A 124268-nucleotide genomic window follows, 5' to 3' on the forward strand; every position below is an offset into this window, starting at 1 on the left:
GTGTATTGCTGATTTATTTAAATTCTGTTAAAAGTGGGATAGAATGCCGTTTCCTGATAAACTTATAGTACATTCATAATATATCAAAGCACCTGCGTCTGTCCTGATAATCCACAATGACGAAATGCGAAAATATCAAATTTTTTTAACTCTGATTTTTTTAAATATTTTCTGACATCTTGTTGTTTTACTGATGGTTTATGAAGAAACCTGACAATTCATTTATTAAAGACCAGCAGTCGCCTTTTTAACCGGTATATCTAATAATTAGAAGAGATTCATAATAAATTAACAATATTTTATATCAGTTTTATTTAATGTTAAGGCCATATCTACATAGCCGAGTATTTTTTTATCTACCTGAATACCTTCTTCCCACTATGTGGAAATTTTGTTAAAATATGATTTCTTTCACTTTGGCTGGGTGTTATCCATTGTTAAGTTGGATGGACCCCAAAAATGTCTTTACCGCAACTAATAACAGTTTAGGTAATATTTTATTATACGATGTAAGCATTCAGGTTTGTAGGTATTCATTGTTGGTCGTTTAAATATTATATTTTAATTTTACTATTAAAGTAAACCATTTTCTTAAGAATAACAGAGTGGAAGATACTATCAGTATTGCCCTGGTGTAACACCATCATTCAGAATTGAAACGTCGCTTTAAATTACTTTATCCGTGTTTGGTGACCTGATCTGAATAGTAAGATACTATCCCACCTTCCTCTTCCACAACTTCTTCCTCTCCCCACTACCTTCAACCTCACAATATACCCCAATTGGAGATGCCATATTCTCGATGGCTCCAGACGGTTGGAAGCAGTTGTGCGTTATTCCCATAAAATTTCAAAAAAAACATACGAAATAAAACAAAAAAATTAAGTGAACTAATTATTGATAATGCCATTATTTTACATTCACACGGCGCCGTAAGCTGATTGAGACAATAAAAAGGAATTGGTACGGGGACAAAGATATTATGCTGATTTCAGTTGCACTTCGTTACTTTCAGTTTTCAGCGGTGACGAGTGCAATGAGTCATAAAAAACTGACACTTATTTAAAATCAATGTCTGAGGAACACCACAACACTGAAAAACTCCATTATACAATTTGCGTTTTTTGAATACAAGAAGTTGAATAACTACACCAAAAAATATATGTCTCGTAAAGCAGGTCATCGTTATTTGGTTACATCGACCATGACCAACACAGATTGACACTGGACTACATAGCCACTCATTAAATTATATAATAGTCCAGTAAAAATACTGATTTTTATCCGCAGGTACCTTCATTCTCAATTATTTTAGTTTTTGTTGGCCTTACAATTAAACCGAGAACGTAGTAAAAAAAATAAATTAAATTAGCCGTTTAAATCAAGGGCAAAGAAGACCTCGGCGTTTGCTCATACTCAGGTGACCAAACTTTTTGTTCCATTATTAAAATAACAATAAAAGCATATAATTTAAAATTTTTAGTGAACAATTAATTATGCATGAGGTTGGCGCCTGGAGACCAATTCTGTGCGTTCAGAAAAAGCTCTCTGATTGCGTATCAAAGGGCCATAAATTTGCTTGAGAACCTACCCACTTAGGAGTATGTACTAATGTCATGGAGATATATTTATGCACATTAATATATGCATTTGCTAAAATGAAATTTCTCATCCAATATTCATGAGTCATGCAGATTTTTTTGAGAAAACGTCTCATTAAGCCTGAAAACTGGATTGAAAATTCTCAATAAATATGATCGATAGCCCATTCCTGTTCGAATACCATAACTAATTCTATCCGAAGAATAAAAAACGGCAAGCTGTTCCGGATACGGCACGATTGTCACTGACGTGACGTCTTGATGGCCACCAACGTCACGAGAATCTTAATAAATACGGGGTAGTCTTCATTCTTGACAAATCAGTACCGATTTTGAAAATGACAATTAAAATATTTTTCCATTAAAACTATTATATTATAGGAAGATACATTATCCACTTGTCTGAATTCTTCACGTAATCAGTTCCAATTGTGAAAATGACACTTAAATTCAATGCAAATACGAGTTCATTGAACCAGAGTTATACAGGCTAAAAATTTAATTAAACTTATGCGAGAAATTATACTACAGATACACTTTTAAATGTAAACGCATATGGAGTAAAGTCCGCAAGTAAATTTTATTCGATCAAATTTATTTTTAATTCTTTTATAAAATATATTTTCAGCACCTTCCAGAATGGAAGATACTCTCAGTATCACCCTGGTGTAAGACCACCATTCAGAACTGAAACCTTACTTGAAATAGATTCGGCCGTGTTTTATAACCAGATCTGAATATCCAGTTACTTCCCATTCTTGTATCTTCCCGATCGCATTCCTCTCCCCACTACCCTCAGCGTCACAACATACCTCAATTGAGGATGCCATAGTCTCACTGGGTCTAGACGGTTCGGAGCAGTTGAGACTCTTGTGCGGTTTCACATAAAAACAACAAAAAAAACAAATTAAAAAATAACACTTAATAACGCTAATTAACGCTCCCCCTCTTATCCCCCCTCGTCCGTAGTTAATCATTCCTTTTATGGGCATGATTTTTGCTTAAGCACTTATCCCCTCTACATCGTTGATTATCAAATAAGGTGATCCTTCTGATTGCACGTGACAAGGGCATGTTTTACACTATATTGCTGTTGATCGATGTGCTGGTATCATATAAGACATATGATTTCTAGTCATCTGGATGCTCGATTAATGGAGGCTATGGACAACTCATAATAGTAATTAAGTACATCAGCCATATCTGGTTATAAATTACCGAATATGTGGGATCTAGGTATAAGAGAATATAAATAACACTTAATACATAATTATCAATCGTCTTTTTAACTACTGTGAATCAAATAAACTTGTAGTAAATACCTCAAAGTGCAATAAATTATCATTTACACGTAACAAAAATAAAATTTCCTTTGATTATACATTAAACGGGACACAAATCAAAGAAGTAGATTCTATCAGAGACCTTGGGGTAATACTGGATGTGAAATTAAACTTCATTCAACACACTGATGCAATCATCAACAAAGCCAACAAAATGCTAGGATTTATAATACGTTTAACGAAACCTTTCCGCAACCTTAAGACTCTATATTCCCTTTACACAGCGTTCATCCGTCCCCACCTAGAACACTGCACACCGATCTGGACTCCTTTTTACCAAGCCCACATTGAAAGAATCGAAAGAATTCAAAAAAAATTTTTTAAACACATTAATTATAAACAAAACTTACATTTCTCAAATTACGCCGATTCTATTAATTACCACAAATTCAACTCACTTCATACACGACGTTTGGTTTTTGACCAAATTTTATTATTTAAAATTCTTAACAATGGCCTCGACTCACCAGAGCTAATGAATTTAATAAATATTCATATTCCAACAAGATCAACACGGCAATCCCATTTGTTTCATTTACCTACATGTAGAACTAACTTTAGAAAAAATTCACCAATTCCACGTATATGTGCCCAATATAATACTAAATTTCAAAACATAGATATTTTTAGCAATACACTTCACAAATATCGAATAGAAGTAACTCGTACGATCGAAAATTAATACTATAGTATGGAATGTATTCAGAGCATCTCCTATCCTCATCCTAAATTCCTATTCCTCCCCTCCTCACCTAAAATATATATATATTTTTTTATTTTTATTATTTTTTTTTATGCAATAAAACTCCATCTCCAATCAATATTAATATAGGAGACTCTTTTGGCTTGACTGTTTTTAACATGTATATATTTATATTTGTATTTTATGTATAAGCTGTTTGTCTCTTACCTTTACCAATAAATAAATAAATAAATAAATAATGTTTTCTCTTTGCTCTATGCAAAATTATCATTGCACTTAAACAGTGATTGTAACTTAAGTAACAATAGGTATTGGAGTATTCATTTTTCGAAAGCAAGATTGATCGGTTTGTCTCAAAAAAATGTTAAAACCAACAAATTCCTATCGCTTGGTCGCCTGTTTTGTAACGTTGTCAGATCCTACGTGAGTTGCAGTTGTTACATTTGTTGCCCATTGTTAGTGTTATTAACATCCGACAGATCTTACGGATGGATTCACACGTTTAGTGGCCGTTGATTCCATCATCCGTTAAAAAAAACAAACTGTTAGAGCGCTTAGAATCTTCTTTCGTGTCAGAATGTGCAATCATAATTCTGAAGGAAGCCGATTTTTCGCACATTTCAAAATTAAAAATCATTAAACACAATATTTAGTAATATTTAATTACATTTATATAATATTTACGTTCAGTTTTCATGGCCGTGCAGGCATTGTTCGCTATTTTCTAGGTTACTAGTATTCCAAACATGATTATCTTTGTTGAAATCTGGACGCAAGCGTTATCTGAAACTGTTATTAGAATATCATAAATCAGTCACTAGCACCAATTATACTTTAGGTGAAAAGATGATTTTTGAACGTATTTTTTTCGGTTTTTATCTGGGTTTATTGAAAGCTTTAGTAGACGGTTTTATCCATACAGGGTGTCCGGGGGTTAAGTGCACACACTTCATGAAGGTTCTACATGATCCTGTTAAAAAAAGTAATAACATGCCCATTTCCGGATAAAATATTAGTGATTCAGAATATACCGAGAACACGTGTTCTTTCCTTACAAATATTATGACGGAATGTGACAGTATCAGAATGTCAATATTATTATAAGCAATTGTATGAACACGTGTTCGGTCGTCCTCATAAAACATTCGCTTTAACTGACACTTTGTTACGAACTCTGACAATTCATTCGCTTTAACTGACACTTTGTTGGGAACTCTAACAATTCATTCGTTGAAGGCCTGCAGTCCCGTTTTTAACAGGAAAAGGAATAATTTTACCAGATTAGAGAGAACAAAAAAAATATATGAATAATCTTTTTCGAAATTTCAAAGGTTTTAAAGTAGTTTTCAGGTACAAAAGTTGAGTTTTTTTATGGAAAAAATAATATTCTTATATAGAAAATATTTTTCTATAGGAAAAAAACAACGGTTGAAAAAAATCATTTATCACTTTTACTTCTACCATCATGTAGAATCACCTCCCAAAGTTTGTGCAGTTTACCCACGGAACCCCTGCATTATCGATGATTTGACAAGTCATTAGCAGTTTCCGTTTGCCATTAAAATATTGGATATACTTCATAGTTTTTGTAACAATTATTTTTGTGTCGTAATGTAGGTAGTGTTGAAAAATATGTGTTACTCTCAGTAATCAATGAGAAACACCTGTATTTATATATATTTTTCTTTAAATAACAATGTACAATAACCATTTTAAAAAAATAATTATTTAAAATCTCAACTTACACTTATGTACTATTTAATCATAACCTCGTAAACACCTCAGCACAGGTTCTCCTAGTGAGGTGTTCACGAAACATATAACATTACCCACCACAGTGTCACCTACTCAAACCTACCTCACACCCAGCATAAAACACCAAATTAACAACAGTTCTAAATTTATGTATTATATACAAATGTAAATATTTGGTAGACACTGTAATGTATGTATAGAAATAAATTTTGAACATTATTTGTACATGTTTTATCCGCTAAACAAATAAAATAAAAAGAGGTGATTATGGTTGGTAGGTTGTTATGAAAGAACATTTAGCGATTTCACACGACAAACAAATAGTTATTGTGTGTCACGACTGTAATGTGTGGGGTTATATTCAGTTTGCCTACCCATAATGCGCATGGTTACCCTGTCTCCCCATACGCAGAAGGTGAGTAAGGTCGTACCTAAAAGGCGTGTAGTAATTCAAATAACCCGATAACCAATTGACAGTTCATTTGGGACAAGGTATCTGCTTACAATATGTGTACCAAGTTTTTGAATAATTATAACGGTTAGTTTATAATTACCATTCGGTGCAATTATTATTGAAAATTAATCAAATTACCTAGTACGGGTTTCGCTGTTGGATTTGTTTGACGCCCACTTACGCCGCCAGTAATGGAGGTGCGTACACGCCTAAACCGGCTGCTGATTTAACGCTATTGACATTAAAAACCAAATAAATTAGAAGTACATATGTGGCAACACTGAAGAAACTTGTTTCCACATCTTGCCCCTGAATATCTTGACGCGAAGGTAGTTCTCTTTTTTCAATTAGTTTTTAAACTATCCAGTGAATTAATTTCATTATACCCACCTCTGCTTCAGTTTGCCTATTAAGATTTGAAGTAATGTCAAGAATGCAGGTTTCTTTTCTGTTCTCCCAATGTTCTATTGTCTGGGCAGGAGAAATGAATATATCAGTCATAGATTTGTCTTACAGTAGCCATGTTTCAGCTTAAATAATCAAAGTCAAGAGATTATTTAGTGAAATAAAACAATAACTTCGTTCAGAATAACGAGAAATATATATATTTTTCGCTTAACACAAGCATCACCAGGGTACAAATTAAACTGATTTTTACCCTGGTGATGCTTGGGTTAAGCGAAACCAGTCGGTCGTAATAAATGGAATACATTTCATGATAAAGTTATTGCTTTGTCAAAAAAATTACTTGTTTTTACGAAAAGATTATTTAGTGGTCAAGTATTGTTTCTTTAAATATATTTTGTCTGTGGAAAGAAGATTTTTGTATTTTAGTTATAACGTACCTACAAACATTTAAAAAAATTCGAGGACTGGGCGTGTGTGCCACTACCATTATAAGTACGGTAAAATTATGTGAAGTATATCGGGTGGTGTAAATTCATCAAATTTAATCTTTTTGTAAATATACCACTACTGCCAACTTACGGTTTTAATTAAAACTACTTCCGATTGTAATCTAGAGTGCAATAGATACCTAACATAACGTGAGTGCTTAAGATTATTATTACTTAGATTATTATATAAATATATGTATTGAACAGTCGCCTTCGTGATGCCGGAAGAATCAAAAGTACACGTTTATTTTGCTTGTTTTTAGCTTTGCTGCAAATAAAGTTTATCCACGATATTATAACGTAGGATATTGTTATTGTTAACAATAACCAACACATATTGAGTTTTATCACTGTAAAAGAGCTACTTGATTTCAAACAAAACTCAAGAGTAAAAAAATCACCCACGCAAGGAGGTGAAGCCGACCACACTTTACAATTAGATATTTCAGTGACAAAAAAATAACTTACATTATTTTTTTCACTTTTTTATGCAACCATTAACAAAACAAGTTTAAAAAAAACACCAAGAATAACGGTACCCTATAATAAAATAATCATAGATAATACCATAGACAACTACAAAGTTTTTATTGTTTGTTCAAGATTTTTGTTGATGCCAACTACTAAATGCAAAAATAATGATTTAATGATCTAACTGTGTGATCCCCTTGTCTTCAAACAAGTCGCCCTTTTAACTATCACAAAACACTAAAGCAGCAAAGAACCGGATTAAGTTGAGTTGAAGAAGTATAAGGCGGTAAGAACTGCCGGAAAATGGTTGACAATAATTTAATCATCGGCAGATACGGTTAAATCATCAGTAAGCAAAATACTTGCTTTCATACCAACAACTATGCAACGTCCTAAGGACATAGCGTATCCACACGTTTGACACCTATTCGAACTAAGAGTAGAGATGTTGTAAGTCACACTAATTATTATTAAGCGTCAGATTCATGAGTTGAGTAAATACCGAAGTTAATAACAACTAAATGGTAACTACGTACACTGGAAGGCATGTTCTGCGTAACGTGTGAGCCAACTTACCCTTAGGGGGTGTTTACGTTTAACAAGAAAATAATCTGTACTCAATTAAGATTTAATTATTAATTGAGTCGCTGAAATAGTTGACACTGATTTAGCGGGTGACCAGACTTATCGATAATATTTGGAGAATTTGAAATTAAATAATGTAGAATATTTACATCGACAAACGACAATTTGCGAACGAATTTACCTTTGGAGAATAACATAATTTTATATTTATAGTCCGATATATTTCTGCATAAAATTAACAAACATGGTATCCGGCAATCTATCGATAAATCGTGAAGTTGGTTTAAAAAATGTTTTTAAACTTATTTTTTTAAGATCTGCCATGTATTTTATATGCGTGTCAGTCATTCGGCCTCACATTCAATGTGTTTATACGGATTTTAATTAAAATAATAGAAAAACAGAGGTTTCTGCCAAATTCAAAGTTGTTTAGGTACTAATATAGTAGGTATAATAGAAATCCGTTCCCAGAAACTGGACATTTTATCCAGTCAAGAGACATAGGCCCGGTCTATCAATCAGTCCGTATCCTCGCTATGCTAAATTAAAGCGGGCTAAATCGGCCGCTCAAGCCTTATAAGCGGCAGAATAGATCTAGTTTTAGACGCCGAGGCGCTAGCAGTCACATGTAAAACTTGACGTTTACTTACGTAAATAATTGCATACTTACATCTCACTGAAATTTATGTAAACTGCATAATTTTATCACTACGGACTATTATCATCTATATATATTCATCGAGCGATGAGGAATGTCGTTGTTATTATCTGAAAATCAATCTAAAATACTTCGGTAAGGGATTTCAAAAGTTTCAATGTCAGGACGGTTAGTTAGTCATAATTTCAAGAAGATTGCACTGACTCCAGTAAAACTAATAATGTTTATAATTAATATCCTTGCACACAGCACAATACTGATTGAAGTGGGGAAATTTATCAAAAATCAACTCAACATCAAATAAACTGCTGTCGTCTACATTTTACAAGTACAAAACAGTCGTTCGGTTTCACAAACAAAAAATAAACACATTTCTTTATTAAAATCTTAGACAATTCGTGTAATACTTGTGATATCTAGGCTTACGATTGGTTTTCAAATTTGTTACATTGTTACATTGGTTCACAAAATAAAGTGAAAGCAATAAGTTAAATTGGTTTAAGGGACTAAAATAAGTAATTTCGTATACAAATACCTTCGTTACATATATAGCATATATCCTTCAAAAAGTGCCAAGATTATGTTCCAAGCCGCCTTAAGATGAACATTCCGACCAAGCCGAGCTTAAAATCAACTGATATACCGGACCATAGGTATAAAAGAGCTTCGCAGAATGTCATTGAATATGACAATATTACAATGTTTTAAATTTATTTACTGTAAACCGAATTAAATTTCTTCCGTTAATGGATTGTCACATAGAGGTTTTATTAATACTCATAGATCAATTAATATTTACTGATGAAAGTGATAAAATTATTTCAGATTATATGCTATCTTCCAGACACCACGTATACTAAATATTTAACGCTTTTGGCGAGAACCTTATTGATTTATTGTATTATTTACTCAAGTTGCGTTATGAACTATTATTAACACATCAAAATTATTGTGATTGTTTCCTAACTCATGTTTGTAACGAATTAACTTATAATCCAAAATATTTATTGTGCGGTTATTAATATTTCCACTGGAGGCTGTTTGAATTGCGCAATTAAATCATTTTACAGTTTATAGGCGCAGTTAACTTAGTTGCGTTATTGTTTCATCACAAATAATTGAACCGATTCTCAACACGTTCATTCGATTAATAAGAATGATTTACATTTTATTAGCGATCTGTCAAGGAGACCTACCATTGTGGAGGAAATAAATATGTTTGATCAATGGCTACTGAAAGGACTCACGAGGACATTCAATGCAAAAAGCTAAAAATAACCCAACCTCATCAGTAAAGTACCATTCGAAAAGAAAGGTTTGGACGAGGAGGCAAACAAAATGACAAAAGAATAATATAAATTAAGAAATGTAAAAAAATATTTCTTGTAAAATTATATGTGTAGGATAAATAATATTTTTTTTAATTCAAAAGCTATTTTGAATCAATAGATATAATATTTATCTGTTTTTTTTAATCTCACGAGTTGCAGCTGGAAACCATTAACATTATCCATGTATAAATATTAAAACCACTATTTACTAAAATATTTCAAGGATAGTGTTCATTAAAGCCGCGATTTGTGAATAGTTGTAAAGTGATTTACTCATTTGGCAATTATTATGCAAACTACCGGTTGCACGTGCTAATTTATTTAAATACCATTTGATAATTAAACCAAAATGGAAATTGGTAACGAAAATCAAACGGTTCGTACGTTTTCTTCTCAACAATCCCAGTATATATATTAATACTTACCTATTTGATTTTTTAAATTTCTACAGTAGGTTATTATTTATAGATAATTAACCATCGTAATTTGTAATGCCATCAATCATTTCTAAAACATGCGAGGTCGTCAATACTATTAAAGAATACTTAATTGGCAGATAACTTTATGTAAAGTTATGAGATAAATGCATGAATGCGAAATAGGATATATAATTCAATGAGCCGCATTTTATCTTATTGAATTAGCTGAGGAAATACTTCCTGCCACCATTTTCACACGAACGTAGATAACGCACTTATACGTTTTCATCATTATTCTGACGAAATCATCGTTTTGTGATGAAACGATATTCAATCACTGAGATGTAATAATGGGTTGACTCCATTGACGTATTATACTTGATTAGCCCTGTCTAGTTAAATTCATTTAAAAAATGATACCACATAGATACCACGTCACAAATATGGAGATGAACTTAACAACCCAACTCTGTTTAAACTCCTTGTACAAGCGTTCAAACTCGTAAGCGAAACCAAGGAACAGCGTTCATTTTGTTACCGAGGTGTTGTTGTAATTTGAATACAAAGCCGTCACCAAACCATTTTTTTTGCTAAACCAGGTCTGAATCAGGTAAAGGACTAATAAATAACACAAAATGATTTTTATTTTCACATATTTACGTTTTGGATTCATACACTACATATTGAACCGTACGGAAAACGTACACATATTTAGTATTGAGCAAAAGTTTTATGAATTTACAAAATTATTTATATAAAACAGTATATAATTATCAAAAAAGGCGTTTACTTTGTGGCTTGACACTTTAATCAAATGAAAAAATATTTTGTTTATAACCACTTTGTTAGGTTTATAAGACAGCATTATAAAAATCTAGTCTAGGTACAAATATTAATAATGTATAAAATATAATATTAAAATAAAGCGAGAGAAATCATATTAGATGAGGACAGAGCTTCAGAGAGGGTGTGGTGGGGTGGTACAAGGGAGGGTGGGGGTTACATGGTTATAATATTAATTTATTTATGCCCGTTAAATAAGCTTTTACATTGTGTTTTTGTTGTTGTGTTAGTCTCCTTTTTTCGAATATAGGCACAACTTTACATATCTACGGAAAAAATATGATTGTTCCTTTCTTCCCAGGGACTGGAGTCAACCACGCCAACAACCTTGTCAAATGCATGCCGGTCGAGTAGGACCGACATTTATTTCTTATATTAACTGCTATAATGTCATACGATTTAAGAGAAATGCCTATTCGGTTATTTTTGTAGTGCCATTTTTGTGAAATATACAGATGGTGCTTAATCAGAGCTAGACAATAACAACCAGTAATTAAAATAACCGTTCTCAGATTAAGCAACGATACCTAATTTGTAGGTATATTAAAATTTCTCCTCCATACAGCATGCTCAGAGATTATAAAGGACCTGAAGGAAATTGCAGTCTAAACGTTTGGGATGAAAATGATTTGAGCGCACATGGTTTCCTGATGATGGTACGGTCAACGTGTTCCGACATCGTGATAATTAATGTATTCGAAATTTACTAAAAATTTTACAGGAAACCTGCTAATTCATTCGTTAAGGGCCTGCAATCCCTTTTTTAAATAAATTAGTAAAACTCTGATCCGACATCGCGATAATTAATGTATTCGAAATTCACTAAAAGTTCAAAACCTTTTCATTCATTCGTTAAAGGCCAGCAATCCGTTTTTTTTAAAATAAATTAGCAAATACTTATTTATTTACGTATTTGTAACTCTACAATATATAATAAATATTACCCAGTTATTTTCACATAATTGAAGCCGGATTGCTTATATCCATTTCTCAATTTTTTATCGGTTTGTGGGGAAACCTAAACAAAAATAAGACATTTTAAGAATAATTATCGGAATGTATATAGAAAATATTTATTCCTATACCTAACAATTTAAGCGTACATGAACGTTCCTTTTCATGTAACATATCTCCCACCACCTCTATAGCAATAGTTATAATTATATAAATAAATATGACAAAAAACAACGCATTTTTGTTATAATTCAACATCGCTTGTCACTAATAGTTTAATTATGCAATGTATTTAATTAACTCGCCGGTACCCACCTATTTCGAAGCCGGTAGTACAATATTGTTTAATTTGAGATTATTTATTTACACATTTAACTAATTTGTGTTTTTTTTCTTTTAAAGATCTTTACCTATCGTTTTTTTTTTATTTTAATTTTTTATTAACTCCAAACTCAGTCAATTGTTTATCAGTATACTTAAAAAGTAAACAATGAAAGCCAAACTACTTGTACGTTCATTTTATTGCCACCGCAAATGCACTGATAAAAATGATAACTTTTGTTTTCAACGTTTTATTTTTCTCTCTTACAAGAATTTGACATTTAAAAATTATTCCATGCAAATTACGTCAACAATGGATAAATATAATTTCAAGTTCAAGATGGTATCATTTATAACACAAAAAACTTAAAAATGACATTTTTTCACATCCTCCTCTAATACCCTAATAATCTTAGGTCGTAGATATCTCTATCTTACCGCGGTCATATCCGAATATCCCTTTAAAATAAATGTTGTATGATACTAATTATACGTCAGACATGATAGTGTTTACTTCCTTTGTTTGTATAACAAAGAGAAATAAAGGAGATAGCTTGGGAATAAAACTTTAAGTGGACCACGCTAGGTACATTCAGTAGCTTCTCATTTGGAAGCTATGAACGAATATGAAAAATAAATTATAATCGGGTAGTTTGTTAAATCCTTTTTTATATTAATACTATTGCAGCATATTTTGGGAGGTCATTGACCAAAAGACCTTCGTAGACGAGCCGCCACTGGTTGTGTCACTACATAATTACAGAAAGCAAAAATGAAAAATTTTGAAGACTGGCATTTAATTTTCCTCTTGTAATTGCGCCAAGATCGCCAAAATATTGTAACAAACACAAACGAAAGTTTACATAAGACGTTTTTGTTATAATTTTTTAAGAAATATAAATATCTACTTGAGTACCAAACTTCATAATGAATGTTTATTTTATTGAATACTTTAAGGTGGAACCTTACATTACGAAAATCGTTAAAATTTGCACTGGTTGGGGGGTAAATGGCGGTTACATTATTTTGCCCGATTATTTAGATGTGTTAATCCTCTTCGCTTACGATGTCGTTTACATTATTTATATTTATATTATTATTTTTAAAAGTACGCTTTATATTACGAACAATTAACAAAGCAATCTACTGGAATTAATTACGGCAGGGCCTTCTGTGTGGAGTTAACATAAAATCATATGAAAAAATTTAAAATAGATTTTAATTACTGCAAGTGCCAATGAGGGGGGAATCCCACGAATTAATGGGCACGCTCTTGGTCATACACAAGCATGTGCAAATCGTATTTCGTTAGTTATGAAGTAAATTTTGCTAAAAATTAATGACCTTTATAAATAACCGTTCTTTGGTACTTCAATTGTACATATTTGCTTGATGGCACTGTTTTGAGTTGATATGTGACCCATATGATTAAACGTATGCTATTAAGTGCGAGGCAGGATTAAGGATAGCCAAAATGTGAGCATGTTTTAGTGTTAATTTTAGGTTAATAGTCATTATAATTAGTACCTATTTGATAACTAATAGATGATTAATAAGTTTGTTTTTTAATCTAATATTTTTAGGCAAAATCTGGTTAGTCGTAGTTGACCGCAGAACACAAACCTTCTACGTTCGTTCGGCTGTACGGCTGACCGAGTTTCTGAGGAACATGTCTGATTGCCCTTTGGAAACACTGTGTGCAATGCACATTATTTAAAATAGTAGGAATTATCGAAATGGCTCAGTTACATACAATTATTCGCATATCTACAAGCATCGCCGTGAAAGTATTGGTCACATTGTTGTGGGCAGGACGCCAGCCATTGCTCTAGATACCCCACTTACGCAATATTGAATAATAAAGGTTTGCCGTTTTTCATTAAGTAGCGCGGACTTTTCTTTCCCTGAAAGATACGCATGCAAAATATTTTGCAATGGTGATTTCGCGATCACAAAATCTAAATAAATACTTCCCAATAAATGAGCAGGTGTATTGTAACCACAGAACAAATAATGGATTGACTAACAGCTGGTTAGTCCCATAAAGCAGTGTTCCTGAAAATATGCACTGGTATATGGCTGTGGTCAAGAATTTTACGATAGAATAGATTTAGTAATATTGTGAAGATGGAAATATAAATAGAAATTACAAATTAGAAATCAAAAAACATTTAAATTCCATAACGTAACAATAACGTAAGAGAGTTTTTTTTATTAAAAATTCAATCACATTTTACACCTTAAATCAATTTATTTTCTGCAGCTAATTAAATAACAACTAAATATTATTTAATAATTAGACAAAGTTTACGGGGTCAAAGTTTTATTTGATTTATTTGATTTATCACACGTGGTCTAATAATATCAATACATCATAGAAATAAACTGTTCAAATCTTACAAAACTTACGAAAACCATTGCATAACCAACAATGAAACACAAAATTACAGCAAAAGGAACCATTATATTATATATAGAAATTACCTTAATACTCTTATAAAAAAATGCAAACAACAGTACTATTCTGAACAACTCCAAAAAGCACAAAACGACTCACGAAAAACATGAAACATCATAAATGAGATCTCAAACAGGAAACAAAAGGATCACAAAATTCCCCAAAAAATTGTAACCGAACATAATATAATCTTAGAGAATGCTGAAGATATTGCAAACAATTTCAATCACTTTTTCACAAACATTGCATCTACCCTAATAGACAATAACCCTTCTCTTAGCTTACACTCTCAGAATGTATTCTCAGACTATTTAGAGACTAAAAATTCTACCTCTGAACTATCTGAATTCATGGAAATTACAGAAGTTGAAATCTCAAACCATATATAAGCGTTAGGTCTGCAAATGTTCCTGATAACTTAAGTAATGCTACAATTAAATCCATAAAACAACATATAATCAAACCACTACATCATATATTTAACGCATGTATCAGTAAGAGTATTTTCCCGGATTTATTTAAACTTGCGAATATCATTCCAATACACAAATCAGGACCTCGATGTAAAACAGACAACTACAGACCAATCACCTTAACTTCTCAATTGTCCAAGATATTAGAAAAATGTATAAAAAAACGAATCATCGATTTTCTGGAATCTCATGCACTCCTATCAGCTAACCAATATGGCTTTAGAACCAAACTCGGCACTGACGATGCTATATTTAATTTAACCAATAGAATTTATTCTAACCTAGACTCAAATATTAAAACCCTAACAATTTTTTTAGATTTGAAGAAAGCCTTTGACACAGTCAACCATAGTACTCTCTTAAATAAAATATCCAACATTGGAATTAAAAATAAATGTCTCATGCTTTTACAAAATTACATTTCGAATCGACAACAATGTACAAAAATTGGAATGTGTTTGAGCAATTTTGATACAGTAAAACACGGTGTTCCACAAGGAACTGTATTAGGGCCGCTACTCTTTTTAATCTATATAAATGATTTATGTAACATTGTTATACCTGGTAATATTTTCTCATTTGCTGACGATACTGCAATAACAGTCCAAGGAAATACATGGGAAGACACAACTAATAAGGCTAACAAATGTATTACTATTGTCAAAGAGTGGCTAGATAGAAACCTTCTTACTTTAAATTATGAAAAAACTCTCTGTATTCCTTTCTATAACACACTGAAATCAGCTCCCAAAACTAATCTTAATTTAAGATTTCATAATGTAAATTGTAACCCTAACGCATGCTCAAACTTTAAAGAGATGAAATCAGGAAAAAATATTAAGTACTTAGGTGTAACCATAGATTCTCAACTAAAATGGACCAGCCATATAGAAAAAACTGTTAACAAACTGAGATATTTAAATTATATTTTTAAAAGAATGTGTAATATAGTTAATATAAAAACCATAAAATTAGTTTATGATGCACTAGTTCATTCATCTATTTCTTATGGAATAATTGGTTGGGGAGGAAGTTACAATAATCATCTCAAACCATTAGAAATTGCCCAAAAATCAATAATTAAGATTATGTACCAGAAAAGTAAATCTTATCCCTCCAAACAATTGTTTAGGGAAACCGATATTTTGGACCTTAGACAAACCTATAGTTTTCAATGTCTTAAATTTATCTACAAGCACCCAAACAATTTTATTAAAAATTCTAATCGTTCCAGTCGAAGATGTGGCGCCTGTGAGTATGTTGTACCCCACTGTAAAACTAGACAGGCCCAGAGACACATTAGTTTTATTGCTCCAAAAATCTATAATTCAGTATGTTCAACCCTTAAAGAGACCACTCGTCAAAATCTTCATTCATATAAAAAATATATCAAAACTTGGCTCAAAACAGCCAAAATAGATAATTTTTTTTTATAAGTTATTAACAAAGCCATTAATTATACTTACAACTAATTAGCTTTAAGAGTAGATATATAATAAAGTCTGCTATGTGTTTGTTGTATCAATTAATACTTGTTGTACCAATTAATATTCATTGAGCACTTAAATATTTTTGGAATTTTAGTAAAAGTAACTGAAATTACGGTAAAATCAATCACCATGTACAATATTTTATTTTTATTTAAACCACTGTTTTAAATATCCACATACAAATAATAATGCCCACGCACAGGCCTCGCCTTTGTGGGATTTTTTTTGTTACTCTCTTTTATTTTTTGTTATTATGTATGTACCTGTATACAGGGTGTCCGGAAACTCGTAGTACAAGCGGGAAACTGGTGAATCTACATCACATTTGGAGTCGATTTTGTAGTATATTTTTTTTTATTTGAGCTTTCGTTATCGAGTAAATCGAGTTTGAAGTTGATTTTTATTTTTTTTTTATTTTTTTTTTTAATCAAATTCTTATAAATTATTACTGAAGATCAAAGTACCCAACTAATTAAAACTATTTGAAAGTAAAACAAATGAAGAAACTCGCATTTGAAGCATTATTTTGAAATCACCCTTCATTTAACCCGGTGTAATCATAAAATATTTCTGCTCTGCAGGGTTAAAACATCTGTTATTCAACATTAAACACCAGAAAAAACTTTAACCCTAAAATAGCCGAAAAATATTTTTTTTTGGTTTTTTTTTTTTTTTTTTGAAAATGCTCAAATCAAAAAACTTTATGTTTTTTTGGGTTCCCCATGTGGTGTAGATTCTCCAGTTTCCCGCTTGTACCGTGTATATATGTATCAAAAAAAAATTTCAATAAAAAAAAATAAAAATAAAAATTTTCACCAAAGGCCCTGGCAACCAGGTCTGACCAGCAAGATTGCCCCAACTTTCCTCGGTAACCGAAATTTTGATCGTAATCAAATAAATGATCGTAAAAAAATTTCATATGCAAAATATCGTATGTGAAAAGATCGTAAATATCATTTTATCGTAAATTACCATTTGTTCGTAAACTGTACATTATCTCATAAAATAAATAATTTCACGTAAATTAGAGCAAATCGGTTTACTTTAACATGACACACAGACACTATTATTTGCTAACAATAATTCTTTTATTATTTGCTGACGATCATTTTGCTTACGATAATTTGAGAGTTACGATAATTTGCTTACGATCATATTACCTATAACCACTTTCCTCTGCCGTTTCACCCTTATCTCTCCCAAGTCCATTCTCATAACCACATTTCCCAACATTGGGGCTTCTACTGCCCCACTGATCCCAGAAAGTTGGGTCTTATATGCCAATCACCTTAGGTAAGGCTAAATAGGCACTTTTAAAATTATCATTGTGTTCAATTGTCATTTTTCAAAGTAAAAACTCTCTTCAGGTGGATCCATAAAAGGCGCATTGTCGTCTAATTTGTGTCAAGTTCCTTTCCCACTTTGGACTGTACAATTAAACACTTGTGGATACTACTACTAACTTCTTTATTAAATTGCATTGTTTAATTATTCCGACACCATGATTCTTTGTTATCTTGCCTAATTAAGGCTTTACAATTTACACCGTGACACGAAACACAGCAGGCTGGTACTAGACTCAACAAAATATAGAGATATAATATACTACTTCAATAATTATCTAGAATTCACTGAGTGGCATTAATTGTATGAAAATAATTAGGTTTGTTTAAACCTATAATTTAATAAAAATTATCTACATGTTTCAGAACCGATGTTTGACTTATCAGGATACAAAGTATAATTTATTACCTGATAAAAGATCATCGACATCAAGCATCAACTGGATAAGTTTTTGGTTTTTCTTTATCCGAAATAAAACATCGTCAGTTTCTCATTGCAAAACGTTCATTCCTATCTGTACTTTCAACTTTAAGCCCTTTGGTTAAACGTGCAGAAACACACAAGGTAAGGCCTGATGTTCCATTAGATTTAACATTTATCTTTGCGGCAGGGTCGCTGAAGATCTATATAATTTTTCATGCGCAATGATGTAATAAAATAAAAAAATTTCTTATTTTTTAATGTAAAAGCTCCGTTTGCGTAGCATTGAGCATTGAAATGAGGGCTTTATTTATCAAAATGTTTTAAATTTTACACATTTTAAACAACCATGAATATATGGTAAATAGTTGTTCAACAGTTGTGTAAAATTTAAAACACGTTTATTAGTACTTAAGGGGGCTTCAGCCTTACTACATAAAATTTTACACTACATGGTATTAAAACAACCGTTTACCTTTATGCATCGTAACCATGGTAAACATACCATATTGTGTAAATCAGTTATTAATAAGAGTTTTTATTACGATTGTTTTATTGGTTTGTCAATCGAAAAAATACTTCTCGCTCGTCTACGAAGGTCTTTTGGTCAATGACCTCCCAAAATATGCTGCAATAGTATTAAGATTCCGTATTAGTTATAAAACGAAATCTTTTTAATCATTTTACTGAGATGTATGAATTCACAACTCCGTAGTGAATACACTTTTGTTTTTATATGTATATGTTCCTTAATACATATTTAGCTTTCCATAATCCACACTATTAATTTGAATTTACCTTAATTTAATCAAAAATCATAATTTATTGTAAACTATGTAACACAACTGTATTACTTGCTAAGTACTTTTGTAAAAGCCCATTAGGGCGTAAATAAATTAATAAATAAATAAATAAATATAAAAAAATATTTAACAAACTACCCGATTATAATTTATTTTTAATATTCGTGCATATTTGTACGATAATAGCGAGTTCCAGTGCCATCTAGCGTCCAAATAGAAGATAATAAGAAGCTACAGAATGAACCTAGCGTGGATCACTTCAAGTTTTGTCCCCAAGCTATCTCCTTTCTTTCTCTTTGCTATACAGACAAAGGAAGTAAACACTATCATGTCTGACGTATGCTTAGTATTATCAGAGTGGAAGATACTACCAGTATCGCCCTGGTGTAAGACCACCATTCAGAATTGAAACGTTGCTCCAAATGGCTTTAGCCGTGTTTAGTGACTAGATCTGAATAGCCAGGTACTTCCCCACCTTCCTCTTTCCCTTCCCCACTTACCTTCAGCCTCACAACATCCCCCAATTGGGGATGCCATAGTCTCACTGGCTCCAGACGGGAGCAGTTGGGACTCTTGTGAGGTATTCACTATAAAAAAAAAAAAATACAACATTTATTTTAAAGGGATATTCGGACAAGACCGCGGTAGATAGACATATCTACGACCTAAGCTTATGGTATTAGAGGGAGATGTAAAAAAATGTCTGTTTTAAGTTTTTTGTGTTATAAAGAGCCATCTTGAACTTGAAATTATGTTACATGTGTAGCTAATTAATATATCTTATAAACAGTACTGTACTACCGGCTTTAGAATAGGCGGATTACTGACAGATTAATTACTTACATTGGCGTTTTTATAATCATCATTACGCATTAGCAATATGTATTAAAATTTCTTATTCATTTTTTTTCGATTGACCTTCTTCTTCTGGACACCTGGAGCGGCCTCTGATGGAGGGGTTATGATATTATAATGAAGTGTATTTTGTCCAAGAGTTGCACATCGTAGAAAAAATTACATTTTTCTGCAAATTATTATATCGATTATCTGATGGCGGGGGAGCTAATTTTAAATCAATCTGCTTCAGATCACCACTCGGGTCAGACGTGTAGATAATTAGGTAGGTACCGAGAACGATGACTTGCAAAAATTTAAAACTAGATAATGCAATATTTTGCGGATACGGGGTGACGCAAGGACAAAGGCAATTTTAAATGAGCCAGGTAAGTGGTTTTTTTGTTCAAAATCTATGGCAATAATCCGGCTACAATATGCGAAATTCGGAAATGTTTTATTACGGAAATTGCCGCACATTAGAAATAGTCAGAAGTGTTTGTTTTATTAAGTAGTATTAATTTATTATAAAACTGTCAAGCTGTATACAATTTACACAAGTTTTGGAATAAAGTTCGTATTTTATTATCGTATCACATTTATAAATGTACATTCGCTTTCAGTTTTCAGGTCTTAGTAAGACTTTGAGGTCAGTTGAGCGCGTGCCAGAGCTGTGAATGCAGTGCTGTGTCCCGGGCCTTGTAGGCCTCAGGAGATTTCCAAATAATTAGAATAGGCAACCATGAAGGCAATGAGGTATATATATGCACATTAATTTAAATGCAACAAATCAATCATCGTTATGGCAATCTGGTAAAGACATGGCAATATATGTCATACCGCATTTTATAATGGAATACGTGGATTGTAACTAATAGTTATGCATTTACCTAATACGAATGGGTAAAAACATACCTTTTATAGTTAGGTAAAATAATTGAGGAGCTGCGAAGATAAACTTTAAAGTAAGTTTATCAATTTCATGGTTTTACTTATGTGTTTTTTTTTACTATCAACGCATTGAGAATAGATTTAATTTGTTACAAAATACTATAAATACTGCCTGAAAATTTTATTTAAAAAGTACTTTACTCTATTTTAGAGGTCATAAATTTTCGTGTCAGTTCAAATTAGTTTTCTTTTTTAAATTCGCTCCGTGGAGTGTAAAAAAGGTTAATGGGCTGGTTTACAGCAGAAAAAAAAAACAAACAATAAAAACTATGGGTAAGTAACGAGTTTAAGTGATTTTTTACGCCACAAAACGAAGGTGATTGGAATAAATTATTTGTCTATTGGAACTTACAACCAATGAAATGTAAGTAATTTTACAAACTGCAATCAATAATACCACTAAATCATACTCTATTACCAAAATTAGGTACTAGCTGTACAATAATGTAATACGTACCTCTACGCCATGTCCGTGGGCAATTTAAAAACAATGGCATAATGAACGTTTAAAAAGGTTTATGATCCGCTTGCTTAACTTATTTATAATTTCCGGCCTACCTCTTTACGTTAGCGGGTAAGTACCTAGATCTAGGACGCGCAGTTAGGTTTAAGGTTACTCGAATACCTGATTACGTGTCCAAACGAGCATAATAAGATAACACTACAAGCAACGCCCGTAATCTTCTTTGTCGGAACTTGCAAATACCTACGTTTACAGGGTTATTTGTTCCAGTAGATACTTGATAATATAAAATATTAGACGGTATGTAAAGTAAACCAGTTGTCAAGGACGCAGTATGAACCTTAAATATGTCAAAACTGTTCTTCAAATATGAAGCTTTAGTAAAAACCCCAGAGATTATGGCATTCTCAATCTGGGGTAGGTATATTGTAAGGCTGGTAGAAGTGAGGGGGGGTTGGACGGGTGAAATAAGAAAGTTAGAAGGTGTATGACGGGAAGGTAAATGCTTAAAAGTTAGCTGCATAATCTGTATGAAACTAACCTCAGTCTCGAGAGTGTTTTAAAGCAACCTAGCAGAAAACTACTTGGCAAATTCGCTGGGATAAAATCACTGGAGTCTTCCAATTTCCATAACAACGAGTTTCCAAGAAAGAAGTATTCTAAATCATATTTTTATTGCAACAACACAATCAATTGTAAATTACGGCTGTGTGGAAACAAGCACAAATTGTATTGGGTTTTAAATGAATACCGAAGTGAACAATCCAGACCCCTCATAAACGAAGAGCATCCGATGTTTTATTATTTTATATTTAAATTTTTACTACTTTCAAATGCTTCAAAATGACGGAGCTTTCAATCGATAACTTATGAAAACATTTAACAAGAGGCTTCCGGATTTTTTAAATGTGACTAAGGGTTTATGGAAACTCGCTGGATGAGAATATTGTCTACAACTCTCGTAACAAGGATTAAAGAATCTTGTCTAAAATTGGACTAATTAAAGAACAAAACAAAAATCATTTTTCTAAAGAGTAATTCTTGTTGGTTGAGTTAACCAATTCCCTTGCCTACATGAAATACATTTATGTGAGTCAGTATCGAATTTAATGCACGTTTTCCAATTCGATTGCATCAATAACGTATATGAGGAAGTGAATTTAAAATCAGTGCAGAATATGCAACTCCGTGCACGTATGATATTGCAAACTCTTAAATAGGATTCGTGTATTTATTTGTCAAGTAAATAATTGCATTTTGTATGCGTTTTCATTGGTAGACTGTTTCTTCAATAATTACAAAATCTGAATCATTACAGTACGATTTTCTGAGAGTTAAAAATTTAAACTGTAATTTTATTGTTCCAATAATTTTGAAAGTATGGTTTCTAGTCTACAAAAAAGTATATTTTTCTTCGTGTTCTGTGCAGTGTCTCTCAAGTCAATGATTATATTTATGTGTGGAGATTTGTGTGTCCTTTATTAAAATCAAATAAACCTTTTCAGTTCCATGTTTTCGTATAAAGGTTCTCACAACTGGCAGGTAAATTTTTTGTTCACGTTTTCGAAATGTCAAGACTGAGTATTGATAATATGAAAACGTGTGTTCAACAATGAAAGTTTTTACCAACTGTATTTAAATTTAATCTTAAAAGTAATCTATTGACCTTTATATGTAGATCGTCGATAATGACCTACTGGCTAAGATGTACATATTATAATTTTTGTCTTATATATGCCAAATAAATCTTAATATATATTTTTAATCGTATGTAGCAAACACTTTGTCGATATACATAATTATAATAATTGGAATAAAATAACTTTGTTTTTAATTCCACTTTATATTTTTAATATATAAAACACACCGGTTCAGGATGAACCTTCATCAGGGTTATAAAAAAAATATTTTTAATAATAATGTTTTTTATAAAACCCTGATGAAGGTTTAGGGTAAACCGAAACCGGCTGATTTTGTATAATAAAATATATTCAATAAATTTGTATTAAAAACAAAGTTATTTTATTAAAATCATTGTATATTTTTAAAATTAGACTCTTAAATTATGTTTTTATGTGGTATGTACATGCATAATATTTAGTAAGTAATTCATAATATTTTAAGGGTTTCCAAATATGAAAAGGTTAAAATATCTTTACAGATACATAAGTTTCTACCTACAAGTGGGTATTTAGGTACTTGAATAACGTAGCTACGATTACAAAATAAAAGTCACGGATTTGAAAATTCCTACCCTTTTTTTTACATTTACAAAATTATTTTAACCACCTTCTTAAAATACACTGAAACTAGGTATCACCATTACCATCAGCAGTTTAAGCATCTAATGATTATTTATTATTCAATCTTTTTATGGATATAAGGAATATAAAAAGCGAGGTTTCCCTAATTGCGTGTTATCTCACTAAACACTGTGTTCGGGTTTGAAGTCAATGGGAAAATCTTATAACAATGCTTATACATTACGAATAATATAACAATCATAGTGATAGAAAAAATACTTGTAATTGAAACCTTAATGAACAAGAAACCACCAAGGTGAAGACATTTAAACGCACAGTTAAGTGACTCGTTGGATATTCTGTCGAGGCCTTTATTAACCTGCTAATGACAAGAGATAAGCAGGTACGTATTGTATCATAAACGTTGTCATAACATGCGAGTTACTTAGGCACAATGGGGCAAGAAACCTAATTAACAGTTGGTGTAGGCAAGGGACATATCGTGCCCGTACAATCCACCAGCATACTTTCACAGTATCCAAAAAAGAAATGGTGACCTAAGATTTTTTTTAATTTTTAATAATTTTGAAATCGCCATAGTTGGGAAAGATGTTCGATATATTAACAAATAAAACAGTAGAATTTTAATATTTTCTATTCTTGTTTTTCTCTTGTTTTACATTTTTAAGATTTTATCCACTTATATATGGCTTATGAATGCGAAATATCACATACATTATAGTCATGTTTTATCATTTATTTTACAGATAATACTGAGAAAAAAACTTGTCAGTAATAATATTAATAATAAATAAAGTTGCTATCAAAGCTACTGTATATTGGCGTTAAAAATGGGCATATTTTTTCCTGATTCCAACCTTTTTTTTGGCCATCTCTTCTCAAGAGTCCACAAACAGTTGCTGGGTTTCCTTTTCAATTTTCACACATCTCACTTTGGTATGAGTGTGACAAGGAAATTTTTATTTTAGTTTCTTGGGGAAACCATCAGTTTCACAATTTTATATACATAATTAAATTTTAAATTTTTGCATCAACCATTGAAGTTTCCACATAATATTCATGTTACAAACAGAAAAAACTTGCAAACACCTAAATGAAAATTACTGAGATATCTTACACATTTAATGAAAACACCCTTATGAAAATAACAAAGATATCTTACACACAGTAGGGGGAGAGGGTACGTAATTAACAATTTGATTTAATTTTCTCCAATACGCATTTAGTAAACTGAACAAAGGACAAAAGGAAAATATCGGCATCTTAAAATATATAATTGTATTTTGTGCATGTCTTTCGGAAAAATGAACGTTGTGTGTTGTTAGTTTTTGAGTGTGGGATGTGGAATAGTTTGTTTGACCTATGTTCCAAACTAGACAGTGGAAATGAACATCCTCCAGAAATTAGTCGTTGTCAACAGCGTTATGGATAATTTTGAATAAAAAAATTTCATGGAATATATCTCTTCCATCTTTTAATGTTGACATCGTCAATTATGGTGTGATCTGTAATGACTTTTTAATTTTTCACTTTATTTCAAATTTGATGAACAGTAATTCGGTTACGTTGCCCATTTTATAACATGAATTAACGGAAAAATCAAAAACAGACATCTTAAATGTACGAATAATGTCTATTTGCATTTTCGTTTGCTGGACTCAAAATCCCTTTTCAGCGCCAACACTCTTTTCTATTTTTTTCGGTGGTCAACTAACATGGCTAACAATATGTTTTATTAGTGCCCTTAAAACCATGATGCTGGATTACTAGATACATAATATCCTTTAAATCGCTGCAAAAATAGCATGAAAGCACTATCTAGCACCAAAATATCACTATCGAAATATCTAGCACCAAAACGCACACTGTTTTCTTTTTAATGTTTGACCACATTGGTGCGTAAACTGTTAATGATTAATAAAAAAATATAGTTAATGTAAACATATTATGTAATGGTTTTGCGAAGAAATATAATTCTGTTCGCATCTAAAGATTTTCCAATAATACTAGTGAAATTCTGCGGAGCAGTCGTGATTCCATCGATGTACCCAAAAAGATATTGCATAATGAGCTCGTTTGCGTATGGCTGACAGAAAATTCTGTGTAAAGAACGTTTGAGGTGTGATTCAAGGTGCCGAATTACATCACGTTTGTGCCAAGTTAAAGCAGTTCCGTCGCATTCAATTGCAACTAGCTCCCCGAAATCAATATATTTTGAAGACCGTAAGTAAATAATTCCATTGTTAATTGCATCAGATTTTCCGGCAATTAGTAAAATGTAACCCATGTATCTAATAGCTACCTGGTTCTTTTAAACTAACGTATTTTTCAATTATTATTTTGTGCAGGTTATCCTCCATGAGTAAATTACTAGTAAGGGCAGTCGTTTTCTTTTCTATTTTACATCATCCACAACGCGAGATGCATCTCTCTGTGAAATGCCATTATTTTTTCACATTCTTCATTTTCACTCCACTGTGAGGAGGATGTAGCAGAGCAACAATCTTGTGGCGAAAGAAGAGAAATGCTGAAAGCATGGGAAATATTTGTATCTTACATTGAGCATCACCCTAATAAGGAGTAGAGTGAAACAGTTTTTTCGCCAGCGTTTCAGTTCAAAAACGGTTTGCTACAGTTTTGTGGATTTTGGGATAACCGTTTAAAAAAACGTGTAAAAATTTTTTTTTTTACGTTTATTCAAATGAAATTACATACTTATAATTTTTTAAGGAGATTCCTTTCCCTAAAAAATACCTTTCACACAGCATCCCCAAAGATGACTTAAGCCCTGAGGGTTTTTTTCCTTTGGGCCTCCTGTGTAGAGAAAATGTTATTTTTAAATGGGGATGGCAAATTCTTTAAACGGTTTACGGGCGGCTAGAGAACGGGCGGATAGCCGTTTAGTGAGATAGCGTTCAATGAAAAGGTGTTTCTTTACATTGGTTTACGGGTAGAGTATGGCGTACGGGGGAAGCGTTTAACGAGTAAGCGTTTCTTTGCAATCGTATTGTGCTCTATTGGAATCATTTCACGGGGGTTTATTGCAGGCTTAGTTACACGTTTTTTAGCGGTTATCCCAAATTCCACAAAACTGAAGAAACTGTTTTTGAACTTAAACGCTTAGAAAAAAAATGTTTCACGTTATTCTACTCACCTCTACTGTAGGTACACTACATCTACAAGTTAATCGGGGCGTCAAAATCGTCAGATTTATTTTATTATATAATTGTTAATCGAAGGCGGACGATGGTGCTTTTGTAAACAATAATGACAACATATCACTTGATACTATGTCGAGTTCCTCTCCTCCCACAAATAATTGTGTGGAAAAACCTGCTGTCTATAATCCATAGCACCCGAAAACACCCCACACATGTCCCAAAAAAGGTTTCTGTTTATAGAAACTGCGAGGGCGTCAGTTTTTTTTAGTAAACTTTAACCAAACCAACCCGTCAGTAGGTAGGTACCTGTGCAGTTAATTATTCTATTACCTTGCTTTAAAATAATGCAGGTCAATAAAACCAGAAATGAGCCATAATATATTCAGAGTTCAATAAGGAGCATTGAGTTTGTAGGTGAGCAGTTTCGGAGCCGATATCAACAAATAAACGTATGATCATTAATCAAAACTACCAACGCAAGATCGTTTCAAAGTTTACGATAATAACTGAATAATTTGCCTACGTGACTGCTCACTGCAGACTGCGGACCAGTCACACCGTCAGCCCAACGGGGCATGAACTGAACATTGAACAGTGAACAAGCCCGAGAGAGCAAATAAAATGATAACATTGATTCGTATCGTTTATTCTGCAACAATCCTATATTATGATTTGCATTATTATCCTAAACTCGGCATTTTGTATTGCAGCCTAAGCCGACAAAGGAAAAGATCTATTGCGGCCAAAGAGATACCATATAATATGAAGTTTCAATGTTTTTAGAAAATTTAAACGCCTGGATTTTTGGATCTCCTTTCAATTTTAAAACCTGTTTCTCAATAGGAATCCCCCACGATATAAAATACCATTTTCCAAACTTTTCAAGGCAATGAACAACTGCGAATTTTCGACATAATTTAGATTTCAAAAGAAATAGCTAAGTGTTTATTTGAAGAACTATCGTAGACCCGGGAAAAATCACGGGATATTATAAAAAGTATTTTTAAAATAAAAGTAAAAATATATATCTGCCACCAGGCTGCTTAAGATTTATGATACGTACTGCTAAGTATTGGTTAAACCGGGAATCGAACCTGGTTATTAAATTGGCTAAGCTCAGATAAAATGGTAGAGAGATGAGGCTCGTGTACTATCAGGGGCGGGCAGCTTCTTTGGTCATCAGGCTCGTCCATCGGTTAGGAGGTCAAAGGGAAGGTTTATCACACAATAATAACACATGGGTAGTAAGGCACAAGGTATATTAATTGTCTCGAGAAATACAGGTTGACATAGATCTCCCTACTAACTCTCTCTACTAATTTGTGACGACCAGATAAAGCGTGGATTCTACATGAATTTACGAGAATTGAACACAAGAAAAGGGGGAAGGTTGAAAGCTTACGATTCGCCTTGAGATGTGGTACATCATGTTGACCCAGGTTTCCCGCGCTTAAAAAGCAGCGGTACTGATGGTGTGGTAATATGCACTCGGGATTTTACACGAGAACGGGACTCCATTGAGTTTAGTTCGAACCGAGATAATAAACATGACTGCTAGTTTGATGGCGAAATGTATCTAGTTAAACTGGAACGAGATCGCGTCCGTTATTGCGTAATCATGCAAGCCATGCCCGCGAGGGGTTTTCGCCATCGTGAGCGACCGTGTTGCTAAGACCAAGGTCGGATTTGCACTGCCGAAGCGCGCTTAGGGCCGCCCGTGTTGACCGCGAGCAGTCTGGGTGGTCCAAGTCGATCACGTATTTCGACCATCTGGTCGCGTGTGTCGCAACTAGTGAGGGGAAATTGGGGCTAGTGTGCATCCTTTTTATAGGGTAACTTGTATTACGTAACACATTCCCTCTCCGCCAGTAAAAGGCGACGTGGTAATGAAGCTTTAGGCACTAAAAATCCTCTTCATCTTGTCGTGAGGTGAGTAGAGAGAGAAAAAAACAGTGTTGATTTGCAAAAAAAACAAAGAGAAAAAAAATATGGTTATGCAATGGTGAAAAGACAAAACACAAGGTTATGCAGTGATGACAAGAACAACATACAAGGTTATGCAGTGATGACAAGAACAACATACAAGGTTATGCAGAGATGACAAGAACAACATACAAGTTTATGCAGTGATGAAAAGACAACATACAAGGTGATGCAGTGATGAAAAGACAACAACCTGACTCTAAAATTTCATTGGTCTGTAAGCTAAGTTTGAAGAGCGTAGTGTTCGTTGAGTACCAAGTAGACGTAATTTCACTGAAGTTATTAAAGTTACACTTTCACTGTAACTTGACCCATTTGAGATTGCACTCAAGTATCACTAGGGCCATAGAAATTGAACTGTGCTTCTTGGTTGTGGTTGAGAGATGGTGATGCTGAGGGCCAGAAGTATCCGGGTTCTGATGTTGTACCAGCGTGAATTCCATTATGCTGATGTGGTGGAGCAGTGGTTGTCAAGGTGAAATGAAGTTGGTAAAAACTTGGAGTTATACCAGTGAGTAGATTGATGATTGATGCGTGTGATGGCTATTATGTTGAGTTTGCGCATCGGCAAGTGGTTGATTTGTACAATGGCCCGTAGTTGATTGTACGACGGCAAGTAGTTGATCTGTACAAATGGCAAGTAGTTGATTGCACAATGGCAAGTGGTTGATTTGTACAAACGGCAGGTGGTTGATTGCACAATGGCAAGTAGTTGATTGCACAATGGCAAGTGGTTGATTTGTACAAACGGCAGGTGGTTGATTGCACAATGGCAAGTAGTTGATTGCACAATGGCAAGTGGTTGATTGCACAACGGCAAATAGTTGATTGCACAATGGCAAGTGGTTGATTGCACAACGGCAAATAGTTGATTGCACAACGGCAAGTGGTTGTTGCTCAAACGGCAAATAGTTGATTGCACAACGGCAGGTAGTTGGTTTGTACAAACGGCAGGTAGTTGATTGCAGGAACTTAACTAACCTTGAGCTGGCATGCTCTGAGGTTGGTTCTTTTGAATGCGGTTTGAATGATGAGACAACTTGATTTGCTACTGCACGCACGACTCACACCTAATTTGGGTGCGGTCGGGTGTTTTTGGTACGCAGAGATTGGAGAGAAGTGAGTGATGGAAGTGAAGGCGGCAAAGAAGTGAAGCTCAGCTTGCAGGTGATGAGGAGGGCTGCTGGTCTTCTTTTTAATCCGGGGACAGGTTATTATTATAGTCAAAATTCTTGAAGTTTACCTGCCTGGTAGACCAATGATGAAAAAAAACGTTTGGAGAGAAACAAATTGTGTTCAAGAGAAAAGATAAAAAGATAAAAACGTTGTTGGTTAGAGAGGAGAGAGTAGAGAGAGATCTAATGTGCTGACTATACCATGAGTATCCCGAGATTGGGGAGACAAAAACTATCACGTCTAGCGTGAGGTTACTTATTTGATTTACAAGGTACAGGTAGGTGGTTGTGCCGTAGTAACACCAAGTTTCTGAAAGAAGTTGGCCTTCCATGGCCGGTGTTAGCGCTTGAGCGATAACAACTTACGACTTTCAAAATTACAAGAAATGTGTTGATTACCTAGGAATGGGGTGAAAAAGGAAATATTTGAAGCAAATTTCATGGATAAAGATTGTCTTAAAGACAGACGATACGCTATGTGCGTAGGGTACACCTTCCAGATTCATGAAATCAACCTCAAGAATAATGAGGGATGAGGAAAAAATGGCGTTGAGCGAGAAGGTCTGCTGGTGATGGAGCTAATTCTCCGTTCGATCTCTTTCAGAGAACGAAATGTGGTCAACCAGCAGATTTCTTAGCTCTTTACAAATATACATGAGTTTGATGGAAGGGTGAAGGATGGAGGGTTTGAGCAGCGAAAATTGATAGTGACTGAGCTAATTCTCAATTCGATCTCTATGTGAGGACGAAATATATCAACCAGCAAATTTCCTAACTCTTTACAAATATACATGAATTTGATGAAAAGGTGAAGGAGAATACACAGTAATAACAATCTAATCTTTCACGTGTATTTGGTGAAAGATTAGGGGTCGTTTTTAATCTTCTACAGTTTGTGAGAACATGACAGACCCTTGCTCAAGCTTCACAAACCTGGGAGTTTTTCTTATTCGTCTCCCAGACAACGAGTTAGGTGGTTTTGTGTCACTGTCTCAATTAACTCCCACGACACGATACCTCATAACCAACAGTGAAGCTGATGGCTAGTCCATGGTCAATGGATAGTGGATGGTTCTTGGGTCCGCTTGACAAGAAGTCCACAGGTATCAGTTAGCGTAAAAAATTGCTGAATGCACAGCTTCATGTTTGTTTGAAGAGAACAAAAAATTCTCACTACAGTGAAGGACATTTCCCTCAGTGTCATGAGTAATACAAAAGGGTCCCAATTAAGGGCGACAAGTCAGGGTAAAATGATCTACGTCTGGTAGAACAAGTACATAGTGTCAACTTATTTAAAGAAAACAACAACAAGATATTGTATCGTTCGCACGAATCATGGTAAATATTATAACGTTTCCACGTCTCATGTAGAAATTGAACGAATTACGAAAGAACCCTGGTATTGAAAGGACGGTACAACATAGATATTTATAACCATTTATGGAACAAATTATCTCTTTGGCCACAGTGTATGTGAGCCAGTAAAAAAATAATTATAACGAACTTCTCGTATCACGGTAGATATTATAACATTCTCATGTATAGCGTTAGATTTTATAACGATCCCTCGTCTCATGGTGGATATTGTAACATTCTCATGTATCATGAAAATAACATATCAACGTTCAATAATAAAAAAGTACCATTTCAATACCGGAAAAAGATACATACACAATGTCAAAAACAATCAAGTAGTGGCTATTGGTATTATCAAAAAGGACAATGGCATAACCTTTGGTTGGGTTTATGCGTTTAGTTGGCAATAATACAAGACATATGCCTAAAGATGTCTTACGCGAGACACACAGTATAGCAGAAGAGACCTATTTGGTTTTACTAACTCTTTGCTTACAAAAAGGTTTGTAGTGGTTTATTTAAGACCTTTTAGGGTTTTACTTACTTAAAATGACCAAACACAAAACGGGGAACACACTTGGTGTTGCCAAAATTGCCACAAACACGAATGTTGTGAACTTTATGATACAAATTGATACAAGTGGCACCTAGAGACACAGGATGACTTAATATAAGTGACCTGGCTCGGTGTATTTGACAAGTCAAATTAATGTCATTTAAGTCAAAATATAGTACATAATATAACAAATTGGGGTCAGAAAGTTGAGATCTTAAGACTTTACATACTCAATGTGACCGAAAGGTGTTATTGTTATTGATGAGGAGGACAAAACGGCGTTTGTTCTCCTTTACAACAACCTTTTTCAGAATTGACGTGTCAATATCAAATTCTGAAAAAACACAAATTAGAGCAAATGGGAATATTGAGCGCCATTCAATTTTTAGACAAAACTGAAAAAACTTTAAAAAAGGTAATTGTAACTTTTATTTGTTACACCTTTGTAAACATGAATCAAATGACGATACCAAGCTGGAATTTACACACGCATTATGATTACAAGTTACAGGGGTAGAAAATTCACCTCAATTGGGTGTATGTTGCAAAGGGTCATTGTTTTATGTACGATGGAGCCCAATGGAACAAATGTGACGAACAAATGTGAAAGAACAATGTGAAAAACAATGTGAATAACAGAGAACATGAGAGAGTTAAAAAAACATTTACATACAATGTTGTACGTGACTTTTTGTGGTAGTTATGACAAAAAATAGTTATGTATTTAGTGTCGTAAGTGTCAGAATGGTGACGACTGACAACTGATGTCCAGGGTCATGACTCCGGGAGCATCAATCGTTTTGGAGGTGGAAAAAGTCTCTTGACTGGAATGATCAGTTCCAGAGAAGAATATGTACAAAATATGAGTACAATTTATATACATTACACGGTGAGGTGTGACAAAGAAACAAAAATAACAAAAGGTTTATACAAAAGAGCATAGTAGTGCATGTATGGGTGAGAAATGATTAAAAGCCACAGTTGACACTTCTGTGTTTTTAGAAAAAATGAGAAGGTTACCTTGCAGAGGTCGAAATGCGAGTTTTTATATGAAACTAACGCGATAAGACATGCTGTTTGTCTGCACGAGGGCCAAATCTCGTGGGACAAAGGTAGAGCCAAAAGTTTGTTAGCTATGTGTGTGTGACCTAGTGAAGGTGATGTCCAATGTGTCCACGCTTCCTAGTTTGACAATATCTTTCACGTGGTAGTTACCGATGTGTTTACCAGAGGCGTCCGATAGGGTATACACTACATCTGAGATTTTTCTCAGCACTTTTGCTTTAACAAAGCGAGGAGCTAGTTTTGCGGAGAAGTACAAAGCACCTTGTGAGAGTGTGTTGTTGCGTCTCCAAACTGTGTCGTTTTCCTTAAAGGTAACATGTTTCCTGCGTAGATTGTGTCTGTTTGTCTCAGAAATTATACTGCCGGGTTGAAATTGCAGCCCTTTTATGTATTTCCTGTTGTGAAATGCTGCGTACTTAATCAGGACGTTTTTGGTTTTGTTGAAAGGAGAAATATTCCTGTCTTTTAATTCCTTTTCTAAGCTTTGAGTACTTTGAGAGCAGATGTTGGCTATTATGCCTAAGGTGTTGTTTCGAGGATTCATTTTGTGGAAGTTGATTTAGACTTTGTGAGAAGAAAAAGAATTGTCTGAGTGTGTGGCTGGTTGTTTTTCAAAAAAATACCAAGGGTTTGCTTGTGATGGTAGGTGAAGAATTTTGTGAAATTTTTTCAAAGTCCCAGTTATGGAAAAAAAATGGCCAGCGGTTTCCTTGTGTTTTTGATGGAAAAGTCCCTGAGATGTGTGTTTTTTGAAAAAATTTCCGAAAAATTTTCAAAGTTCCAATTATGGAAAAAAAATGGCCAGCGGTTTCCTTGTGTTTTTGATGGAAAAGTCCCTGAGATGTGCGTTTTTTGAAAAATTTCCGAAAAATTTTCAAAGTTCCAATTATGGAAAAAAAATGGCCAGCGGTTTCCTTGTGTTTTTGAAGGAAAAGTCCCTGAGATGTGTGTTTTTTGAAAAAATTTCCGAAAAATTTTCAAAGTTCCAATTATGGAAAAAAAATGGCCAGCGGTTTCCTTGTGTTTTTGATGGAAAAGTCCCTGAGATGTGCGTTTTTTGAAAAATTTCCGAAAAATTTTCAAAGTTCCAATTATGGAAAAAAAATGGCCAGCGGTTTCCTTGTGTTTTTGAAGGAAAAGTCCCTGAGATTGTGCGTTTTTGAAAAATTTCCGAAAAAATTTCAAAGTTCCAATTATGGAAACAAAAATGGCCAGCGGTTTCCTTGCAATTTTAGTGGAAAAGTCCCTGAGATTGTGCGTTTTGAAAAAAATTTCCGAAAAAATTTCAAAGTTCCAATTATGGAAAAAAAAATGGCCAGCGGTTTCCTTGTGTTTTTGATGGAAAAGTCCCTGAGATGTGCGTTTTTTGAAAAATTTCCGAAAAATTTTCAAAGTTCCAATTATGGAAAAAAAATGGCCAGCGGTTTCCTTGTGTTTTTGATGGAAAAGTCCCTGAGATGTGCGTTTTTTGAAAAATTTCCGAAAAATTTTCAAAGTTCCAATTATGGAAAAAAAATGGCCAGCGGTTTCCTTGCAATTTTAGTGGAAAAGTCCCTGAGATTGTGCGTTTTGAAAAAAATTTCCGAAAAAATTTCAAAGTCCTAGATGAGTGAAGAAAATTTTGAAAAAAATTTCCAAGTCTTTGATTTGTGAAAACAAAACGGCCAGGGGTCTCCTTGCAATTTTTAGTGGAAAAGTCCCTGAGATTGTGCGTTTTGAAAAAAATTTCCGAAAAATTTCAAAGTCCTAGATGAGTGAAGAAAATTTTTGAAAAAAATTTCTTCCGAAAAAAACAAAAATTCAAAGTGCAGATTTCGAGAGAGTATTGTTTGTTTTTTCAACAATTATTGGAGGGTTTGTTTGTGATTCGTGACAAATTGTCTGAATTTAAGCAGAACCAGTGTTTGGTTATTTACTCGTAAAATTCCCTTTCCCTTGGACAATCGACAGGCCATTGCGGAGAAGCGCCGAGAGTCCGGGTTTACGTCAATCGCGAATCTCAATTATATGTAAAGGGTAAGTCGGCTTTCAAGACTTTTCTTTCAAAAAGGATACTCTACCCACCTTTATTACATATAAAGCGGAATTATCAAATGACAGAAGGGCTTTAGTTTTCCTTGTCTATGTATTTTGCAGAACGATGCTGGCTTATGGCTCCACTAACAAGGAATTTATTTTGTATCATGAACAAGATTTGAAACTGTTGAATTGTATTTTTATTGTGGCTCATTCTCTCTAATAGTTGCACTTGGAAAGTAAACCATTGTGGTTTTGGATCACTATGTGATGTTTGAGATGTCCGAAAAGAAGTAAACGTTGATTGCGCACTTTGTGATAGAATACCGGTACTTAAAATTTGTCGAGTGACGATTCGTAAAACTTGCAATTTAACACCGAATGGCTTTAATGTGACACAGTTGTTTTAGATTTGACGCGATGGTTTGTAGAACAGCTATGATTTATTGGAAGAAAACATTGTTATTCAAAGGTTAATACAACACAAGGCATGAAAACAGAGTGAAGGAGTACAAGATTATTTCCAATTTGACCTCCCGATGGACGATTAATTACCAAAAAAAACCCGCGTTGCGCCAGTGCTAACATATGGTTAAACCGGGAATCGAACCTGGTTATTAAATTGGCTAAGCTCAGATAAAATGGTAGAGAGATGAGGCTCGTGTACTATCAGGGGCGGGCAGCTTCTTTGGTCATCAGGCTCGTCCATCGGTTAGGAGGTCAAAGGGAAGGTTTATCACACAATAATAACACATGGGTAGTAAGGCACAAGGTATATTAATTGTCTCGAGAAATACAGGTTGACATAGATCTCCCTACTAACTCTCTCTACTAATTTGTGACGACCAGATAAAGCGTGGATTCTACATGAATTTACGAGAATTGAACACAAGAAAAGGGGGAAGGTTGAAAGCTTACGATTCGCCTTGAGATGTGGTACATCATGTTGACCCAGGTTTCCCGCGCTTAAAAAGCAGCGGTACTGATGGTGTGGTAATATGCACTCGGGATTTTACACGAGAACGGGACTCCATTGAGTTTAGTTCGAACCGAGATAATAAACATGACTGCTAGTTTGATGGCGAAATGTATCTAGTTAAACTGGAACGAGATCGCGTCCGTTATTGCGTAATCATGCAAGCCATGCCCGCGAGGGGTTTTCGCCATCGTGAGCGACCGTGTTGCTAAGACCAAGGTCGGATTTGCACTGCCGAAGCGCGCTTAGGGCCGCCCGTGTTGACCGCGAGCAGTCTGGGTGGTCCAAGTCGATCACGTATTTCGACCATCTGGTCGCGTGTGTCGCAACTAGTGAGGGGAAATTGGGGCTAGTGTGCATCCTTTTTATAGGGTAACTTGTATTACGTAACAGTACACAGACATAGGAATTAATAGACGAGAAGATAATGGCGAGGGGTAAAATCAACTGTTGAAGAACGAAGGGAGTAAGGCTGACTGTGATTCGTCAATAAATCAATCTGACAGTAAATAGGCATCTCGCACTATATTATCACCATTTACTTCTTAAAAGTAAAATCTGCTTTTGAATGAATAGACATTTTTACATGGGAGCGCAAATTACTCGCCACGTTATGAACAAATTTGCGAAGTCCAAATTCGGCAAAAAAATTCGGTTCTATTTTGAGAGTCGAATATTTCGTTTAAGTATTTAGTTAAGACACTTTTATAAATGTTCATCATTTACTTCCCAGCAACCAACCAGCTTTGTGTTTCGCGTCCAGACGTTTCTCGATGTGATAGTATATTATGTTTCTAAAACTGATCTATATTATACGATGTGAATATGCTTAAAATAAAGTAAAATAATGCTTATATATGGAATGTAATACGACAATTGGGTTTATTCTCTTTTTCACATCTATTTTTACAAGTTTTCATAGTACAAGTCAACATTTTGCCGTTTTATTTCGTAAAATGAACCGATGATGCCTCGACCATAGTTCGCATAAGAATGATGACGTCAAGTTTTCAAATTTTACTTGAGGCCATACGCGAGCACAGCCGGCTCCAATGGAACCGGTATGGGGAGTGGGGATAATACGCTTTTAATCACTTAGGGCAGGTCTACTAATATTCATATGTCTATGGATACGTATAAGTAGGGTGACACTAATTCGGACCAAATAAGCCAAGTGAGGTGTGAGGTGTGATGTGTCGGCCAAAGTAACCAAAAAACATTTTCCCCAAAAGATTTTTGTATCCTGATAGTAAAGTAGAGCCTATACAAAAACACCTCACCACCTTAAAACGTTACATTTGTATTAATGAAAAACATTTTGTGGTTCCTAATACAAAAAAAAAGAGTTGGACGAATGTGTTTTGTGAGGCGGGTCATTTTACTTTTTGTATGGGACATTCGTAGTCATTCGTAGTACATCTTGTAAGATGTACAGATTTGCATCCCACATAATTTAGATTATAGTAGGTAGGTATTGGTATCAAATTGACTTCATCGATAAACCATGGTGGATGGAGAAGTTTGAATTAAACAATTACATCGATTCCAGTCTAATATAATAAAATAAATACTACAGCGGTGAAGAGTTGAGGCTGTTATTTTCTTCAGATGCAAAATCCAGACACTGACGTACAACAGAATGTCCCAAAAATATAGAGTAGATAGAAAGTACCCCGCAATATCAATTCGGAAAAAGCTGGAAATATGTATGTTATATCAAATTATCCACTATATACCTATACCAACATCACTCATTTCTGTTAATTGAGTGACCATAGCAACCGTTTGACATTTTATCTGTTTGTAAATGTGTGTGTTTGCACCATTTCTGTTTTCTAAAATCTGCTGCATTCACTTTATTATTCAAGCAAGCCTTCTTTTGATAAGATGGCTAACATCGACTAGGTAGCTAACTTTGACTGATTTGGTTTTCGAAAATCTGCTGCATACGCTTTTTATTTAAGCAAACCTTACTTTGATTAAATGACTGACGACTTTGACTAGGTGGCTAACTTTGACTATGTGGCTAACTTTGGATAGGTGTCTAACTTTGACTAGGTGGTTAACTTTGGATAGGTGGCTAACTTTGATTAGGTGGCTAACTTTGAATGGATAGTTGACTGGTTTGGTTTTCCAAAATCTGCTGCATTCGATTTATTATTCAAGAAAGCCTTACTTTGACTTTATGGCTGATTAATTTTACTACGTGGCTAACTTTGACTGAGTAATTATGGTGCCCGAAGAAAGTTTAAAAAGAGATTTATCACTGGGATAGTGACGTTTTTTAAGCAAATGTTATATCTTCTTATTTAAAATAAGTAGTAGGTATTAGCACTTACTTACAAATCTTACGATTTTAGGGGAAACGGTGTATTAAATAAGAGAAAATTAAAAAACTTTTTTTTGCTTTTAATTAAAAACGTAAAAAGAAACATTTAAACAGTTTATTATTAAATGGTAGATAATCACACCATGCCGTATTTAGAAATTGATGAAATGATGAGATACAAATTAAAAGAATTGATGATCAGCACGGTTTATTAACATTGCAATGAATCAGGGGCGTATCAGACACTTAGCAAATGCTGACTGCCCTCCCCTGGCAGAAACTGACTGACTGACCCAAAAGGTCCCGGCCAAGAGGCCCAAACCTCGGGGGAGGACAATAGGAAATAAGTATCTTAAGACATAATATGTCAGCTGTGGGGATACTGTAAAAATGGTACACATTAATGTATCTAATTTTCCTTTGGGCCCCAAACTTGGAGTGTTGCGTGTGCAATGATGTAGGACTTAGCTGGCATTAGATTGAACTCTCGACACTCGGGTGAGAATCCGACGTATTTCTCCAATTGGCTACTAGCAGGTTAAGCTGATATGTTTTAAAGGCTTTTGTATTAAACATCACTAAAAGATTTCCGTTTAAGAAAATATTGAAAGATTTCCGTCTAAATATCGTTTACACAAAACATCGGTACCTCAATTGGGGATGCCAAGTAAAAAAAATACGCTTGCGGCGCTCATCCGTGACTTTGTGAAAGTTATGACTAATTTTCCACTCCTTCCGCTCTGGTCACCTACCCACTCTAGTTGGGATACTGTAGTTTCACAGGATCCGAGATTATTAAGGAACTGGGTCTAAATGTGCAGTATTCGCAGTTTTATAAGTAGCTTTTAAGGTTTAGTGTATTTTTGTAGTCGTGATGTTGTTGCATAAAAATCAATTTAAAATAGACCCCCCTCCTCTCAAAGGGCCCTTTAGTTATGTTTGCTGTTTGCCTTTTGAGTCTTAGATCCGCCCATGCTATGAACAACTAGATAATTTATTTATTTTTGAACACCAAGTTGAGAGAAAAATAATTTGAAATTTATAAATAAATTGTGCTTCTGGTGCTTGAATCTAGTCAAGAGGTGCCAAACTCACGTTTATACTCATAATCAGTGCAATCAGCTAACATGGCAGTTTTCACCTAATATTCTTCAAAAATATCCCCTTTCGCACGTATGAACCTTGTTGGCGATGTCAGTGTCGAGGCTTTTTTTAGTATATAGTATATTCAAAATCAGTTTGTGATGTAGGCCTTATTTGTGTGTAGACCTTTATGGTGCGGTGCGGGCCCATAGGCATGCGGCCCTGCATTATTCATATCCTTACCTAGATTTTCCAAGGATTAGTATTATTGCTATGAGTTAAACAACTCGGTATTTATTTTGTTGACAACGTGTTGATAACGTGTAAGCTTCGTATTAGTTAGTGGAAGAAGAGTAAATTTTTTATTTTAATTGTAAGTTGCCATCTATCGAAATTATAGATAACTATTTCTTATATCGTCCGAAAGATGTTTTCTATAAGCTTATAAATAGTGATAGCAGGTGTCTCTGCCGTGCACCACTATCTATTGCAAAAATAATATATATTTTTTTGTTGATTTTTGCTAAATGATTAGAAGAAATAATATGTATTATAATTGTTCGAGCAAAAACGAAACTTAATTTTTTTCTTCTTTTATGTATGACAGTAAAAATAATAAAGTACGATCGAAAACATCAAGAACTGCAGAGGTCAAATTCAGTAATGGCCGATTTTGGTTCAGCTGTCAGATGCAGCGGTGGGCGTTTAGTCAATGATAATATGTATTTTTACTGCGAATATCATGTTCTAACAACCTAAAAAACTAGGTCACATATTCACGTTTCCATATTTGTTAAAACTTTTCCGTTAATGTGGCTAGATACAATGTCGCGAGTGCTGTCCGTTTCAGTGAAAATAAATCAATTATGTGACATTTGTAAACCACAGAATGACACTCTTTTCTGATATGTCTCCATTGTTTACAATTTACCGTGATTCATTTGTTACTAAAATGTTGTCGTAATGTTCGGTTTCATGCGGGAAATGTCAGAATAACATCAAACATCATGTTGATATTTAAACTCGCCTAAAACGTAATACTTTTTGTCGTGTATTTTTTTCTGATTGTTTTCTTTTGGTGTGCCTATTGTTTTTATTTGTGAAGTCTTGGCGTCGTGCTATTGAATTTAATATGCCAATCGTATTTTTCGTAGTGACAATGTGATGTTAATGTTTTCAGTGACGAGATCTGAACGAAAATGAATTTAATGCGCAAATTGCGCGGGGCGGCCACCATGGGGGGCTCCGACCCGCCCGAAGGCTCCTCCAGCAGCTCTTCCCATACCCAGCTGGGCCTTATGCACTTGAAGAAACTCTTTTCAGAGTACACACATCCCCAGCATCCTCTTACAGATGTTGAGCGAGATGACAAACTGTACAACATGCTCCCTCTTTTCTGCAAGGTAAAATTATGTTTACCAATATCCGGTCAATAATAATAGTATTTTATTTTATTCTAAACAAAAAAATTGTGTGTACTATATGTCCATCCTCATGTATAATTATTCTGCTCAGTTGAGAAAAAGAAAGTAGCTACTTGATACAATGTAGTAAATACACACACTGGTTGTTAAGCTGTCAGATTAGTGATCAGGTATGATAATTTAATGAGTCAAACCCATTGACGTGTATTTCTTGCATTTATACTGCGTTATGATAAAGCCTCGTTACATTTATTGATTTTAAACGCAAAAGGTTTCTTTCATTTGACGGTCATCTTTAGATCAGTTTTTTCTTATATTACCTTTTTTTACCACTCAATCTTACAGGGCCGGCCTTGTGCAGGTACAATAATTGGAACAGTCCGGTCCGGGCGCCGACTTGCTAAGGAGCCAAGGCACTGATAATACCTACGGCGCCCTTGAGGTTTTTACGAGCACCATGCTTATTTCAATAAGGAACTCCATATCAAAATATTATGACTTGAAAAAATATAAATATTCATATAGATTGTAGATCAACCCCAACTTCTGAATGGACAATGGACAGACTGAAAACTAATGCACCCATGCTTGTAGAGCGGGAACAAAACAAATAGCACAACGGGCAAAAATTACATTAAATTACAATTTTTATGTTTCCGAATCATATACTTATTTGTCAACATAGTCACCGTTAAGGCTAACACATTTCTCCCAATGTGTAACAAGTTTTTTCATCCCGTCACTGAAAAAATCTTCTGACCATTCTGGAATCCAGAGCTTGACAGCTGCCTTCACCTCATTGTCCGAGGTGGAATGATTACCCTTGAGGTCTCTCCTGAATAGAGGAAAAAAAATAATCACAAGGTGCAAGATGGGGGGAATAAGGAATGTGTGGAATCGGTTTCAAACTTCAGGTTTCGCAGAGCCTCTTCAGTTGTGCGTGAGGTGTGTGGACGAGCGTTATCATGTTGCAAGATTATTGGTGCCAGGCTGCCTCTAACAGGACAAACTATGCGTCAGAGTTGATTTAGTGTCTATGTACTGAAAAGAATTTACCGTTGCCCCTTGTTCCGGTCACATAAACTCGGTAAGCATCCCAAAACACAGTCAATAGAAGTTTTTTTGCAGATGGTTGTGTTGAACTCTTTCACCTGAGGCGAAGACGGTATCGATATTCAGCGCTTTGTCTTTTCTCTTCCGGGTCGTAATGATGGACCCATGACTCGTCCCTGTCACAATATTAAAAAAAAAAGTTGTCTCTTTCATTACGGTAGCGCTGCTAAAGTTTCTCGCAGCATTCCAATCGACATTGTTTGTTCTCGTCTGTGAAACAGCATGCAACCCAGCGTGTACAGATTTTACGGTATCCCAATTGTTCAATAATGAAGCCGACACATTCTTTAGTTATTCCAATATGGGTTTATTATACACTTTTGAGTGATTATCCGGTCATTTTGAATCAAATCGTCGACGAGCTTGCGATGTTCATCATCTGTGGCAGTGATCGGACGTCCGCTGCGTATTTCATCAACAATTATAGCTTTTCCAGTTTCGCAACCATGAAATTTTACTACCCATCGATTTACAGTAGACCTATCAACACCATCATCACCATAAACAGCTATTAAACGACGATGAATCTCAATGAGTCACTTTTTCAGCAGTTAAAAAATTCGATAACAGCACGCTATATAACTCGCATTGACATAGCATTAAAACACGTCTCCATACTTCCACTTCTCGAAATACACTGAATGAACGCAACGATCTCAAACATGAGTATTGATGGAGAATGTTACTTCCACATACCACCTGGCGCGATTCGGTCATTGAAGGTTATTTCGTTTGAGCTTTACAAGCATACGTGCATTACTTTTCCGCCTCCCTTCGAAGTTTTATTACATATGTAGAGTTTATAAATCGTCATTTCAAAACTATTAAAATGCACTCTTTGGTTGGTACAACTGAATCTGTGTATGCTGTATACCAGTCACGTAACTCTGTCCACACAGGGCCAGCCCTGAGCCAAAGATTCAGACTTTGAGGTTATGATCATGTCATATTTAACATTTTCTTTATAATAATATGGGTTGTATTTTTGAATTGGTTTCAACATCAAGGGATTTTTAATATGCATATTATTACAGCCGTCATGATCACTGTTTATAAATACTGGTATGTTGTTTAGATATAATACAATGCATCTTTTTCGAACACTGATAAATTGTTTATCAGATGCGGTCACGGCATCGATATATAACTCGATGGGTCAGGGCTGTATTTTTGCATTTTGGTAGAAAACAGTAACAGTAGTGATGCTGACATTTTACCTAGTGTTCTTTAGTATTAAAAGCTGATAAACTTAAGAATAAAGAGGTTCCATGATATTTCATCACAATGAAAATTCAACACACCTTTAAAAAGTGATAAAGAGTCATTAAAAGTGATGAAACAAAAACTAGGTTACATAGGTAACTATTAAACCTAGTTTTTGTTTCATCACTTTTTGTTGGTGTGTTGAATTATCACAAGTCACCAGGTATCTCATCAAAATGACAATTCAACACACCTACAAAAAGTGACATAAAGTCATTAAAAGTGATGAAACAAAAACTAGGTTAAATAGGTTACATAGGTAACTATTAAACCTAGTTTTTGTTTCATCACTTTTAATGACTTTATATCACTTTTTGTAGGTGTGTTGAATTGTCATTTTGATGAGATACCCGGTGACCTACAAACTTAGCTTTTCACAAAAATAAATCAATGTTATTGTTGTCTGAAATACTTAATAATAAACAACGTTATCTGAACTCAATTTAATATTGTATTTTTGATATTCAAAACATATTAATGCTATATTCCGAATAAAATGTGTTCGCTCTGCAAGAAGTTATTGTTATAATAATAATCGAATTTTTTGCAGGTGTTTGGATCCAGTCCATCTGGCGAGATGAACGAGAAGTTCTGGGACATCCTGGCCTTTTGCCTACAGGTGTCCAAGTTGATGGTCACGGAAATCAGGAGGCGTGCCTCCAACCAGAGCACTGAGGCCGCCAGCTGTGCCATAGCCAAGTTCCTGGAGATTGAGAATAACGAAGAGTCCAGCAATGGCTGGATGCTTCTGTCTACGCTGAATTTGCTGGCGGCGGGTGATCAATCGTTAGTGCAGGTGTGTACATTGTATTTCCTACTTCTTCTATCATCGGAGCAACTTTCACCCTGCAGGCTGCAGCCTGGAACAACTCTACGAAACTGCACTTGCAACAGTCAAATAGATTACCAAGCCATCAGGTGCATTGTATCTTCCACATCCCAGGTACTATGTTTCGAGACCATGCTTTATGAATGTCAGGCTTTAAAGCTTGAAATAAAGACAAATTAAAATAATCAACAGAATTCAGAGTTCAACTCAAAATTCATCTCTTCAGAAAATAAATAATATAAGAGAAACCATTATTGGAGATAACCCATTGTGTCTGTGTGGCTCTGTAAGTATATACATAATTCTCAACACGTCATATGAATCAATTTATTACAGGTGATGACGACAGCCGCAGTGCCCTCTACTCTGGTGAAATGTCTCTACCTGTTCTTTGATCTCCCGGAGATGTCTGATGCTGAAGCAGACGCTCCGGATGGGAATAGCGAGTTCACTCCGAGAGAGAGGAGAATCCTCCTGCAGAAGATATTTGTCCAGGTAAATCAATCTATATATCCACCGTCCTAGTAAGAATAGCAAGACAACATTATGTATGTTCAGAATTTTGTTTTGTTATCAATTTATAATATTATTGCTTACTTTAGAAAAAAATATTATTCATAAAAGTAATATTTGTGCAAGCGCCCTTTGGTGATTTTTCACAAAAACGGCGCTACCCAAATTATCCAATAATCGCCCTTAGGTGATTTTTCACAAAAAAGGCGCTACCCAAATTATCCAATAATCGCCCTTAGGTGATTTTTCACAAAAACGGCGCTACCCAAATTATCCAATAATATATTAATAATTTGTTACATTTTAATCAGCAGTTCTAATTTATAGAGAGTTGTTTTAGGGAGTGTATTGTGTAGCAGTTTATTATCTAGCAATAAAAAAAATGTGTTACAAAATTACCATCATTCTTTTTTATTTAGGTTCTTGTAAGATTATGCAGCCATCCGTTTCCCTGCGAGGAGTTATCCCGGAAAGATGATCTGAGTTTACTATTCTCTGCCATAACCTCCTGGTGCCCCCCTCATAATGTCATGTGGAGGAAATCTGCTGCTGAAGTTCTAGTCACTTTATCAAGACACGGTCTCACTACTAACGTAGTCCAATATATTCATAGTAAGTGCAATAACCCACATTTTTAACTTGATAACGCTCTCCATTTTATTGCTGCGCTTACTGTTTGTCATTTTATTCTTTTCATAATCTACCATAATTATAATGATTAATCTTATCAAGAGAGAAAAATTCTACTTACCTATCCACCGTACTTAACCCCTAGGAGCCGGCAAGAATATTCAATAAATTAAAAATACATTTTTGTGAAAGCCATCATGTAGACAACACCATGCTTGATAAGTTACATTTTTATATTTGTGTTTAGCAAAGCCAGTAGAAGTAATATCAAATGCAAAATGAATGTATAAGGTTGACACTGTAATTGCAGTGCTTCGTGACGTGCGTGGACACAATTCTTCAAAAATTCAAAATGAATGTGTAAGATTGACACTGTAATTGCAGTGCTTCATGACATGCGTGAACACAATTCTTTAACAATGCAAAATCAAGGCTCCGGCTCCTACGGGTTAAAGTGTCTTTTTTTACATTAGCTCCACAAAGGAGGCCCTAAGGAAAAAAAATTCCCTCATGGGCTAATTCATCTTTGGGGTTGTTGTGTGGAGGTATTTTGGGGAAAGGAAGGAGAGGAGGTTCTGGGAAGGAAAAAGATATGAGGGGTGCGTGGGAATCTGGAGGTCAATGTGTTGAGGAGTGATGGGCGTATGAATCCATCCCTCCCACTGCGGAGCTAAGCGATGGGTCGAGAGAGTCCAGCTGGAGAAGTCAAAAGGTCTCCCTCAACCAATTTCTCCCAATCTGGTCCGCCAAGCAGTAGGTGGGCAAATGCATCTGCTGCCAAACCTATACAAACCTCACCCCATGAACCCGGGCACCTCTGCTAAGTCACCAAACGTAGAAAACCACTTGGGATAACTTAAGGCAGGGGAGTTGGTTATCCAATAAATGATTCCCGGGGCGGCGGTACCCAAACCCACCTCCCAAATTTAAATAATTGCTTAATGACTGAACAAAGACATACTGTGACTGAACAAAGACATACTGTGACTGAACAAAGACATACTGTGACTGAACACAAGTATTGTGCAAATAAAATGGATTATTATTGGACATAAACATTTTTTAATTTGATTTAATTTTCAGATAAAGGTTGTGTTTCCCTGTGTATTGAAAACATGCAGAGAGTTCCTGAATTATCACCATTGGAGGTTAGTTTTCACAGATCTTAAATTGTAACTTTTTATCTTTTGTAAACTTCAACCCCCAATCATGGTGGAAGTTCAATACATAATATATAAATATAACATCTACACTCATATGTATTATCAAAATCAATCATATTGTGCAGCCATACATAGAGGAAAATAAACCGTGTAACAAGATGGATCCACTTCTATTAATTTTTCCACTTAGTATTGCTTTGTTAGTTGTTTGATTTTGGTATTTTCATAATATCTTAACTCTTAGGACGGGTTGTTTCGGAGAATTTGAACAATTCATCAAATTTCAACGTTAATTTGCGAGTTCTGTGAAAGTTATTTTCTAGTTCTGTTATTATTTCAGTTTTGTCAAGCAACTAGCCTATAATGATATTATATCAGAACTTGAATAGGACTTTCACAGAACTCGCAAATTAACATTGAAATTTGATGAATTGTTCAAATTCTCCGAAACAACCGGTCCTTAGGACGAGTTACTTCGGAGAATTTGAACAATTCTTCAAATTTTAAAGTTAATTTTCAAGTCCTGTGAAAGTCCTATTCAAGTTCTGTTATTATATGATTATAGGCCAGTTGCTTGACGGAACTAAAATAATAACAGAGCTTGAAAAAATCTTTCACAAAACTTGAAAATTAACTTTGAAATTTGAAGAATTGTTCAAATTCTCCGAAACAACCCGTCCTTAGAGTACCGACGCAAAATTTTGCCTGTCCACCAGCTGATTCTATTTTCAATATAACGTTTTTCGCAAAATAATGTTTTTGTACCATCTTAACAGATAATTTGTTTTTTGATGCGCCACTGCAGAGGTTCCCAAAGTGGTCTAAATGGGCCCTATATGGTATCTATATGGTCGATATCGGCTTGCTGGGGGTCTAGGTCAGCGAGAAAAAAAATTGGGGGTCCACGAGATTCAAATGGGGGTACATACGAGCGGACCCCCATTTACCTCAACACAATATTTAGGAGTTCCGTAAATGACACAATACACCTAACACAAATAACACAGTTTACGTAATACATACTAATAATAGACTGAGAAATTACTTATTTGATATTTGTATGTTTATATATCGTAAAGTTGTTTATTGAGGTATATAAATAGAGCCTACGTTCTCTTTCTCATCAGAATTAATATATTGAACCATAACATTGCACATTGGAAGCCGCGAATTTTCCTAGTTCCCCAACTTGTTTTTGTAAAACGTCCAGGGTAGTGATGTATAAATTCTGGGGAATATTCCCGGGAACATTCCCGGGAATATTCCCCTGGACGGGGAATTTTGGGAATTTTGATTTTAACAACAAAATACCTCAAAAAGAATAATATTTATTAAATAAAAATAAAATATACACACATATGGTACATATAGAGCAGGATAGATCCATAAAAACTATTCCCATATATGTATATAGGAATAGGATCCAAGAGAAAAATAACAAAAAAACACCAATGAAAATTATTTTAAAGTGAGTAGTATCTCTATATAATTGTATACTGTACAGTATTAGTAGCCTATATACACTTTATGCTAGTAAACGGTACATATAAAAAATCAATCGTAAAACTGAAAAAATTACACAACTTCACAGATCGTTACTGTTCATCTGATGATACCGATTGGACACTGACACTATCAATTTCGCTTCCATTTTCACCTTCATATTCTTCTTCTTCATCCGACCCGGACATAGACTAAATACTACATCAATGGACCCGGACGAAGTTGTTGCCGACTCAGGATTATCTACGTTTTCTTCTTCCTCAGCACAGTCAATTGGATGTTTGCGTTTGCGAGTACCAGATAGGTTTGAAACGTTATTTGAGTTGTTAGACGATTCCTCTGTGTTGTATGAATGCGACTAAACGTGCTAAAAGAGTCTCTCAGTGGCTGCTGAAGTAATGGGAGCAGTCAATATTCTTATGGCAACCTGTGACAAATCAGAACATCCGCACATCCCCTTCCACCAGGTCACTGGAGTGATTTTATCGTGGCAGGGAAGTCCCTAGATCAGAGGATGTCGTCTTAGATAACTGCTAACACTCAATAAAGCATCCAAGAGAAGTGTAGAAACCATTTTATTAAAAATAAAATAAATTCCCCGTTTTCGGGAATTTATTTCGGATCGGATATCATATTACAAGAAGAACTGATCGGAATAAGTGCTAACAAAAACTTAAGGGGCAGTTCTGTAGGGCCAGCTACAGAAAGAAATTCCCGTTGCTTATCCTGCTCCATTTTCATTTGGTGTAATACCTCACAAGGGCGCCTCTGACTGCACAATGTAAAAACAGAGGAACTATATCGCCACCCAGTTGTAGGGCAGGCGAGGGAAGGGAATCTTTTTACGAAAAAAATAAACGATTATCACATGGGACGTTAATGGTTTTAGGAAAATTCAATATTCGGCAGACAGGGGGTCTACGGAAAAAAAAATATTCAGCAAGTGGTCTACGGGGCAAAAAAGTTTGGGAACCTCTGCACCACTGCATCCATATACATATATGGATATGGATTGTGATTATAGTCATGCTACCAAACGCGCTCCCAAAATTTCGCACAGGGATTATAGAATTTATTCAGTCCTAAGAAATTTGCAATTTCCGGAAATACATAAAATAAACATTAAACTGTGTTTTTAAATCAGTATTTTCAGACAATATCTAATAATTATAAGTTCAAAATAAAATTTACAAATTTTAATTTCCGTGAATTAGGCTACTGAATCCTATGGAAGTTTTTTTGCTGTTATTATTATATCATGCTTCTATAAAAGAAAGCAATAATTCGTTATATGTTCAGTAATATGTAGTGTTTTTACTTCATAAAATCAAAAACCAGTCTTCAACCTTTATTTTGGATTTAAACCACGTTCCTAACATTAATATTCTTTTCAATTTGGTTTTTTAAATCTGTGTGATTTATTTACATTTTTAATCTAATTTTAGTGCTTTTAGCTGATAATATTTTAAATCCACAACGCGAATTACGGGCAGGTGTTTATAGTTGCAGTTTATATTGTATGTGTTTTAGATATTTGTAAATATGCATTTTAATTCAGTCCTGGAATTCAGACTTGAAGCCATTTGAATTCAGTCCTTAAGATAATAAAAACATATTTTGATGAATAAACTGTATTTTCAGTCGAGAACCTTTTCGTAAAGCTTTTCCTGTACATTGTATGATCGAGTTTGACTATAAATAGGACACATATTTTTAGAAATGAAAGAAGATTCTTACTGATTGGAATATTCTTAATTCCTTTATATGTATTAATGTTATGAATGTCTAAGTTTAGTTTAATATATTTTGATTTCCTTTGTTTCTAGGTCGTCGAGATGTTTGTTGCCGTGTTTTGTTTCCTTAAAGATTCAAGCGACGTAAGTCAATTGCTCTTGGATGACTTCCGAGCGTGCCAAGGCTATCTGTTCCTATCGGAGTTCTTACTCAAGTGAGCATTTCCTGCTATCATTTTCACATACTATGTTCATTCTTAGTAAACTGCATGGTTGACAATATTATTACTGCACTAAAGCAAGGTCATACCTTGCCATTCATTATTTGTGATTAAACTAATTTGCATACTAGTTGTTATGTTGTACCACTTTGAGGCATATTCTTGTATTGTTGATGATTATTTTTGTTTACAATATTAAGTATATTTATTTTATCATTCTTTCGTAAACATATATGTTTTTTTAAAATGCACCTTCATTTTCGTTTTGTCTTTTATTTGTTTTATTTCAGAGAGAGTAAACCACACATTCCTGATTTATTGACTGAAGGGTGAGAATATTAATTTTGTCATGTTTTAAAATGGTTTTCGGTTTTGCTTTGAGAATGCATGATTAGTATTTTTTTTACGCAAGCTTTTATACTACATAGACATGTTATTTTTACTATTCACTATGCAAATTTATACATAAATTTGTTTCAATTTTAAAGCTAAAAAAATCCATGTTATATTCTTTTATAAATAAAAACGATTGTGAGTAATTTTCACCTTAAAAAGCGGATGAAATCAAATTGACTTCTTGTTATGTACAAATTGCAAAACATTCCTTCAATCAATAAATAATTAACACAATGTAACTTGTAGGCTGGAAGAAGAGAGATCGAGGTCAGCCGAGGGCAATGCCGCCATAAGAAACCTAGTGCTGATGGTATCCTCGTTGTGTTCTTGCGGCTACACAGAATTGCGGCCGCACCATGCTTCCGCGTCAGCCCTGTTCCAGCTGCACGGGTTCGTACTGCCACAGCCGTCCAACAGGGGGCAGGCAGTGAGAAATGTTCAAGCATTCCAGGTAAATTGTGGATTTAAAACATGTACATAATATTTATGTAATCATTTCGGAAGATCGCATTTTGCCTCCTCAAAATAGCCTGGTCAGCTAGGATAATCAATTTAGAAGTTCACTATAAAATTTGCCAGAAATGGTGAAATTGTACAAAAACAAAAATGAAGGTTCATGGAAAATTTAGTACATACATAGATGAAGATGTTGCACCTCGTGACTTTGAAATCTTCTTGACTGATATAAGTGCAGTGCCCCTGAGTTTTTCCAAGCTCGAGCCCGCAAGGTGAAGATTGCCCTCATGATAGACAGGAGAGGGCACTGGTAGAAGAAAATAGAGTCGAACTTGGTTAAAACGATCATGGCAATAGCGAGTTCACGGCTATAATTAACAATTTACCAATGATACAGTTGGTGCAGAAGAAATGACCCGTTTTTGAGGAGATATAAAAAACAAATAAACTTCAGAAATAGACTAAATCAGTGTATTGCTTCTGAAGGCCACCATCTTGCTGAAGTGGTATTCAAAACTTAATTAAGAAAATGGAATTATATACACATAATAATAATAGATTTTGAGTCTCTGAGTTTATTGAGATTTTTACACCTCAAAACCGGGTCATTACTTCTGTCCCGCCTGTATTTTGTTTTATTTTTGGAGTAACTTAACGAGTAATTTTTAATCATTAGAGATAATATTAGCAATTCTCAAATGAATATTTTAAACAGAAAAATTAGTAACAATATGTTCGCTTTTATTTGACCATCACTAATACTAATCTTCATATAATTATCGACTGTTATAACAAGGACGATTCACTGATATACCGTAAAAATTATTTTGTTAACACAATTATTTTACAAAAGAACATTTATATAATACTCGTATTTTATACGTAATATAGTGATAGTAGTGGTAGGTAGGTATATAAAACTTTTAAAAATCTATTTCTGATGTAACGAGTAATGGAAAATTTAGACGCTCCCCTCGTTGTAGCCAAGTTGCTGCAATATAAAAATGCATTAAAAAGTAAAACATATCTTTTTTTTTGTATTTTTCACCCGCCTTGCTAAGGACATCCCTGTTCTATGGCAGACTATGTATAAAGAGATTATAATCTCTGACTGATCAATGATCAATAATAATTATTGATCATTGATCAGTCATATTTTTGTGCATATCTTTCGTTGCGAAACAATAATAATTTTTTGTTTTAATATTATGTATTCCTCTAATAATGTATTGTTTCGTTTTAGGTTTTACAATCAGTATTTATAAAATCCAGTTCTCCAGCTCTGTGCTGTACGATATTGGATGCCATATCCAGTGTATACCACGCCGATAACGCCAACTACTTCATCCTGGAGAGTCAGAATACGCTTAGTCAGTTCTCTGAAAAAATACACACCAAAAGTGCTGATATTCAAGAGAAATTCTTTGAACTGGTTGAATTTATTGTATTTCAACTTAACTTTGTGCCATGCAAGGAACTCATATCGCTCTCCATACTCTTAAAGTGTAATACGTCGTGGCTTTGCAGCATTATATGCATCAAAACACTACTAAATATTTTAAGGTAATTGGTGTAATTTTTTTATTACGATTATTAATTTCACACCTGAGGCCTGTGTCATCTTGGGGAATACTGTGTTAAGATTTTTAAGGAGACGAAGGCTTTGAAGAGACTCATGTTTTAGCGTGGAGGAAATTTAATAATAGCACAAGATAGATTTAAAAAAAATTATCAATAAAATAATTAAGTTTTGCAAGTATTTAATTTTTTATTATTATGTCAGCCGTTGCTACTTTCAAGGCCATTATCGAACTGTGGTTATACCAAGATGAGGCGACTAATTTATATGATTTTATTTACCCCTACCCTATTTTTAAATTTATGATGTGCTGTAAATTATTAATATTTTTGTAATAACCGAGATTTACTTAGAATATCAATTATGTGAGGCGCTTACTGTTGAAATTATGGTTTTTCCCTCTTTTTAATGATAGCAAGTTCGTCTTAATTGTTTTATAATGATGGTCATACTATTTAAGTCATTAATCATTCGTTACTACCCGGTTATGAAAACATAATAAACATTTTGAAATGAAATAATAAACAATATTAAATTTGATTTACACACATACTTAATATAAAATTTAATAGATTTCTACTAATTAAACGCAACACATAACAGTAAATTCGAGAATGTATCTTAAAACAATCTATTCTCATGTGGAAAATGTTAATAGTATGTGTGCAAATGTTAGGTGCACATTTTTTGTGTCTCGGCTGTGCATTGTTATCACAGAGATCAATAATGCCAACTCTTTGGGAATATGTACCTTCATTTGAAATACTGATAAAACAAACACAGTATTCCCGCTTGATATCAATTTTTCTATCAGTCTGTTAACCTCTCAGACCTAGAATTTTATTTATTATGTGTACCTTTGAGAACTGTCAGAACGTGATAATTTTTGTGTTATTTACGAGTTTTACTAAAAGCTTCATAACTCACGTTTTGGGAAACGTAGCCTCATTCTAAAAAATGTTTTGGAAAGATTATGAAATCCACTATCGCATTGTGTTGTTATACGTAAATATTTGCGTTTCTAAATATACATTTTATGAAAACGTCAAAAATATGTAAAAATCGCTTACCATTATTTCAAAGCCTTGAAAAATGTACTTTTTTCTGAGTAGCATAAAGAAATAACACTTTATATATTGAACAAATATATTTAAAAACTATTAGTCACCTCAAAATATTAACCGTCCAAACTAAACTAAACAGCGCCCTTGAGGTGATTTTTCACAAAAACGGCGCTCTACAAATTATCCAATTATTATTATTATTATTAAAATATTTTTAATAAATTATTTAGAAACGCAATAAATTATTAACGAACATCTTGACAGTTTCAATCGGCTTAGATAATGCACCTCTATGTTCCATAGATATTCTTGAATACAGACGCGTAGCGTTATTCATTATCGATACTCTGTTTTTTAAATCATGGGAATCCGTACACTAGTGATGGAAATAAATCAATTTTTGTAAAATCTCGCGCGTTTATGTGAAAAGACGTTCTAATGTCTTGACCGCTATTATCATATTTACGTCTTTTGACGTTCTAATGTTCTGAGTGGTTAAGATAGGTGATTTTATTGAACAGATTTCCCATTATTTACTTACGTAATATAATTTTTGTATTCATGATATTTATATGTGAATCTGTATTAATTGTCTTTTTTCTAGGCATAACATTATTTTCAAAGACGTGTACCGGGAAGTGGGTATGCTAGAGGTATTCGTGACGTGCTTGTCTAGATACGCAGCTATTCTTAAGGACAAGGAAATGGAAAAAGAAAAATTCAACAATGAACTAGGCAACAACACTGACTCTAATAAAGTATTCTACAGCAATGAGAATGCAAGCAAGAAGCATAATGACACTTTACTTGTACAGAGTGATGAACCTGTAAAAGACGGAATAGGAAGTGAAGAGGATGAACTTGGCTTCCTGGTAATGGAAGGACTGACAGCCCTGTTGAGCAGCAATGTGAGCAACTGTAATGTGTTCAGAGAGTGCGGGGGAGCTAAATGTGTTCATGGGATGGTCATCTATGAAGTCTGCAGAAGCAAAGCTTTAGGTAAGTCAAAAATTTGAACCATTCATATCCTAGCACATGTAAAAACTAATGATACATATTTGGTACAATTAACAGGCACCAGTTTTTATATGATCACAGTTTTGAATCTATTTCATGACATTGTTTACCTTTGGAGGCTTTTTATGGAAATGACATGACCCACATTAGTACTTTATATACTTTATACTATGATTAAATTACTGTGGTATTTTATTAATCCACTAGCTGTACCCGCCACGCGTTGATGTGGCTTAGTCTGTCTGTGCAGATAGAGAAACAATCGCGTGTTGCTTTAACGTCCAACAGATGGTGCTGTTTAAAAAAATAAATGTTTGTCCAACAGATGACGCTGTTTAAAAAAATGCATTTTTTTACCTGTCACAGGTGACATCTATATAATATAGGTATATAAAAACACACGCAATGCAACTTTGTGTCAAAATTTCAAAGCAATCGGTGAAGAACTTTTGGAGATTTAATATTTTGAACAAGCAAACATTTACATTTTTCTTTTCATTTATACAGATTTGTTTTGAATTATTTTGTTGTAGGTATCATCAGAGAGCTGGTGTTGAGTGCAGGAGGGGATGACGATATGGCCGCACTGCTAGGGACATTACACGCAGCTCCATCAAATGCATTAGTCTTAAAAACGCACATTTTAAAAGCATTACTGGCTTGCCTGAGAGAATCTCATAGGACAAGAACCGTTTTTAGAAAAGTATGTTTTATTTTCAAAGTAATTTGCACTTACGATTTCTTTACACAATTACATGTACTAAATATAATTAAGTGAGGTTACTGACGATGCACCTAAAAAGTATGAATAATGTTTGTTAAAATGAAATTTATATTGCTTTCAGGTGGGAGGATTTGTATATGTGACAAGTGTTCTAGTTTCTTTGGAAGGAAAATTAGGCGGTGAAGAAAAACCCAACAGACAGCTATTAACTTTACTATACATGGTCTTCCATACGATTAGCACTGCCATGAGATTTGAACCGGCTAATGCAAAATTTTTCTACCACGAAGTAAGATGTTCATTATGTCATGGCTTTAATAATATTATACATAAACACGTGACAATATTAATACATACTGCGTTCTTGTTGTAGGTATGCACAACAAGTCTGTGTGACACAATACGCCTCTTGGGATGTTTCACACAAAGTATCTATATTGAAAGCAACAATGACGCAGTGGACCCTCAGTTTTACGACAGATTACACTCACTGTTTACTTCAAATATTTTAGAAACGAGGTACGTAATTTATTGTGTCGTTGAATACCCCGTTTGTATTCTGAACTTAAACTGTTACTTATGAACCATGAACCAGGACATAATAATAATAATTTCCCAAATTTTGAACATCCTTTTTATTTATTTCCAGTATACCTGATGAAATCCCCCCAGTACTAGCCCACGCTTGCATCATCCTCCGCCTGCTATATGACGTGGCCCTGGATGCCTTTGAGAAACCTGTATTTTGTGGATCTCTGTCTGTGAGATCGCCAAGCTTGGCAAGGCAGAATGCTCTTACTTCAGAGGTGTGTACAAAGCGTAATACATCTTTCTATATAAATTGATTTATTTTTATGAAAAAAGGTTATTACATCAATGTTCAGTTTTTGTTTTATTATGTTGATACATTTTTAATTTTTTTTATTTTAACATTAACCATGAGGAAAATAATTTCCCTAAGGCCTATGTCATCTTTTGGGAAGCTGTGTGGAGGGTCTTTTTTAAAGAAAGGCAGGAGAGGAAGTTGTGGAAAGGTAAAAGGTATGAGGATTGGGTAGGAATATAGGGATCAGTGTGTCCAGGAGTGACGGACTTATGAATATATCCTTCCCACTACGGTGCAAGGCGATGCATGGCAAAGGCGTTGGTTATCCAATAAATGATTCCCGGGGCGGCGGTACCTAAACCCGCCTCCCAAATTGTAAAATAAACATATTTTATGTGCGTAATTTTTTGCAGAGGCAGCGCTCTTTGGAGACTAATCGCTCTTGCGTTTCCTCCCTCAACCTCTCTCCCCCCAACCCGGAGCCTCTCGTTGTCCATGGTGGAGTGGTTGTCTGCCTGATAAAGCTACTGCCATCTCTGCCATCCATCTACGCTGTCGGCAATCACCCCCAAGCAACTGCCCTTCAAGACTACCTTGCTCATGTACTAAAATCGCTTGTACGAAGGTTAGTTACTGAATATACATATCAACATAATATTATGTATTTAAAAACAAAGTTTTAAAAAAAACTGATTTTACCACCTTTTTAATTATAATATATGTTAAAATTTATGACTTATGTATTTTGATTTTTATTGATTTCTCCAGTGACACCCTTGTCCGTTCATCCTGCTCCCCCCCTCAAGCTTGTTCCTGATCCTATCCAAGATATTTGTTTTCAAAAGGTTTGTATGTTTGATCTGCCTTTTAGTAAACTTCATTTAACCCTTGTGATTGGTCCACAGTTTAAGTATCCATATCAGACAACATATTTTATTCTATGCATTAGTATTGACTCTAATTACACAATAAATTAACCTGTCGAAGGCCGGAGCATAAAACAGAAAAATACTAGTGGAACCTAAAGTTTTACTATCCCAAACGATGTTGATTTTATTTTTCATACATTTTTCTAACTCATAAGGTCAACTTTCGACCGTCCAATAACTGAGTTGGCATTGTGTTTGGGTCCCACCCAGGCATAGTGTGTTCAATTCCCCTTAAACTTAAATTATTCTTAAAACGGATATTAGAATGCTCGCACGTTCTCCAGAGACCAAAGATATTAGAAGAACGAGATATGCTATGTTGGCCGCCGGACCGTAGGCGAAGTACTACTTAATTAGGGTACTTTGAATACTGTCGGGACGTGTACGCACAGAAATTTGTTCTATGTATTAGTGCGGATACCTTAGCGTAAGCTGGGTGTGTGTGCAGTAGTATTGGTGAACAAAACCGGCGACACTGGGCAAAACAATTCCACACAGTATGAACTGCTCATAGCACATCTCGTTCTTCTAATATCTTTGCCAGAGACCCATTGGCATTCCACTGGTTAATCAATGGACTGACTTATTAATGAATAAACTCACTGTAATTTATCCATATGATTCCAGCGAACGTAACCAGCAAATCATGTGTGAAGCGGTGCTGACAGGCGTGTTATTGGAGGTTGGTAAGGTGGCACTGCAAGACGAGCAGCATTGCATACATGCTCCACTGCAGTACATGCTGGAGAGGCTTGCTGCCCAGTCACTTGAACCCAAAGATCTCAGGTAATTGAGCACTAATTATGTCAATCAATTATGTACATACATACATATCATTTTCATTCCCAGCAACCCATACGTTTATTAAGTATTGTTTACTTAATATAATGTGATTACCCGCCTCACTAGACAGTGCCTGTCCTGTATCAAGTTACCAGTTACCTACAAAAGCATTAATGCAGCAAATTTTTTATTTATCTGTTATCTGTTAAGTATATTATTCTCCTTTTGTACTCTAATGCCTAAAAAACTGACTTTATTGACACTTGTGATTGATTTTTTGCAGGGAGTTTTTGAGGATGGGAAATCCATTGAATTGTATTTCACCTGAAGAAGGAGCACCAAGCAAACCTGGAGGTCCAGTCCCACTTACCAGAATCAAAACTCTTGTATCGATGACAACACCCAGAGACTACAGGTAAAATATAATAGTGGTGAATTTTCTTCATTAAACCTGTTTTTGTATACATCAACTTAGTAAAATTATTAATTTCCTTTTAGATCTCATGGTTCGTGCACATTACCCTCATTTGTTGAGTTTGACATGTCAGCAGAAGGATTTGGCTGCCTGTATTTGCCAAGCGTTGCCCCACAATCTGCTAACATCACTACTCTGGGTCCCCAAGAAAACACAACTACAGGCGGTATCGGATCTGGTAAAATATTTTCATAGCCATTCATTAGTTTGTTTATCCTATGTTTTTCAATATATTTAAACAAGGATGAATCAGTTATTTCAAAATGTATACTTATTATTTCTTTGTGCTTTCAGGTGACAGGGTATTCCCTCCCCAGACCGGCCTTTCCTACTCTACTTGGATCTGCGTAGACAAGTTTTCAGATCCACGCACAGACCCCCACTGCGTTCGCCTTCTGACGCTGGTCAGGAACCTGAATAATAGCTCCAGAGACGAGCATCTCGTCTGCCTCGCCATTGTCCTGTCGGCCAGGGATAAAGCCATCATTGTATCCACGCACGAAACGCTTGTGCCCAATAGTAAGCCACATCAGTACCTTTTATCATTTTACGAAATAATGTCAGTATTACAAGTTTGTCAACCCAATGGATTTCATTGAGTTAGAATTGATGCTTTGTTTTCTAATGATATTATAATGTTTATGGTGATTCAGATGTCGGAGAATGGGAACCAGAAGGTAGCGGAGAGTGTGGTGCCAGAGTATGGTGTCCCGACTTACTTCATGAAGGACAGTGGCATCATTTGACCCTCGTACTCAACAGGGCAGTTCTCAAAAACTCTTCTTTCTCGCTGTACCTGGATGGTAATTTATTACATTTCATAATTTTCTCGATGTTACGTACAACATTATGTAGTTAAGTTTTCTGACCTGCTTTTGTTAATTTTAGGTCAACACATGCATTCAGGCAAGTTACACTATATCAGTGTAAATCCTGGAGGCGGTGCTGCAACTCTGAGTGTTGCCAGTGCTGTTTATGGAGTCATCGGCACACCTCCTCCTTGGAGGAGATATTCAAGGCTCACTTGGAGACAGGGCCCTGCTCTGCTCTTAGAAGAGGTAAATTGTAGAGGATTAACATAACACTGGTTTTAACATAACATTATTTACATATGCTAATGAATATTTTGCTGCTTTCAGGTTCTTAGCCCTCAGACAGTAGCCACTATATTTCAACTTGGTCCTCACTATGTTGGCTCTCTCCAAGCCCCTCACATATCTGGTCCAAACCAAGAGCCCCTCACTCCGCTGGTCACTGAGGAGAAAGTGATCTTTGGCCTCAACGCCAAAGCCATGTCCCAGCTTACCCTGGCCAAGATACGCAAGGTGTACAGCAAATGGGACAATAAAGCTATAGCTAAGCAGTTAGGCATGTCTTCTCATGAGAATGCCACTCCAATTAGAATTCTGCACAACTCAGCTGGACACTTGGCAGGACCGGCAAGGTGTTTGGGCGGAACTGTTGTGGGATATCTTGGTGTCAGAGTATTCTGTCCAAGACCAGCGGCCATTATGGTAAATATAATATGTTTTTTTAGATTAAATGGTAGCAAATTCATGTGAATTATCTCAATAATCAATTTTCTTTGGCAATCACTTATAATTGACCTTTTTTTGTTTCTCTTTCTAGATTGACACCGTTGGCGGCTGTACAGTATTACTAGGACTTATAGCAATGGCCCAGGATGTGGAGAGCTTGTACGCTGGGGTCAAAGCACTGGTTTGTGTTGTCAGGTCAAACAAATCGGCTCAAGCAGAAATGGACAGACGCAAGGGATATCAGACGCTAGCCATGTTGTTGAAGAGAAAAAGGCAGCTATTAAACTCACATATTCTTCATCTTACATTTGGACTGGTCGGAACTGTGGATAGCCAAAAAGAAACTTCTTCCATTCCCAATTTGATGGCTTTTCAGGACCTTATATGTGAATTGGAAGTGTGGCTTGGAGCACCAGGTGGATTGATCAAATCTCTATTGGAACATCTGTTAGAACTAGCTACTGAAGCTGCTCATAGAACACATAACTTGAGGACAATGAGGGAACTCCAACTGGTCACAAAGCTACTGCACATAATACCTGAAGTCAAGAACTCTAACACCAAACAAGTACTATTACATCTCCTCAGTGTTCTCTTAGGAGGGCAACCAAGACCAAATGATCTGCTTTGCTTTGGCCAGTTCATCTCTTCAACCATCCCTCCATCGAATCAATCGGAAAGAGATTTAAGTTTGAGAGAAGGAGATGGAGAAAAAGAGGGAGAGGGGGAACAGATATTGCTAAGAAATAGATGTCTTCAGCTGCTCCATGGACTTTTGTTCACTCAAAGGAATACCGTGAATGGTATTGTTTGTGAGGAGATTGCGAGAGTTCTGGGTACCGACTGGCTGATGAGCTTCATGCAAGTTCATGTACATTCTTCTACTGTTATTTGGGCCATGAGGCTGCTGGTCATCTTGTGTTCTGGTCAGGGAGCTCAATCCACTCTCCTTCAGAGGTAATTAATACACACTAAAACATGTCTCATTTGTTCAATGATATTATTTTATTTATGTTTTAAATTTGTTATTATGATTCATTTTATTTTCAGATTCCGTGATGGCCAAGGGAACGGTGGTTGGTTGAGGCATACGGAACTAGTGGCCAACTCTCAGCAGGTTGGAGTTGTACTGGGAAGTTCCATTACAAACGGGGGGCAACTTAAAACTGATTTGTTGCACATTCCTGGATTCCAGATGCTTGGATGGTAAAATAATTATTCCAACTTTTTAGTCTCTTTGCGGTTTATTTTGTTTTCATGGCCTTTATCAGCTTCCTACAACATATTTTTATGAGCCCTTGTGCTTTTCAATAATTTTTTTTTAATACACCACTTTTATTTCACACCAGAAAGTATTTGCTTCCTTGGATTTTTTTTCTTTTTCAGACCTTATATGTGAAAAGGGTTCCATGATAAATCAACACAATGACAAATCAACACACTTTTAAAAAGTGATATAAAATCATTAGAAACAATGAAAAAAATGTAAACCTAACCTAACCTACTTAACCCAGTTAATAAAGTTTTTGTTTCATCACTTTCCATGACTTTATATAACTTTTTAAAGATGTGACAACTACATTATCCGACAACTACTATAATCTGCTGCTATTTTTAGTAGTTGAAAGCACAAAATCAAGCTTTATAATTCGCCGGTATATACATACATGGTATGTCAAATTCAGTCCGCTATGTGTCTAGACTCTAGCGTCAAACTTTGTACACCGACACGATGGGTTGGGTTATCTTAGTCTAACACACTCAGTTACTATACCGCCATCTAGCTTGCTCTCGCTGACCATTTTACCAGTCGCCAGAGTTAAATATTGATGTTTTTCATTGACATTTCTTATTCCTCCGTTTATTCTAGCATCTGTCACATTTGCTTCTGTTCATTTCGTTCTTTTTTGTTTGAATATGTTTACAAAATGGAGTCTTTTCTCAAGCAAACATGACATCTAAACTTCAAACCAAAAATGCAAATTTTACGAAAGATCGATAGCGGTGTTTGTTTGTTTTTATGAAATACCTGTTTTTCTTTTTAGCGTATTTTGTATGTTTGCACTATAATATGCCGCTTTCACTGATTGGACACTTGCTCGGTTTTTCAGGTTGCGGATGAGTATTTTTATCAGCATTGATTATTTTGTTTCCAGGATGATGCCATCCCATTTACAAGTAGGCGAGCTCTACTTCCTCCTAGTTGGGTTGATGCTGGGCCAGCCTGTCAAACTGCTCCCGGCGGACACGCGACTGGCCATGGACACCGTGTGGCCATTCCTCTGGGGAGTGGCCCCCAACCCCAATGCCTCCACCAAGCAAAGCATGGCCGCTGTGGCCTCTAGGATCACCCTGTGCCCGGAGGCAATGATAGTTCTGCTGTCCATGGTCAGGTGCCTGATACATCATGATCAGGCTACTCTGCCAGAGTGGATTAGAGATCACCCTGTTACTATTGTGCAGGTATGTGAAATGAATCTTTATTCATGTCATCTTTAGTGACATGTAGAAAATTATTCATCTAAAATTTAAGCTTGACCTGTGTGACCATTTTCATGTTATTGAATGTTATTTCTTTTATTGCAGGTTTTGTTCTCTCTATATCACAACTTCCCTGATTTCCCACCAATCGTGATGACTGGGGAAGTACTGACTGCTTTAGCATCAACACTCTTCACTCCCGATCATGCTGAAGATGCTCCAATTGGTAAATTATGCATTTATTTTTAAATATTTGCAATCATTCTGTAATGGCCTTCATAAAATTTTCCATGTAACTTTTTGTGTTATTTTCAGTAGGGCTTGGAAATGAGAGTGGGGATAATTCTGGAGCCTCGACCCCAGCGTCAGAACACGAGGCTCCAGTTATAGTCGGGTCAGCCAGCTACCTGAAGGAGACGAACGTCAGCCTGACTGAACACCCTGCTAGAAAATTTGTCATGGACTTCTTAAGGGTGATTGTGGTGGACTCGTTACCCCTAAGTGTTACTAGCAAACAGGCACCTGTGAGTAGGAACTGATTACATACTATATTATAATAACAGAAACAAGTATATGATGATACAATTATCACCTTATCCTGGTTCCACTAACAAATAAATTATTTTGATTATAATGCGTGATAATTTTGAACAACATCCAGCAATCCTTGCATCAGTATATTTATTATGATATTATTTTCCTTTTTCTTATTTGCCTTACTCTTGACAGAGTAGTCGTGGTCATGATGCCCCCCTTTGGCGAGTTGTAGACACTGCAGCAGATAAAATTTTCCATCACTTTTCTCGGCATGCATTCAAAGAGGTTGGAATATATTAGTTTCGCAAGAGGACACATTGGCGCTGCTTAACATCTCGCAAGTTTAATGCAGTCATCTTGGGGCACGTACTAGGTCGACAATTTGTTGAATGTTGTAAACAAACTGTTATTAGCAAACTGTCCATATTCTGCAAAGTTACATACTATGTAGGTACCCCCAAAATGACTGCTGTTTAAATGTTCTATAATTGCTTTGTGTTGAGTTGTTTAAAAGAGGTTTTAAGGTTTATTTGTTTGTGACTTGTTATTTATTTATTTTTTATTACATATTATTTACTCTCCACCTACTTATATACACGTATTATTACTGATATATGATTTGACGATGCAGGTTATAGATCTAGTATTGGATGCTTCGCCCCCGAATGCCAGTTCCAACCAACAGGTGGAATACCAGACTGAAGTTCTATCCACACTTATGGAGCACCTTCTTTCTATGGATATCTTCTCCTGTGAATCCAATGTGGCAAATGTTTGTTATTTGGCCGCTAGGCTCGTTGACAAACTGTGGCAGGGGCAATTATCTAGGGATCCTCACGAGGTATTGATATTTCCAACTTAAGATTTTTTTTAATGTATTTTTACCAAACATCTATGTAATTAGAAAAACAATTATTCATCTTACCTCTTTCAGCAATTTAAAACATGCATTTTTTTTGTTTAGGTCTTTGACTTTATTGTCAAACTTGTGGCGCAAGCAAAGCGAAAATCCAACTGCGTTTCTTTGGAGGGCTTACACCATTGCCTCAACCGCACCATTCTCTTTCTGCTCTCCCGTTCCACGGAATCCATCGCAGACCAAATGTCAGTTCTTGAAGCACTCCACAAGTTAACTACCAACAGACTTCTAATCTTTGGAGCTGGAAACCACGAATTAGAGTTCATCGGCTGCCTTACTTATTGCCTTCTACAGTTGAGTTCGGACATGAAGATCATTCTGGACTCGCATATGCGGACAGTTTGGCATGTTAATCCTAGCAGTGATCTGGAGGCCAGAGATGACAGACTGACCCAGCATCAAGGTTTGACACGCATCAAATAATTGTTTTTTTATACCACTCTTTTCTTTGTCTTGCATTCTTTAATTACATTTTTGTCAATTCTATTCCAGGGCGTAATCTGATGGCTGGTGCAGCGAGACGTGTATGGGAGGAGTTGTATGCGTGCAAGAAGCCCGCCATAGAAGAAGTATTCAAGATATCCCTCGTGGCACCAGTTGCCAATGCCAAGGCTCCGGACTTGGCATCAGTCAGAGAACAGCTGGCGGAAAGTGCTACCAAACTATGGCTGCATTATGTTGACACTGAAAGAAAGGTACCTAGTTTAAAGAGCGTATGCCTAGAAGGTTATCTTGACATGATTTTCTGTATCCTTTTTACATTTTATTTTTATGTAGTTATGATATGTTTGTTTTTCACTTTTTCTCTAAATTTAATAGAATACCATTTAAAAAATTTTCAGGCCTCTTACCGAATCCCCTGGGAGCTGCACAACCAGATACAGTCCAAGATCCAGAAGGTCACGGGTGGGTTGACCCGCCTGGCCAGCAGGAGCAAGGTCAAAAAGGAAGACCCAGCTAGGGTCAGAGTCAACCTCACCAAGCAGCAGGCCTACGCTTACACAGACACACATGTTGGTCTAGTTAGGTAATTTGGGTGCACTTTTATTACTTTTCACCCCTTGTCTGCAGTCACAAGAAACACAGCAAAGCAATCTAAATTAACTTATTTTTAGAAAATTCATCCAAAATCACAACATCAATTGTTCTGAAGACCAGAACAAACTGAAAACAATTCACGGTTATGAAGTAATTTTGTTGACAGTCCATTTTATTTGATTTAGGGAATTATGGTGCTGGCGCCGCACCCAGCATGCTAATACGTGGCAGCACACGTGGCGCTACGTCCACGTGGAATGGCTGCAGGCCGAAGGGGAGTTGGTACGTGAACGAGGGCTGTGGGGCCCCTCTCAACCCCCGCGCCTCGACAAGTGGGCCCTAGACTACACAGAGGGGCCAAACCGGATGAGACGCAAGCTCAGGAAGAATGATATGTTTTATCAGCATTATCCGTACAGGCCAGAGATGGATAATCCAGAAAATGTAAGTTCGTTGATGATTATTCATTTTTTCGAGACATTTAAAAGAATTTATTATTTACACTTGCAGATTATGTAAAAAAAGTACAGACCTATTGACTGAACACAACTTTTTTTTGAAAAGGTGTATGTTATTTGTATTCTTTGTTACAGAAACAAATAAAGTACAAAGTGGCCCACAGTTTTGACAGCAAAGAATATTACTTGATGTATCAACAATGGAGAACCAATGGATCCAATCTGGGAGATTGTGAAAGAAGTGAGAGTATTGGTTACCCTCTCGAGTCCCAAGCTGTACAGAGTATTGAAGATTCAAATACGTAAGTTAAAAATGTCTAATCATATTTATTTTACGTAATATAATGATTTCAGATAGGTATCAAATTATAAATAGCATGTTAGCTCACATCTTTTTTATTCTTTTTTATAGTCCCAAAGAATCCCAGACAGATCTCACACCAAATGGAAGTTCTCCATCCAGTCTGGTCAGCAACCTCCGAGGAAGAGATCAGTCAACTTCCATGGAAGGCAATGAAGATGGAAAAGAAGAAGAGGATGAAGAAGAACAACCACCTCCACCTGATAACCAGACATTGCTCCGTCTCCTTGACCACCATGAGAAGGTAACTTATTGATACATTTCACATTGTTGTTGAAATCGAAGCACGTGATTTATTTTTTATCTGAAGTATACCCCAAGGTATTCACTAAGAGATTGTAATGAATCATAGATTGGAATTACCGTCAAGCCATTATGTACTCATACTATTCTATACATCGTGTTCTAATGAGTAATTTGTTGTTCTCATTGCATTGTTACTGATTCAACATTTCTCAATTTGTTCCCTCAGATAACCCATATGTTCCGCTGCGCCAGAATTCAAGGTCTCGACACAACAGAGGGTCTCCTTCTGTTTGGCCGAGAGTGTTGCTACGTAATAGATGGCTTCACCCTCCTGAAGAACAGGGAAATACGAGACTTGGACAGTTGTCCTGCTGACTATGAGCCCATCCTGCCCGCTAGCCAAGGATGCTCAACCAAAGAGTCCCCGAGATTGTGCTCTAAGTTTTCTTATGAGGACATAAGGTAATCTTTTGGAAAGAATGATACCAGTTTCACAATATCCCAACATTCGATTCGCTTGATAGCTAAGCCATGTTTACTGTTTGGAATCCTAAACATTCCGTCCCTCCCTAAACACGAGTTATTCTCAATTAGGGAGGTGTTAATTAAATTAACAGCTTAGAACTAGTTTTTTTTTTTTGCATTGCTTTTATTTTTTGTATTTTCGTTTTATATTATTTTATTTCTTTTATATAACCTAATCTTTGATAATTACTTATGTGGGTAACTTTTAATAATGTTAATCTCTTTTTTTATACATGAAAATGTAGAAATTATATTTCAATAAACGAAAATAAATAAACACGATCAGAATAAAAAAAAGATAAATGAGCATTCCATAAATTATTGCATAATTTTTTCACACAGTTTTACATACAAGTTTCCATACAGTAAACAAACCTATTTATATTTTACACTCAAGTTTCTATATAGTAAACAAACCTATTTATATTTTACACACAAGTTTCTATACTGTCAACAAACCTATTTATATTTTACATACAAGTTTCTATACAGTCAACCTATTTATATTTTAAATACATGTTTCTGTACAGTAAACAAACCTATTTATATTCATTTTAATAATAATAATTTATTGTGGAATGTGGCTAGGTTAGTGCAATCCCACAAATCCCATCAAGTGTGCACAAAGTTTAAGACATTAATGTTTAGCTTTATTCTAATAATATTAATGTAATCAATATTTCAGAGAAGTGCATAAAAGACGTTATCTACTGCAACCAATGGCGCTGGAAGTTTTCTCAAGTGATGGTCGCAACTATTTATTATCTTTCCCCAGGAAAGTTAGAAACAAGGTAATAAAGCGAACATAATATGTATTATGATACTATTAACTACCTACACTTTGTGAATAAAAACTAAAATCTAACTGTGTTCTGCGGTACATATTATTATTTGACCTGCCCAATACAAAATATTAAGCCTTTTTTAATGATGTCCTTACAAAGCCGCTAATGATAAAGTTTAATATTGTATTTTAGAACCTGAATTAATTTCCTTTGATGTCTTAGGTGTACCAACGCTTCATGTCGCTGGCGACAGGAATATCCGACAGTGCCGCAGGATCAGTAGCTGGGCAGAAGAGAGGCGTCGCAGTAGAACAGCCGCAAGGGCTTCTGGCAACACTCATTGGGGACACTTCTGTCACACAAAGATGGGTGGTGAGTAAACCCAAAACACTCGGGAAGAAATATTGTCATTTCATTCTGACATCTACCACGATCAAATTGGTATCTTAACACACTTTGATCGGGTTATTTTTTCGCCGGCTGACCGCTGAAAACGGGCGAAAATAAAGGTCCCGCGCGAATTTGTTTAATTTGTTTTAAATCGCTATATCTTCGTAAATAATGGAAATATTTCAATAAAATTTTCTACATACTAACTCAGCATACCCAAGCTATATAATTTGTAGCTGAAAACCAAGTATTATTTCTAATGCAACATAATAAATCGAAAACAAAGTCATTGTTGAGTCATTAGTGTTCAATTTTTTAAGTATAAACTAGGTTTCAATTTTATAAAATTACAAATTATTATATTTTCACCAAGCCCAAATCATTATAAAAACAAAAACAATTGCCACTTCTCAAGTATCGTCAGAGTATAACACATTATTACTCATTGAAATACCACGTGTGCAATTGCCTCTCGCACGATACAGCGGACCAAAACCATCAGAACGTGCTAATAATATTGGTTATTTTTTCAAATGAAATTAAAAATAATCACTTAGCGTAGAATTTTTCTCGTATTGCTCACATAATATTGTTTATTTTTTTCACCATACACTATTAGGTTTAAGTTTTTAATCACCTTTATATAATCAGTTATAGTTCACGTCTAAAAATTGTTCATCTAATATTTCCTTGTTCTTCCTCCATATCACTTTCTTCAGAATCACTGAACTGTAATGGCATCACTGACATTCTTTTCCTACAAGGAATTTCTTCACTTCCACTAGATTCTTCTCTTTCACTATGGAATTCAGGCAAATAATTACTAGAACAGGCAGATAAATTATATGCGACGATTTCGTTATCACTTTCGTAATTTTCAGAATCCATTTTGAAAGGTTTGAAAAAGAAAATATAAATATTATCTCCTCGGAACACAACCGTAGGACAATTTGCTTTTTAAAAACTGGCACGCACTTGTAAATATTTATTATGGTCCGCCTAACTGTGTTTGCCGATACCTGCTGTTTTTAAATGCTCGACACTCTCCTCTCGCTCGCACCTAGAAGTTGAGTGGGTGCGGAACAGAGATAGAAAGATTTGTTTCGGGTTTCATGGTCATAAAAACCCTGGTTCCAGGAATTGAATTATTAGAATAACAGAATATGTTATCTAAATTACTTATTTCGTTGATCTTCAAACGCAATACATATCAAGTGTCAGGTGTTAATTAATAATGGCCATTTTAGTTGAAATATCGATGTACACAAAAGACTCCAAGATAAATACAAAAAAAAGACTTGCATTGCAATTTGATAATTATGTACATATAGTTGGGACCTTTATAAAGAGATTGGTATATAATGTTCATATAAAAACATCAGATAATTTCTTCTTTTCTGCCATTGAAATGAGGCGGGCGCAGAAGGTAGAACTACCCTTCCCGACGTTAAGCATCAATCGACCGAACGGGTAGAACTACTCTTCCCGATTAAAGTGTGTTAACAATATCGGATCGACAGGCTCAACTTCCAACTAGACTCAACAAGACGATTTTATTTTTTATTTTATTTAGGAGTCAAACAGTCGTACATTTAAGCATAAACAGTAATTATTCATATATGTTCTAGACCAAGGCTGCCCAACCCCAGGCCCGCGGGCCACAATGTGGCCCGCGTGAACCATTTTCAAAAAACCCGCCAATCCGCCAATTTGAAAAAGTATCGCGGGCCCGCGGTAAAACAAACAATGCAGCTTGCGCGCGGTCACCAGTGTTGCCAACGAAGGCGATTTATCGCTATTTAGGCTACTCAGAACAAGAATCAGCGACGAAAAAATCTAACCTCTTGAACTTACTTTTTAAACAAAAATACACCGGTTTTTGACATAATAGTTTCTGCGTCCGAAATGAATCTTGTAGCCACCCCCCCTCCCCATGGAATTCTAAAAATTGTTGTGGGGAATCACATATGATGTTTTTGGGTGCGCGGAATTTTTTCTCAGCGAAGTTCCGTAACAACCCCCCCCCCCCCCATGGATTTCAAATATTTTGTGGGGAGTACTCATTTTGTGAGGAATTATGTTCTATAGAAATTCTCTAACAACCCCCCCCCCCCCATGGAAATAGGAACCGTCAGGTATTCAGTGGCCCGCCAGTGATTCAAAATCGTCAATTTGGCCCAACTGTTAAAAAGGTTGGGCAGCCTTGTTCTAGACCAATAAAGTTCCATTAAGTTTAGTTTTTTATTTAGTATTTGTACCTACACAATATATTTATAAATGAAGAAATATAAAAATAAGTAAACATTATAAAGAATTACAACATGTTATAAAACAAATAAGGACAGATAGTAGCAATACAGTTATCGCATGATTATACTAAAAACAATAAAATAAACTACGATGGTAGTATTATTTCACAAAATAAAAAATGAAGTTATCAGTTTAGTAAGCTGCATCAATTGATCGCGTATACGATTTCATTCATTTCTAAGATCTTTTAGCTCACCTCCATTCATTAATAAGCCAGTTATTTGCATAACGACCAATATTATTCAAAAAGTTGTGACAGTTAACCAAAGTTTATCTGATATTTTCACTGTCGGAATTATATGCTGACCATACTCACAAATATCGCTAATTAACCACAGATGATGGATTTAGTTAATATCTTATTGATCTTATTGTATCGATCAACCGCGCTAGATACCCAGGTGTCTGTAAATATTATGTAATTTGTCCATGCATGCTCACATGGCTCCTTATGCACTTTCAATAAAATCCTTGCTTATAACATTAACCTGGGGGGCTTACTCTGTATCTTTCGGGTTAACAAACCAGTAAGTTCGTGGTTTAACCTTTCCTTTCCGGTGCTGTCAACTATTGAACATCGTCTGTAATTCATAAAATATCTCTCCAAATACAACACAGAGTTCAAATTTAAAGTTATTCCTCCGCAATACATTTATGTATTGCATTAAGTAATTACAATATATAAATATTTACCAAGTGTATGGCACCGTAGGATGAGGAATTTTTTAATACCGTAAGGAAAGGGTTAATAAGGGATTGTGACGTGGCTAAACCGGCGGCAGGAAAGTTTAGAAAGATACAGAGTAGGCCCCCGGGTGAAGGCCAGTGCATAAAACAGAAAAATATTTTTTCAGGCGAGAGGCGCCATTCTTAAAAATCAAAAGTGCAACCTAAAGTTTTTTCCTTTTTAGAAGCATTAAGCTCAAAATCGCATCACAAATTATTCTAACAAGTATAATATTAGAATGTCCCCATGTTCTCTGGAGACCCATCGGCAGTCCACTGGTTAAGGGAATCGTGATGCCCTAATTTTTGGTTTTAGGTCTTTAATTCACATTGACTTTTTGTTGTTTCTGTTTTATTTACTACACACCAAATAATTTAATTTGAATAGAATTAACAATAATCTAAATATGTACCTTTAATAATGACAGCGCGGTGAGATCTCCAACTTCCAATACTTGATGCACCTCAACACGCTGGCGGGACGCTCCTACAACGACCTGATGCAGTACCCCGTGTTCCCCTGGATCCTGGCAGACTATGACTCCGACGAGCTGGATCTTACGGACCCCAACAGCTTTAGGGACTTCAGCAAGCCCATGGGGGCGCAGAGCCAGGATCGGCTGGAACAGTTTAGGAAACGATTTAAGGTTAAAAAATTATTTTCTTTCCATCAAAGGGTAAAGCAGATATTACGTCTGTAAGTATATTATATATCATTGTTAAAGGAATACCTAATTTACTAATATGTAATAATAAGTGGATGTTTTTTGAAAGTTACCTCGAGGTTACATTGGACAGTGTGTTTTCAATATCTTATAAAATACATTTATTTTTAATATACAATAATTGTAAGAGGACAACTCATAAAAATGACAATGCAGCACAACTATAAAGTTATGAAAAGTGATGAAGCACAAACTAGGTTAAATAGGTTACATATGTAACTATTTAACTTAGTTTTTGTTTCATCACTTTTCATAACTTTATAGCACTTTTTATAGGTGTGTTGAATTGTCATTTTGAGGAGTTATCATGGAACCGTATGAACTAGATATGTTGAGACGTTGTATGTATGAAAATGAAACAATGAATGTGTACCAAGAGTTGTATGACAATTCATTCTCTTTACATTCCACTGCAGAGAAATTGCGTTATAAATGGTTAGTCAATTAGTTACATTATTTTTACGGTTCCATGATAACTCAACACAGTGACAATTCAACACACTTTTAAAAAGTGATATAAAGTCATTAGAAACAATGAAAAAAAAAAAATTTAACCTAACCTAACCTACCCTACTTAACCCAGTTAATAAATTTTTTGTTTCATCACTTTCCATGACTTTATATAACTTTTTTAAGATGTGATGAATTATCATTGTGATGATTTATCGTGTCAGCTATTTTTACATATATGTTTTTTTTCAGGAATGGGACGACCCCCACGGAGAGACACCCCCCTACCACTATGGTACTCACTACTCTTCGGCCATGATAGTCTGCTCCTACCTGGTGAGGATGGAGCCCTTCACGCAGCACTTCCTCCGGCTGCAGGGCGGCCACTTTGACCTCGCGGACAGGATGTTCAACTCGGTCAAGGAGGCCTGGCGATCCGCCTCCAAACACAATATGGCTGATGTAAAGGAGCTCATTCCAGAGTTCTTCTATCTGCCAGAGTTCCTGTGCAATTCAAACAATTTTGATTTAGGTATTGAAATACCTGTTGAAGATTATGAAATATGATTTTGTTGTCAGGTTTTAAGCAATATGATTTTAAATTTATTTTAGCTACAACAATCCCTCAAGACGACCTTAAAAAATGTGCATTTAGGATGAATTATTGGCCCAATTTTTCATTTCAGGCATTTAAAAAAAATGATTCCTGCCCCATAAGTTTTTTTATGACATTTTTCATAATCAAATTATTATTATGTATTAACTTATCATCAATATGTACAAAAGCCTTATTTGTGACTAATATATCCTTAGCTGGCAAGTTTAAGAGTATATTGTTACATTACGTTTGAATGAAACTTCAATTTCTTCGATTACGATCTTTGATCAATTGCAGTAGAACCATTAATTCGAACCCCGATAATTCGAAAATATGCGTATCCCAAAAAAAAAAATTCTTTTTTAGTAATTCGTTCGAAAATTCAATTTTTGGAAAAATAAATCATATTTCGTAAATCGGAATCTGACAAGTCAACCGTGGCCGTAAATCACCCTAAAATATCCATTTACGTGGCTATACATCGTCCTAATTGATATTATTTTTTAAATCTGAATTGATTTGCACTAAAATGTCGTATTTTTTCGAATTTGCTTTGTATATCCGAGTTTGAAGGGCCCGCCTGAGCGTAATCGTATTTTTTAACCTAGTACTTATATCTCTGTTCTTTTCTGGCATTAATTATTTAATACTTATTTATTTATTTATTATTATTACACGCCCTAATGGGCTTTCCGTTTTGTCCCCTTTTTTAAAAATAGGTGTAAGAAAACTGTGTTTCCATGTATCAGGGAAACAACCTGTTTCTAGAGACTTATTAAAAATTAGGAAAAGAGGAACAGTTAGGCCGTTTAAACATTCCTTAATTAACACCGGTGGAATATTATCAGGTCCAGCATTTTTTCTAACATCTAACAAATTTACATGCTTTTTGATATCATTAATTTCTATGCGTGGGGAATTTCGTTGCTAGGTATATCCTCTTCACATACAGACTTAAAATAATCGGCGAATAAGTTTACAATGTTTTCATCATTACAACCAATTTTCCCATTGAAGTTCATACAAGGAGGAATACCCAAGTTATTATTTTTTTGAGAATTAGTGTAATTCCAAAAATGTTTTATGTTTACACGAATATCATTTTCAATTTTATCAAAAAATTTTTGTAGCACAATTTTGAGATTTTACAACACTCCTTTCTTAACAATTGAAATGTATTGTAATCACTTGACATTCTGGATCGCTTGTAATTTATGTGAGCAATTTTCTTTTTATATGTTAATGTGATCAATTCGGGGCTAAACCAGTTTGGAAAATGAGAAATTTTATTATGTCGAATGATACTAATTACAAATAATATTTTTATTACCTCAGGTTGCAAGCAATCCGGTGTTGCCCTAGGCGACGTTGTCCTGCCGCCGTGGGCCAAGTCCGACCCCCGCGAGTTCATTCGAGTTCACCGCGCAGCCCTGGAAAGTGACTATGTGTCACACCACCTCCATCATTGGATTGATCTCATATTCGGGTACAAGCAGCAGGGCCAGCCCGCCGTGGACAGCCTCAATGTCTTCCATCACCTCTTCTATGAGGGGAATGTAGATATCTACAAGTAAGAAATTGCATATTTTATTGGTTAACAGATTTATCTACATATGCTCCTCACTAAGGACGGGTTGTTTCGGAGAATTTGAACAATTCATCAAATTTCAGCATTCATTTTCAAGTTCTGTTTTTATTTCAGTACTGCCAAGCAACTAGTCTATAATCATATTTATTTATTTATTAAGACATACACAGACAGTACAATAAGATACAGCTAAGGACATTTTTCGTTATTACATAGTTGTAGTACCTATTACGCATATCCATAAAATATCATTACGTAATTTCGCCTGAGACTGTTCTGAAAACTTAACTTATGATTTTAAAAAGTCAATGAATTTAAATTTAAATTAATGTATGAGTAGGTAATACATACTTATAAAAGGAAGAAAGTGTGTGGAGAGAAAAAAATAAATTGAAATCAAGAATTATAATGTGCTCACGAATTGTATATAATAACAGAAATTGAATAGGACTTTCACAGGACCCGAAAATGAATGTTTATATTTGATGAATTGTTCAAATTCTCCGAAACAATCCGTCCTTAGATTTCAAGTTGTGTACTTTCTCAAATGATTATTCAAGAATCTGTGAAAAACCACAGAATTAAAATTAAAACACAATGGATTTGAATCTGTTCCAATTTCAAATATATTATGCAATGAGAATTATGTAGAAAGTAGTTCTGTCTGAATTATTTATTGCCCTGTGATTATCATAAATTCAGTGATGAGTTTATAATACTGATTTTATCAAACTTAGGTATTTTTTCTTTTGTAATATTATGTTACATATTTAAATTTTCAATGTTTTGCTTGATCAGTATTGATGACCCTCTCAAGAAGAATGCAACCATCGGCTTCATCAACAACTTTGGCCAGATTCCCAAACAGCTGTTCAGGAAGGCCCATCCCAGCAAGAAGATGTCCCAGCGCAGTTCCACAATACTGGATCCTAACATCATCAACCCCACTGTGGGTATCACCCCACCAGAAAAGCTCTTCTTCCACAATCTGGATAATTTGAAGCCGACATTGCAACCTGTTAAAGGTTTGATTTTACTTACATGTTTTAGATTCATTTTATAATAATTGATGCAAAGGTTTCTATTTCCGTTAATCTCATTGCGCTTGTAATATCTTTTTTTTTCAAAACCTCATTTCTCCAATTGCAACCTGAGATTTCTGAGATACAGAGTTTTGTCTTACTTTTTAACAATAAATTAATGTAGATATCTTAGCTCCTTAGCTGGATAGATGGATATGACATTTAACAGCTGTGAAAAGTTCTATAGACCCTAAAATTTCAGACAGAAACTATGCGAATTTTATGATGATCCAATTTTGTGAAACAACCCGTCCTAACAGATTTTGTACATTATACAAATTATAAAATTGTTGATTGTTGAACAGATTTTATACATTGTACAAATTATAAATTATACATTTACAAATATGCGTGTTGAAATAATAATTATTGGGACAACAATTTGAATATGCTTATTTTATAAGCAATAATTATTAGCCTGAAACACTCATCCACATTGAAAAATCTCCTGATAAAAGATACATGACGCCAACGGGACTTGAACCCGTGTCCTTTCGATTTCCGGTCGACAGCTCTGACCACTGAGCTATGGCGGCTTATCTCTTATCCGCGAAATAATTAAAGAATTATTGCTTATAAAATAATTGTTACCCTTTGTGCTATGCATAAAAAAATCTTGTCTTAAACATTAGTTTACAAAAAAATAATAATTGAATATGCTTGTTATATTTTCTTCAGTTTTATAAATCTGTGATATATTTATTATTATATCATGAAATATATGTGTCAAATTGATATGTAACACTCACATACGTCCATTTGTTGCATGAATGTACATTTTTATCTCTTATCTATCCATACCTATTGAAAATATATACATTGGTATTTTAACCCTTAGGATACGACCAACTACAATAGCAGTTCAGTGAAATACCTTCAGGTGCACTGCAATGTACAGTGTATAGAGCTAGGTTTTAGAAGTTATGAATACATTTCAATATTGTCTATGAAAATTCCTAAGTAAAATGTTAACATTGTAGATGCCTGTCAATTTTTTCAAATATAATTTTCAATGCTGACAAACTACACAAGTAGTTTAGCGGGTTTAAATGTGAATAAAAAATTTAAAAAAAAAAAAAAAAAAAAAAAATATATATATATTATATTTGGTTTTGAGATATTTACAAAATATTAGCCGTCTCTAAGGGTTGAAAAAAGCATATTGTGCCAATTCAACATTCACTTTTGACAATTATTTTCATTTTTCAATAGAAGTTAAAGGTCCCGTTGGTCAAATTCTCTACACGGACAAGGCCATCCTGGCTGTGGAGCAGAACAAGATACTGATGCCACCGGCGTTCAACAAGTACGCGGCGTGGGGCTTCGCCGACCACAGCTTGAGGATAGGAAACTATGACAATGACAAGACAGTATTTGTGTGCGAGAGTGTCGCACAGCAGTGCGGGGAGATTGTCTGCTGCGTCTGCCCCTCGGCCAAATGCTTGGTGACTGCCGGAACTAGCACGGTAATTTTATTTACTATAAATTTGTCGAATCATACAGATTTTTTAATACATATTAAATATATTATTTCTATATTAAAATAATCAATTTATCAAAAATGTATAATTTTTCTATTTTACATTCGTACTTCTACGTACATTCATATTGGGTCTGGTCCGTTTATGAGTTCTTTGGATTGCCTCATTCCGGGTGCTTTTTCCCATTCCTCCCAGTGCCGGGATTCGACCCACCTTTCAATATGTATTTTGATGTGGCAAGCTGCTACTCCTATGGCCGGCTTGGATCCTGCAAGTGGTGCTTTCGCCCCTTTCCTTGCTAGTCCATCAGCCCCCTCATTGCCCTCAATTCCTTTATGTCCGCCGACCAATCACAGGGTGTTTGAAGTGTCTCACGGTTTTAATTGTTTTTTTGACGATTTACTAATTTTACGTGTTATTATAGAAGAATCAGTGTTTGTTGATCTATATGAATATATGTTTTTTAACCCTTTAAATAATAGTTTTTATCAATTTAGGAAGTCTTGAACAATATTTCCGTGTGTTATACATGTTCTCTTATATTAGTTAATTTTGATCCTTTTGCAAAAACAAAAACTGTACTAAAAACTAGGTAAAATAACCTCTCAGATGTGTTTATTATAAATAAACATTTTAATTTCTAAATACATGGGTTTTGTAATTTAGCCATAATATTTTTCACTCAAGTTCCTTATTCTCTTATTTACACCATAGCTTATGCAGACCGGCAGATTGGTACTTTATTTTTAGGATTTAACTTCATATTTAAATTTGTTTAATTTTTCAAATGTGACAAACAGTAGTAAAGAAACTGTTTTGACAGATGAACATTTGGAAGGAAAATGGAGTGGTTAGAGAAGATCGCTGTAAAAGGATTGTTCAAAGTGGCATGTTGTAAAAATGTGATGAAATATTTCATGTTAAATTTGACCAAAAAAATTATGGATTCGAATACTCAATATTATGAAATCTTCCAGGTTCTGACGGTGTGGCAGTACGATGCGAACCGCAAACTGCTCAGCATCAAGCACAGTCTGTACGGGCATACGGAGGCCGTGACCTGCCTGGCCGCCAGCCCGGGATACAATGTGGTGGTCAGCGGCAGCCGGGATGGGACGGCCATCGTGTGGGACCTGTCCCGATGTGTGTTTGTGCGACAGCTCATCGGCCATACGGGACCTATCACGGCCGTCACGGTCAATGATCTCACGGTAAGTTTAATGAAAACAGATTATAGTAGACCCTCTTATGTACTGCACATTTTACTAAAGTTTACTCAATTTACTCTATCCAATAATCAAACGCATCACTAATTCTAATAATAAAATAAAAAATATTAATATTAATCATAATGTTAAATGTTAAATATTTTATTGTAAACAAATAATTATGAAAGATTTCTTACAGTCAAACTAATTGCTCAATTTTATAAGATTTGTGTAAAATACAACATTGTACGTAAAACAACTGAATCAACTTATTATAGATTCAAGCAGTTGTATTCCTATTACAAATCTTTTATCATGAGCATTATGATGAGCATATTATAACCTAATAAAATATCTATTCAATTTTGAATAATTTTTTTTATTGTTGACAGGGTGACATTGCCACGTGTGCTGGTACATGGCTCCACGTATGGTCAATCAACGGGGACGTGTTGGGATCGGTAGACACTTGTGTCGGCAGGGCAGACAGGATGCAGCAGATCCTCTGCGTGGTGTTCTCGCAGACCAGGGAATGGGACTCCCTCAATGTCATCATCACGGGATCCACTGATGGAGTTGTGAGGGTAAGTCCATATCTTGTTAAAATTCTATATCACCATTAGAACTGATTCAGTAATGGATATCTGCAACTGTCAGGCATTTTTAATAGTTTCAACGACTGATATATGCACAAAATTTACATAAATATGTAACAAATTAGATTTTTTGTTTTTTGTTATTGATACAGGTACCATCTGCATAGTTTCTGTAAGCACTCAGGACATTGTGTTATCTCCTGAGCTTCATCTTATTACCTTGACAATATCCCAGTAGTAATAGTCCCAGCATTTAGTTGTTTTTGTGTATTTACATGGCCAAGAGCATTGTACAAATATATTATATGATTGTACAATGCCCTTGAGGTGATTTTTCACAAAAAGGGCGCTACAAAAACAAATCATCCGAATATTATTATTAAGTGATGTCTCTTGGTTCCACATTGTTGCTTCCCTGGTGACTGACCCTTCTTCGCATCAAGACGGGACATAGATGAATGGGTTTTTCATCTGGTATTTTGATAATCATAGCGGTATTTGTCTTCCAGATGTGGTCCATAGACTATGTGCAAGTTCCTGCAGATGAGGATCTGGTGGAAACTATTCCTATTTCTCCTTCTAAACCAAAGAAGAAAGCCCCTCTCGCCAAGATATCCACGGAATGTAGTCTGAGCGACAGTGAAAAGGTTCAGGTCAAGAATAAGGCCATTTGTGATTCATCCACAATGGCAAAGAAACGAGTGGAAGAGCTGGTCAAGCAAATGAGCTTGTCAAATGACGATAATGGTACGTTACATATGTATTTCGTCTTGATGTAATGAGTTTTTGAAACAGAATTATTTTTGTGCTCCAAAACTCCATATTATTACTTGTTTACCAAAATTAACATTAGACAGTGGTGGAGAATTTTATTTTATGGATTTTCTGAAGCATGTGCTTTAAAAAAGTTATTAATAAAACACTCTTATTTAGCATTATGTATCAATGTGTTATTTTCCAGGTGTTCTTACCAAATCTGGTTCTGAAAGCTCTCTATCTGAGGCTGGAGATACAGCCAGTGCAAAGGAAACCCTGCAGAGACACGAGGAGAAAGAAACCTGCAGTGACAATGAAGACAATAACCAATCAGCTACGTACTGCAAAGACAATAACTCAGAATACCCTTCCAATGAGCCGCCAGATAACTACAAGTCCATCCGTGCAGAGAGTGCCAGCAGTGAGAGGGAAGAGGCTTACAAGGAGAATTGGAACAGATCCCCATCTGTCCAGAGCCAGGAAGATGAACTAACGGGTCCTGCCGGAGATGTGCAGATTGAAGAGGCCAGACAGATTCAGAAGCAGGAGGCAGTTATTCTGAGGAGAAAATCTAGAGGCAATCCACTATTCAGAAAGAGTGAAGGTACAGTTATTGTATTTTTTATTATTACAGTCCTTTTTACTATTTGACACAGAAATCAGTGAAATATAATTTTGTCTATCACGTTTCCAGGAGGCAGTATGGGAGACTCCACCGACTCTAGCTGCATCGCCACCCTATCGGAGAGTCCCCTGCCCCCCGTGGATCTAACCGCTCCCTCCAGTTCCCAGGATGACTCGTCCCACCCGCAGCCAGCCGCAGGGGGCATGAGGGCCAGCAAGTCCGACACCAGCCTCACCGACTCCTTCGTGGTCATCCCACCAACCACCAGCGCCAGCACTGCACAAGTAGACGACCCAAACACAAAGAGGAAAGCATTGCAGACTCAGAATCACTTGAAAGAGGGTAAGATTTAATAATATACTCTTTTTTTACATAAAAAATTTAAAATATGTTTATGTATTAGTAATTGGGTTATGATTTACAAAATGAACCATTTAAGGTGAAGCTATAAGTGAAATCACTATTTAGATTAATCTTTACTACAAATCGTTCTCTCTCTCTGGTTTCAATCCTGGGATTGGTTTGCAGCAATTTCATCTAATCTCCTCTTCCATTCTTCCCTGTCTTGTGCGGCTCTTTTGACTTCTGCATATGATGAGCAGCGCACGTCCACCAGCAGGTCCTCCAGGTACTCTCGGCGTGGGCGTCCCCTAGAGTTGGTCTCCTCGGTCATACCCTCCATTATGACATGCAAGAGGCCTTCTTGTCGTATAACATGGCCGATCCATCTTGCACGCTTTTCGGACAAGGTCCTGAGCAGGTGCCTTCCTCCTTCGATTCTTTGGAGAACCTCCTCATTTGTAATATGGTCTCTCCAGGAAATTCCTAACAGTCTTCTATAGGACCACATCTCAAAAGCCTCTAGTCTCCGTTTATCTCTTTCGGATAGGCACCATGTTTCGCAGCCGTACATCAAGATACTCCATACATAGGTCTTGATGAGGAGTATTCTCAGTTTTAGGTCTATATTATTCGATTCTATTATTTTCGACCTTTTATTGAATGCAAGCCTAGCCTGATGTATACGGCTGTCAACCTCGCTCTTAGACCGACCGTCCCATGTTATTTTGCTCCCGAGGTAGACAAACTCCTTGGTGTTCTTTAGTGGAACTCCTGCCATCTCTACTCTCATCTGATGTTGCGTTCGGCCTACAGTCAGCAGCTTTGTTTTGTCTTTATTAGGAAATTTTGTCTTTATTACAAATCGTTATAGGTTATCAATACCAAAAATATACTATGGATACATTGAAGCTTGTTCTATCGCTTGGTTTGATCAGAATTAAAATAAAATTGTTAATTACGTCATGAAAAATATAAGCGTAAACTACGAAATAGATTTCTTTTTCAATAGTTTACTATGAACTCATACAAGAAACAACTTTTAAAAGATACTTTTATATGGCTATGTTTATTTGCTACCACTTGACTTGACTAACTTTTTTTTCCGTTTTTATTAAATTATTCACAAAAAATTAAAATCCACTTTGGCGCTTACGTAATAATTTTTTGAGTGAAAAATTGTATTCTAGAATTTCGTCAGAAGACCGCGGAGCGCGGCAACGGACAGACGTCAGATCTGTGCCAGTTTTTTTAACGGTTTTTTCCATCTTTAAATAACTTTCGCTCGCAGCATTTTTAGTTCTCAAACTGTGAGCGTGTAAGCTTGTCTTTTTCCGATATTATTATTTTTCATGACCAAAATATTATATCATCTCAATACATCTTTTTGAAATTGGCTTTCGTTTTCTTGAAAGAATGTATCAATGAGGTGGAAATTAACCAACTACCCGACATCCGATCGAGCTGAAACTCAGCAGATAGTCTCGTTGTCGAAAATAATGCATTTTGGTGGCACATAAGTGGACATACACGCATTTATCTGAAATTGTATGACATTACAACAGTTGATATAAGCAATAAATTTCGGTCCTTCCAAATTGGGATCTATCTCAGTTGTCAGCGCGGTTGACTCCAGTCCCCGGGGAGGAAGGTTTAATCCTCAGTAAAACTATTTTTTAAACTTTTTTATGAATAAAAACAGATTTATTATAGCGAAAAGAAACATTTTTTGTTTTTCACAGTTTGATTTTTTAAATCTCAAAATACTACTTGTTAATCGATGGTTTTATTCCTTATTTACCTGAATTAATGATTTATGTCTCATGGAAAAAATGCTTTCCATTTGTATTTAAAATGACTAATAATTCGTTTTTATAGCTCCTCGATAATTTCTAATACTGAGATTTGTTAGATTAAATTGTTTTTTAAATTGCAATTGTAAAATGGTTTTTATAATGATTCTAGTGGACCGAGGCAGACGTTGTTCTGCCGCAGACCGCCTTTATGAAGGGAAGTTAAATTTTGGCTTTGTATGTATTTTTGGATGAGAAATCAGAAAAATTTAATTGTCGTTGAAAAATAATTTTTAGATCTCGACAACAGCGCCACATATCGGGTCTAAAACTATTCTATATTTCAAGCTGGAACCAACCATACACTTTCATTGAAATCGGTTGGGCAGTTTCGGAGATTAGCTTGTAAGAACACAGTAACATGTGATTTTTATATACTAAGATTATGTAAGGTCTTCTTCTGCAGCACATATTTTTATAAAAAAGTATAATATAATAGTTATAGTAAAATATATTTAACATATGTATGACAGGTCAATGGCTTATTTAGCATTGCGGCTGGGTCCCACCCCGGCGTAGTGAGTTCAATTTATCGCCTGGGTAAGTCCTTCATCGTGACACAAGCAACATTTTCCGCTTACTGTGATGGTAGTAGGAGATTTTCAAATATTGTCAGGTTATTTGCAATTCGGGAATGTTTGTTTTTTATTATAATTAATACTTCCGGCAGGAAGAGTAGTTTAACCTCTTACGCCGGTCCTATTTGAATGGCGAGATATGCATTGTTGTCCGATATTTTTATACTTATTTTTTATATCAATCTCTTTGTAAGGGTTCCAACTTCCAACTACATATATCGTCGCATTAATTCGTAGACTGCGTAACTCCAAATTTTTCGAAAATACGTTTTTAATGCCATCTGGTGTTAAAATTAGTCCCGCATCGACTAGATAAACACAAATTAGGAAACTGTGTAACACCATTGTGTCATATTTACTCGCGAATACTTCGAAACTCCTTAATTCAGTATTGGCCGGTGAGCCGTGCACGTTGGTTGTGTTTTTGACTGAGGAAATTTATTTATGGTGTAATAGTTTTACCGTGAAATTAACTGAGATAAGTTGATTAATCAATTTTGAACATTTTATAACCTTAATTTTAATTGTGAAGTCACGAATAGTGTTTGTATCTGTAGTCTAAACTGACGTCTTCTGCACCGTGTGACGCTCTGCCGTAGATCTCTTGTTTTATGTGCCTCTTCGGTTGCGTTCACCGCTTTTACAGTGGTACCTGCTTATCACCACACGCCCTCCTGATGTCATCATCACTGCACGAATTGATTTAACCAACCCGGAGCCCTTCGCGTCCTAATAAGTCGTTGTTCTGTGATTATCTCTACTTCAAGGTTACCATCTCTTTGCAAGTGGATCTCCTCTTGATGCATATCCGGATCCGGTTCTTCACTGTCCTCTTCAAACAAACCCAAAATATTGACGGTGGAACGTGCGGCAATTCCATCTCGTCTCTCCTCAGACACAGTCCGTTCTCTGTCAGCCATCTTCCGCGGGTCAAGCACATGTCTTGATATGCCATCTACTTCGATGTTGTTGACTGAAGTAAGTCCTGTCACCCTTCCATGCACGATGTGCATCTCCCATCTACTGGCTTAACCGCAACAAGATCGCCCACTTAGAACTCAGTCAATACTTCCTCTTCTATATTCACTTGCGCAGAAGGTTGTCTCCACGAGTAAGTGTGAACTATACTAGACAGCGCAACACCTTGATCATCCTGACTTTTTGCAGCCAAAGATTGTACCAAAACACTGCCTGCAGGGGATCGCTTCCACTTCGGGCTGCAGTTCTCTTTATTGTTTGATGATGTCGTTCAACTAAACCGTTTCCAGCTAGTCGGTATGCCGCGCGAAATCTTTGACGAACATTCCATCTCTTACACTTATCTGCAACACTGTAGGAACAAAATGCAGTACCATTGTCCATGAGAACTACTTTGGGCGGGCCTCTTTCCCGAAACACTTCTTCCAAATGTTTGACAATCGAAGCTGCATTATCTGACTCGATTTACCGCCACACGGCAAATCTACTTGGACCGCAACCGATAAATGTGAGTAAACATTTCCTACCGAAATGAGTAACATCAACTGCCAAGCGACTCCAGGTTGTCACAACATTAAGATTACCCGCTTCATGGGATGATGGCGGAGGGTCAATTGTCCCGCATTGTACGCAGGAACGCACGCATCTATCGACTTCATTTCTTCTCACCTCGGGATCGACCAGCCGGGCAAGATGAAGCGTTCGCTTTACTCCAAAATGGTGCTGAGCATGAAGAGTTTCTACGCTTAAAGCACATGTTTGCTCACCTTCCAAGTCTCTCCCACCTATCTTCACACTCTGAGGAGTCTCTTTCACAACGTTTCCTGTCATGGCTACTCTTTGCCCAGGTCTTGCAAACCCTAGTAAGTACATCAGTTTTATTTCTACAGGACTCTACAAGGGTGATCGACAATGTCAGATCAAATTCTTCTACAATCTCCTTCATCAACCCCAAGCGTCACTTAACGAGCATCTCTGACACGACTACTCCCAGTCAGTGTAGATCTCACCCAGCACCAAACCGTCGCCAAATCTGTAATGATCTCCAGAGTTTGAAGATTTCACTTGAGAGCCAGATTTAATTCCCTTAAAGAAGGAAAAGTACCAGCATTTACAAGACTTAAAACAGACGTTAGAAAAGGATTACCACTCCTTTTACGATAACCTTCCGCATCATTAAAATGCATCTAAATAGACTACTTCGACATATACATACATTGTTGTGTTTTATTTTGCGAATGTAAAATTCCTATCTCCCAAATCTTCTGCTAGGTTGTTCATAAAACTGTTCGCAGAAAAGTATGTATCTTTTGTAAAATGCGTATCTCCATTCTCGGTTTTTATGTAAACTTCCTAACTCCGATTTGAAATAGAAAGCCTTAATTTACAAAAGTTTAATGATTGAAAACAAATTTCGAAATATATTATATGTTCGAAACATAAATAAAAAGAATGAGCCGTCTTTCATTTTTTTTCACTACGAGGTTTTTTGTGCCTCCTGTAAAATTTTACATTTGGTGGTTACGCATTCTACGAATTAATGCGACGATATGTAATTAATGAATTTGAACCAACTCTTCAACTTCTTGTCTTTTGTGTGTAAGAATATTTTATCAATAGGAAACTGTGTATAAACCCATAGAACGGGTAAGACGTCCTCCCACTTGTTGCACCGGAGATGCGGCAGTTTTTGTTTGTTTTGTAATGATTTGTGCATAAAAAAAAAAATAGTAAATATATACATTTTTTATATATTTACTATTAGATTATCAACTACCTCTTATAATCTCTCTTAAACTTTTATTTGAATTCTTCTTTACAATATGTAATAAATCATTTGGAGCTTTCTTATTTTCATCAACTTTACATGTGATACCACACAAGAGTCCCAATGCCTGGAGCCAGCGGCCTATGGCACAACAAAATAATTATAAAACTTTTTTTTTTCCTCGTTTTAAATTGATTTGTAGGGTTCAAATCAGGGGCGGATCTAAGACTCAAAAGGCAGTTAGCAAACATAATCAAGGGGCCCTAGGGGCCTATATTATTATATAAATATAAAAAATAATAATAGTCCTTGTAAGATTGTCTAATAGTTTGGAGTTGGAACAACCGCCGCGCTGCCGCCGTAAGACCGGGCCCGATGATTTATACCTCTCTGAACCCCCCTCTCGGCGGCCCTGTCTGTGGGCATGAGTTCCAGGGCACCCTCAGGCCGGGGGGCCTGGGCTTGAACTGCAAGGGAGCCCAGTCAGCATTTGGTGAAATGCTGACTATTAGATCCGCCACTGGTTCAAATAACTGACTATGTTGTATGTTTTGTTTTGGTCTCTAGGTTTGAAATGGCAAAGGCAGCTGGTGTTCCGAAGCAAGTTGACAATGCACACTGCCTACGACAGGAAGGATAACACAAGTCCAGCTTCAGTAACCTGCGTCACGGCTTCCAAAGATGGCCGGGGAGTTGCTGTGGGAGATGCTCGAGGAAGGGTATGTAATTGTCAAATAAACCACTACTAAACTAAACCAGCACAATACAATATATAATGCTTTGATGTGTATTATTAATTGATTTTGGTCGAATATATTATTAGTAGATCCAAAGAATGAAATCTTCCATTTCATAATACATTTCTACGCTTAATTATTTTAACCCATTTACTGCTGAATATGCAGCACTTAACCAACTTAGCAAAGCTGCTTCCGTACTTTGAACTAACCATGATGATAATAAAGTTACTACTATAAGCAAGAGCGATGTATGTTAATTAGAATAAAATTGGCAGATATTCCGCTGGTCTGTGTGCGAGGCGGGAGGACGCGGTAGTGACCACTGGGTGAGGGATTCTGGCGCCACCTCGTGCACAGCTTGCAGTACCCGCTTCACGCTGTACGAGAGGCGCCACCACTGCCGGAGCTGCGGGCGGGTGTTCTGCGGCCGCTGCTCTCGCTACGAAGCAGCCGTCGCCCGCCTCAGGATACTGCGCCCCGTGCGAGTCTGCCAGGCCTGCCACGCTGAACTGCAGAAGAACGATCCGGAAACTAACCGCTGAATAGATAACGGGTGATTTTTGAGTAAATTCAATTAATACCGCACCCCCCAATACGCGGGGCGGTGGGTATCGCGTTACAGTTGACACATTGAAATATTTATAGATGTTACATTACTTAATCACTCGTAACAATTAGAAATATTAAGAGGCATTATTGCTTAGATTTACATATAAGAATTAAATAAAGACACCTTATGAATTATTTTCATCATAATAAGAATCACATCATTCTTGCTTTTCAAATTTTCATCAATGAAAATATTATTAAAAGCTACTTTTTGATTAAAGATACCTCTCCAAAGATTACTTAACTTGGACCCTGAATTAAATTTAAACCGTAATCATTTCTTATGAATTGAATAGTGCAATGCGAATAATATGTGCAATGTTTTAACTAAAAACAACTGTTTTTGATTGTGTAAAATCAATATTAAATGAAATGGAACAAGTTAGTTATTACAGCTGCCACACCTTAGATTTAATTTTATTAGAATTGTGCAACAATCTGCTGCTTTTCCCCTTAGCGTGACTTATATCATAAATTATCATCTTGAATAGATGCAACACAATATTGAATAAGTTTATGTCTTAAAAGATACTCAAAGGAAGAAGAAAAATGTGGGTGTGTCAGGCAAAATAAATATTTTTGAAATCTATGTTTTAGTATATTATATTATTCAATGCTAACGATTTTAGAACAATAAACTTTGTTGCAACAATAGCATGCAGAAAACGTTGTGTTTTAAAATCCCGTTCAGTTGGTTATGCAGAAAAATGAACAAAAACTGTGCTTTTATGTTGAAAAGGTAAACATTACTTTTATATCGATTTCTTGTAGAACCAATCAAACTGGCTTCAATTTAAGTCATGGTTTTTTACGATTCTCTTCTAGTTTGCTATTTATAATTAATTACTTTAAATTATGTATACTTCTTACACTACCAGTAGTATTGTTTGTGTATACATATTTCAAAATTAAACTCAGTTTTTTTTAGTTACTTTTGAATGTTTTATAAATGAGCTTAATTTGCTGAAAATGAATTTATCATTCAGTTTAATTTTCGTATTGTGTGAAAGATATAAGATGTCTTATACAATATTATGTATTTTTTGCGTCGCCTGGTTTTGGAGTAATGTTGCAATATTGACTAACTTTACAATCTAACTTTTATCAAGTTAGGATGATATTATATTTAATAATAGCCAAAAAGATTTTAACCATTTTTTGACGACTTTATTTACAGAGGTAAGAAATCTTTATTTGGTATCTTAGTGTAAAATATTTTTTTTTAATAATTATTATAGCTGACTTTGGAGTGCTCATTTGCATTTATAATTTTATACTTGTGTACTGTGTTATCAACCAATCAAAAGTGTTATTTAATTTTTACTTCCAAAAAAATCTAAAATAATATTAATCCTAGTCTGCATTATTTCTAAGGAATATTTTTTTTTACCTAATGTTTTATCTGATTTATCATTCCATCTATGAGGCTACTTATTTTTATTGGCAATCAATTTTTTATAGAAATGAAATAAAAAAATTAACTTAAATCAAGTATCAATTGAATAATTTTTATAACTTCCAAATGAAGTATTACATATTTATTTATTATTATTATTTTATTGTGATTGACTTTACTTTTTTAAGATAAAATAATTCATATAAATTGTAGCTTCAAAGCATTCTCAGTATTTTATTTATTTACTTTATCATATTATACCCACATGTTTATAGTGTCTCTATGGCACCTAAATTATTAGACCTTATCTTTTAGTGCAATGCGCATTTGTACAATCTCAGAAGGTATTATTATTTATTCTTAAATTAATATTTAAATTTTGCCTAACCTAAAAAGACATTTATAGCAATCAATTTATGTGAGCAGTTTTTATCATTTAATTATTTACATATAGGTTTATGTAAAAGCTTATTTCGTATCTTAATAGGGTTGTGGTTGAAAATAAGATAGGAAAGTTAATAACAATCATTCTAGTATTATTCCTTACCTGCTTGCTACAAAGAAAATATCTAAATATTAACCATGTTGTCTTCTAATCTCTAATCAATACAAAGGTTCTTGGATCAGGCTTCATTAATCTTGCATTCGTGATTTTTGCTTAACTTTAAAAAATGTATTTTAAATTGTCTTGACTGGTGTTTTTTTTTTTTAAATTTCGAACTTACGTATCAATTTATTGAATAATATATATATTTTTTAATTCTCTATTGAAATGATTATAATTGGTATATTTAAAATATATTATTTTAAGATGGTGCAATAATTTAGATCATGGAAAAAAATTACTGTCCGTTGTCTGGGTACAATAATGATAATTGTTTCATGTAGACTGGTTAAAACGAATACTAAGATAGTAAGTATGAAGACAAAAGCATACCAAAGTATTTTTTGTCATGCGAACAAAAATTGTCAATGTTGAAAAAATTCATTCAATAATGTCACTAAAGTGAAGTATTCTAAGTCATGAAAATTTAAATTATGCCATATTACTTATTTAAACATTTATATTTGGTCTTGCAGATTTTTATATTGTTTAGCAAATATTTATTTATTCACATAAAAATATATTCATTCAATAATAATCAAGTATTATGAATAATAATTAATATAAATTTTAGTTTTAACTGTTTTATTTTTAAGTCTATGATTTTTTTAGCTTGAATTCTTTTTATCAGGTTTTTACTTTGTATATTATGTATGCATTTCACCAAGTCGTTGTGTCATATACGTATTCAGACTGAAAATATACAAAGAACATTCCTTCTTTTAACACCCTCGATTGACCCTTTCTGTGAATTATTTAATTTCAGAATTTCATAAGTTGAGCAAACTCTGCATAAAATGTAATCTGTCATTCAGGACAGTAGTTTATAAAATAGAAGTTGTAACTCAATAAGTATTATTAAAATGTAACCCCATGTTGAAATAAAATATCACGTAAGTAATTCATATAATATGTTGTAGAATCAAATAATATACAGGGTGTATCGGCACTAACCCGACAAACTTTAACCAGCTATTCCTTAGCACATTTGGAGTAAAAAATGTTATGGGCACTTTGCTGTCCAGTAGCATTTTTTTTTCAATTAAAAACAAAAAAAATTAAAATTTCCACACTACATCACTGTCATTGGCATTGCGTTTCGTGTTCAACAGCTGTTATAAGCAAGTATGTCAAAAAGCGTTTTCGCTCTTTCGCACACACTAAATAATAATAGTTGAAAATGAGACGAATGGTGCCGTGCCATTTCGTTGTGATTGTAAAAGAGCGCCAATATAGGTACACACGTGCATTATTCAACGGAATTCGAATAAAATATTTGCCAGATGGGTTTTCAAACTTTGACAAAGGATAAAACAGTGGTGACATGTGGTGAAAATATGAATAGTAAATTTTTTATTAAAAAAAACGTTACCGGACAGCAAAGTGCACATAAGATTTTTTACTCCAAATATGCTAAGGAATAGCTGGTTAAAGTTTGTCGGGTACGTGCCGATACACCCTGTATATATGTAAATGTTACACCCATTTCCAAAAAAAAATTGTTATTCCATTAAATGCGATGAGACGTCAATCTCTCGCTAAATGAGTAGATATCACAATGTAGTGAAAATGTAGATTAAAAGTTGTGAATGTACAGAGAAAGCATCCAATTATAGACAATGTCACAATATCTACATTAGTTGGGTGTGCTTGTGTGCTCCGTGTACACATAGTCCTGTACAATTGTTATTACGCATGTAATAACTACTATGTACTACCCCGAACACTGTTAATGAATGAGAGATTATGGAAAATTTTCACACTTTGCAGACAATATGTATTTGTATCTAGAACCTATGCACAGATGCGTGCAATGAAATTTGTAATGTATTCATGTAAAAAATAAACGTTTGATGTCTAAAGTGTTGTCTTTTTATTCTTTTAGTGGAGAAATAAAACAATCATAAAATAGTAATATGTAGCGGTATATTATAAAATCATTTATCACAATGAATAGAACGATTGAAAAGTACATTTGTGGATAGTCTAATATTTCCCTGAATGTTTGCTTATCCTCTCTAATGACTCGGAAGACTGACCAGATCCGGAACTTACACCTGAAATCATTGTATGGTCAAGTGAATATTACAGTAGATTGATTCATAGTAAATACATAATTTAACAAAACTGTCCTTTGTCTGAAACTGGATGACAGTGGAAGTAAATCACGGTCACTATGATTTAAAACAGGGATGGGGAAACTACGGTCCGATTTGAGGCCTGAGGACAATTGGTGCTGCCTGCTGAAAATTAAAATTACATTCAGAATGCCAGAACCGTTTGTTTTCACTGTGTATCGGGTACATTTAAACGGGTGGGTTCGTACGCAGATTCATTCTTAAGTTAAAAACAGTCCTATTGTCAGAATGTAAGGATAGCGCCCTTGAGGTGAATTTTCACAAAAATGGAGCCATATAAATTATCCAATTATTATTATGAAATTCCAGTTGCAGATTCACGTGTTGACGCATATAGTTATAAAATTCTAAATGCAGATTATGCTGTAAAAATCGGAGGAAAACTATTTTCATGTTCTGGGTGTAATTTAATTACAGCTGAGAACTCGCACACGGATTCACTCTAAAGTTAAAACCGGTTTTAAGTTCTTATTGTAGTATAAATTCCAGTTTTCGATTCATCTAATGACGCATTTAAAAGGAAACTGTTCTTATGTTTCGAGTGGAGTTTAAACTTCTAGTTAGATACCATATGCTGAAATTCGGAGGAACACTATTAGCTTGTTCTACGTGTAACTATTATTTAGGCTTGTGGACTCTTATGAAGAATCCCACAAAAGTTAAAACCAGTTTCGGGTTCTGCATGCATCTTAAAATTCGAGTTACGGACTCATCTGCTGATGCAATTCAAGGGAAACTATTCTCGAGTCCCGAACGCAATTTATGAACATGTCAGTCACCTGTTCACGCAATTATCCATTTTTCATTTGAAGAATCCTTGTCAGGTGTGATATAAAAATTTAAAAAATCGGTAGTATGTAAAAGGTAAAATTAAGTTCTAAGAATATATCGAGGATTCCGACCTCCCCCCATATGCCTGAAAATCTATGTGCGGCCTGCGGGTGACTACAAACATCCGAATAGACCTCGTTTCCAAACCCTATCCCTGATTTAAAATATAGTATTTGTTAGGTTTATTCTAACGATGGAATGTAAATGCTTTATAAAAATGCGTATATTATATGTAATACCTTTATGATTTCTAGGGCCTAGCCTTCGTGGCGGAGGGGGTGAGGGAGGAGGACTGAGGTCTGTTTCCGTTTCATCGTAGCGTCGAGACCTTCGTTCCTCTCCACTGTCGTAGTATCTGAAATCAAACAAAACTCAACTTTTCAATATGTACATATTTAATAAATTAATATTTGTCTGTACAAAATAAAATCACAAGTCTTTTTGCTGAAACACTCACAGGGGTCCCAACTGCTCGAAGCCAGTGGAACTACGGCATCCTCAATAGGAGGAATGAGATGGGGAGAGGAAGGTTGAGAAGTACCTGGCTATTCAGATCTGTTCACCAAACGTTACTAGTGCCATTTGAGTGGTGGGGCGACACTGTAAGTGTCTACCATTCATAAAACATATGTTAGGTTTTGTTGAAATAAATAAAACATAACAAATAATTATAAGTAGAGACCGGATTATATGCATTTCCATATTTGCATATGCAAATGCATATTTAGACCCTTTTCAGCGGTAGTTGCATATTTTAGCAAATAATTTGAGATCTTGCATATTTACGCTTGATATCGTTCAGATGCCTCACATAGCGACACTATAGACGTCAGATAGCAAGGCGCGCGGCCAGCGAAGCTGAGCGAAGAACTGATAACTGATCTTACTGATCGCTACGGCCGGCGGCCGGAGCGGGGGGGAACCTCTCTCATCTTCGCCTGCGCTCGCGCCTACTCGGCTTAATTCGGCTAATTGCCGAAAACAATTCATTCATTCGTATGAGGGGTGATTTGGTATATTTTTATGGTAATTCAGTGAATTGCGAATTTTGTTTTTGACTGGTCGCACGCGCTGTTCTTTAGAGTTTCGTCTAGTGTTTTGTTTGTTTGCACGAAGTTGTACATTGTGAAAGTGAACCATGCCCCCTGATAAAAAAAGTGCCCATACGTGGATAGCTGAATATCCTGAAATATTTACATATGACGGAAAAGTTTTATACTGCCGAGTTTGCGAGAAAAACATTTCTAGCACAAAAAAGTTCCAAATAGACCAGCATGTCAAAACCAGTGTTCATATCGCAGGAGTGCAGAAGAAGGTCCCACGACAACAAGTTTTTACAGTGGCAAGTAGCAGTAACAGTGAAGTAACCTCCAAAGGTAAACAACAAAATCACTTTAGCATGGATCTATGTGAAGCATTTCTTGCAAGCAATATCCCTCTATACAAACTGACAAATCCTGCCTTGAAGGATTTTCTCAGAAAATATTGCATTCGAGGGTCAATCCGCACCAAATCATCCAGGCCATGTCACCCACCATCTCAGATTTTGATGAAACTTTAAATTTTTAATCCTTCCATATAGATAAGAAAATATACCAAATTTTACCTTCCTACCTCAACTCGTTTTTTTTTTATGGGCAGTTGAAGTTTGGGCAAAATAAGCGTTTTTACATATTCCGAGCACTCCGGAAGAGCTTGTACCTTCAATGAAAAAAAATTGTATCTTTGTCATTTATAGTGCAAATGCAATGAAAATTTTCAATATTATCAAGAAAACTATGCTGATTGCAGAAAAAAATAAATAAACCCTTTACATTTATCTACTTGACTTTAAAAAATTACCAAAAGTAATTTTTTAAGTAATTTTTGGGACGGAAAAGGTACTTTACAAAAAAGCAATATCTCGGGAAGGTACAGTGTTAATGAAGTAATTTTTTTTTTTATTCATATCTACAAATAGCATAGAATCACATACAAAAATAAAATTCATGGCATTTTACTTGCTTCAATAAATAAAATCCATTTTAAACTTTTTTCAAACTTTTTGTAATTTTTTTTTTATTCTTATCTACAATAAACATAGTACAACCTAAAAAAATAAAACTCCTGGTATTTTGTGTGCTTCACAGTGTAGAAACGTTTTTAAAATAAGAAATCTTTATCATACAGAATTGTTCTAGGTTTTTTTAAATCTAGATACTGTATTTGCAAATAAAAAAAGTCAAACTTATTCGGTCCTTTACAACATGCTGGTAAGCTTGCAATGTAAGCTTAAGGCACCAACAAAATAATGTAAATATCAATACAAATTGAAAATATCTCCAGAGTAAAAATAAATGCCGCAAAATCCTGTCCTTTATGCTATGGATAAAACCTTGTCTTATGAATATTTATCATTAAAAAAATAAATAAAACATAGTTACCGATCATCCTCATATCTCCGAGCGGGGTAGCCTCTTCTCCTGGCTTCTTGCGGTGACAAGGGAGACCGTCCCCGGTGCTGCGGTGTGGACCGGCGGTCCGGACTGTAATCTCTCTCTGGACTATACCTGGAAACACATATTTCATCGGATTCAATGGATATATATCGTCACGCAGGTAAATATTGTAAATTACTTATATAATTGTGAGCCAAATAACTATTCTGTGCTTGTAATAGAAAATATCAAAATAAAAATTAATATATTTATCAAAGACATTATCTAGATTGCATTTAGTTTGGGTAGAATCTTGCAATAATTAATAAAAAGATAGCAGCCAAAAAATATGCATTTGAGAAAATGAAGATCATGTTGGTAGCTCACAGTCGAATTATGATACAGTTAAAAATGACCGGGACACATGTCCCGGAAAGACAAGGGTCCTGGGTTCGTGTCCTAGATGTGACCGTATCCTTTTCTGATTTTTCTGTTTCAGATTTTCGTTTAGAAATCGCTAATATTGTCTTCAATAATTAAAGATTATTCCAATTATTTTGGATAAGGAACTGTTGTTACAGAATTAATTTTGATTAAAAATATGATAAAAACGAAGGAATAGGGAAGTTAACTGTCCATGAAATCTTTAAAAAATATCAACTACATCCATTCCACTCAAACCAGATACTCTTTCTCATCTTGGTGCAAGATCATGCAGAGTCGAAATGTTGCTTGAAATGGCTTTAACCCTTATTTGGTGACCTGATATGAAAAGCCAAGTACTTCCAACCCTTCCTCTTCCCCATCTCCTTCTCATCCCCATACCCTCACAACATACCCCAATTGGGAACGCCATAGTCTCACTGGCTCCAGTTAACAGATCTGATTTTCAACAGAATTTTCAATTCCGAATCTTCCATCTGGACAAAAGAAATAATATAATATATATTATTTTACCAACCTAGATTCAGGTGAATATCTGTCGTGCCGCATGTGCTGCGATAGCAGGGGCGGTGGGCTGCTGAGTCGCCCCAGGGGAGGGGGTCGGTGCGGTGGGAGGGGTGGGGGCGGCAGGAATGGCGGGGGGAGGGGCGGAGGCAGGAAGGGCAGCGGAGGAGGGAGCCCCATAAGACCCAGGTCAGGGACTCCATCAACCATATTCAGCGGAGACACCACGCCTGGAAGGAAATCACACAAATTGTTATTTTATTCATCAATCATCAAAAATAAATCACTATAATACTTTTGGCCGTGAAAATCTCACATCATATCTGGTATTTGTACAGTTTGCTAGCGACACAATTGTAAAAATATTCAGTATCTATTTTTTAAATCAAAATTATCATATTTTTTTAATTGCATACATCCAAATGTAATGAACTCTGGAAGAGTCTTTTATCTGCTTTCTAAAACAGTACATATATTGAAGTAACCGGGAATGTTTCTAAATAAATCATAAATCTGACAGATCTTTGTAAGTTGACGACAAAATCTCTAAATACCCCAGCGGTTAAAGGCTACCCAGGATTACTATTCAAGTCAAGATCTTCTACTGTTTAGGACGGGTTGTTTCACAGAATTTGAACAATTAATTTTAAAAGTTAATATTATTGTTCTGTGAAAGTTCTATTCAAGTTCTGTTATTATCTAAGTACTGTAAAACAACTGACCCATGATGAAATAATAATAGAACTTTCACAGAACTTGAATATTAACTTTGAAATTCAATGAATTGTTCAAATTCTGTGAAACAACCGGTCCTTAATGATTCTACATACTTCTGGTTTGGCCTTTGGACTTTCTGCTAAACCAAGAGAAATAAAGTTATTGGCTACTCGGTAGTACTCACGCTTATCAGCAGGTGAGGGCCCCGCGAGACGTTGCCGGAGCGCCTGCGCCTCCGTGGCGCTAGCCTCGGCCTGCCTCTCGGCTGCACGCCGGGCAAGCCACTGCTCGTGGGCCCGTCTCTCCAGTGCTGCGCCGCGCGCTCGCCAAGCCACCTCTTGCTCCGCTAGCTCCCGCCGTACACCTTCTGCTGTTTCTCTGTTATAGAAAGACAATATCACTAATGCTTCCTTTTGATATAAATACTATATTAATATATGCTTAATTCTGCTTTTACATTTCACAAAACATTGTACAAAAAATTATGTGTATAAAAAAATGTGAATGCATGCACAGGGGTGTGAAATATCTAGGATTCTAATAAGAATGGACACAGCATTATTATTTTTTTACAGCATTATTTCAAAATTGTGAAAAAAGACTTTGGCAACAGAATTGACAGCACAAGTTTTGGAAAATTCTTGTATATTTTTTGTTTTCTCAAAACTTATTTAAATAATTAACAAATTCAGGAGGTACATAATATTTAATTTAAATAAGAAATATATTATACTTAAGAAATATATTTGTTAAATAAACATTACCAGCATTTTAAAGTGTTGAAGTTTTACTCTTTGCCGATAATAGAAGCCATTTAAGGTCATTAATGATATGTACGATTGCATAATCATAATTTTGCAAGAGATCCTCAATAACCTTTTTGAATGTCTGGTAAATATTAATAAATGCCAAGTTATGAGGATCCACAAAACTTAATATCCAATAATTACATAATTATTCATTGTGTAATCTTGACTTAATCTCTTTAGTCGAAATATTTGAAATTTTTTACCAGAACTCTGCTTTGTATCTCATATAACATCTATCGCTAACAGGGCTATGAAAATGTTGGGTTTTATAGTAAGGATTTCTGACAATTTAAAAAATATTTATGCTGTAAAATTTTGTTCATATCTCTTGTTAGAAACATTCTAGAATATTACTCCACTATATTATATTATTCTAGAATATTACTAAAATGCCTCTATTGAAGTACAAAGTACTTATTAAACGCTTTAGCAGTGCATATTTTAACGAGACCACTGAGTTACAGGCATTTTTATTTTTCTTCTTCATCGGTTTCGTTTACTTTGTACTAATGTAAATTCTTTTTTATTGTTTACTTATATAATCAATCTCATACTTGTTCTTTTCTTTCATTCTATATTTTATATTATTAACACTATGACTATCAACAACCATCCTATAAGTAATGGCACTTGTGCCGTTAATCTATATAAATAAAAATGTAAATGTCAGTTTGTTAAAAATCTTTAATCTCCAAAATTTCTTCACCGATTGCTTTGAAATTTTAATGCAACGTTGCATTCAAATATGTGTGTTTTTATGTACCTATATTATAAAGATGTCACCTCACAGATTACATTGTGCTTTTCTAAACCTGTGACAGGTAAAAACATGCTTTTTTTTAAGAGCGCCATCTTTTGGAAGCAACACGCGCTATTGTTTCTCTATCTGCACAGACAGACTGAGCCACAGCAACGCGTGGCAGGGTACAGCTAGTTCTAAATAAATAAATAAAAATCTAGTACCATGTATTAATTATGAATACTGACTGCTCAAAACATAGAAATTATTGATAAGAATCACAGCCTGGCCTACTGTCTTGTCCAAATGCTTTTACACATGGACAAGGCGGCCAGGCGTGGTGGTGAGGGGGTAATTACTACCTTGCGGAGATAGCTTGTCCATCTATCTCTGTGACAATGTCTTGGTTCATTGACCTGTCCTCCAAAGTACTGTTCACACTAGGGAAATGGGAACTCGACATAAATCAGAAATTCGTTTGTACCTAGCAGCAAAAACCCTTGAATGGTGAGTTCTAACATAATACAAGGTAAACGCAACGCCCTTAGATTTTCACAAAAACGGTTCTATATAAATTAACAAATGATTATTAGTTTCCACCATGAGCTCTGGAGCTTTAAAATATTAATTTAAGCAATTAAATTAGACAAAATTGTTTCAATAAAGCTGCTGGTTAGTACGGCTAGTGTCATTAGAAAGTGTTCAGATTAACGTACTTGTACTGTTGTATCTCCTGTTGGAGACTTTGTATTTTTTCAACTGTTGTCATCGCTTCTCCTTGCTGCGAAAGCCAGAGACTTTCTTTTGAACTCAATTCTCTGAAATAACAGACAACAATGAATACATAATACACAACATAAACTTGCCAAATTATCCAATCTAAATTTTTTGGTGAAACTATCTAAAATTATACTTCTGCTAGCGTGGTGAGTGTGACGAACCCATCGCTCAGGGAATGGAAACACAACCTGCAATAGCCATCCCAAGCCAAGGTGTGAACTACTGTATTCAGGCTGAATGACACTGTGGAACAGTGACAAGAACGGTTCCCCCGAGATACAGGGTCGCATCTCAGATTACAGTAGAACCCTGTTAATTCAAACCCCGATAATTTGAAAAAAACGCGTAATTCGAAATTTTCGCCAAAAAAATATCCACAGAAAATTTTTTTCATACAAAATGGTTTTTTAACTCGAAATTCGTCAATTCATAATTCAAAATTTATTTTTGTCCGCACACGAAAATTTGTTTGTGTAATTCGAAAAACATCGAGTTATGCGAAAATATATCATAAAATTTCGTTAATCTAAATCTAAAAGACAGCCATAACGGTAAAATGCCGAAAAGTGTATTTTTACGTGTATTTAATTAGTATTTTGTAAATCGGAATCGATTTACACTGGAATGTCTCATTTTTTTAATTTATTCCGAATATCCGAGTTTGAAGGGCCGAGAAAATTCGTTTTACGCGGAAATATGCCGTAGTTTTATGAATTTACACCAAATATCTGAATTCAAAGGGTCGGCTGCGACGGAATTCGAACGCTAAATTTCAATTTACGCGGAAGTACGACATATTTTTACAAATATACTTCAAATATCTGAATTTAAATCTGCCGAGAAAATTCGATTTACGTGGAAATATTTCGTATTTTTACGAATTTATTATAAATATCTGAATATCAATGATCCTGCCCGACAGAAATCGTCTCCGAAATTTCAATTTACGCGTATATATATCGTATTTTTACTAAATTTACTTCGAATATCTGAGTTAAAAGATCCGGCGCTACGGAAATCGGCCGCAAAAATTTCGATTCACGTGGAAATATGTCGTATTTTTACGAAATTTATTTAAAATATCTGAATTTAAAGGGTCGGCCGCGACGGAAATCGGCTGCGAAATTTCGATTTACGCATAAATATATCGTATTTTTCGAATATCCGAATAAAGGACCGGACGCGACGTTAATTGGCCGGGAAAATTTGATTTACGCGGAAATGTGTGGTATTTTTATGAATATGCTTAGAATAACTGAACTTGAAGGGCCGATCGCGACGGAATAAATTCGATTTAAACGGGAATAATTGGTATTAATACGAGTTTACTCCAAAGATACCACCAGAATTTGAAGGGGCGGCCGAGGAACTCGATTTTCGCCGTTTTTTTTTTTTTTTCATAAAATTTCGAATACGTTAATTCGAAATTTCATTTTTGATGTCCGCTGGATTTCGAATTAACGAGGTTCTACAGACCTTACCCCAGCAATCGGGGCTTTGTTGGGGTGGACCATCTATTTCCCTAGATACTCGTGGGTCCAAAAATGTACCACTCAAACAAAAAACTAGGAGCCTTTGGGGAACCTAGCGGGCATTGAGAGGAGAACTGAGGCCACCTCGGTGGACTCTTCTCTCGTGGGGCCTTCAGGGAACCCAAACAAAGAGGGACTTCGGATGGGAAAACCCTTACAGCTACAGTATCTTCCACGGAATCCATACGCGGGCAAACAGAAGAAAAGAAGGTGACTCACGGGTAAATATACTTAAAGAATGAGGTGAAATGGAAGATAGAATGAGAATGGAATAGAAGCACAATGGGCCCATCTCCTGAATGCTCAAGGGAACCATCAGAATACCGGTTAAATAAATATGCTTCTGCAGTAATATGAACCTTTGTACCACATACATACTGCTTTTGGAGAAATAATAATTACATAATGATAATAATGTTGTAATAAGATTACTTTAGCAGGTCTGCCTCCTTCTGGTTGAAGTAATTGGTTAAAACTTCTAGCCTGGAAGTGGCTTGAATGCATTTCTGTTCTGCTTCATTCAACTGCTCCTTCATCTGCGCCATTCTGGCATCCTGCTCATCTACCTTGTTGGACAACTCCAACAATAAGGATTGTTCTTTCTGAAATAATTCATATCTTTTTTATAATGTGTCTACTATTCACTTGTCTCAAAGGTGAAACACTGTTCAAAGACAGTTAACGACTATAGATTTATGTATGTAATATGAAGATGGTAAAGTATATATATAACCTGAATACAATTCAAAAAGGAATCATAAAGACCATACTGAAAGTACCCATAAGAACGCCTTCGATTGAAATTTTCAATAGTTTTGATGTACCAAATGTAGAACAAATATATGCTAAAAATATATTATTGAATCTATTCAAAAATAATAAATCCTCCTTGTTCAATGAATACAACACAATGACATAAAAAATATTTCAGGTCAAAAACCACATTCGGGCAAAGAAATTATATTTATTTTGCGACGAAACTCCACAATATCCTTCCCCCTGATATAAAGCGAATAGAAAATTTGAATGATTACAAATCAAGAATAAAAATCTGGCTGAAAGAGATTAATGAAAAAACTCTGAACAAAACATTAAAAACGACATAGTAAACTAATAAAACAGAAATGAATAACTTTAGTCCGCCTCAACACAAATCACCCAAGTGAGGAGGACTATGAAATAAACTTACTATACATATATTTAACATCATATTTTGTATGTACAATGTTTAAATAGTCGCTATAATAAAAAAAAAAAAAGTTTTTTTATCTATGGAGATACATAATAAAATAGTCTAATTGCTTATAATTTACATAGGATAGGTTGTTTCACAAAATTCGAACATTTTATCAAATTTCAAAGTTAAAATTAAAATTCTGTTTAAGCTCTTTTATTATTTCAACACGGGCCGGTTGATTCATAGTACATACGTGGATAATATCAAAACTTGAATATATATATATTCATTTTGAAATTGTTCAAATTCTATAAAAACATACACTGTTTGAGTTAACTTCAGTTAACGCAGTTTCATATTCATGAAATATATAATGAAATAATAGATGTGTACCTCTAATTTCTCAGCTAGGAGAACCTTCTCGGATAGAGCTTGGGTAAGCTCAGCTTTCGTATGACTCGAGTCGAGAATGGCTTCGATATTTTTGCTGTCCAACTTGAGTAGCTTCAAATTTTCCTATACATAAAACAAAATAAACTCGATTTTATTAATTATTCAAATAGGTAATAGATTTTCTTTCAAGATAGCATAAGCAATGACGGCTACCTGCAATGATGTGACTTCGTGAGCCCGAGCTTTTAGCGCTACTTTAGTGGTTTCTGTGTCTTCTTTCTGGTTTTTAATCTGCAACTTCAGTTCCTTCACTTCTTTAAGCTTCTGCTCCTTCACCTGCTGCAGACTCTTCTCCATGTTGGAAGTGAGATCCTGTAGTTGGCTAGACTTGCTCTCGCACTCATCTCTGGCTTGGACGAGCTGCTTCTGACAATCCGCCAGTTCTTTCTCCATGGAAACACTCTTGTTGCTTGTTTCTACAATCTTCAGAATTAAGAGTTCATTCTCTTCCACCTTGGCGGCAAGCTGTGCTTTCGTTTGATTCATGGTGGCTAAAATAGCAGAAAATATAATTATTATATATATATATCTATATATGCACGGTGTCTAGAAACTCTTAGTTCAAACGTGAAACTGGTCAATCTACATCACATTTGGAGTCGATTTTGTGATTTTTTTGATTTGAGCTTTCATTTTTCAGTAAATCGAGTCACAAGTTTGGGTCAAATTTTTAAAAATCGGTCCCAATGGGGGGTAAATATGAGCTGTTTACCGGCCAAAAAATAAAGAATAAGTTTCAAATTGAGAATGCTCAGATTGAAAATCATAAATTTTTGGGTTCTCTATGTGATGTAAATTCACCGGTTTCCCCGCTTCTACTATGAATTTCCAGACACAGTGCATATACATATTTTTTTAATCTACATATTTCACGCTAATATTAGCATGAAATATGCAGATTAAAAAAATATGTATATTGCTCAGGTTTAAATTAAATTTCATTTCATATATATAATAATAAATACGTAAATGATATAATTATAAATATGTAAAAGTATGTAAATGATAAATGACATTCAGGTGCTATACTTACCACATTCTATTCCAATACGTATTAATAATAAATAAAATATTTAGGGTTTCAATAATGAGTTTCCGGATACCGTGTATGAAGAAGTGTTCTGAGAGGCTGGATTTTGTTTTTTTATACAAATCTACAGTTTTATTCAGGGATTGATAAGATTTTGCACACTTGACCTCCAAAGAAAGGTCATATTAAAAAACCACTCCCATCCTCTTTTCCCACCCTTACAGAATTTTTAAAATTCTTGATGAAATTTTGTACACTTGACGTTCAAAATAAGGAAAATGACTATGACAACGCCGGAGACTTCAGATAATATCTTATATAATAATATTTACATTGCTCAGAAAAAAACGCTATTTGCATACCATAGCAAAGAGAAAGAAACTGTATATTATTGATCAGCAAGACATATTTTGAAAAGTGTACATTCTGGAAACATTAAATAGAAAACTTACTCTGTTGGTCGTCAAGCTGTGACTGCAGATGGGCAACTGTGAAAGCCAGCGAAGAGCTGCTGGAATCCTTAGAAGACAGTTGGTCATCCAGGATGGCCTGCAGTTCCAAGGCTGCTTCAGTGGAGTTAGCCAATTCTTCCTCGGCAGAAGCCAACTTGTCATAAAGATCTGCTATGGTCTGCTGACCCTCGGCTATCTCCTTCTTTAGGCAGGCCACCATCTCATCAGATCCAAAGGAGCTGTCCTCTATTCCAATGAGCTTTTCTTTTGTAATAGTCAGGTCATCTTTAAGGATGATACATTCCTAAAAATATATAATGATATATTACAGCCAACAGAAAGAAAGAGCAAGGGAAATTTTGTCACTGGATTATAATTTGTGGCTGTCACCACAATATCATCTTTTAGGTCAGTGAGTTAAAAATGAATAAAGTATTAAATAATCACAGTAGTTATAAAATATTATAAATTAGCTGTACCCCACCACGCATTGCCGTGGCACAGTCTGTCTGTGCAGATAGAGAAACATAAGCGCGTGTTGCATCCAATAGATGGCGCTGTTTTTACAAAAGCATGTTTTTACCCGTCAGTTGACATCTTTATAATATAGGTACATATATAAAAACACATGTGTAATTTAATGCAATGTTGTGTCAAAATTTCAAAGCAATAGGTGAAGAAATTTTGGAGATTTAAGATTTTTAACAAACAAACATTTACATTTTATATAGATTTAATTTCCAGGAGCAAAATCATTTCATTATAAATGTGAGATCTTTGTAAAAAAAATTGTCATTGAATTAAAATAATAAAGATCTCCAAAAATCTAATATGTACATAGTGTGAATCGGGCATAATATGGCTTGATGAATATTGTATTTGTGTTGACCTCATTATTATTTTAAAGTATATACAAGGTATCCGGGGGCAAAGTGCACTAACTTCAGGAGGTGATTCTTTACCATAATGCTTACTAGTAAAAAAGATAAATAACTTTTTCGAAATTCCAACGTTTTAAGGAAGTTTTCAGATGGAAGTGAGAGAATTTTTTCTGTAATTTGTACTACGAATATGATACCTAAAATATGCTACTACAGTCTACATTTAAAAAAAATTAACTTCTATTTAACTTCAACTTTAACTGTTTTTTTATTAAATATGCTAAAACTCCAGTAAAATCATATTAATCTAACTATAGGAACTATATTTTTTTTTTCTTTATTTAACCACCACTGATTTGAATACATAACTTATAATGCCCGCGCACAGGCATTATAAGTAATTATTTTATTTTATTTTTAATCCTTTGTGGGATTTTTATGTTACTGTTGTATGTTTTGTATAATTATATATGTACCTGTGTGTGTCAAAAAAATTTCAATAAAAATTTTAAAAAATTTAAAAAAAATAAATGAAATTTGAATTGTTTGTGTAAAAATTCTTCTAAAAATTCTTGAAAAAATGTTTTTGTATGGGAAAAAAACAATGGAATTTCGAAAAATTTATTTATCCTTTTTTTATTTCCACCATCACATAGAAACCAAAGTTAGTGCACTTAACCCCCGGACACTGTACGTTGTGACCTTATGCCCGCCATACACCTTCAAGTATACTTGAACTGCATACTTGAGCAAGTATACTTGCATCCTACACACCTTCAAGAATACTTGAAATGCATACTTGAGCAAGTATACTTGCATCTCACACACTTTCAAGAATACTTGCGCAAGTATGCAGTTCAAGTATACTTGACAAGTGGTCGCTATAGTTCGTTTTTGTCCAACAGACCAAAACGTAAATCGGGAGAAATAGAAGTTAAATAAAATCATATTATGTACGTGGGAAAAATATTCAAATTAACAAACCAAATATAGATAGATACCCTGACAAAAGCTTTTTATACTTGAGATTAGATATTAAAGTTATACATGATTTTATGCCATAAAATTATTTAGATTATAAGATTAAGTAGTACAATAAAACATATTATTTGTGAATTTTTAATTCCTAATTTTGGTAAAGGTGAGCTACATAATTGTGTCTACTTTCTTTATTTGCTTCCCAAACCTATCTTATTCATGCTCAAGACTCACAACATACTCATTGGAGGGCCTAGTCTAGTTGAGAGAGTTTTTGTTTTGGTACAAATGATTAACTTAGCGCAATTTGGAATTAACATGAATTTTTTAGTTAAGTATGGATAAAAACTTACCATAGGCAATTCTATCTGTAACACAAAGACACATCTCCCCAAGTTCTATGGGTAGTAAAATAATCTAAAACGTATCTAATTATTTGTGTGAAAATATAGAAACACAACAACACATCGCCTCTTTACATTTTTGTTTATTCTGATGCTGTGCGGTTTGTCTTGTGAAAGGTTAGAAACACAGAAATGTATCACGAGCTTACAGATACGCTTATGGTTGTGTTACCAACCGAAAGACCGACACACAAGACGCAATTGCAGAATTAACTAAGCTTATTTACAAAACATTAGATAGAGGCAAAAAGTGCCTAAGTATATTTATTGACCTCCGTAAAGCTTTTGATAGTGTCTCACATTCAAAATTAATTAATAAACTAAATAATATAGGAATTACTGGCAAAGCTAAAACATGGTTAAAAAGTTATCTCTATCAAAGAACTCAACAGGTTAAAGTAAACAACGAATTAAGTGAAATAGAAAATATAGATTTTGGAATTCCACAAGGAACTGTTTTGGGACCTTTACTATTTATACTATATGTAAATGAACTTTTTGAACTCCCAATCATTGGAAACATTATATCTTACGCAGATGATACAGTGATAACTATTGAAGGAAATTCTTGGAATGAGGTCGAAGTATCAGCTAATAATGCCATAAATATCGTTAAACTATGGTTTGACGAAAACTTATTGACACTAAATGTCGAAAAAACCCATTTTATACCTTATAGCCTAACAGGGAATATCTCAAATGTAAATCTAAACATAAAAATTCACGAAAGAAATTGCCTCCTTAGAATCGCACCCTGTAACTTAAACTGTATAAACATTAGTAGTAAAAAAGAAATAAAATATCTTGGAATAATTATTGATAATAACATCAAATGGAAAAGTCAAATAAATTCCACAGTAGACAGAATGCGAAAACTGATCTATATATTTTTTAGACTAAGAAATACTGTATCATTAAAAATACTAAAAGATATTTATTATGCACTGGCGCACTGTCCTACAATATGGAATCGTGGCTTGGGGGGGTGCATATAAATCATCCCTACTCCCACTGGAAACTATCCAAAAAAATACTAATAAAAATCATCTTAAAAAAGCCATATTACTACCCAACTATAAATGTTTTTCAAGATTTCCCGGTTCCCCCACTTACAAAAATTTATGACAAAATTGCACTCCTACAAATACATAAAGATTTCTTTAGTAAAAATAATTTACCACAATTGAATATTAGCAAAAGAAGAATATCTGTTGGAGGACTAACCGTGCCACTAGCACGAACCACAACAGCACAGCATCACTATATATTCAAGGGTGTAAAATTATTTAATAAATTACCCCTTGATATACGATTAGAAGAAAACTTCGAAAAATATAAAAAAAAATTAAATTAAAATACTCTTGTACCACCTCATAACTTTACTTATTGTTTAGAAATATGTTTTTGCCTTTTAAATTCTTTGAATCATTTATTAACTAACCTATATTTTTATTACTTTTATTGTTATTTTTTGTTTTATTACTAATATTTTTTGTTTAATTTAAACAAATGTTAAAATATTTTTGTTGTCCTCTCCTAAACACAAGCAGCTGCTTTATTAGGAGAGTGATTGAAATATTTGTGTTTATATTGTTATAAAATTGTAAATCTTGTTTATGTTTCAATAAAAAAAAAATAAAAAAAAAAAATTATCACACGGCGGCAACTTTTCGCAATAATTTATTGATGAATCATTAGTTTTCTTCTTTTTTTTAGTTTTTGGTCAAACAATACAATTTATAATCATTTTATTGAGATATCTTTTTTTTTTTAAGAGATAAAAAATACATTTGAAATTTTTTTTAAAGGCAAGTCTTCTTTCAACCATGAAAACTGAAAAATTTTCATGATACAAAAAAGTAAGGGGATATCCATCCCCATTTGAATTTTTTTTATATAATGGTAAACTTGTCAAATTCCGTTGTATGCAAAGGCACTTAAAAAAAAAGAACTCTTGATTTCAAGTGAAATATCTACTGGAGACAACGATTTAAGACGGGGGTTAAAGTAAACATGCACAAAATAGGTTTTTAGGGTGATTTTTTGGGTTATTTTAATAATTTACGCATATTTCCTAACCTTCAAACATAACTTTGATGGAGAAAAAATGGAACTTTAATGCATCTTTTACCATCTCCTATGACATAAATAGTTATTCCTTGTAATAATTAAGTGCTATTTATAATTTTTTTGAGTATTAAACGTGCAGCGGTATTCGACAAGTTTATCAAAATAATAATTAAGGTCAAACTTAACAAAAAAAATCACTCCATTTAAAAGAGAGTAGGTATGATATTCTTACTATCGGAATTTGAAACTCAATATTTATTTTTGGTAAATATTCGGAATCGCTGGACAGGGATTATACGAAATATTTTTTAATAAAACTTTCTGATTTACCTTAATTACTATAAAAGGAATCTGACTGCATTTGGGATATTTTTAATTTTAGCATTTTAATTTTTTGATTAGGTACGTAAATCGAAAATTCACTTTCGTTGTATGGGATGACAGCTGGAATGATTTCTGTTGATGAGATTTTCTCTTGTTGGTATTCCTGATACGAGTGGCTAGAATTTGAATCATTTCTGAATGCAAATTCTAGTTAGGTACTGTTTTGGCCAAACTCGAAAAATAAAATATATTTATGTTACTTAAAAAACTTAAATTATTTTTATTTAGGTATTATTATAAATATTGTTTTATTTAACCTAAACTATAGTAACCTAACCTATAAAAATCAAACCTAAACTAACCTAACCTAATCTATATCCTAACCTAACCTATAATAATCCAACCTAACCTAACCTAACCTATATCAAAAACTAACCCAACATACCTAACCTAACCGATAATAATCCAACCTAACCTATAATAATCCAACCCAACCTAACCTAACCTATAATAATCCAACCTAACCTAACCTATTCCTAATAATAATCCAACCTAACCTATAATAATCGAACCTAACCTATAATAATCCAACCTAACCTAACCTATAATAATCCAACCTAACCTAACCTATAATATCCAATCTAACCTAACCTAAATCCTAATAATAAACCAATCTAACTTATAATAATCTAACCTAACCTATAATAATCCAACCTAACCTATAATAACCTCACCTTTTTTTAATTTTTCTATTTTATAAAACATACCTAAATATCTTTATTTTATTTTTCGTGTTTGGCTAAAATAGTACCTACTTAGTATTTGAATACGGTAAAAAATCTAGCCACTCGTATCAGAAATACCAACAAAAGAAAATGTTATCAACAGAAACCATTCCAGCTGTCATCACATACAACGAACATGAATTTTCGATTTACGTAATTAAAATGCTAAAATTAAAAATATCCCAAATGCAGTCAGATTCCTTTTATAGTAATTAAGGTAAATCAGAAGATTTTATTTAAAAATATTTCATATAATCCTTGTCCAGCGATTCCGAATAATTACCTTATTTGTTTGTTTTCTGTTCTGAACATTTGCCTTTTTGTAGATACGTCTTTGTCTTTCTCACCCATTGATATGTATGTATATTATATGCTTTACCTTAGAAGTGCATAACAGTTCTTTTTGCAAAGAATTCACCATGGAGAGAAGTTTCCCGTCTTGCTTCCTATTCTCCAGGTAATAATACCCGAGGGTAAATAGCAGCACGCTAACTGCCGATATAATGAGCCAGAATATCTTATCGGCGGAAACATCTTTCCAACTCTCCATTCTCTCTTCCGCCAGACACTGGGGCGGTGATGGGTCTAAACAAATTGTACCAGTTAGTAAAATGACAATCTAATCTTCATTTTCGTTAAATTTGACACAACTGAGCATTACAACAAAAATACTAATCCATTGTTTTGCACATGACAAACAGAAATAATCCATATTCGAATTTATTATGCATAGACAAATAAAATGGATAGGTAGCTACTCGCATTGTCAAATTTTAAAAGATCAATCTGCTAAATATTCTGTTGTAATACTTGGCCAATTTAAAATTGCTATAAAAAATTTTCTAAAATTTGATTGTAAAATAATCATTCTCACTACAAAAATAATAATAATCAAGCAAAACACTTTTTTTTCTTAAAAATATCATAATAGGTACAAAGCAGTAAAGGTCTACTCACATTTACCGGCACAGTGCATGGCAGACAGGTCTCAAATTCGAGTAAAATGGCGCCGCATTAACAGCTGATTATTGACACTGCGTGGGTGAAAACCATGCGAACCCGATTTCAATTTGTATGAAGAATTCATTTAAATTTGAATTTCAAAGTAATTTAAATCACATTTGCATGGACTTTACCCACACAGTGTCTCAGTTCTTGATGCGGCGCCATTTTACTCACGACTGTGCCTTTTCTGCCATATAAGTAGAAGGATAAACATAGTTAAATCATAAAAGGGAAAACCTATCTATGATGAATTTGTACTATGTATACTACTACTACTTAGTATACTGTGTACTAAGGAGGTTTATATTATATACCATGTACCAGTGGAAAAAAAATGATGTTTATCAAATATTATCATGTAGTTTCAAAACCAAACAGTGTTCAAATATTAAAGCTTGATCAAATTAATTGGCTTATAATCAGAAAATTGAAAAATAAATAAATTTGCAAAGATTATCACTAACGAGTCAATCAAAACTTTGATAAAGTGTTCTTCTAATCAAAGCAATAATAAAGGCAACTATTTGCTTATTAATACAAGTGAGAGGAGTGTGTAAAGCAAACCATAATTAAAAGGTTAAATATATTAACTACAACCACCTTCATTAGAATCATTTCAGATATAATACAAAGCTTTTTTGTATTTCAAATCACAATTTTTTGTATTACCATGTTTTATGGCAAACAATAAAATCAGGAAAAGACAAACCTGTGAATATTGATGCAACGGAGTCACTTGAAAGGGCGGGTGCTTCATTTGAGAACCTTGGCTTTCCATCTTCCTCCGATCTACGTGCAAAATCATCTGAGTGACTAGTTGACTGAAATAAGCTGAATATTTTTCCAGAAAGCCCTTCAAAAATGCCAATCAAGTTTGAAACATATGACCCGCTAACTGTTGGCGTGTCCAGCGATAATGACTGCACAGAATCATCGCTAATAAGTAAATTTTTATTATTTACTTCATCCATCATGTTACTTTCACTTTGGATGAGCAGGTCTTCCTTTAATTCTGAGTTATTTTCTTTGGGATCTTGTGGTGGATCAACCAATTCTTCAGAGTTTTGTTTGACATTGTCAACATTAGAAAAATATTCCTTGAAATATGAAAGATTTTCACCCACTGGATTGGGTTGAGGTGGCGGTTCAGATATTTGTTCTTGGGAAAAATCCGTTTTTGGTTCACCCGGTACGTCTGCGGGCGAAATAACTGGATATTGAGTAACTGATTCTATGAGAGGCAATGACTCTGTGCTGGCTTCGGAAGAATAATAACCTGGCAGAATAGGAGCCTCATACTGTTCAGAATCATAATCTGTCGTAACACGTACAGGAGGGGTCTGAGTAGGTTGGTGTTGGTACACATCTGGCAGTTGCTGATCTTGATTGTTGCCATCACCCTCTAAAATATTTGTGTTGTTTAAGTTATCCATCTCTGATTCCGTATCATTGTGATAAAATGGTTCTACAAGATGTTCTCTAATATGTGAGTTAGAATCCAAGCTATGAGAAGAACTGGATGATTGGGGTTTTAAGTATATACTTTCAATGTTGATATCATTTTTGACTTGATCAAGGGTGTGAGAGTTTTTAGTATCTTGGTTATTGGTTGGAATACCTTCAGAATATGGAACGGTTTTAACAATTTCTTCAGGAGATTGATTATGTTTAGAAGTGTTTTCAATGTTATCTGATGTTTGATTGGTTTTAATTTCTATTGATTCTTCAGGCAAGTCGTTCAAATTACTTTTGTTGGTTAATTCATTATTCTGAAGTGACGGTTGCTGTACTATTTCAGATATTTTAGAATCTTCACTATCAATATTATTACTAAGGCTAACATTTACAGGTAGATCAATATTTCGAGCAATGTTTTTTGGAGGTGAACTTTTGACGATATCTTCGGAAACAGGCCGGTCAATATTATTTTTTTCTAATATAGGCAACTGTGGCTCATCATTATTTGCTTCTTCGATTTGAACTGGATTGTTTTTGATTAAATCTACCTTGGGTACAGTTGGGTCTTTTGTATTTTCTGCCAGTAAGTCATCATTTCTTTGGGAATCAACAATGTTTTCCTTCAAATGCACAGATGAATGAATAGTTTCAGAAGGCAGACTACCCAAATCACTGCTAACAATGGCATCATTTACAGGCTCATCCAGGGGTAGATTTTCCGAAACAATTGCATCATTTGCAGGTTCATCAGTTGACAGGTTTTCAGGAACACTGTTAACAATTACATCATTTACATGTGCACCAATCGACAGATTTTCCAAATCGCTTTTAATAACAATTGCATCATTAACAGGTACGTCAATCGGCGGACTGTCCGAATTACTGCTGACAATTGGATCATTTACAGGTGCATCAATTGTTAGATTTTCTAAAACACTGTTAACAGTTTCATCATTTACAGGTGCATCAATTGACAGATTTCCCAAATCGGTTTTAACAACAATTTCATCATTTACAGGTGCATCAATCGGCGCACTGTCCGGATTACTGCTAACAAATGAATCGTTTAAAGCTGCATCAATCGGCAGATTAGCTGGATCACTTTTAACAACAGTATCATCATTTTTAGATTCATTAGTGACAGGGATATTTGAACCAGCTGCTGTAGTGGATTCCACTGTTTCTTGGGTTCCAGTATCTGTTCCTACTCCTTTATTATAATCTGCATCAACTAGATCATCTTCCCCATCAGCTGGCTCATCACCAGAATATTCTTCTTCTCCTGAGCCACTACCTTCATCTTGTTCATCTGCCGAGTCTTCATCATTTACTTCTGAATTTGTATTCAATGGTTCATTTTCAGTATTTTCATAAACTGCAGGTGGCTCCAGTTCAGTACCAGAGTAAATGGTTGTTCCCTCAATAACTCTGTATGTTTGGGAAGCTTTTATATTGTTTTTATCCGAGTCAAATGATTCTGTTAAGGCACCATTTAATATTGATGATTTTTCTGATTTTCCGACAGAAGAAATCTTTTCAGTTGTTTTCTCACCTTCAGAACGGACTTTATTTTGTTTATCTTCAGCACCGTCTTTGATTCGATTTATTTTCTTAGAAACTAATTCATCGTTAACAATCTCAAACTCCGTAGGAACTTCGATCTTGGGTCTGTGTAAAATTTTTCCTTCTCTTATAAACTTGTGTGGTACATAACCCCTCTTTCCGTTAATTTCAACACCCCATAGATCCTGGTTTGTTCCCGCAGATTTTGAATAAACTGTAACAATTTGATTCTTCTTGAAGGAAAGAACATTTTTTTCTGGACTTGGGTAATATATCACTGTTTTTCCGAATGACAGAATTTCTGAAATGATAATGAAATGAAAGGAGGGTAAAGAAACAAACAAAAATATGAAAGAAACCCAAACCAATAAATATGCAATATCTTATAAGCAGGCACATAAATCAATGGCAAAATAATTATCAATACGGTGCATTTAAATCGAAAGCATTAGACATTAGACAGTTAATAATGTCAGATAGTGAAAAGGGGGTCATGTAATAATAAGAGCAGTTTAAGTGTTAATCGTGAATTTTTACGCTTTTCATAAACGTACGTATACTTGATATAGTTTAAAATGAGAACTTATCCGAGAAAGTTGTAACTATCACACAGCTAACTTGACTAACTATAAGTGAATTTAGTAAAATAATGTTGAGACTCACCTGTGCAATCTTCATTACCACAAAATCTTAAATCAGATATAGAATGAGTTTTTTCAAACAATAATAATATTAAACACACAATTTTTAAATTATACGAAATCATCTCCATTTTAACATACTTATATGCACTCAAATAAATATCAAATAATAATCGGCCACATCATTCGACGAAGGTATACACCATAGATATACCACGTACTTTTGACAGTTCAAGTGTTGCCATCAGTTGCCGTCATACATATACCATTGCCGTAGTATATTTTCGGAAATAGTTTTTTTTTTTTATCTCCATCAAATAAAAAATTATAATAAGATACCAACAAGGTACTTTCAATGAAAACATAATATTTATTTAAAATAATATTATGTTAACGCACCTTACTTGTCTATTTGCTGACTGCATATTATTTCATATTTTGAAACAAGGGTCATCTTTGAAGTTTTTTTAACGTATAATTCCCATTAATTTATGAATATTTATTACAATAATTCAGTATTTTAGTAATGATATAAAGTCACCTAATCTTGACATACTTTTTGATACAGTGGCACAGAACTTCGGGCCAAAAAGGCCCCTTCCTTTTTTTCATTAGGAGTGTATCTAATAGTTGTTTTCAGATATGAGTCGGGGACGGAAGTGATGCCATCTTTTGTTGACGCTGTCTACACAGTGCTTTAATTCATGATTAGGTAGGTGTCGTTGGTACTTGTTGTAGTGATTAAATATATTTATTTTTTACTTTGCGATTTCTTGACACCAATAATTGAATAATAACTTGAGCGTTGATTTTGTACCAAAACGGCGTTGCATAGATTATCCAGTTATTATTATCATAAATTATAGAACAAAACCGTTTTTTTCCTGAATTTAAAAATGTTTCCCAATTTAATTTCGATCAATCAATAATATCAGTCAGTTAAAAATTCCAAGAAAGGGGGGGGACAACTTAAAAAAATTGTTGATCTTACGGGGAAGAAATAAGGAAGTAGTCAGAATAAATCAACGAACTAACTAACTAACCATCACGCCGTTTCCCGCAGGGGTAGGCAGAGAGGACGGACCGCTAAACAACTCGATCTTGGCACACACTTCTTGCCTCATTGACATTCATAGATCGTCTTATACATACTCTTCTATTACTCTGACTCTTGACATGGCCCGACTCGATTATCTGATTCACTTGATCGTCTTGTACATACTCTTCTATTATTCTGAATCTTGCCTTGGCCCTACTCGAGTATCTGATTCACTTGATCGTACCATGTCTTCCTCGGACGTCCCCGACTTCTGCTACCATTCGCATTTGCATCATATATCCTCCTTACACTCCTTTCTTCGCTCATTCGCTGTACATGCCCAAACCATCTAAGCGTCCCTTTCTTAATCTTACTCATTACGCTTAAATCAGCCTGGCACTCTTTGCGGATCTCCACATTCCTCACACGATCATACATGGGTTTACAACACATACGCCTCAGGGATCTCATTTCAATAGCATTCAATCTACTTTCATCCTTTCTTTGCCAGTTCCATGCCTCACTTCCATACATCAGGGTAGGTACCAGCACTCCATTGTTGACTGCTAACTTCGCTTCTTTGGACATTTTTTGTTAGCGCCAACTGCGTTCAGTGACGTGTACCCGGCGATGCTCAGGGTTATATTAAGCCGTGAAGGTACTACCTAAGCTTTTGAATCACTACTTCTTGATGAAATCTATCCCATATTAATTGAACAAAAAAACACTGTTTTATCAAAGGTAGATCAACCGCAACTAATGAAGAATCTTTGGCAAAAAATAAACAAAACGACATATATAGACTTAATATATATAGACTTTTCGAAGGCATTCGACAAAGTATCCCATGTGCTACTGATCCAAAAACTATATGCCCTAGGAATAAGAGGTGATAAGCGAAAACGGTTAGCTAGTTATTTATCAAGTCGTAAATCAACTGTTCGAAAGCTTTCTAATCAAAATCTTTCTATGCGACTATTGGCTTACCGCAAGGTATTTGTGTAGCAATTTGTGTAGTAATTTGTAGCAATTTAGCAATTTGTTATCAACGATATTGTTTCTGCTATCGTGGTACGAGAACACGCCGTCAGATGGAATGCAGGAAAACACTTCTTCTTCTTGACATATAAATTTATTAAATCACAATATAATTGCAGAGGATCTTATTTTCCTCTGCTCAAACTTAAACTGAAAGAAATAAAGGTCTAGTTTCCTTTATTCTTCAGTTTTCCCTAGGTTTACATAAACCTAGTAATTATCTCGCGACTGACTGCGTAGGTACGCATGTACCTACCAGTTATTTCAACACTAGCTCCTGCGTAGGTACGCCTGTACCTACCAGTTATAGCAATACTGTCTCCTCCCTAGGTACGCCTGTACCTACCAGTTATATGAATACTGTCTCCCTTTTCTGTGAGGTATCTGTATTTAAACTAAATTCTTGAAGAACATATTACAAAAATAAAGATGTTCCACCCGCTCGTCGGAAAACAACATTCTTAAACATAAAAAAAAAAGTGGGTGTGTCAAGCCTACGCAAGACAGAAGTGAAACTTCTAGTTTCAGCTGATGCTTGGCGTGGCGCAGTTCGCTGGTGTCTGAGAGAGAGGAAAGAAGAGAAGAGAGAGAACGTTCGTGAGCGGCTCCCCCACCTCAACAAGGTTTCACTTCAAAAATGCCACAGCCGAGAATCGAACCTCGCTTAACTGATTGAAAGCCAACCACGCTGAGCACCAACTGTAAGCAAAGCCGCATAAATTGATTATATTATGTAGGTTCTGAAAATATGAGAGCTTGTTATGTTTTATAATGTTACCTACATCACACCCAAAATATAATATATTTTTAAAAATAATGTACAATGTACAGAAATAGAATCCCACACAAGATCGCGTAGTGCGCTCTAGCGAACGGATATTTTATCAGAGGGAGATAGTTTTAATTTTTTTTTCTGTAAATTATTACATATTATCAAAATAAATAAATTAATTAAATAAATGTAATACAATTATCATAATATACGGATTATTTATTTATTTATTATTATTATTTATTTATTTATTATTTTATTTACGCCCTAATGGGCTTTTACATGAAAATATACATTTACATTGATTACAATAATTGAACATAAGAAGATAAATGGAGTTAATTGTAAGAAAGCAACACATATAATAAAATTTTGTGCAAATTAGCAAAACACTAATAAGATGGATTCAATATAAAATATACCCAAGCATGAAATAGTAAGTAAAAGAAAGTTCAACATAAAAAGTAAGTAAGTGGGTGTGTTTAAACCCAGTATTAATTGTGAGTTTAACAAATCGATAAACCAATATAAATTAGAGTGTAACTTACTCGTGAGGTAAAGAACATTATAACAGAGATTTAAAAAAAAAAAAAAAAAAAATAACAAAATAAGAGTTGCACCTGTAAAAAGCAAAAACTAATAGAATTTAGCAATATCGACATGAATAAGAAATAATAAGATCTGAGATGGAACATAGTGTTATGTATAAAAAGTAGTTAGTAGGTATATGCATACAATTATAAGTGTATAGTAGAGCAAATAAAAAACAAACAAAAATGGATATAATTTACTTGAAAGGTTTCGAATGGGAGAAGATGTAATAAAATTATTAAAGCTATAAAAGTTAATTATTAGCCGATAGAATCGAAATAAGTTGCCTTTTAAAGCACACAAAATTGTCAAAACCAAACATATCTATAAGTTCACAGTATTTATTCGCAAGGTTGTGAATTCTAGGAATTGGTGAAAAAATAGAATAATTAGTGTTGAGGTTCTTGTTAAATTTAAAAGTATCTTTACTGCGAGTATGCCTAGCAGGAACATTAATGCAAATAAGTTCCAACAAATTAGGGCTGTCAATTAAAGATTTAATAATTTTGAATAAAAATAGCAAATCAATTAACACTCTTCTATCAGATAATTTAAGAAGTTTAGTTTCAGCAAGCAAGTTATTGTAATTTATAAATTCGATTGGAATTTTCATTTTAAAATTAATGTACCGAAGGAATTTATTTTGTACCTTTTCTAATGATTGAGAATGGACCTTGTAGTACGGTGACCATACGGTGGAATTGTATTCTAATTTGCTTCGTACTAACGAGCAATACAGATGTTTTAATGTTGACATACTTTTAAAATTTGCTCCCATTCTCAAAATAAAAGCTAGTATTCTCATCGCATCGCTTGTTATTTCATCGATGTGTTCGTTAAACTGTAGACTCTCGTGGAATATAACACCAAGATCACGAATCTGTGATACACGAAGAAGATTAGCACCATTCATAAAATAGGAAAAATTAAGTGGATTTTTGCCTTTGTAAAAACTGATAATCTGGCATTTACCTAAATTTAGTTGCAAATCATTGACAGAACACCACGCACATAGTTTATTAAGGTTCAACTGCAAAATTGCGCGATCGTCATCGTCTTTGATTATTCTGTATATCTTAGATAATAATATTAATATTAGATAATAATTTTAATCCAACACAATAACGCAAAGCGCGCTCTAGCGGAGTAATGTTTTATCACAGTGAGATAAGTGTTTTTATTATTTTGCAATATTATTTTCTTTTAAAAAATGTTCTGACCTACTAAAAAATAAGATATTGAATGAAAAAGGCGTTAAAAACAAAAAAATAATGTGCGATGGCCGAGAATCGAACTCGGATCAACTGCTTGGAAGGCAACTATGCTGACCATTACACCACCAACGCCAGTTGTCGGGATGAGCTAAGAAGCATTTATATGTTACTTCAAAACTTTGACTAGATCAAATGAACTTTAATCGGTGGTGGGGGTACCCGCATTTTCGTTTCGGTCATGAGTCGGTTTTACTCCGGTCCTCGAAATTGCATGACGCGCGTAAAGAAGTTTCACTTCAATAATGCACTTAACTATCCTAAATGATACAAACGTGACTTAAACAACACAAATATTTTAAAGGAATTATTTTAAGGGAGATGAAACTTTATTTGGGGTTTTTATTACTATGGGACAGGGGTGGGAACGATATTGGAAAATATTTTTAGGCATAATGGTTTAACTAGGGTCATCATAAAATAGAGAGCGAACAACTCTATTTGAAAGCTGCCGCTAAAAAAAGTTATTTATTGTTACTTACTTTTTGCCTTATTTTTGTAGAGTGTGTAATAAAATTAAATAAAAATTTTCAAAACCTGCGAAAACTTGATTTTTCACCGAAACAAATCTACTGTTTTATTTTAATATTCCATTAACAACACGGCATTAGAAAGAGTCACAGAAATGAGGGATCTTCGTATTATTTTATATGAAAAATTAAAATTTGCTAGAACAAGCGTATGAAAACACTTTGGCTTCATATTGAACGATCAATAATTTAATTCCGTACAAGTCATAAAACTGTTATACGTGTGTCCAGTCAGAAGCCTATTCGAATACCACTTAGTAGTTTGGTCTCCCTCTTACAAAATTCATAATAATAGCACTAAGCGAACAAACAAAATTTTACGTTTCATTAATTTAAAATTAAATATCTCGCTAGAATACATACATTTTCATTTCTTATTTAAAATACTAAGCTCTAAATAAGACTGCTCCAACCTTCCGAACTTTAAACTTAAACATACTTACAAAAACAACAACACTCAATACTTTATTCCACCGTAGTGTGCACAACTACACTGTTAATTCTCTCAGGGCCGGCCCTATGCGGGCGCAACTGGAGCAGTCTGCCCGGGTACCAAATTGTCAAGGCGCCAAAAAACGTCGCTTCCCAAAAATATAAATCATCCAAAGATTATCGATTAGAGTGATCACATATCTAGGCGTCTACTGGTTTGGTTTTCTGAGGACGCGATGGAGAAAGACGCCCTAAGGGAGGCAATGATACGCTCTTATCGGCTCTTCGACGACTCCCCAAGAAAACCCAGAAATTAAGTGGAATTCTGCACCTTGGACGCCGAAATACTAAGCCTCCGACCAGATGAAGCCACCCATCTCATACCTAGTCATCACTACCAGAGGGACCAGCTGGACCACCTGCTGTGTGACAACGCCGCTGTCTTCTCGGCCACCCTGTCATATACGACAAAAATTGAGCACCGAATCGAGACTGGACAACACCCGCCGATTTCGGTAGCCCCTTACAAGCTCTCGCCAGCCCGCCAAGCAGAACTCCGCGCCGAGATCAACAGTATGTTAATCCAAGGTATCATAGAAGAAGCAGATTCACCGTGGGCCGCACCTGTGGTTACGGTGCCCAAAAAAGACGGAAGCAAGCGCATCTGCATTGACTTTCGCCTCCTCAATACAATAACGGTACCAGACGTGTACCCCCTGCCCAGAAAGGATGACCTGCTACACTCGGCAAAGCAGTCAAACTTTATGTCTACAGTAGACCTACGATCTGGCTACTGGCAGATCAAGATACTGGAGCAAGACCGTGACAAGACGGCCTTTATAACCCCATTCGGACTCTACCGCTTCTTGAAGATGCCGTTTGGACTTCGCGACTAAGCAGACCACAGTCACCGCCGCTCGTCACCATAACGGCACGAGTCAGTTTTGTTGTTCCCAAAGTCTAATCGGCAAGGTTCCCTCCGACCCCTTGCTCAGTTGATTATTATTGTGATTGACAAAGTTCTTCAATATACAGACGTTAACTTTCCGGAGAAATATAGCAGATTCGGTAATGTTATTCAAAATTACACACAATTTAATCGATAGTCCTGATCTTCTTCAACGCCTATTATTCCATGTTCCCAATCGCAACAGCAGACAGTCGCTTACTTTTAATCTCCCTCATTGTAAGACGAATTCCAAACAAAACTCATTTATCTACAGATCCACACACTCTTTTAACTTAAATTATTACCATATTGACATATTTAACTCGACTTTACGCGACATAAAACAAAAACTCAATAATCAACAAAACTCAAACTAGAAGTTCAATTCCTATATATTCCCGTCCTTTGCCTCTTAATCCTTATCCTATATTTCCCCCTCCTCCCCCCCACCCTCCTTTATTTTAATATTTTTAATATTTTCTAACTAAACAAGAAATTAATTTAAGAGAACATCTCTATGCCATTGTACACCATTGTAACACCATTAACTATTCATCAGTGGAAAGTTCATAATTGGCATAATTAATAATATTATTATTGTATCATTATATAATTAAAGATTTGCTGTCAACTTTTCCAAATAAATAAATAAATAAATACATTTTGACTATTTTTACTATATGTGATCTGTGAACCTACTTTAAATAAATAACATTTACCCAACAATTGTGTTACAACGTCTAAATTTTATTCGCTCCAGGCGCCGTTTGGATCACAGCAGGCCTTGCATTCTCAGATATAGCGGTTTCACACGGTGAGAAATCAATACTTGATATGTTTAATGTAAACTTGGTGAATTTTGAGGGTCATTTTAAAAACCTATTCCAACCCTCTTCTTTAACCATTGTGTACTGGACACCTACGCCAGTAACATCGACTGTAAATGCCGGTTACCTCTCGGGGGTACCTTAGGTAAGGATTTACAAAGAAACACAACTTGCTAATGTCGTCGGACAACTGACTGATTGTGCCAGTTGTTTGCATATTTATTGAGTTCGAATTCAACACGTGTTAATGTGCAGAAATTATTTTTATCTCTAAACAGGATGCTTGAGAGCATTAAGGAACCAAAAAAATAACGCTCTACACTGGCGACGCGAACGGCCGCGAAGGCCGTGAATTCGTGGCGCGACTTCGCGCGCGAGTGTAGAGCCAGCTTAAGTTTGAGAACAGCCAGTGTGTGGGCGGGCGGGCGACCGCGGGAAGAAAGAGTTGTTACCTGCGAGTCACGCGCGGCGGCAACTTGCTCACTGCGCGACCGCTCACGTAAATATAATTCATGTATTTACTTATCTACATATAAATAAGAATTTTTAAATGTTTTTATTTTTTTATTGCGCAAACCATTGAGCAACCAAATTTCCCAATTCGTATCACCGGAAATCAGAAAATACCTTCAGGGAGAGATATGCGAAAAATCCATCTAAGAAAAACAGACGGACCAAAAAATGGCGCAATGTTTGCGAAAATTAACTGTGCAACAAATACTGTAGGTACATGTATCAAGACTGTTTCGCTGAAATATATGATGGCGATAGTGAAAGCATATAAATCTGTGTTGATTTTTAGTTATTTATTATTTTTCGTAGGTTAAGGTAAAAATTATCCAAAAAGTAAACCATTTTCCCTAAAGATGATTAGAATATAACGTTTTTGTAAACGTTTATGATTCTTGTTTTAAAAAAACTGATTTGATACTTTAAAAACATTTATAAGTTTTATAAGTGATTTACTTTTGGAGTATTATGACGTGTTGCGTTTCCTTCTTCTTTAGTCAATGTTTCGGACAGCATTACATGATGGCTTTGATTATACAGGGTGTATCGGCACTAACCCGACAAACTTTAACCAGCTATTCCTTAGCACATTTGGAGTAAAAAATGTTATGTGCACTTTGCTGTCCGGTAACGTTTTTTTTTAATAAAAAATTAACTAAACATATTTTCACCACATGTCACCACTGTTTTATCCTTTGTCAAAATTTGAAAGCAACGTCGCAACTCGCGTGCCGCTGCGAACGAAGCCCGTATTACATAATCCAGTACCAGAAAATAAATATTTTATTTAACAATAATGATTATTCACATTTTTCGTATGCGAATCACTGATTGTCTTCTTGTATTGTACACATCAGTTTTATTTTTGTATCTAAATTGTTTCACCTCTGGAATGCTCTGCTTTCACCTCTTACGCGTTTCACGTATTAAATAGTCTAATTTTGAAACTAAGAAACTAATTAGTAGGTTTCCTGAATTTATAATCGAAGTCCAATAATTCTGAGCACTTTTAAAAACAATTTTCCTCACTTAGGTACTTATCAATAATAATAATTGGATTATTTGAACAGCGCCGTTGTTTTTTAAATCACCGTAAGTGCTCTGTCAAAATGTTACTTGCTAGGCTATCCTACAACGTATATTTTTTAATAAATTTAGTTACTTACAACTTCGCGGAATGTGATTTATGAATATTATTGCTTATGTTAAAAGCCTTCCAGAATTACCGGAACATAACGAGCAGCTTGACACACTTAAGTTTATTTCCACTAATTTGAAGGTACAAAGAATGTATAGTTTTAAAAACAATCCTGATGAATCAAAAAACGGTTCATATAAAACTGCTGCGCAACACACTCACACAAAGGAAAGCACTCACACAAACGTCATGACTGCATTGGACTGACCATCTGCAAATGAATGCTGCCAGATTGCTAAGTTATTTACATAATAATTATTAAATTTTATTTAAAACATCGCAATTTTTTTAAAAACTCGACAATAAATTACAACTATAATTTTAAAAAATATTCTTAACCCCGCGCTTTTTCGTAATTGATTAATTAATTCAGAATTAAAACGTTGCTTGAAATGACTAGCCATATTTGGTGACCAGATCTGAATATCCAGGTACTTCCTCACCTTCCACTCCTTCCCTTAGCCATAAAACTTTCCCCAATTCAACATAAAAATTGTGTAGATATATCGGATGTAATGAAATGCATGATAATTATACCCCAAAATACTTACTTATTCAGGGAAATATACCCCTGAGTCATTTGTAATTCGTAATTGATTAATTAATTCAGAATTTAAACGTTGCTTGAAATGACTAGCCGTATTTGGTGACCAGATTTGATTATCCAGGTTCAGAATTTAAACGTTGCTTGAAATGACTAGCCGTATTTGGTGACCAGATCTGAATATCCAGGTACTTCCTCACCTTCCACTCCTTCCCTTAGCCATAAAACTTAGACCTGAGTCATTTGTAATTCGTAATTGATTAATTAATTCAGAATTTAAACGTTGCTTGAAATGACTAGCCGTATTTGGTGACCAGATTTGATTATCCAGGTTCAGAATTTAAACGTTGCTTGAAATGACTAGCCGTATTTGGTGACCAGATCTGAATATCCAGGTTCAGAATTTAAACGTTGCTTGAAATGACTAGCCGTATTTGGTGACCAGATCTGATTATCCAGGTTCAGAATTTAAACGTTGCTTGAAATGACTAGCCGTATTTGGTGACCAGATCTGAATATCCAGGTACTTCCTCACCTTCCACTCCTTCCCTTAGCCATAAAACTTTCCTTAATTCAACATAAAAATTGTGTAGATATATCGGATGTATGCATGATAATTAGACCCCATAATACTTAATTATTCAGGGAAATAAACCCCTGAGTCATCAGTTGGAAATACCAACGACATTAAGTGAAATTTTAAACAATGCAATAATAGGAATTAGCAAATAATAATTTACGACACTTTACTCGGAAATCAATAAAGCCAGGATAATAAAAATAGAAAGTTATCACTTACGTCGTCTGTAAGTGGCTTCACCACAGTTTGATAATGCCGTCAGAAGGTGAAACAGCTGTCACGCGTAATAATAATTACAACTAGCAGAACTTGTTTATAAACACACTGTTTTTATAAATTTAATAATAAGACAGTTAAAAATTTTAAAAAATCTCTAAATTGAAATGGAGTTCTACAAACTAAACTTAAAATCAAATAAATTTATTGCGAAGGTTCAAAGTACTGTACTGTAATATTATATTAAATAATACTTGGAAATATTTGAATAAATTTTTACGTGTTTAATTATTGTTTGAAGTCAGATTAAAGCGATTAAAAAACCCACCTGGCAATTCTTATTCAAGTTTCGTTGTATACTTACGTATTGGCGCGCTTTTACAATAACAATGGTATGGCATCATTCGTCTCATTTTTAACTATTATTATTTAGTGTGTAGGAAAGAGCGAAGATGGTTTTCGACACACTTGCTTATAATAGCCCACACGGGACTTGAGACAGAATACGTGTGAAAGAGATGACAGTAGCGCGGCGTTGCCAAGTACTTTACCCCTATACTGGGGGCAGTAACGGAGTGTGGAAATTTTATTTATTTTTTGTTTTTAAAAGAAAAAAAAATGTTACCGTACAGCAAAGTGCCCATAACATTTTTACTCCAAATGTGCTAAGGAATAGCTGGTTAAAGTTTGTCGGGTACGTGCCGATACACCCTGTATAAATGTCTAGATTGAGCGTTCGAGCGACGAAACGCCAAAAAAACTATCAGCCAACTGTTGGCTGATAAGCTCGTTCAGTCCGCTCAGTTGCGAAACCAGGGGCATTTCTCTCAGCTTTGGCCTTGAAACTCATTTGAAACCGCCACGCCCACCTCAAAATTCTTATAGAAAACGAATAATATGGCTAAAAGCTCAGATCTCATTGGTGAGAGCAGAAGGATTGGTTTGATCTCTCGCTCTCTACCATAATGACTCGTGTAACAGAAAGAGATGACGGAATTTTGCCGTTTGACAGTTTCAATTCATTCAAACAAAATGAGAATGGTTTATTTATACACGCGGGTTGTCATTTGCTGCCGAAATACTATCATTTCCGTCGAAAATATTGCGTGTTAAAGTTGTTTGTGATAAAAATACAATATAAGCCAGTATAGTGTTAGCGAGTTACAAACATATATT

General features: G+C 34.8%; 2 protein-coding genes across 7 annotated transcripts; one reads left to right on the forward strand and one right to left on the reverse strand.

Annotated features, from left to right (window-relative positions):
* Window positions 1-40199: 40199 nt before the first annotated feature.
* Window positions 40200-90313, forward strand: bchs (WD repeat and FYVE domain containing 3 bchs). 6 transcript variants are annotated; one of them, XM_089635656.1, is made up of 50 exons: window positions 40200-40231; window positions 40715-40937; window positions 43885-44130; window positions 44500-44658; window positions 45096-45288; window positions 46390-46454; window positions 49799-49920; window positions 50217-50255; window positions 50569-50773; window positions 52022-52341; window positions 54026-54420; window positions 54972-55141; window positions 55284-55451; window positions 55536-55681; window positions 55812-55968; window positions 56402-56613; window positions 57545-57703; window positions 57984-58115; window positions 58199-58353; window positions 58470-58694; window positions 58829-58978; window positions 59064-59233; window positions 59315-59689; window positions 59805-60670; window positions 60764-60919; window positions 61870-62176; window positions 62300-62420; window positions 62510-62718; window positions 63363-63572; window positions 63696-64053; window positions 64143-64345; window positions 64493-64677; window positions 64874-65132; window positions 65282-65448; window positions 65559-65751; window positions 65980-66215; window positions 66964-67069; window positions 67286-67435; window positions 70918-71136; window positions 71917-72196; window positions 73598-73832; window positions 74649-74875; window positions 76145-76398; window positions 77391-77624; window positions 78014-78205; window positions 78727-78964; window positions 79179-79577; window positions 79668-79940; window positions 85682-85833; window positions 86130-90313. In XM_089635656.1, exons 2-50 carry the CDS (start codon window positions 40734-40736, stop codon window positions 86394-86396), a joined length of 10863 nt encoding a protein of 3620 aa, XP_089491782.1. In that variant the 5' UTR covers window positions 40200-40231; window positions 40715-40733; the 3' UTR covers window positions 86397-90313. The 6 variants fall into 6 exon arrangements, with proteins under 6 accessions (XP_089491782.1, XP_089491781.1, XP_089491783.1 ...); XM_089635655.1 differs by having other exon boundaries at window positions 40206-40568; XM_089635657.1 differs by having other exon boundaries at window positions 40206-40568; window positions 62513-62718.
* A 56-nt stretch (window positions 90314-90369) lies between these two features.
* Window positions 90370-112803, reverse strand: Tango1 (transport and golgi organization 1). Its single transcript, XM_089635661.1, has 13 exons — window positions 112618-112803; window positions 109643-112255; window positions 108308-108513; window positions 102487-102790; window positions 101158-101495; window positions 100945-101067; window positions 99807-99976; window positions 97779-97880; window positions 95699-95892; window positions 94811-95027; window positions 93856-93981; window positions 91672-91787; window positions 90370-90520 (listed from the first exon to the last, which is right to left on the reverse strand). The coding sequence occupies exons 1-13, from the start codon at window positions 112724-112726 to the stop codon at window positions 90450-90452; spliced, it is 4689 nt and encodes a 1562-aa protein (XP_089491787.1). The 5' UTR covers window positions 112727-112803; the 3' UTR covers window positions 90370-90449.
* Window positions 112804-124268: the final 11465 nt, after the last annotated feature.

The sequence above is a fragment of the Hesperophylax consimilis genome, chromosome 9, assembly GCF_061612785.1.
Source record: "Hesperophylax consimilis isolate HC1 chromosome 9, BYU_Hcon_1.0, whole genome shotgun sequence".
In the NCBI taxonomy this organism is placed as follows: domain Eukaryota; kingdom Metazoa; phylum Arthropoda; class Insecta; order Trichoptera; family Limnephilidae; genus Hesperophylax; species Hesperophylax consimilis.

Excerpts from the sequence above, each read along its gene's own strand:
- Tango1 (XM_089635661.1), bottom strand. The coding sequence starts at position 112,726 with ATGGAGATGATTTCGTATAATTTAAAAATTGTGTGTTTAATATTATTA. Across the intron at positions 99,977-100,944 it reads TCCTAGCTGAGAAATTAGAG|AAAGAACAATCCTTATTGTT; the intron begins GTACACATCTAT and ends GAATTATTTCAG. Across the intron at positions 93,982-94,810 it reads AGATATTCACCTGAATCTAG|GTATAGTCCAGAGAGAGATT; the intron begins GTTGGTAAAATA and ends ATGTGTTTCCAG.
- bchs (XM_089635656.1), top strand. The coding sequence starts at position 40,734 with ATGAATTTAATGCGCAAATTGCGCGGGGCGGCCACCATGGGGGGCTCC. Across the intron at positions 52,342-54,025 it reads ACACTACTAAATATTTTAAG|GCATAACATTATTTTCAAAG; the intron begins GTAATTGGTGTA and ends TCTTTTTTCTAG. Across the intron at positions 65,752-65,979 it reads TCCTTGACCACCATGAGAAG|ATAACCCATATGTTCCGCTG; the intron begins GTAACTTATTGA and ends TTGTTCCCTCAG.